General features: G+C 41.2%; 3 protein-coding genes across 6 annotated transcripts; 1 reads left to right on the forward strand and 2 right to left on the reverse strand.

Moving 5' to 3' along the window:
• Positions 1 to 16796: 16796 nt before the first annotated feature.
• Positions 16797 to 19379, reverse strand: snai2 (snail family zinc finger 2). The gene is given in 3 exon segments (NM_001140203.1): positions 16797 to 17748; positions 18307 to 18828; positions 19155 to 19379. Coding segments are annotated over 3 exon segments (783 nt in total). The 5' UTR covers positions 19234 to 19379; the 3' UTR covers positions 16797 to 17566.
• Positions 19380 to 21544: 2165 nt separating this feature from the next.
• Positions 21545 to 93917, forward strand: LOC106599809 (gamma-1-syntrophin). 4 transcript variants are annotated; one of them, XM_014191137.3, is made up of 20 exons: positions 21545 to 22195; positions 22283 to 22345; positions 58342 to 58672; positions 59719 to 59773; positions 67523 to 67657; positions 68155 to 68211; positions 68439 to 68496; positions 68591 to 68634; positions 69035 to 69076; positions 69385 to 69487; positions 69797 to 69879; positions 70233 to 70363; positions 70808 to 70937; positions 77002 to 77040; positions 79214 to 79330; positions 87249 to 87320; positions 89656 to 89808; positions 90476 to 90568; positions 91554 to 91664; positions 92042 to 93917. In XM_014191137.3, the coding sequence occupies exons 4-20, from the start codon at positions 59747 to 59749 to the stop codon at positions 92189 to 92191; spliced, it is 1545 nt and encodes a 514-aa protein (XP_014046612.1). In that variant the 5' UTR covers positions 21545 to 22195; positions 22283 to 22345; positions 58342 to 58672; positions 59719 to 59746; the 3' UTR covers positions 92192 to 93917. The 4 variants fall into 4 exon arrangements, with proteins under 4 accessions (XP_014046612.1, XP_014046616.1, XP_014046614.1 ...); XM_014191141.3 differs by having other exon boundaries at positions 22286 to 22345; XM_014191139.3 differs by having other exon boundaries at positions 21545 to 22345.
• A 1035-nt stretch (positions 93918 to 94952) lies between these two features.
• On the reverse strand, positions 94953 to 118843 carry LOC106599812 (protein-L-isoaspartate O-methyltransferase domain-containing protein 1). Its single transcript, XM_014191146.3, has 7 exons — positions 118689 to 118843; positions 101105 to 101431; positions 100783 to 100949; positions 100360 to 100462; positions 99925 to 100096; positions 98853 to 98976; positions 94953 to 98116 (listed from the first exon to the last, which is right to left on the reverse strand). Exons 2-7 carry the CDS (start codon positions 101242 to 101244, stop codon positions 97719 to 97721), a joined length of 1104 nt encoding a protein of 367 aa, XP_014046621.1. The 5' UTR covers positions 101245 to 101431; positions 118689 to 118843; the 3' UTR covers positions 94953 to 97718.
• Between the last annotated feature and the right edge of the window lie 6339 nt (positions 118844 to 125182).

Here is a 125182-nt window from a genome sequence, read left to right on the forward strand (position 1 = left end):
TCCAAAGTGATGGCTCCGTGCAGAGAGAACATGCTTTCCTTCCGACTGTATGATTTTGCTTGCTCTGGACTCCAGAAAAGTGACATGATATACAGTACATTCGGAACATTTTCAGACCCCTTCATTTTTTCCACATTTTGTTACGTTACAGCCTTATTCTAAAATGGATAAAATTTCTTAGGGCTAGGTGTCCCGCTAGCGGGACAACTTCCAGTGAAACTGGAGGGCACGCAATTCAAATAAATAATCATAATAATTATGGATATTTAACATTTAGGTACATACAAGTGTCTTATATCGGTTGAAAGCTTAAATTCTTGTTAATCAAACTGCACTGTCTGATTTACAGTAGCTATTACAGTGAAAGCATGCCATGCGATTGTTTGAGGACGATGCCCCACAACAAAATATTTTTCCACCGGTACAGGTTTCATAAATTCACAAATAGCGATTAAATATTCACTTACTTTTTGAAAATCTTCCTCTGATTTGTCATCCAAAGGGTCCCAGCTATAACATGTAGTATCGTTTTGTTAGATAAAATCCTTCTTTATATCCCAAAAGGTCAGTTTAGTTGGCACCATCGATTTGAGTAATCCACTCATTCAACATGCAGAGAAAGGAATCCAAAAATCTACCCCTAAACTTTGTTTCAACAAGTCAAAATATGTATCTATTTACTCCTCAGATACCCTAAAATGTAATCAAACTATAATATTTCTTACGGAAAGAAGTATGTTCAATAGGAAACCAATTTTAACAGGTGCGTCTTGTCTTCATGGCGGGCGCAAACACAAATTTCCAAGACTGTGTCCTTGTACTAAAACTGTTATTTCTTATTAGTTTTGTAAGTTACAAGCCTGAAACCTTGAACATAGACTGCTGACACCATGTGGAAGCCATAGGAATTGCATCCTGGGAGCTAGACTTGAGTATGCCCTTATACTTGCCATTGTAAGAGCATGGTCTCTCAAAAAACAAAATTCTGTTGGTTTTTCTTAGGATTTTCTCCTACCGTATCTATTGTGTTGTATTCTCCTACATTATTTTAACATTTCTACAAACATTTCTACAAACTTCAAAGTGTTATGCATATTATATGTTATATGCATATCCTGGCTTCAGGGCCTGAGCAACAGGCAGTTTACTTTGGGCATGTCATTCAGACAGAAATTGAGAAAAAAGGGGCCAAGACCTAAGAAGTTTGTCACAAGCGTCGATGAAAGGTGACCAAAACGCAGCGGATATAGTGCTCATCTTTGTGTATTTATTAAAGAGAGAGTAAACCCTTAAACAAAAATAACAAACGACAATCAACAGTTCTGTAAGGCACACGGCTATACAGAAAACAACCACCCACAAAACACAGGAAAAAACAGGCTGCCTAGGTATGGCTTCCAATCAGAGACAACAAAAAACACCTGCCTCTGATTGGAAACCATACTCGGCCAAACATGGAAAAAGAAACATAGAAATAGAAAACTAGAACCAAAATCCCCTAGAACCAAAAAACCCCAAAACATACAAAACAAACACCCCCTGCCACGCCCTGACCATACTACAATTACAAATGACCCCTTTTACTGGTCAGGACGTGACAAAGTTGTTTAAATCATTTTTTCCACTCATCAATCTACACACAATACCCCATAATGACAAAGAAATGTTTACAAATGTATAAAAAAATAAAGAACTGAAATATGACATTTATATACTGTAAGTATTCAGACCCTTTACTCCGTATTTTGTTGTAGCACCTTTGGCAGCGATTACAGCCTCGAGTCTTCTTGGGTATGACGCTACAAGCTTGGCAGACCTATATTGGGAAGTTTCTCCCATTCTTCTCTGCAGATCCACTCAAGCTCTGTCAGGTTGGATGAGGAGCATCACTGTCCTCGTGCTCCTAGACCTTAGTGCTGCTTTTGACACCATCGATCACCACATTATTTTGGAGAAATTGGAAACCCTAATTGGTCTACATGGAAATGTTCTGGCCTGGTTTAGATCTTATCTGTTGGAAAGATATCAGTTTGTCTCTGTGGATGGTTTGTCTTCTGACAAATCAATTGTAAGTTTTGGTTCCGTTTTAGGACCACTATTGTTTTCACTATATATTTTACCTCTTGGTGATGTCATTGGAAACATAATGTTAACTTTCACTCCTATGCGGACGATACACAGCTGTACATTTCAATGAAACATGGTGAAGCCCTAAAATTGCCCTCCCTGGAAGCCTGTGTTTCAGACATAAGGAAGTGAATGGCAGCAAATGTTTTACTTTTAAACTCGGACAAAACAGAGACGCTTGTTCTAAGTCCCAACAAATAAAGAGATCTTCTGTTGGATCTGACAATTAATCTTGATGGTTTTACAGTCGTCTCAAATAAAATTGTCAAGGACCTCGGCGTTACTCTGGACCATGATCTCTCTTTAGACGAGCATATCAATAATATTTCAAGCACAGCTTTCTTCGCAACATTGCAAAAATCAGAAACTTTTTGACCAAAAATTATGCAAATAAACTAATCCATGCTTTTGTCACTTCTAGATTAGACTACTGCAATGTTCTACTTTCCGCCTACCCGGATAAAGCACTAAATAAACTTCAGTTAGTGCTAAACACGGCTGCTAGAATCTTGACTAGAACCCAAAAATGTGATCCTATTATTCCAGTGCTAGCCTCTCTACACTGGCTTTATGTTAACTTGTTATGGATAGGGGGCAGTATTTTCACGGCCGGATAAAAACCGTACCCGATTTAATTCTGGTTATTACTCCTGCCCAGAAACTAGAATATGCATATAATTATTAGCTTTAGATAGAAAACACTCCAAAGTTTCTAAAACTGTTTGAATGGTGTCTGTGAGTATAACAGAACTCAAATGGCAGGCCAAAACCTGAGAAGATTCTGTACAGGAAGTACCCTGTCTGACCATTTCTTGGCCTTCTTTGCCATCTCTATCCAAAACAATGGATCTCTGCTGTAACGTGACACTTTCTAATGCTCCCATAGGCTCTCAGAAGGCGCCAGAACGTTGAATGATGACTCTGCTGTCTCTGGCTGAAAAACAGTAGCGCATTTGGTGGTCGATCTGAGAACAATGAGACCGGGCGCGCGTGCACGAGATGACTCCATGTTTACATTTTCAGTCTTTGAACGAAAACAACGACTCCCGGTCGGAATATTATCGCTATTTTACGAGAAAAATCGCATAAAGATTTATTTTAAACAGCGTTTGACATGCTTCGAAGTACGGTAATGGAATATTTAGAATTTTTTTGTCACGATACGCGCCGGCTCGTCACCCTTCGTTACCCTTCGGATAGTGTCTTGAACGCACAACAAAACGCCGCTATTTGGATATAACTATGGATTATTTGGAACCAAAACAACATTGGGTGATGAAGTAGAAGTCCTGGGAGTGCATTCTGACGAAGAACAGCAAAGGTAATCCAATTTTCCTTATAGTAAATCTGAGTTTGGTGAGTGCCAAACTTGGTTGGTGTCAAAATAGCTAGCCATGATGGCCGGGCTATCTACTCAGAATATTGCAAAATGTGCTTTCACTGAAAAGCTATTTTAAAATCGGACAACGCGATTGCATAAAGGAGTTCGGTATCTATAATTCTTAAAATAATTGTTATGTTTTTTGTGAACGTTTATCTTGAGTAATTTAGTAAATTCACCGGAAGTGTTCGGTGGGAATGCTAGTTCTGAACGTCACATGCTAATGTAAAAAGCTGGTTTTTGATATAAATATGAACTTGATTGAACAAAACATGCATGTATTGTATAACATAATGTCCTAGGAGTGTCATCTGATGAAGATCATCAAAGGTTAGTGCTGCATTTAGCTGTGGTTTTGTTTTTTGTGACATTATATGCTAGCTTGAAAAATGGGTGTCTGATTATTTCTGGCTGGGTACTCTCCTGACATAATCTAATGTTTTGCTTTCGTTGTAAAGCCTTTTTGAAATCGGACAGTGTGGTTAGATAAAGGAGAGTCTTGTCTTTAAAATGGTGTAAAATAGTCATATGTTTGAAAAATTGAAGTTTTTCGGATTTTCGAGGAGTTTGTATTTCGCGCCACGCCCATCATTGGATATTGGAGCAGGTGTTCCGCTAGCGGAACGTCTAGATGTTAAGGCAAGGGCTGATTTCAAGGTTTAACTGCTAACCTACAAAGCATTAAATGGGTTTGCTCCTTCCTATCTCTCCGATTTGGCATACCTACACGTACGCTACGGTCACAAGATGCAGGCCTCCTTATTGTCCCTAGAATTTCTAAGCAAACAGCTGGAGGCAGGGCTTTCTCCTATAGAGCTCCATTTTTATGGTACGGTCTGACTATCCATGTGACAGACCGAGACACTGTCTCGACCTTTAAGTCTTTATTGAAGACATCTCTTCAGTAGATCCTATGATTGAGTGTAGTCTGGCCCAGGAGTGTGAAGGTGAACGGAAAAGAACTGGAACGACGAACCGCCCTTGCTGTCTTTGCCTTGCCGGTTCCCCTCTCTCCACTGCGATTCTTTGCCTCTGACCCTGTTACGGGGACTGTGTCACTGGCTTACTAGTGCTCTTCCATGCCGTCCTTAGGAGGGGTGCACCCCTTGAGTGGGTTGAATCACTGATGTGATCTTCCTGTCCAGGTTGGCGCCCCCTTGGGTTCGTGCCGTGAGGGAAATCTTTGGGGGCTATACTCAGCCTTGTCTCGGGGTCGTAATTTGGTGGTTTGCGGATATCCCTCTAGTGGTGTGGGGGCTGTGCTTTGGAAAAGTGGGTGGGGTTATATCCTGCCTTGTTGGCCCTTTTCAGGGGTATAGTCGGACGGGGCCACAGTGTCGCCCGACCCCTCCTGTCTCAGCCTCCAGTATCTATGCTGCAATAGTTTATTTGTCGGGGGCTAGGGTCAGGCTGTTATATCTGGTGTAATTCTCCTGTCTTATCCGGTGTCCTGTGTTAATTTAACTATTCTCCCTCTTATTCTCTCTCTCTTCCTCTCCGTCCCCTCCTGGAGGACCTGAGCCCAAGGATCATGCCTCAGGACTGCCTGGCATGATGACTCCTTGCTGTCCCCAGTCCACCTGGTCATGCTGCTGCTCCAGTTTCAACTGCCTGCAGCTATGGGACCCTGACCTGTTCACCAGACGTGCTACCTTGTCCAGGACCTGCTGTTTTTGACTCTCTCTCTACCGCACTTGCTGTCTCGAACTCTGAATGCTCTGCTATGAAAAGCCAACTGACATTTATCCCTGAGGTGCTGACCTGTTGCAACCTCTACAACCACTGTGATTATTATTATTTGACCCTGTTGGTCATCTATGAACGTTTGAACATCTTGGACATGTACAGTGGCTTGCGAAAGTATTTACCCCCTTGGCATTTTTCCTATTTTTTTGCCTTACAACCTGGAATTAAAATAGATTTTGGGGGGGTTTGTATCATTTCATTTACACATGCCTACCACTTTGAAGATGCTAAATCTTTTTTATTGTGAAACAAATGAGACATAAGACAGAAAAACAGAAAACTTGAGCGTGCATAACTAATCACCCCCGCAAAGTCAATACCTTGTAGAGCCATATTTTGCAGCAATTACAGCTCTTGGGGTATGTCTCTATAAGCTTGGCACATCTAGCCACTGGGATTTTTGCCCATTCTTCAAGGCAAAACTGCTCCAGCTCCTTCAAGTTGGATGGGTTCCACTGGTGTACAGCAATCTTTAAGTCATACCACAGACTCCCAATTGGATTGCGGTCTGGGCTTTGAAAAGGCCATTCCAAGACATTTAAATGTTTCCTCTTGAACCACTCGAATGTTGCTTTAGCAGTATGCTTAGGGTCATTGTCCTGCTGGAAGGTGAACTTCCGTCCCAGTCTCAAATCTCTGGAAGACTGAAACAGGTTTCCCTCAAGAATTTCCGTGTATTTAGCACCATCCATCATTCCTTCAATTCTGACCAGTTTCCCAGTCCCTGCTGATGAAAAACATCCCCACAGCATGATTCTGCCACCACCATGCTTCACTGGGGGGATGGTGTTCTCGGGGTTATGAGAGATGTAGGGTTTGCACCAGACATAGCGTTTTCCTTGATGGCCAAAAAGCTCAATTTTAGTCTCATCTGACCAGAGTACCTTCTTCCATATGCTTAGGGAGTCTCCCACATGCCTTTTGGCGAACACCAAACGTGTTTGCTTATTTTTATCTAAGCAATAGCTTTTTTTCTGGCCCCTCTTCCGCAATGCCCAGCTCTGTGGAGTGTACGGCTTAAAGTGGTCCTTTGGACAAATACTCCAATCTCCGCTGTGGAGCTTTGCTGCTCCTTCAGGGTTATCTTTGGTCTCTTTGTTGCCTCTCTGATGAATGCCTTCCTTGCATTAAGTTTTGGTGGGCGACCCTCTCTTGGCAGGTTTGTTGTGGTGCCATATTCTTTCCATTTTTTAATATTGGATTTAATGGTGCTCCGTGGGATGTTCAAAGTTTCTGATATTTTTTTATAACCCAACCCTGATCTGTACTTCTCCACAACTTTGTCCCTGACCTGTTTGGAGAGCTCCTTGGTCTTCATGGTGCCGCTTCCTTGGTGGTGTCCCTTGCTTAGTGGTGTTGCCGACTCTGGGGCCTTTCAGAACATGTGTATATATACTGAGATCATGTGACAGATCATGTGACACTTAGATTGCACACAGGTGGACTTTATTTAACTAATAATGTGACCTCTGAAGGTAATTGGTTGCACCAGATCTTATTTAGGGGCTTCACAGCAAAGAGGGTGAATATACATGCACATTCCACTTTTCCATGTTTTATTTTTTTGCATTTTTTTAAACAAGTTATTTTTTTCATTTCACTTCACCAATATGGACTATTTTGTGTATGTCGATTACATGCAATCCAAATAAAAATCCATTTAAATTACAGGTTGTAATGCAACAATATAGGAAAAACGCCAAGGGGATGAGTCCTTTTGCAAGAAACTGTACTGTTATAATCTTTACCTGGCACAGCCAGAAGAGGACTGGCCACCCCTCTGAGCCTGGTTCCTCTCTAGGTTTCTTCCTAGGTTCCTGCCTTTTTAGGGAGCTTTTCCTAGCTACCATGCTTATACATCTGCATTGCTTGCTGTTTGGGGTTTTTAGGCTGGGTTTCTGTATAGCACTTTGTGACATCGGCTGATTTAAAAAAGGATTTATAAATAAGTTTGATTGATTGATTGAATAGAGACCCATCCATTTAGCTAGATGTGTCTGGGGGGAGGTTTGATTTGATTTGATATATGTTTATCAGAGACATGTGAAGAACTCCATGCAGGCTGTCATGTGCCTTTAACTGAGGAGTGGCACCCGTCTTGCCACTCTACCACAAATGCCTGATTGGTGGTGTGCTGCAGAGATGGTTGTCCTTCTGGAAGGCACTCCCCTCTCCACAGAGGAACTCTGGAGCTCTGTCAGAGTGACCAATGGGTTCTTGGTCACCTCCCTGACCAAGGCCCTTCTGCCCCGATTGCTTAGTTTGGCTGGGCGGCCAGCTCTAGGAAGAACATTTGAGTCATTTAGCAGACAATCTTATCCAGAGCGACTTAATTCAAATAGTGAGTGCATACATTTTCATACTTCCATTTAAGAATGATGGAGGCCACTGTGTTCTTGCGGACCTTCAATGCTGCAGAAATATTTTGGTACCTTCCCCAGATCTGTGCCTCGACACAATTCTGTCTCAGAGCTCAACGGACAATTCCTTCGACCTTATGGCTTGGTATTTGTTCTGACATGCACTGTCAACTGTGGAACATTATATAGACAGGTGTGTCTTTCCAAATCATGTCCAATCAATTGAATTTACCACAGGTGGAATCCAATGAAGTTGTAGAAACATCTCAAGGATGATCAATGGAAACGGGATGCACCTGTGCTCAATTTTGAGTCTCATAGCAAAGGATCTGAATACTTAGGTAAATTTTTTAAACATTTGCAAACATTTCTAAAAACTTGTTTCGCTTCTTCATTATGCGGTATTGTGTGTAGATTGATTTTATCCATTTTAGAATAAGACTGTAACGTTACAAAATGTGGAAAAAGTCAAGGGATCTGAATACTTTCCGAATGCACTGTATCCCTAGTTGATATTGGCTGCTAACATGATTGACTTTGAACTCCAAATGCAGGTGTAGCCTATCTTGCATTTTGAAAATGGGTCACCGTTTGGCTGGTGCAACCTGGTCTCATAACAGTTTGTGTTGTTTTGTACGTAAATCAGATACACCCAGTTTGTATGATATTTTACGTTTTGTATGGTATGTATAATTTGTGGATGCCATCATCCATTCGTTATGATATGTTACAAATTACAATTTGAATGATATGTTATGAATTTTGCTAAAAGTATGTTTACGAATTCTAGCTAAGTGGCTAGGTGGCTAACGTTAGCTAGCTGGCTAATGTTAGCTAGGCTAGGGGTAGTTGTCACGTCCTGACCATAGAAGCTTTTATTTTCTATGGTAGAGTAGGTGAGGGCGTGACAGGGTTTTGTCTAGTTTAAATTTTCGATGATGTTATGTTCTAGTTTCTGTTTTTCTATGTTGTTTTTTTTGGGATGATCTCCAATTAGAGGCAGCTGGTCATTGTTGGCTCTAATTGGGGATCATATTTAAGTAGATGTTTTTCCCACCTGGGTTTGTGGGAGATTATTGTGAGATTATGTTGCACCTCTTCATCACGGTTTGTTGTTTTTGTTTATTAGTTCATTGTATGTCTTGCATAGTTTCACAGTTATATAAAGATGTGGAACGATACACACGCTGCGCCTTGGTCTCCTTCATCATACGACAGCCGTGACAGAATCTCCCACCCCCAAAGGACCAAGCAGCGTGCCCAGGAGGAGCAGGGATCCTGGGCCTGGGAGAGAAGAGAATGGAGAACATCCTGGACATGGGACGAGGTAATGGCAGGGGACAAGACCCTGCCACGGAAGCAGGCGGAGACAGCGAGAGAGGAACGGCGACAATACGAGGAACTAGCACGGCAACAACGGAAGCCCGAGAGGCAGCTCCAAAAAAAAAAATTGTGTGTGGGGGTTTGGGACCTGAGCCAACTCCTCGTGCTTACCGTGGAAAGCCGAGGGGTGAACCAGAGCCAGTCAGGGAGATGAGTGAGGAACTCGACGCAAGATTCAGGAGAGAGGTGTTGGCATTGAGAGCGCTGCAGAGCGGGCGTGCTGAGGAGCGTGACACCAGTCCGGTGTCATATGCACCAGTTTCACGCATCTGGCCTTCAGTGCGCCTCCCCAGTCTGGTACGTCCTGTGTCTCCTCCATGCACTCGCTTTAGGGAGCGCGTGACCAGACAGGCACCGTGTTATGCAGTGATGCGTACCATATCTCCAGTGCGTCTCCACAGCCCAGTGCGTCCTGTGCCAGCGCCCCGCACATGCCGGGCTAAAGTGAGCATTCAGCCAGGACGGGTTGTGCCAGCTCTACGCTCCAGATCTCCAGTGCGCCTCCACAGCCCAGTACGTCCTGTGCCTGCTCCTCGCACTCTCCCTGAAGTGAGTGTCCTCAGTCCAGTGCGTCCTGTGCCTGCTCCTCGCACTCGCTCTGAAGTGCGTGTCACCAGTCTGGTGCTACCTGTCCCGGCTCCACACACTAGGCCTCCAGTGAGTCTCTCCAGTCCGGTGTGTCCTGTTCCTGCTCTCCTCACTCGCCCTGAGGTGCGTGTTACCAGTCTGGCGCCACCTGTGCCAGCCCCACGCATCAGGCCTCCAGTGCGCATTCCCAGTCCAGAGCTTCCGGCGACAGTTCCCAGTCCAGAGCTTCCGGCGACGTCGTACAGTCCGGAACCTCCTGAGACGGCCCACAGTCCGGAACCTCCTGAGACGGCCCATGGTCCGGAACCTCCTGAGATGGCCCACGGTCCGGAGCCTCCAGCGACGCCCCCCGGTCCAGAGCCTCCAGCGACGCCCCCCCGGTCTGGAGTCTCCTGAGACGATCCGCAGTCTGGAGTCTCCAGCTACGGTCCGCGGTCTGGAGGCTCCAGCGACGGACCACGGTCCGCACCTTTGGGGGGCGGGGTACTGTCACGTCCTGACCATAGAAGCTTTTATTTTCTATGGTAGAGTAGGTCAGGGCGTGACGGGGTTTTGTCTAGTTTAAATTTTCGATGTTATGTTGTAGTTTCTGTTTTTCTATGTTGTTTTCTTTTGGGATGATCTCCAATGAGAGGCAGCTGGTCATCATTGTCTCTAATTGGGAATCAAATTTAAGTAGATGTTTTTCCCAACTGGGTTTGTGGGAGATTATTGTGAGTTAGTGTATGTTGCACCTCTTCATCACGGTTTGTTGTTTTTGTTTATTAGTTTATTGTATGTCTTGCATAGTTTCACAGTTAAATAAAGATGTGGAATGATACACACGCTGCGCCTTGGTCTCCTTTATCATACGACAGCCGTGACAGTAGGGTTAGGAGTTAGGGTTAAGGTTAGGGTTAAGTTTAGAAGTTAGGTTGAAGGGTTGGTGTTAGGGGAAGGGTTAGCAAAAAGGGTTAGGATTGGGGGAAGGGTTAGCAAAAAGGGCTAACGTTAAGATTACGGTTAAGGGAAGGGTTAGCTAACATGCTAAGTAGTTGCAAAGTAGCTAAAAAGTAGTAAATTGTTGAAAATTTGCTAATTAGCTAAAATTGTCTGTGATGAGATTCGAACGCGCAACCATTGGGTTGCTAGACATCCGCTGGTCTATGAGACCAGGCTGTTTATGGCTGTAATGGCAGGCTACATTTCCAAAGCGATTGTGCACTTAATTTGAGCCATTTTGCTACAGTAGGAAAATAATCCTGCACCGACAGGAAAAGTGAACTATTATGTGGATTTTAATGAATGGACATTTTTAATAGGAGTTGATACATTTATCGTAAGGGAAAATCAAGACTGAAATTTCTAAGTGGAAATTACAAACTTCAGAAGCCTTTTTAAACCTCAAATGCAGTACAAGCTTGACATTTTCTGCATTGCAGGAAAGTTATCCTGCAACAGGGTGATCAAATTAAGATCCTACATCTGTACAGTATTTCTTGCAATCTTCTATTTTGACTGGAATTACGTTGGTCATTGTTAATAAGTGCAGCATCTAAAATACTTTTGTCATCAGATTGTTTTGCTTTCCCCTCTTCCTGTAATAATTGCTCAAGGAGTGCCCTTTTTTTTGTAAGAGCATAAAGGTCTGTGCACGGCCCTGGGACAGGTGGATGTAGACCATTTGACTGGACATTTACAGTCCATGACCAGACATAATCTCTTCTAGGAAACTCATATGTCCAGCTAACAAAATGGACAGCCAAGATAACTGTATAAATGGTCAATGTGAAACAGCCAATGAGCCCCATGTTAAAAACATCCAGGAACATGCATGATTTTTAAATCTCAAAAATGTGCTATGTAAGAATCACAATCCAAAGTTAATGGCACCTGATACAATTCTGAGGTCCAATGATTTCATGCTGGTCTCCAGGGCTTGTGATTCTCGAGCTCCCGCACTATTCTGTTTCACTATTGACCCATTAAGTCAAGAGAGGTTATGCTGTAACATCTGTGTCTCTGAACAGCTGTTCTTTGATGTTGGTACCTGGGACTTGGCCGGGGAGCCGGGGACTGGGACCTATCCCCAGGGGACCTCCACAGGGTTTTGATCCTGCTATTTCTATAGACTAGCAAGAGTCACCCTGCATTTACATTTCATCCATATCCATATTTCTACTTGAACAATGATAAATTGCCTACCGCCCATATGCTATGTTGTGTTTGGAAAGCTTTAGTAACTGTTTAGCCTACGTCTGATAGGCTATGACATTCATTCACCTTTTTAAAATGAATATCTCTAGGTAACATTAGCTCATTGTGAATCTAAATTTAAACACATTCCCAGCTGCCCAATGTTTTGCTGTAGTGTAGCTGTGTATGCTGTTGCTGTGGAATGGAGTGGAGCACCACTTATCAAGTGGTTAGTGGCCAGGCAGCAAGGCAGTCAGGCATTCAGGCAGTTCTCCCTAGCCCTGATTCATCATAATTAGGTCACTGGCTTGGCCTCCCCTCCCCTCCCTCCCTGGGGAAGCTCTCACATACTCCACAGTGCCCCAGCCCCACCCCTGTGCCCCTGAAAATGTATGGTCAGGTTTGTGTTCAAGCAGTTACCCACATAATCACCGCTTGAAAATAATGATGATGGACCCAGAGATGTGCTCAGAAATCATGTCTATTGCTTCACCGCAGCAGCAGACGGATGTAAACACCTCAAGAATAATTTGTTTCACAAAATGACCTGACATATTTTCCTGGGAAACAGCCGAACTACTCTATAAACAACAGAAGTACTCTGTAAACAACATAGCAGATGTATTGAGAGTAAGACTGTCTATTTCTCACAATTAGTTTTCATTTTACATTTGGAAATGAGCTGATGCAATTATAGTGGTAAAAGTCACAACAGCTGGTGGTGTCGTCCCCTGTGGGTACTGAACTAGCATACATACATACATTTAGCAGGCATACTGTATCACCTACCTGTGGAGAATACATCATTGTGAAGCAACATTTACTCTAGCCTGTCTAATGGCTCTGTTTGTCAGTATTTAAATAGTGTATAGGCATACTGTGGAATGGCCTACCAAAAACATTGATTGGAGTTGGATGAAGTTCACCTTGAAAGATCCCAGAATAAAAATGATTGTGTGGCCTTTGATCTAAAAGTAAACTTTATCAACTAAACACAATGAATAATAATGAACCAGCTGCTCTTGGGTATTTTGTGCAATTCAGGATTTACCATTGAGAGGGGATGGTATATCCTACAGGAGAAGATACTGGGAGAATATCAATTGCATACTCCTCGCATCCTCTCTCCTCGCCTCCTTCTCTGAGAGGAGAGAGGAAACGAGGCGTATGCAATTGAGAGAATCCCCGTGTCATTCTGATGCTATTAATTCTAATTGATTGAGCGGCATGTGATTCAGGTTGTCACATGATCACATGATGATCAGACCAATTTGGCAAGGTTGGGGGGGGGGTTACGGATGTTTGGCAAGTCTGTCTCACTGTAAAATATCAGACTGGGCACAGAAACAGTGCAGTTTACAAGACGGAAGAGATAAGAACTTTTGTCACAACCAAACATTTTAACAGTATTGCTATCATCATCACACTGACCCTTTTACTACCCTTTATACAGCCCAACATTTGCTTATGAATTATTTCTGAATAATCTATACAGGTCTCATAAGGGGTTTATGAAGCCTTAGTAGTTGTAATTTGTCATTCAATCCATTTAACATTTAGAACCTAAAATAGATATGAGAATCCATCGCACAAGATCCTCATCAAAACACCACTACCCATATAATCTATAGCTATAACATTGAAGAACAAGTGTTGGTTAACTTAGGGCATGTTTCAGCTCAGCCAAATACTCCAAGGTCACAAAGGGACATGTTGTTTACTGAAATGTTGTCTTATCTTGCTGTAGTCATGAGATGTTACGACTTGCACATCGAGGAGGAAATACAATCAACTAGCTAAGTATGATCACAAGATCTTTTGACAGCTGACCTCTGTTCGACTAAACTGCAACTCGGAAATACCACAGTAGACAGCTATTGATTTGAACAACACAGCCTTGCTTTTCATCGCTTCCAAGTGTTCCCTTAGCGCTTCTCTAATGACATGTTGACCCAAATTATTCCTTGACCTGGTTGTAAGGTGCATCACTCTCCTTTCACAATCAGGGATGTGCACATGCAGGTCAAATTTGTTTGTTCTTTTGTTTCTTAAGTGTTTATACACCCACAAAATAAATGGCTAATACAGCAAAAATATAGAATATTTCAAAAGTTTTCACCTATTTCACAGCGCTAACTTGATGTGTATGTCCACATTGAATCAAACTCATGAACACCTAGCCTACTACATTTCTGGTGGTTGAACAGTCTGGGGAACCAAGACATGTGGACCACTTTAAGCAGAAAAGAACTCAAATCTAGCACAAAAAGTTATCCATCCAGTCATTTGGAGAAGATAGTGGAATTTGAAATGAAAGAGAGAGAGGGGGGGGGGGGGGGGTAAGAGAATCATCTTTAACAAGATGTGTGAGGTCTATAAACAGGCCAGGGAGGCATCCCTGCAGGCGGTCATAGGGATCAGAGGAAACACAATCAGGCCATTCTCCTGAGCCAGGGTTTGGAGAGGAGCTGGTAGATCACGCTGTGGCTGGCAGGACAATCAGGCCTCAGAGGACACCCTTAACTTTATTTGTTCCACTTGACAGTCATAGAGGAACCATACTCCCCATTCACTGTTCAGTCAGCAGGTTTCAAAGAATGTGCCCCCTCACATCTACATGTGTTTGACTATCCCCAGCAGTCAGTGCTCTACATTATGTGTATGTCCGTGGCAATACTAAAGACAATGAATCCAGTTTCTAGTTCTTGTGTGGTGTCAGATATTTTGTGTTTTTTTTGTGTACAATAAGTGTTATATTTTAAAAAAATGACATTCATTTTTTTATTGTATAACCTACCTACCAGAACAAACAAATAGTACACCGTAGATGGATGTCCAAACTAACAATATTTTTATTACTTGAATGTTAGTTCAGAAGTTATTTAGAAAACACCTAATATCAAATGGATTCAAACGTATCATTCAGAGAGCATGAATAGTCAATTTTTGTCACTATTGTCTGTTAGAAAAGATACTTAAAGCACTCCTGCTGTTTACATCTTCATGTTTGGTAATTATACACAACAGGATAACTATGAACAGTTGCCACCTCACACAAATATTTGATTTCACAAGTTCCCATAATACAGTAGCCATATGAAGCCAAACAAATGAGACACCTCTTCTTCTCCCTCCTTCTCATCCTCTTACTACCCCCATCACTGCTAAATGAAATATTCATGCCAGGATGAAAATCATTGCATGTCCTTTTCAAATCGGATAAATCAGCCAGGCTTTTAATAATCATTGTAATAAAAATAAATGGAAGGCACTATTTCACAAGAGAAGGAGATGGCAAGTTATGGAAATACAACATTGGCATTGCGTTAAGTAGAAAGAAACCTCACGAATCTCTGAAAGAAACGAACAATGTTCTTATCTTATGGGTGCATTTAGAGTATAACCAAAAGCAGCTGATTCATGAAAATTCCTTGGGGACACACCTTCCTCCAAACCTTTCATATACAGTACATTAGTGATATTTTAACATGAAATCATGACTATATGGTTCACATAGCTATAAGAGAGTCATATGTGGTTTATGTATGTGCCTGCACCTGCCTCTCTCATGGTGAGGTCTGACAGAAAAAGCCTGGAGCCACCTGGTCCAATCAGAAGTCCAGGAGAGAGCACCTGGAATAGCTTGACGATGACTCATATGTACGGATCTAGAATCTACCTACAGGGAAGATCAGCTCAGGAGCCCTTCAAAATGAGCCAGGAAGGAACACAAGTGTCTGTTTGTCAAGTCAGATCACTCAGGTCAGCAGCTTTTGGGCATTACGGAACATTCTCTCTAGTCTAGATTGTACCACACTGGCGTCTGTCTGTTTGTTAGAAATAGTTTGCCTTCTACTGTATCCTTTTAGGCATTGCACTTTTTGGAGGGATTTAAAAAACAACATTTAAGCCTATTGTACAACATACTATAAAAGACAACAAGATGTAGCCTGAGGAAGTCAGTTTTAATTCTTGATGGCACACATCCCAGAATCCTTGCAGGTTGTCAAAGCAATGCAAATCCGGGGATTGGGTGGAAACATATTAGAGGGCAGAACTATAACTTATTCCAGTGCCTCTGCAGTGATTGCTGTGAATTAACCATTCAGTATCAGACCTCAACTTATGCATTAGAAGGAAGACAGATATAATCAGTTTACTTCCTGGAAGCATTCACCACACGTACAGAAGCCCTGTTTATACCTGCCATTAACATGCATCCTTCATCCTGATCTTGTCCTGCTCTTGCACTTCTAAGATCTGATCAAAATCAGTTCACAATGCGTATTTTAATCATCTACAACTGTCTAAAAATGTGGGCACAATCAGAATGTGGACAAGATATGGACGAAGGACGCATGTTAGAACCAGGTATAAACAGGGCTAGAGAGACAGACAGACCTCTGAGGGATTGGTCGATTAGGATTACAATAGATAGCCGTCCACAAGAAAGAAGCTCTTCCATTTCAAAAGTAAGATTGGCTGCAGGCAGGCAAATAAAGGGCCGTGCTCCCTCAAAGGGTGTAACAAGTGAGTGCTGATCAATATAGCCAGCATGTGTTAAATTTCAAGTTTGTTTGATGTCTGGACAGGTTCACAAGGAGCAGGTTCAGCCTTGAGTCTGGGTTGAGTCATCCTTCATTCTTTCTACACCTCTACCGTGGAATGAAAGCATGAAAGCGGACTGGAGCAGGAACCTGACTTCTGCTGTGTTGTATGTTTAACTTTGAAGCAGTTTTAAAGTTACTATATAAAGTTGACAGACTACAACTCCACAGACAGGTTGTTATCATAGTAATGTCAGGCAAGTAGTTTCAAGAGAAAGTAGTAAAAACATTGCAGCTGGTATAATGATAAATCTAAAGTCTGCACATGATACATGATGTGATGGAGCTTAGTATATTTATTTGATTACTAATCTCATAAAGTTGAATTAAGATGTTTCATGACACGTTTTCTAGAATACCCAGCAAGCGTACGTCATCATGCCATACCCTGATATTCACAGTCCTTGCACAGAAAAATAAAGTCAAGCATTTTACAAACATTTTATGAATCTTTATTTTAAAAGCATCTCAAAAATATTAAAATCATTTATTCAGTATCACAATTCACACTGTCAAAAATACAATCATCTCAGTCACACTTACATTCAAATATATAAAAATATAAATGAAAACAATTGTTTTAGAAAAATAGTTAATTGCCAAGTCCAAGTGAGGCACTTGGTAAAAGTATTGTTATCTGCTGGCAAAACAGTTACTGTGTGATTGAGTTGTAATACTGTCACCCTAAAAATTGTCTTTCCACTTGTTCCTTAAGTTATGATGGCTTTAAATATTCCATTGACTGTGCACAGTCCGTCTCTATCGTTTGTTACCATACACCATGTGGAATACCTATGTGGTTTCTTAGAAAAAAGAGAAATATTATGACATAACCGGAAATATATCCTCTGAGAGAGATTGGTCAGAACATCAAAATGTTTGAGAAGGCACATTATTTCAAATCTCTCCACTTCCCAAAGGTACATGAAAAGCAATGACTGTAAGGTACATGGTATAACAAACATAAAGTTCAACACAGGTTGCAATGGCAGAAAGATACTGCTTAAAATGAAAAGCACATGACAGACAGAGCATTTGTTTTTACGCTGAAATGAAATGGATTGTTGGTCAGTCAGTAAAAGAGTGTCTTGCATATTTGGTTACAAAGCCTCAGTATGCAATATCCCCTGAACAGTTCTTGAGGACTGGAAAGTACCAGAGGCCTCTGGTGGTGGGCACTGTATCCCAGCCCAGCAGTCTCAATGTACTACACAACAACCAGATTCCTCATGCTTGTGCAGAAGAGACATTCTGGAGAAGGTTTTGGAACAGTTCTTGCATTGGTATTTTTTCACATCCGAATGGGTTTGTAGGTGAGCCCTGAGGTTGGACCTGTCCGCAAAAGCCCTACTGCAATGGGGGCAGGAGAAGGGCTTTTCTCCTGTAAGAGGGGAAAGGGGAAGAAATGTGTCAGTATTCACAGGCGGATAAAAGATACAAACTGACATAGGCCTAATAATGTAGGGCTATTTGCTCCATAATCAACTGTAATAACTTAACTAGCGCATGGACTGATACAGTTACTCTTATGTTGCACTGTAAAGGTTAGGAAACACTAGAGCCAAAATCGTTCTTCCCTGACATTATGTCAAGCATGAGATATGGCTTGACATAAAAATCTTTTACTTTGTGAAAAGTATAAACCAGAACATAAAATATTGTACATCATGGAACTTCATAGTCTGAAAACCACACCTTTAACTTAAGTTACCACACAACATATAACTGTTTTACACAGGCATTGCAATGTACTTTGCAATATGTATATGATACATACATTTAATAAAAACAGTTCAAATCAGTTATCATAAATGATATATTCCATAAACTATTGCACATAGTTATCCTAAAACGAAATAGTCCACTATGCAGCTATCTTCAATATTTCCAAGTAGACTACTGTACAGTAATGGCACTCCAAACCGTTATAGCTACTCACCAGTGTGCGTTCTGATGTGTCCCTGAAGCAACCACGGTCTTGAGAAAGCTTTGCCACATATTTTACAGACACAAGGCAAAGTGTGAGTTCTAATGTGCATTTTTAGGGCTCCAAGACTGATGTACTCCTTTTCGCAATATTTACAACTGAAAGATTTCCTCGTCTGAGCGTCGCAGTGCAGTTGCTTATGCTTTAGCAGTCCAGAATACGTGGAATAGGATTTGTTACACAAACTACATTGGAATTTCTCTGCCTCCACTCCATGAGGATCTGTAAGTTTGGTAAGCATCCGGTCGTCTTCATCGCTCCTGGGGCTCTCGGAGCCGCTGTGGTCTTTGGATGAGGTGTCAGAGAGCGACGAGGGGTATCCAGAGATGGGAGAGAGGTCACTTGGAAGCGGAGATAACGGAAAACTGCTTGTAGTCCATACTGTGATAGGGTTGTATGCGACCGAGCTAAGGATCTCCGGTTGAGGAATGACTGGCAATGGAAGGCCTTTGTAGAGATAGGGTGAAATAAATACTGAAAATAGAAACAAAATCATACATTTAGGTGATTAAAAATAACTTCACTGTACAGTAATAATAGGCCTGTATATGTCCATGTATTATTTATTTTAAAAAGAGCTGAATAACATCCCTCATTGAAAAGCACAGATTAGAAAGTTACAAAGTAGCAATAACTTTGACATGGAGATGCAATGAAACTATGTATCCGGATACATTTCAACTACGTATCCGGAAAATAGTCTGGCCGATGTCAATTTGTAAACTTGTAACAATTTAGTTGCATGTCAGTGTAATCCACGCATCTGTTAGCGATGGATTTAGAAAATGTATTTGCTTTACCTGTAGGGCTTTCCAGCTCGCTATAATTTGGCTTCTTAGAGGAGTTAATATGTTTCTTGACAAGAAACGATCGTGGCATCTTGGAAAAATAAATGTGACTGAAACTTTGGTATAAAACTTTTTGGGTAAATATAACGGTCCCCTCAGGGCGCGACAAATCACTGCAGAGACGGAAATCCTTAGTGCATACGCAAGTGAAGTGTCATTGTAGTGCAGAGAGCGCTGTTGTAACAGTACAGCAGGCAGCAGTAAAGAGCTGTAAATACTCCCTATCAGGTGCATGGGAGGAGTCTCCCAAGACTCATTTACATGTCAGGCGTCTTCAAACCAATTAAAACCACGTACATTTATAATGGGCGGAGTCAAGAGCCACCCTCTTGGTAGACAGGTGTATTTGTGTGTGGAGTGGGGAGATTTGTGGACTAGTGGTGGTGGTGGTGATGGTGTTTGGGTTTGTAGCTGGAGACAGCTGTGATATAGGGATGCATACCAGTGCAATCATCGGAATGTGCAGGTTGTTGGTAATGAGCGTTGTGTGTTGCATAGCTCAGAAGGTATGAACATCGATAGCCTGTTCAATGGCATGGAGAACGAATTTAATGAGGGATAACATTGTAAAAACCCATCTGCATTGTATTAAATGATATTGCTCCCTATGTGCTACACAGCATACACACATGTTTGATTGTTTATTGATGTATACCCTTTCCCCAATCCCATGATGTGTAATGTATGCACAAAAAGGGGATAGCGGAAACCAACTCCATTACTGTTCACATTGTCATTGAATGGGGTTGTCCTCAACGAAGCTTCCTCTGATGTCAGTGTGAATGCAGGTGGTAAATCATACATTTCCTTGTCAATAATCCAATAAAGTATTCTTCCTTCAAATGTCAATCTAACTAGTTGGCTTTCAAGGTCAGTCTGAACAACATAATTACATTTACCTCTGTCTGCTGAGCGGAGCCTGCAAAGGAGAAGGAAATGTATTACTCTACGCCCCCTTGTGTCCAGTTAACTCTTCGCAATGGCATTATTTGGCCAAATGAATGAAACAAAATGAATTTGAATAGTTCCCATAGCAATTAAGATTGGCAAATTCAGCAAATTTTAGAATCTTATTGCGTTGCTAACTTAAAGTTAATTGTGAACTGGTTATCTTATCTTCCAAACCTAATTGGAGACAATAAATCATTTGCTTCTTTCCTGGCTAAATTAGAAGGGTAGGAGGGGCTATCTGTGTATAATTAGTTGGATGGCTCCATTTTTGATGGGTGAGACCTAATGTTCCAGCACATTAGATAAACTGTCTTGACTGACCATGTGTGTATTTGTCTCACAACACACTGTGGAATGGATGTGCAGCTCATACGTCTGTTTATATTAGTATTTTTGCATGTTTGAATGTTAGTGTTGTGTTGTACTTTCTGTTATATTGGTTTTTCGAAATAAACAACAAACAAAAAAAAACACAAAGTAAAAGTGCGTAAGTTTTCCATGGTGAGAAAGCATCAATGTTTCACAAAGATGTGTGCACTAACTGAAATTTTGGATGAGCTATACCGCACTTAAAACACACCTTTATTGTGAAAACACAAATCAACACTGCAGCTTTCCGCATCTACATCAACATGGATACCCAATATATAGGGGTTACTCACAAGGTACAGGGTCTCACAAAACGATTCATCCCCCTTTGGCGTTAATTTCACGTTGTAGGGCAGCAAAATAGGAAAAATGCCAAGGGGGTGAATACTTTCGCAAGCCACTGTAGTACTGTATAGGGATTTGATGCTAAAGCAGATGGGTGTGCATCGTCTTCAATCTAATCAGGTCATGTCCAGTGCAGCAAAGTGTTCATTGATTAAATGTTCTATAAATAAGATCAACAATCAATAGAAAATCACCTGAAACAACAATAAGTCATTTGTGAAAAGAGGATAAAATGCCTCTGAGATGAATTCAGGACTAAGAAGCCTTATGTGGTGCAAGTGATGATAGATAGCATTCAAATTCACATTTTTTTAATTTAATTTTGTTATTTAACCTTTATTTAACTCTTTTATAAGGGCCATTTTATCTCTCAGGTCTATGATGCTCAAATTGGTCCCACTTTAATCAAGTGTGTATAAAATTGGTAGATAAGATGGTCATTCAATGCACTTACAAAGGGGAATGCAATTATTAAAGTCCTATGTAACAACTTAATGTTAATACAATGTCATGACAGAGTTATTACACAGGTATAAGAGCAACTTCATGTAAAGTGTTAGACTTTGGGACAGTGTGTTGTGTAGAAAGAAACAGAGACACTATTGAAATCATATACATATGTAGACCTACTCTCTTTATGGCTATACATAGCTCTGATTGCAATACACCTGCAACTGGAAAACCTGCACAGCTGCTCACCCAATAAGGGCTGCAGGGTAGAGGCTCTTACGGCACTGAACACAGCTGTCTGTTAATGTATTGAGGGGCTGAAATGGAGTTTCCTGATCTGATGTGAGATACACATTGAACTGGCTCCTTTGAATCTGCTTTTGCAGTAATTTTCTTCAGGACGCATTCCCTAACCAAACCATACCGCAGTGCTCGCCGATAATTGCCTTTTTAAAGCGCTCCTTGGACCGGAGACATTTTGCTTGTACTTATCTTAGGCTATGTGAATACTTGATTTTCTTAATCAACGGTGAACGTAAATTCACAGTAATTTCCTCATTGGGAGAAATGTGAGTGGTCCGTGAGTAAAATTAACAATTGAGTCGATTGACGTGAGTTAAAACAAATCGCATGTGATTTTTAGCCAGTCATTTTGGCACAAGCGCGCACGGTAAGGGAAAATGTGAAACTGTATCTATCCCATGCCTTGCTGGCGAAGACTGTCGAAGGAAAGGATGCCCTGTCTCGTTTCTGCTGGAGAAATATGGAGAAAAAAAATACACGTTTTTCGTGTAGCCTAGGCTAAGTGTGGGATGCTTAACGGTTTCTCACACTGCCTCAGTGTGTGGATATCGTGGGCGACGGTGGCACAAGGATAGGTAGGCTATGATTTCACATAGATTTTTTAGATTCACATAGATTTTTTAGAATCTGCAGCCTTGACTGAATAAATAAACACATTTCAGCAGGGATTGATGTAAGGGGCCGACTGCATCCAATATCATCACCACCTGTTACCAGAAAATCAGGTAAGCTATATATAAATATTCCAAGTCAACTTCTCGATTTATATTGTATAATACAATGTCATTTGCATTTAAGATGGTAATTCACTGTAGTTGGATATAGCCTACTAGTATATGAGACTATATAATGTATTAATTGTACCTTTAAAAACGTTCACTTTTATTTATACGCCATTTGTAGACTATCACTTTCATAAAGCCTAATTCAGAAGCCAGTAGGCTATGCTCTTCATGATCTATCTAATAAGTAGCCTAACAATCTATACTCATTGGCTCTCACATACGCGTAATGTAGCCTACGAAAGGGAACAGTTCATTCATATTATGATAGAGAACCCATTAAGTGTAAAACATGATAGGAATTTAGGTTGCAACATGCAGTAGCCTCTTTTGCCGTCTGACGTGTCCAAATGTAAAGGCACACGCAGTTCCTTCAGCTAGTGCCGTGTCAGTCCTCTTTCCATCCACAATGATGTAAAACAAGGTTGAAGTGCAAGGCTATACACTGCCCATATTATCGACATGGTCAGTTTTGTATGATATAGACTTGTAGATGGAATTCTGCTGCCACGGGAAGGCAGTTGCTGGTATTAATCGTATTCCAGTTATTAACATGGTTGTACAGCCTACTAGATTGTTAGTCTTCTGGAGATAATAAAGTGGAATACATGCAATACCAGCCTGGGCTAATATATCACCAGCCCCATGGCAATCAAACTATAGTCTCTATTCTGGTTTTAATACCTTTTAGGAAGGTATATTTGTTAAAGTAAAGACAAATCAACTCAATAACTTGAGGGTTCAGTTGGTGTATATCTTATAATCATTTGGTGGGTGCTTATATTTGTGCTATTTCACACATGTACACGTGCATATGAATACATACAGCATGTGTGAATTAGAATTTTTTTGTTGTTGTTGCATATCCCAATTGTCTTTGAGACACCCTCAGAAAGTGGGGTAACAGCCAGGGATAGCCATTATCAACAGTGATCCTGGAACAATTAGGGTTAAGTGCCTTGCTTATGGGCCCCATCTACAGATTTTTCACCTTGTCAGCTCAGGGATTTGAACTAGTGACCTTTTGGTTACTGGCCCAAAACTCTAACTGCTAGGCTACCCAACGCCCATTGTGCTACCATCCATTGCCTTTAAGATGGAGGTTAAAACCTAGCTAGATTTGATTGACACACTCTTAATTTGTATTCAATGTAAGCTGCTTGCTGAGCTCAATGAAACCATAGGATAGGCTATACCTGTTAGGTCTGTATAATGGCCTTATCATCAATATGCTGTAATTCTTACAAATTCTTCAGAAAGGATTACTGAGCAGTCTAGGTCAATGGTCAAAGGTAGCAATTTGGTTGATGTACAGTATAGTGGCAGATCCTAGTTCCTATGGAATGAAAAGGTGGTGACATGTCATTGACATGTTTATGTTCCGACTATACCCCCTCTCCCCATACAGCTCATACTATAAATCAAAGATCTCTTTGTCAAGAACATCAGGCTTGAGGGAAATTGGCCAATAGGGTACTGTGACCAGGTGTCAACCAGGCATGACTCTCCTATCTACAGTGTCACATTGTAATGCCATTAAGTACACTCATAGAAAAATAGATGCCAAATAGAACCCAATAGGGTTCTTCAGCTTGTCCCCATAGGGGAACCCTTTTTGGTGCTAGGTAGAACCCTCTGTAAGTGGTTCTTCATAGAATCCTCAAAGAAGGGTTCTATACCTAGAACCCTCCATGAATGGTTCTAATGTGCTATAACACTTTTATCTTATGTTGTTATCTTTCAAATTAAACTATTTTTGACAATACATAACGTATATCATGAAGCATTTCTTTGAGAGCCTAGTTATATCCTAACACCGTGGTCTGAAACTACTGGTTTACTGGCCACATCAGGCCTGCAAGTCACATTATGCTTGCTTGCAAAGTGATGTGTAATTCCTATTGGAATCCAGACAAAGTAAGGATATCTAACAATTGTAACTTTTAGTCAACTGCAACCTGCATTCAGAATGAGGGCAGGGAAAATTAATTCATTAATGAGACTATATAAATCATATAAACTGGAACAACCATCTCAGTAACAGGTTCAATAAATCAAACTATTAACTAATGTAAATTATTTATCTTTGTGTAGCATAATCAACCAATCAAAAAGTACCTTCAGAAAGTATTCACACCCGAGGCCTCCCGAGTGGCACAGTGGTCTAAAGCACTGCATCGCAGTGCTTGAGGCATCACAACATACCTGGGTTCAATCGCTGGCTGTGACCGGGACACCCATGAGGCGGTGCACAATGGTTAGGGGAGGGTTTGGCCTGCTGGAATTTCCTTGTCCCATCATGCTCTTCAGCTGGATGGTGTTTCCTCTGACACATTGGTGCGGCTGGCTTCCAGGTTGTGTGGTTTGGCAGGGTCGTGTTTTGGAGAATGCATGGCTCTTGACCTTCGCCTCTCCCAAGTCCGTACGGGAGTTGCAGCGATGGGACAAGACTGTAACTACCAATTGGATATCACAAAAAAAAAAAAATCCACATTTTGTTGCCTGATTTTAATATTGATTAAATGGTATTTGGTCTTGACTCGGTCTCGGAGAGTGAGGACTCATAATTTCTTCCCGAGACCAGCGGAGTACAAATGTCATAATTATCCTTTTCCATTCAGCCAGCCCATAAAACTGCTTCGCAAGGCCAAATATATACACTCCTTTCTTGAAACATGAATATCTTAACAGCCTTTATATCTATTATACACATGTTTGCACAGTGGCGAACCTATAGGCCTTCAGTGTGTGACAGGTTTGTGATTCTGAAAGGACAGCAACTGTAATACCAGTGCACTCATGTAGGAGAGTACACCTTTTGTAAAACACAAAGGGCCAGTTGTGTAGTGTAGGGTATACGCAGGTAAGCCATATACCCCCCCAAAAATTCAGTGGGAATTGCTTATACTCACATCTTAATCCCTACTGATGCATATCAAAGTAGTGTAGTGGAGGTATACGACTTATCAATTAATAGAAAAATCATGCACTAAGTAGCCTACACAATCACAAAGCACGTGAAATATACGCACATGCGCGCCGCACACATATCCTAGTTTCAGCGGGCAGCAAGAGTGTGCAGTTCTCAACTGGTTTTGGCATGGAGTAGCTCACAGAAGAATGACATCGGTAGCCGGTAGGGTAGGAAAGACATTTCAACAGTAAATGCTAACTAAGGCAACAATGAGTATGCAAACCAGGTATTGAAAAAGTTTAGTCTGAAGTGTTGGTTAGTCGGCTATTGTGATGCGCAATTGTCATCATATGCTGTTTGCATCAGGGGCATAGACATGGATGGGCCTGGGTGGACAGAGGCCCACCCACTGGGGAGCCAATCAGATTGATGTGGTTTAAGCATTGTTGTGGACTTAGACCATCACATTGTATTCTATAAAAGAAAGGGTGATTTGAGAGTGAATATGTTCTGGGATTCTTCCGATGGCATTGAGGAGTACACCACATAAGTCATTGGCTTCATCAATAAGTGCATTGATGACGTCGTCTTGACAGTGACCGTACATACATACCCCAACCAGAAGCCATGGATTACAGGCAACATCCGCACTGAGCTAAAGGGTAGAGCTGCCTCTTTCAAGGAGCGGGATTCTAACCCGGACGCTTCTAAGAACTCCCGCTATGCCCTCAGATGAACCAACAAACAGGCAAAGTGTCAATACAGGACTAAGATTGAATCATACTACACTGTTTCCGATGCTCATCGGATGTGGCAGGGCTTGCAAACTATTAGAGACTACAAAGGGAAGCACAGCCGCGAACTGCCCAGTGACACGAGCCTACCAGACGAGCTTAAATACTTCTATGCTCGCTTCGAGGCAAGCAACACTGAAGCATGCATGAGAGCATCAGCTGTTCCGGATGACTGTGTGATCACGCTTACCATAGCCGTTGTGAGTAAGACCTTTAAACAGGTCAATATTCACAAGGCCGCAGGGACAGACGGATTACAAGGACATGTACTCCGAGCATGCACTGACCAACTGGCAAGTGTCTTAACTGACATTTTCAACCTGTTCCTGACTGAGTCTGTAATACCAACATCTTTCAAGCAGACCACCATAGTCCCTGTGCCCAAGAACACTAAGGTGACCTGCCTAAATGACCACCGACCCGTAGCACTCACGTCTGTAGCCATGAAGTGCTTTGAAAGGCAGGTCATAGCTCACATCAAAACCATTATCTTAGAAACCCTAGACCCACTCCAGTTTGCATTCCGCCCCAACAGATCCACAGATGATGCAATCTCTTTTGCACTCTACACTGCCCTTTCCCACCTGGACAAAAGGAACACCTATGTGAGAATGCTATTCGTTGACGACAGCTCAGCGTTCAACACCATAGTGCCCTCAAAGCTCATCACTAAACTAAGGACCCTGGGACTAAACACCTCCCTCTGCAACTGGATCCTAGACTTGCTGACGGACCGCCCCCAGGTTGTAAGGGGAGGTAACAACACATCTGCTTATCCTCAACACAGGGGCCCCTAAGGGGTGCGTGCTCAGTCCCCTCCTGTACTCTCTGTTCACCCATGACTGCATGGCCAGGAACGACTCCAACACCATCATTAAGTTTGCCGACGACACAATAGTAGTAGGCCTGATCACCGACAACGATGAGACAGCCTATAGGGCCGTGTGGTGCCAGGATAACAACCTCTCCCTCAACGTGATCAAGACAAAGGAGATGATTGTGGACTACAGGAATAGGAGGACCGAGCATGCCCCCATTCTCATCGTCAGGGCTGTAGTCGGGCAAGTTAAGAGCTTCAAGTTCCTTGGTGTACACATCACCAACAAACTATCATGGTCCAAACACACCAAGACAGTCGTGAAGAGGGCACGACAAAGCCTATTCCCCCTCAGGAAACTGAAAAGATTTGGCATGGGTCCTCAGATCCTCAAAAAGTTTTACAGCTGCACCATCGAGAGCATCCTGACTGGTTGCATCACTGCCTGGTATGGCAACTGCTCGTCCTCTGACCGCAAGTACATCACTAGGGCCAAACTTCCTGCCATCCAGGACCTCTATACCAGGCGGTGTTAGAGGAAGGCCAAAAAATTGTCAAAACTCCAGCCATCCTAGTCATAGACTGTTCTCTCTGCTACCACACGGCAAGCGGACCCGGAGCGCCAAGTCTAGGTCCAAAAGGCTTCTTATCAGCTTCTACCCCCAAGCCATAAGACTCCTGAACAGCTAATCAAATGGCTACCTGGACTATTTACATTGCCCCCCCCCACCCCCTCTTTTACGCTGCTGTTACTCTCTGTTTGTAATCTATGCATAGTCACTTTACCTCTACCTACCTGTACATATTACCTCAATTACCTCGACCAACCTGTGCCCCCACCCATTGTCTCTGTACCGGTACCCCCTGTATATAGCCTCGCTTCTGTTATTTTAATGCTGTTCTTTAAATATTTGTTGTTTTTCAATTTTTCAATTATTTTAAATTTTTTTACTTATCTTTTTTTTACTCAACACTTAATTTTTCTTAAAACTGCATTGTTGGTTAAGGGCTTGTAAGTAAGCATTTCACTTTAAGGTCTACACTTGTTGTATTCGGTGCATGTGACAAATACAATTTGATTTGATTTGAGATATGAAACAACCAGACAAAAATAATATAATTCAAAAATATCAAATTCACAGTTTATGCTACAAAACCAACTTAATAAGAGGTTTAAAAAATGTGTTATTTTTGACTCAACGTTTCATGATTTATAGTAAGGCATTGTTGGCAGAATAGATGGATGCAGTTCAATGCATGATTATTATAATTCACCAATAAATGTCTTGGTAGTCCAAAAAATATTGCTATCAGGTGGTATTCGGGATGCACTGTTTCCATTTCAATGACTCAATATTCTGGACAAAAACGGACGAATGTAACTAAGGCTGGTAATGGCAATAGAATCAAACTAGCAAGGGCAATGATCACATAACGTGGCTAATAGTGAGGTCAGAGTGAGTTGTTCTCTCATTTGTGTATGGAAGAAGCTAGCTCGCAAGCTAGCCAACTTTAGCCAGTTAGCTTGGGTGCTTGGTTGGGACAAGCATGCATTGGCAGGCAAGCTGCAGAGGGACGAGGAGGCTACAATTCCCCATTATTTATCAGAGCAATTTTGACGACCAACTAGCTGAAAAAATTTGAGAGGGTTTATCTAATGTTCCTTTGTTAGATTTTAGCTAATCTTGCTCTGCCTAGCATTAGTTGTTGATCTTGTTGTTGTTTACGTGCATAACTAAGGGAGAGACAAACTTCCCGTGGTGTTTTTTTCATATTTAAAGAAATCCATTCAGGTGTATAAATACATCCAGTCACTACAAAAATACAGGCGTCCTTCTTAACTCAGTTGCCAGAGAGGAAGGAACCTGCTCAGGGATTGCACCATGAAGCCAATGGTGACTTTAAAATATTTATAGGGTTTAATGGCTGATAGGGGAAAACTGAAGATGGATCAACAACATTGTAGATACTCCACAATACTAACCTAATTAAGTGAAAATAAGGAAGCCTGTAAAGAATAAAAATATTTCAAAACATGCATCCTGTTTGCAACAAGGCACTAAAGTAATACTGCCAAAAAATTGGCAAAGCAATTAACTTTTTGTCCTGTGTTATGTTTTGGGCAAATCCAATATAACACATTACTGAGTTCCACTCTCCATATTTTCAAGCATAGTGGTGACTGCATCATGTTATGGGTATGCTTGTAATCATTAAGTGTCACGACTTCCGCCGAAGTCGGCTCCTCTCCTTGTTCATGCGACGTTCGGCGTTCGACGTCACTGGCCTTCTAGCCATCGCCGCTCCATTTTTCATTGTTCCATTTGTTTTGTCTTGTTCCCTGCACACCTGGTTTACATTCCCTAATTACACTGCTATATATTCCTCTGTTCCCCCTCCATGTCTTTGTGTAGAATTGTTTTGTGTTACGTGTTTTATGTGACGCGCCAGGCTGGTTTTCCATGATCCGTGTTTATTTCACGAAGTATGTTTATTTGGTAAACTATAGCTTTTGTGACTGTTTTGGCGCTTTGCCCTTTTGCCATTTTTGCTGGAGGTTTTGACGCAGTTGCGTCCGTCTGCTGTTTGCTCCTGCCTAAATAAAGTGTGCACCTGTTCACAACTCTCTGCTCTCCTGCACCTGACTTCGCTACCAGTACGCACACCCGTGACAGAATTCCACACCACCCATGGAGTCAGCAGGAGCAGGTACTCCGGTCAGAGGAGTCAAGGAACGTGTCCGAGAACATTTGGCGATACTGCAACATCTCGGTGCCACGATGGATAGCGTTGTCCAGACCATGGACCTGTCTCTCCAGCACCTCGACCAGCGCAACTGGGGTTACCTCGGTTGCGCTGAGAGGGTGTCCGTCTCTCCTGGATCCAGTCCCAGTGGGATGCGTCTCTCTTTTCCCAGGGAGTATGATGGGACAGCAGCACGGTGCCAGGGGTTCCTATTACAGCTAGACCAATACCGGGCCAACGTTCACCCAGCTCCCTTGGGAAGGGAGAGGTTGTCCGACCTCATCTCGTGCCTCTCGGGGAGAGCTCTGGAGTGGGCAAACGCCGTGTGGGGAGAAGGAGACGCGGCGTTGGACCACTTCGAGGAGTTCACCCGTTGCTTCCAGGCTGTCTTCGACCATCCGTCCAAAGGTAGAGTGGTGGGGGAACGGCTCTTCCACTTGAGGCAGGGGACGAGGAGCGCCCAGGAGTTCGCCCTGGAATTTCGGACCTTGGCCGCCGGAGCTGGATGAAACGACAGGGCCCTGATCGACCACTACAGATGCAGCCTGCGCGAGGACGTCCGGCGCAAGTTGGCCTGCAGGGATGCCACCATCACCTTCGACCAACTGGTGGATCTGTCCATTCGGTTGGATAACCTGCTGGTCACCCGCGGACGTCAAGAAAGCTCTGTCAGTTCCATCTTCCAGCACCCCTGCTCCGGTGCCCATGGAGCTGGGAGGGGCTGCACTTAGAGAGGCCTTCACGTGCACCATCTGTGGCCGCAGAGGACACACTTTCGGTCGGTGCCGGGTTGGTGCCTCTGGGAGTCGAGGCAGCAGGCGTCACCCCAGGTGAGTCTGCACCACTCTCAGCCAAGAGTCGTCTGTTGTCCACCTGTTTGTTCATGTTCTTTTCCCTGAGTTTTCCCCACATTCCCAGCATAAGGCGCTTGTTGATTCAGGCGCGGCTGGGAATTTTATCGACCGAGCGTTCGCCCTTAGTTTAGGGATCCCCGTTATTCCTGTGGTTAGACCTTTCCCGGTACACGCTCTGGATAGTCGACCATTAGGGTCCGGGCTAATTAGGGAAGTCACCATGTCTTTGGCCATGGTGACGCAGGGGGATCACGAGGAGAGAATCAGTCTCTTTATCATTGACTCTCCTGCGTTTCCCGTGGTACTAGGCCTTCCCTGGTTGGCTCGTCATGACCCCACCATTTCATGGCAACAGAGGGCTCTCACGGGGTGGTGCGAAAGTGCTCGGGGAGGTGTGTAGGGGTTTCCGTTGGTGCTACTATGGTGGAATGTCCAGACCAGGTCTCCACCATGCGCATTCCCCCAGAATATGCCGATTTGGCTCTCGCCTTCTCCAAAAGGAAGGCGACTCAATTACCACCCCATCGACGGGGGGATTGTGCGATAAATCTCCTGGTAGACGCTGCACTTCCCAGGAGTCACGTGTATCCCCTGTCGCAAGCGGAGACGGAGGCTATGGAGACATATGTCTCTGAATCCCTGCGTCAGGGGTACATTCGGTCCTCCACTTCACCCGCCTCCTTGAGTTTATTTTTTGTGAAGAAGAAGGAGGGAGGTCTGCGCCCGTGCATTGACTATCGAGGTCTCAATCAAATACTGTTACCCGCTACCTCTCATCGCCACGGCGATTGAGTCAATGCATGGGGCGCGCTTCTTCACTAAACTGGATCTCAGGAGTGCGTTCAACCTGGTGCGTATCTGGGAGGGAGACGAGTGGAAGACAGCGTTTAGTACCACCTCAGGGCCTTATGAGTACCTCGTCATGCGGTACGGGTTGATGAATGCTCCATCAGTCTTCCAATCCTTTGTAGACGAGATTTTAAGGGACCTGGTGTATATCGATGATGTTGTGGTGTATATCGATGACATTCTGATACACTCCGCTACACGCGCCGAGCATGTGTCCCTGGTGCGCAGGGTACTTGGATGACTGTTGGAGCATGACCTGTACGTCAAGGCTGAGAAATGCCTGTTCTTTCAGCAGGTCATCTTCTTCCTATGGTATCGCATTTCCACATCAGGGGTGGAGATGGAGAGTGACCACATTTCAGCCGTGCGTAATTGGCCGACTCCCACCACGGTAAAGGAGGTGCAGCGGTTTTTAGGGTTTGCCAATTACTACCGGAGCTTTATCCGGGGGTTTGGCCAGGTGGCTGCTCCCAATACCTCACTGCTGAAGGGGGGACCGGTGAGACTGCAGTGGTCGGCTGAGGTGGACAGGGCTTTTGGTCACCTGAAGGCTCTGTTTACCTCGGCTCCCGTGCTGGCTCATCTGGATCCCTCTTTGGCGTTCATAGTGGAGGTGGATGCATCCAAGGCTGGGATCAGAGCCGTGCTCTCTCAGCGCTCGGGCACGCCACCGAAGCTCCGCCCCTGTTCTTTCTTTTTGAAGAAACTCAGCCCGGCGGAGTGAAACTATGATGTGGGGGACCGGGAGCTGTTGGCTGTTGTCAAGGCTCTGAAGGCGTGGAGACATTGGCTTGACGGGGCTAAAGACCCTTTTCTCATCTGGACTGACCACTCACGTCTTCCGGCACTACGGGGTGCCGGAAGTCTCTGATCAGGGTCCCCAGTTCACGTCTAGAGTATGGAGGGCGTTCATGGAACGTCTGGGGGTCTCGGTCAGCCTCACCTCAGGTTTTCACCCTGAGCATAACGGGCAGGTGGAGAGAGTCAACCAGGATGTGGGTAGGTTTCTGCAGTCATATTGCCAGGACCGGCCGGGGGAGTGGGCGGCGTTCATCCCCTGGGCAGAGATGGCCCAAAACTCACTCCGCCACTCCTCCACTAGCCTCTCCCCTTTCCAGTGCGTACTGGGGTATCAGCCGGTTCTGGCACCTTGGCATCAAGGCCAGATCGAAGCTCCTGTGGTGGACGAATGGTTTAAGCCCTCAGAGGAGACCTGGGACGCAGCTCATGTGCATCTGCAATGGGCCATGAGGCGACAGAAGGCGAGCGCCGACCGCCACCGCAGTGAGGCCCCGGTGTTCGCACCGGGGGACCGGGTCTGGCTCTCAACCCGAAACCTGCCCCTCCGCCTGCCCTGCCGGAACCTGGGTCCATGGTTTGTGGAGCCATTCAAAGTCCTGAGGAGACTGAACGAGGTATTGTACAGGTTACAGCTTCCTCCAGATTACCATATTAATCCCTCGTTCCATGTGTCTGTCCTCAGGCCGGTGGTGGACGGTCCACTCCAGGAGTCTGAGGTGCGGGAGGTTCCTCCACCCCCTCTGGACATCGAGGGGGCCCTGGTGTATGCTGTTCGAGCCATCCTGGACTCGAGGCGTCTGGCAAGGGGCCTTCAGTACCTCGTGGAGTGGGAGGGGTACGGTCCGGAGGAGAGATGCTGGGTGCGTCCTGGAGGACGTCCTGGACCCTTCGTTGCTGTGGGAGTTTCACCGTCTCCACCCGGATCGCCCTGTGCCTCGTCCTCCGGGTTGTCCCCGAGGTCGGTGTCGGCATGCTGCTGGAGCCGCGCGTCAAGGGGGGGTACTGTCACGACTTCCGCCGAAGTCGGTCCCTCTCCTTGTTCGGGCGGTGTTCGGGCGGTCGACGTCACCGGCCTTCTAGTCATCGCCGATCCACTTTTCATTTTCCATTTGTTTTGTCTTTGTTTAACACACCTGGTTTCAATTCCCCAATTACTTGTTCATTATTTAACGCTCTCTTCCCCCATGGTTTTTTGTGAGTGATTGTTTGTATGTATACGGTCCGTTATTGTGGGCTAGTTTACTGTGTTGTATTTATTTGATTCTTTGAGTAAAGTATGTTCCTTACTCATTTCTGCTGTCCTGCACCTGACTCCTCCACACCAGCTACACACAGGCCGATTACATCAATAGAGCATGCTGGGGAATATGACAATGATGGTTGTGGTTTGGAATGTTTTACTCTACACAGAGTAAAAATGACACAATCACACTCAACTCTGGTTATTAACACCAACACTGTTTTTCTTTTACCCCACTGAGTTTTAATTTAACTCATCAATCAACATTATAAATGTTACACTGAGGAATCAACACTAGGTAACACTGGCCGATTTGCTGTGAAAATACTAATTTGAAAGAAAGAAATCATGGCAAAGATATAAATTATGTCAGTACTGTACAGTGCCTTCGGAAAGTATTCAGACCCCTTGACTTTTTCAACAACAAAACAATTACATTACAATTCTAAAATTGGTCCTGAGCGCTCTGGAGCAAGTCTTCATCAAGGATCTCTCTTTACTTTGCTCCGTTCATCTTTGCCTCGATCCTGACTAGTCTACCAGTCCCTGAAGAATATCTCCACAGCATAATGCTGCCACCACCATGCTTCACCGTAGGGATGGTGCCAGGTTTCCTCCAGACATGACGCTTGGCATTCAGGCCAACGAGTTCAATCTTGGCTTCATCAGGCTAGAAAATCTTGTGTCTCATGGTCTGAGAGTCTTTAGGTGCCTTTTGGCAAACTCCAAGCGGGCTGTCATGTGCCTTTTACTGATTTAAGAATGATGGAGGCCACTGTGTTGTTGCGGACCTTCAATGCTGCAGAAATGTTTTGGTACCTTCCCCAGATCTGTGCCTCAACACAATCCTGTCTCAGAGCTCTATGGACAATTCCTTTGACCTCATGGCTTGGTATTTGCTCTGACATGCACTGTCAACTGTGGGACGTTATGTAGACAGGTGTGTGCCTTTCCAAATCATGTCCAATCAATTGAATTTACCACAGGTGGACTCCAATCAAGTTGTAGAAACATCTCAAGGATGATCGATGGAAACAGGATACACCTGAGCTCAATTTCGAGTTTCATAGCAAAAGGTCTGAACACTTAAGTAAATAAGGTATTTCTGTTTTTTTTTTTACTTATAAAAACCTGTTTTCGCTTCATCATTATGGGGTATTGTGTGTAGATTCTTAATTTTGTATTTAAAAAAAAATCTATTTTAGAATGAGGCTGTAACGTAACAAAATAAGGAAAAAGTCAATGGGTCTGAATACTTTCCGAAGGCACTTTATATGTACAATTATAAATGGAATATCAGATACTGTACATGCACAAATAAACACTGAGGTAAACACTAATGCTCAGGCACTATTTAAAATATATATATTTTTATATATAGAAAAGCTTATTCAGATTCATAAGGGTTCTATGTAGAACCTTTCTTGCCTTCCAAAGATTCCTTCTTGCCTCCATAGAATCATCAAAAACCCTTCCAAAAATGGTTCTTAGGATGAAAAATATTTTCCCTCCCTTTTTTCTAAGCGTGTAGGAAGGGATAAGATAAATAAGCACACACGTTCCAATCTTGGTATGGTTCTAATGCTGGACCTAGTGCAAAAATGTTGAGTAAATCATTTGGTGTCAATATCGCTCTACTGGGTAAACGACTCCCCCAGGAGCACACTTCATAGTTTACTCACTCACTCACACACACACACACACACACACACACACACACACACACACACACACACACACACACACACACACACACACACACACACACACACACACACACACACACACACACACACACACACACACACACACACACACACACACACACACGGAGATATAGCTTTTGTTTTAGAGAGTTGTCCACCAGTTTTTCCCACATCTCTTTAACATTAAATTCATACGTTTGTTTTCGATTTCACCTTGGTGTTTTCTTGCAACAATATAACCATTGAAAGTTTGAGAAAAAAAGTCTGTAGAGCTAGATAGCTAATAATTGATGTGGGGAAGAGGATACCTCGTCAGTTGCACAAATGAATGCATTTAACCAAACCCCTCTGACTCAAAGTGGTGCAAGTGGCTGCCTTAATGGATATCATTAAGGCAGCCTTGCTTTAAAATGCATGACTTTGTAGACCAAAATTATTTGATAATGTCAAATCTTTTTTTCATGCTGCTTTGCAAACTACTGATGTTTTCATGTCTGCTAAATTGTGCCAAATTAAAGCCAATTCCACTTTGAAAAGACAAATGAGAAGCACTGATCCTGATGTTGCCCTTTAGCTATGGCTGCTGCGCTGCCTCTGAAGGAAAGATGAAGAGGGTATAGAAAGGCTGGATGTCTTGGTGAGGTTGTGGCCATGGACATCTTCATCCCAATTTACTGTAGTCCCAGAGCTGAGCGGGGGAAAGAGGAAGACTGTATCACACCTCATATTTCTGTACACTCTGGAGAGGGACTGTTTGGTCATCCATCCATCTGTATGAATTGTCCCAGATGTTGACTGGATTTCACTGTGGAGCTGTGCTATAAGGGTTCGTGTGATGAATACACAGTAGCGCAAAGAGATTTTACTGTAGCTGCTTCAGTCAATCATTCAGTCAGTGTACCTCAGAGTGTTATCTCTCTGTTTTCTGCAGAGTCACTGTTGTGCAAAAATAAAATATAGTTGCTGTAGTCCTCTGGCCCAGGCACTGCAGAGCGATGAGTAATCAAGTCAATCCTCACCAACTCTCATAACACAAAACACACAACACTCATTTAATATGCTTAACTGATGTAGTGGTCTCTGACTCTGGAATACTCTGGAATGCTCTGGAAGACATTATACTATTGTTGTATTTATACAACAGTTTACAACAGTATGTAACAATCAGAATGGAGAAAGACGCATTGAATCAGTTAGAATTTATGTGTTGCCACCCCAGGGTCACGCACTAGTTCTAATGGAAATGTAGAATTTGTAATATTCAAAAACATAAAATAACATAAATTACCATACTGTCAAAAAAGTTAAATAAGATATTTTGGCCATATTGCCCTGCCCTAGCGGGTCTGCAATCTCTCTCTTTCTGTTTAACAGTTTGCTTAGCATGTTTAGCATGCAAGTGACAAAAGGTAGTAACAAATGATTGACTTAAAGATTAGCTAGCATATCTCTGCCACTGGATTTCAGTCTGGTGCTGGCAGGTATTTGTTGGATGTTTTACAGTTACTAAGTAGCCAAGTACGCTGGACAATTTTAGGTAATGTCTGATTAATGTAGATAGCCTGCTTAACCAATGGTACCTTGACAGCTAGATGCCTGTTGGTCTCTACTCAACCCGGTAGGCCAATTTGCTTTTCCACTATAAACTGCATGGAAGTCTGGTGCTATGTTTGTTGCGAATGGAGAGGGGACTGTGGATCGGTCTCCGTCTGTCCGTATGTACGTTAGTTTGTACATTAATCACATATGATATTTCAGACAGCAATGGCCCAATTTTTATGAAACTTGGGTGAATGATGTGTCTTGCCATCGACATCCGGCATTTACAAAATGACACTGATTGGCCCAAGGCGGGAGCTATAGTAATGAACTGAAATGTGTTTGTCACACCAGAGAGGAAGAGGTGAAGCGAGAGGGATAACTTTACCTTGTCCAGCAGGTGGTGTTTTTTTTTTTTTTTTGTCACCCAACGAGGAGTTTTTGTATGGAGGTCAATGAGAGATTCTTGAATTTGGTTAACAAGAAATTGAATGGCTTATTTGCTACGTGTGGCTTATTTAATCAAATAGAAGTTCCGTAGTGCTTAGGTTGTTACGCGCGTACTGATATAAGTAGGACAAGTGACATCCAGGCAACTTTGGGAAAAAAACACTTTATATCGGAGTTGTGCCTGTTGTTCCCACACGTATCAACCCTCTCATTGGCTAGAGTGGTCCCACCTGCTCTTGCCTCCTCCTGACTGCTTTCTATTTTCAAGACATTCATTTTAATTGTTAGAGCGGCCACTTGAGTATTTGGTCAGTATAATGGATCATCTGTGGTCACACACGATAACTGAAATGTGTTAGTCACACACAATATCTCAATTGGCCCAAGCGGGGTCGCTGCATCATTCGTGGGAGACAAAATGTTTACTGTTGTCCCTCATGATGAAGTTGGGGAGGGTACTGTGGATCTGTCTCGGTCTGTATGTTTGTTTGTATGTTAGTCACACGCTATATGGGCTCCCGAGTGGCGCAGCGGTCTAAGGCACGCATCTCAGTGCTAAAGGCCTCACTACAGACACCCTGGTTTGAATCCAGGCTGTAAACCAGCCGTGATTAGGAGTCCCATAGGGCGGCGCACAATTGGCCCAGCGTCGTCCGGGTTTGGCCTGTGTAGGCCGTCATTGTTAATAAGAATTTGTTCTTAACTGACTTTCCTAGTTAAATAAAAAATATATATCTTAGAACTGGCCCGATTTTGACGAAACTTGGGTGAATGATGCGTCTTGCCATAGAGTTCCAGAATTTACAAACAAGAGATTGAAAATGAAAACTTTGAAAGGTCATGCCCCTCACCCCGTTTGACCTAAAGTCATGAAATCTGGTACACAGGTCCCTCTCCCCACAAGGAACAAATTTCCCTGAAGGACGCATAAGGTCTGCCATGATTAATTTTCTGTCATTTTGAATTTTGGGAAAAACATTTAAAAGGCTACTCTTCTGGCACCGAATGACCGATCTGCACCAAACTTGATATGTGGCATTTATGGACAAAGGTTTCTCAACACAATATTTTCCAGACTAGCACCTAAAACATGGCTGCTCTGACCAATAAACATTGACCAATAAACATTCAGGTAGGCGTGGTCTGGCACATAAATGAATATAAATCAGTAAAGGATATTCGTATTCTAATACAATTTGGTACACATGTTGCAAACAGTGTCAAGACTCAACATATGCAAGAACATTCATATCAACCACACAGTGGTGCTATAATGGGCGCATGTTTATATCTCTTGATCTGTTTGACTCAGAGTGCTGAAATTTGGCACATATGCTCAGGGATATGAGTCTAACTAACCCACGCGATATCTCAGACACCACTGCCCCGATTTTGACGAAACTTTGGTAAATGATGTGTCTTGCCATAGAGATTCGGCATTTACAAAATTACACTGATTGGCCTAAGGGGGCCACTATAGTAATCAACTGTACGTACGTTAGTCACACGAGATATATCAGACACCACTAGCCTGATTTTGACGGAACTTGGGTGAATGCATTATTGGCATAGAGATCCGTCATTTACAAAATTACACTGATTGGCCCAAGGGGTCGATGCATCATTTGTCAGGGACGACATGTTTACTGTTGTCTTGTTTCTTAATTACTTTTGTTCTGTGTTGCAACTTAAAAATATAAATAGATTTCAGCTGTGTTTTGTCAATGTGGGAATGAGTTAAAATGCACAATGTTTGGTTAGAGCATGTACAGCACATTGACTCAAATTGGTCATTTATTTTAGACAATACAAGTTATAATCCTGTTAGGGACAGGGGGCACTATTTTCACGACCGGGTGAAAATAACGTACCCGATTTAATCTGGTTACTACTCTTGCCCAGAAACTAGAATATGCATATGATTAGTATATTTGGATAGAAAACACTCTAAAGTTTCTAAAACTGTTTGAATGGTGTCTGTGAGTATAACAGAACTCATATGGCAGGCCAAAACCTGAGAAGATTCCATACAGGAAGTGCCCTGTCTGACAATTTCTGGTGCTTCTTTTGCCTCTCTATCGAAAATACAGTATCTCTGCTGTAACGTGACAATTTCTATGGCTTCTATAGGCTCTCTGAAGGTGCCAGAAAGTGGAATGGGATCTCTGCAGTCTCTGGGCAGGGTCCAGCAGCTCTGTTTGTGAGTGGACAGCCTAGTGGCTCAGAGCCAGGAGATGCGCGGCCACGAGAGTACTCCATGTTTTTCTTCACCTGTTTGAATGAATACAATATCGTCCGGTTGGAATATTATCACTATTTTATGAGGAAAATCGCATAAAAATTGATTTTAAACAGCGTTTGACATGCTTCTAAGTACGAAATGCGTCCGCGTGTCACCCTTCAGATAGGGACCTGAACGCACGAACAAAACGGAGCTATTTGAATATAACTATGGATTATTTCGGACCAAAACAACATTTGTTGTTGAAGTAGAAGTCCTGGGAGTGCATTCTGACGAAGAACAGCAAAGGTAATCCAATTTTTCTAATAGTAATTCTGAGTTTAGTGAGCCTCGACTTGGCGAGTGTCTGAATAGCTAGCCGTGATGGCCGAGCTATATACTCAGAATATTGCAAAATGTGCTTTTGCCGAAAAGCTATTTTAAAATTTGACACCGCGATTGCATAAAGGAGTTCTGTATCTATAATTCTTGAAATAATTGTTGTGTATTTTGTAAATGTTTATCAAGAGTAATTTAGTAAATTCACTGGAAGTTTTCGGTGTGTATGCTAGTTCTGAACGTCACATGTGTAATGGCTGTCTTCGGGTAGAGAGGACCAAAACGCAGCAGGAATGTGGATGCTCATCTTGAATAATTATTTTAAATAAAGTGAACACCAGAACACCAAAACAACAAAACGAAGAACGACAGTTTAACAGGCTATACTTACTACAGCAGTGCTAAAGACAACTACCCACAATTAACAAACAAAACACATCCCTATATATAGGACTCTCAATCAAAGGCAACTACAAACACCTGCCTTCAATTGAGAGTCCAACACCCAATTACCTAACATAGAAATGACTAAACTAGAAAGAACATAGAAATACAAAAACATAGAACATAACCCAAAACCCGGAAATAATAAATCAAACACCCTTCTAAACAAACCACCACCCAGAACCACATAAACCAAATACCCTCTGCCACGTCCTGACCAAACTACAATCACAAATAACCCCTATACTGGTCAGGACGTGACAACATGCTAATGTAAAAAGCTGGTTTTTGATATAAATATGAACTTGATTGAACAAAACATGCATGTATTGTATAACATAATGTCCTAAGAGTGTCATCTGATGAAGATCATCAAAGGTTAGTGCTGCATTTAGCTGTGGTTTTGTTTTTTTGTGACATATATGCTAGCTTGAAAAATGGCTGTGTGATTATTCCTGGCTGGGTACTCTCCTAACATAATCTAATGTTTTGCTTTCGCTGTAAAGCCTTTTTGAAATCGGACAATGCGGTTGGATTAATGAGAGTCTTATCTTTCAAATGGTGTAAAATAGTCATATGTTTGAGAAAATTGAATTGTGGTATTTTAGTGGTATTTTAGTTGGTTTTGTATTTCGCGCGGTGCGATGCCATTGGCAGTTGGCTAGGGGTTCCGCAGGCGGAACGGGGTTCCGCTAGCGGAACGTCTGTCCATAAGAGGTTATAATGTTTGCTTATTACAGACAGTAAGTAATGACTTTATCATTTGCCTTTGAAGGGCAATTTTGTCAGTTATATATTAGACGCCTGTCACGTCCTGACCAGTAAAAGGGGTTATTTGTCATTATAGTTGGTCAGGGCGTGGCAGGGGGGTGTTTGTTTTGTGTGTTTGGGTATTGTGGGTTTAGGTTCTAGTTTTCTATGTTTAAATCTAGATTTTCTATTTCTATGTGAGTTTTGTCAATGACCTCCAATTAGAGGCAGCTGGTTGTTGTTGTCTCTAATTGGAGGCCATATTTAGTTGTGTTTGTTTTCACTGGCTTTTGTGGGTGGTTGTTTCTAGTATAGTCTGTGCACCTTACTGGACTGTTTTCGTCGTTTGTTTATTTTGATTAACCTCTTACATCTAGACGTTCCGCTAGCGGAACACCTGCTCCAATATCCAATGATGGGCGTGGCGCGAAATACAAATTCCTCTAAAATCCGAAAACTTCCATTTTTCAAACATATGACTATTTTACAGGATTTTAAAGACAAGACTCTCGTTAATCTAACCACACTGTCCGATTTCAAAAAGGCTTTACAGCGAAAGCAAAACATTAGATTATGTCAGCAGAGTACCCAGCCAGAAATAATCAGACACCCATTTTTCAAGCTAGCATATAATGTCACAAAAACCCAGAAGACAGCTAAATGCAGCACTAACCTTTGATGATCTTCATCAGATGACACACCTAGGACATTATGTTATACAATACATGCATGTTTTGTTCAATCAAGTTCATATTTATATCAAAAAACTGCTTTTTACATTAGCATGTGACGTTCAGAACTAGCATACCCCCCGCAAACTTCCGGGGAATTTACTAACAATTTACTAAATTACTCACGATAAACGTTCACAAAAAGCATAACAATTATTTTAAGAATTATAGATACAGAACTCCTCTATGCACTCGATATGTCCAATTTTAAAATAGCTTTTTGGTGAAAGCACATTTTGCAATATTCTAAGTACATAGCCCAGCCATCACGGGCTAGCTATTTAGACACCCGGCAAGTAAAGCCTTCACCAAAATCAGATTTACTATTACAAAAGTTTGATTACCTTTTGTTGTCTTCGTCAGAATGCACTCCCAGTACTGCTACTTCAATAACAAATGTTGGTTTGGTCCAAAATAATCCATCGTTATATCTGAATAGCGGCGTTTTGTTCGTGCGTTCAAGAAACAACGTGACAAAAAAATTCTAAATATTCCATTACCGTACTTCGAAGCATGTCAACCGCTGTTTAAAATCAATTTTTATGCAATTTATCTCGTAAAAAAGCGATAATATTCCGACCGGGAATCTCCTTTTCGGTAAACAGAGGAAAAAACACAAAGACGGGGGCGACTCGTGCACGCGCCTAAGCCCACTGTCCCTTGATCGGCCACTTGACAAAGGCGATAATGTGTTTCAGCCTGGGGCTGGAATGACGACATTCAGGTTTTTCCCGGGCTCTGAGAGCCTATTGGAGCCGTGGGAAGTGTCACGTTACCGCAGAGATCCTAAGTTTTGGAATGAGATGTCAAAGAAAGACAATAAATGGTCAGACAGGCCACTTCCTGTAAAGGAATCTCTCAGGTTTTGACCTGCCATTTGAGTTCTGTTATACTCACAGACACCATTCAAACAGTTTTAGAAACGTCGGAGTGTTTTCTATCCAAAGCTAATAATTATATGCATATTCTAGTTTCTGGGCAGGAGTAATAATCAGATTAAATCGGGTACGTTTTTTATCCAGCCGTGAAAATACTGTCCCCTATCCATAACAGGTTAAGTGTTTTCTTTAATAAAATAAGAAGATGAGCACTTTACCCGCTGCGTTCGGTCCACTCCATACGACCCTTATGACAACGCCAGGTAAATGCCATACAGGGTATTGAATCATTGTTTCGTGACTGTTAATTGCTGCAGATGTGAAATATGTTTTCCAATTTGTCATGAAATTGCAAAATCTCTAGGAGTAGCCAACTATTTGGGAACAACTCCACATAATTACAACTCCACAATTTTCTCAAACTGAAGTGAGGAGTTTCTTACTTTCTCCTTTGACGTACATGAAATGTAGGCTAAATACTATTATTTATTGTAATATATATATATATATATATTATTTTGGTGCATTATTTCTGGTGCTATTTATCCTTCAGACACTATACCATCAGTCTTCGAATTGCTTTACAGTACAACCATTACCCTTAGCATTTCAAGTCTTTTGATGATTTCACCCCCCCTCCCTCCCCCCCATAGATACAGTCTGTTTTAGAAAATAATAGGCAATGTCCTCTGACAGTGGAAAGCTGTTTCTATCAGGCCGATGCTTACTGCAATACAACTGGGTTATTTATCTTTCATGTCTGTGTATCCTCACAGCATGGTATTATATCCACCCCCCAAAGCTCCCTCATGTAGGACTAGCTTGTTACACTGCTAAATATGGCTCCTACTTGATTTTTATGTTGTACTTCATGTTATTTTTCTCAGAAATTAACAATTCATTGTACGAGGCACTGTAATATACATGGAGTTAAATGAATGCATTAATGTTAATTGAGACAATTAATTGAGACAATCCGATTATCTGCTTCACTTCACTCAAGCCATTAACTTATATATTGGTATATTATCCTCTGTTCTTAATAGAACACAATCAATTCATTTCAATTAAGAAACTCACTGGAGAAAAAATATGAAACTCACCAGGGGGTAAACAGTTGACCACTAAACAATCAGTTACACCTCTTTAAAACCACAATCCAGAGTTAGTGTTTAAGCCCAGCCACTTGGTTTGTTATAAATCTGAGGATTGGGGCCGGGGAAACGTAAGCAGAACTCTCAAATTCATTAACAGAGCCATGGAAGCAAGGACCGACAGTCCATGAGTTTGTCATAAAAACTTTTAAAAACATGTTGAAGCTATAAATTGTATGTTTACACAACTGTATATCCCCACAACTCAATATTTGTTAATAATGAACAATTCCTGGATATTCCGTGCTTCAATGGGGCAGCACCAGTTTGTGAAATGCTCCTGTTGGACTTAAGTTGACACCCATCGGATAGTTCTAGGCTGTGCCAAGCCAAAAACCATTCATCATTTTAGTCATTTTAGCAGATACTCTTATCCAGAGCGACTTACAGTAGTGAGTGCATACATTTCATTTATTTATTTATTTTCCGTACTGGTCCCCCATGGGAATCGAACCCACAACCCTGGCATTGCAAACACCATGCTCTACCAACTGAGCCACACGGGACCGCATCACAATCAAGAAGGTCAGGAAGCGGGTCCATAAATGTCTCCGTCACTAATTTACCTCTGCTCCCTCACTCTTACTGCTGAATGGACCTGGCCTGAATGGACCAGGTATAAACGGTACAGTGAAATGCTTACTTGCAAGCTCTCCTCAACAATGCATTATAAATATCAAAGTCAAATAAAAAATAATACAAGTAATTCAAAAATGGTATACATAGTTGTATACACAATATAGTATACACGTAGTAGTATACACAATAGGATATACAGTATAAAGTATGAAGTACTAAAGTCAATAGTGTCTTGGTTGAGCAGTTAAATAAAAAGTATATAAATAGTACAGCAGCGTTGACAGGTGTGTGTGTGTGTGTGTAATGTAGGGTTGAATGTGTGGAGAGTCAATGCCAATAGTCTCTGAGGTGCAGATGAATTGCAGGTCTGAGCAGTCATTTAAAAACAATTGTTTGTCATTTAGCAGACAATCTAATCCAGAGCGATTTACAGTTAGTGTGATAAGATGGTGTGAGAGAATGTGTTCAACTCACAATCACTCAGCATCAACATGGAAAAAGGGCCAGCACTCACACAGACTGTTGTGGCTCAGGTATTAGCTAACTTCTAATCTCAAGAAGTAATGACAATGTCTTCCTCTTTCCTATCCACTCCTTATAAGATTGACCGAATAAGGAAAGATACCGGGGGTGATGCTGGGAGAGGTTTGACAGTCCCTTTTACAAATGATGCAAAATAGGAGACAAGAACTCAGGACCTAGCAGAATATACAAAACCATCACACACTCACAGCCAAGCATAGACCTACTGTAAGTAGAATTTGAAAAAAGTATATAAATTAGGGTGCTCTTGAATCTGAGAGCTTCTCTGTAAATACTGAGCAAATAATTGGTCGCTTCCCGAGGTTAGCATTTGGAAATCAGTGCGAAGATCAAGCGCTGTTTTTCTTAGAGAAAAAATGTGATTCATTTTTCTTAGAGAACAAATCTGTAGAAATCGAGCCCATACAAGATAAGAACATAACTGTTTATTATAATCAAACTGCATGGCAAGGGCTGTGCAGTGAGATAGACTTCAACTGTTTCCTTTGAGAGATTCAACTCACTGCTGTATCATAAGACTGCTCATGCTTATTTGGTCACCAATTAATTTAGATTGATTTCTCTAAATTAACCAAGTTTGTGCATTTGGTTATTATTCCATTTACCCGATGACTGTGTAGGTTTGGCCATGAGGCTATACAATAGCCATGGTTTAGACTATGAAAATACTGTAGTTACTTTGGTTTGGATATGGCCTCTGGTCGGTTTGGCTCCTGGTCAAAGACTGAGGTAGATAAGAACCCATAGAGATAGATCTGGTAGTTTCATATCATATATCTCAATGGAAGAATCCACGCAAAGAGAGGACGGAATGGAGATGGGCGGTGGTGAAGGTGGGATGCAGAAACCAGCCAGCACACCATTGTGACATTTGTCGCTGTTTATATAACGTGTAGGTGGAAGGCTAGGCAGAGTTGAACATGTATTGTCATGTGATTGAGTGAAGTTTTCTTCCTGAACCTACAGTGACCTCCAAAAGTATTGGGACAGTGATCTTTTTTTTTTTTTTTTTACTTTCTCACTCATCATTATTCACGATTCATTCAGGACTATCCGTGATCATGGTAGCATCCACATTAATGTAGAAGTGTTTGGAAACATATTCTATTCTTATTTACAATAAAAATGACTCCAAAATAACCCAATTCATTATTTACCATTAATTTTTATTGGGCACAAAATAATCTGAAACACAGCCAAAACAAACAGTAAATGCATCCAACAAGGTTGGAGAGTCACAAGCTTGGTGTAGTCATTGCGTGCTAGGAATATGGGACCAAATACTAAACTTTTGACTACTTTAATACACATATAAGTTAATTTGTCCCAGTACATTTGGTCCCCTTAAATGGGGGGGACTATGTTCAAAAAGTGCTGTAATATCTAAACGGTTCACCCGAAATGGATGAAAATACCCTCAAATTAAAAGCTGACAGTCTGCACTTTAACCTCATAGACATTTTATTATTTCCATACAGAGCCAAAACAACCAAAAATGTGTCACTGTCCCAATACTTTTGGAGCCTACTGTATTTGTTCATTTCAACTAATGAGCGAGAATGGGACTCTCACCTGGGACATTAGTGTGTTGTATCCAAAACAGAGCTGTACTTGCTAAAAGCTTTAATCTCACATGTCATATTTGACAGATATGTCTAAATAAACAGTATGTCAGAGTATATGCCATATCCAGAGACATACTTGTCTGCTTCCATCAGACTACTAAAGCTTAAGCTTACAGCTATTATATCCACCTCCCTTAGATTCAGGTCACTTTACCAATGTAGCCAGTAGGCTAAATGGCTGGTCTATTCCTCGAGGGGCGACACCGGCTGTCTTCAGGTCCTAGGCAAGGCGATGCCTCCATCAGCAAACACCTTCCAAGCTAATGAAGCGTTTTAACTCCTCTCTACTCTATGCAAACTTTCCCCTGCTATTGTTTCAAAGCCAAGAGTGCTATTCGAGAGAAACACTGTGCAATAAATTGGTTTCGGGGGAAATATCTGATAGCGTGCCTGTGAGTTGCGCTGACTCAACTTAAATTGTACAAAAGGTTCAGCTCAGTGTATCTTACTCAGATTCACGCAGTGAAGTCAACTGCTTGCCCTTGTCAGTATGTTCTTGAGGGCACCTGCTGGAAGCAGGCCTGCGTTTGTCTTCAATACATACGGTATGTAAAACAATTCCTATTTTAGATGAACATTTTAGGACTTAGAAGGTCAGATGTTGACATTCATTTTTAAAGACGGTCTAAAATGGTGTCAGTAGACATCACTCAAGGAGTTGGCAGGCTCCAGATGGAATGCCACAGTATTGAGAGACATTCCAAAGTCTATGTTTTAAATAAGGTTTTTAAGTTGTTCATTTAGTATAGTCTTGGATGCAGAGGGAAAAGATTTACATAACATGATGAGGTATAGTTTCAAATGTGAATGAAAAGCGAGTGAAAAAGTCTTAAAACAATGATCAGAGGCCACTTGCCACTACAGCTCAGTGATATCGTGTCAAGAAAGGCACGCTAATGAGCAGAATTTCTCCTGAGGTTTCAATTGAAACACAACAGAACACCTCTGCAGAAATGTTTGTGCTTTGCATACAAATGACAAGGACACAGAAGAACATGAATTAATGAATGGGACTTGCAAAGCAAATGTCCCATTCAAAATCGTCGTCATACTTCTTCTACTCCTCCTACACCGTTTAAGCTAGAAATGTAATTCAAACTTTAAAACGTGCAGGTCGGTCTGGAATAGTCCCACTTGTCAAAAACTGGTTTAATCTATGCAGTTTCCACATCAACCTAAAAAATCTATATGATGACGTTGAATCAACGAGGAAAACTGATTGGATTTTCAAAAAGTAATCAACGTATGTGCATTTTGTCGTTCTTTCACCCAACTTTTAACCTAAATCCAATGACATGGTGTCATGTTTTGTTGATTTCACCTTGAATTCACCGTAGTTGACAACTCAACCAAATGTAAATCAAAACTAAACATTGAACTGATGTCTGTGCCCTGTGGGGTGTGCTTGTATACAACGTTTTGATATCTTCTATACTTTTAAAACTATTAAGCCATTATTTTTGTCCTCCATCCAGTTTAATGGGATTTCCTCAGCATTCTAAAGGGCCATTGGGACATCATAACTCCCAAAATTCTATTCTATTAACTGTAAACAATGTAACTTTTGCTCAAATCAGCTACTTTGACCGCTGACAACAATTCAGACAAAACGTTAAAGCATATTAAAAATTCCTCTACTTCTCTGCTATTCAAATCTGAAATCAGAACAAAAACATATTCTATTATACAGCTGTTTTACTAACCGCATCAATGACGTTTCCTCTATAAACAATTGAAATTTTGAACACTTTCCCAAAACGTTCAACAAAAAAGTTAGAGCGTCTGAAATCCTCCTCTACTCTGCTATTGAAATCTGAAATCAGAACAAAATATACCAATCAAATAGTACAGCTATTTTAGTAATCACATAAATTACTTTTCTTCCTAACAACTGCCATTTTGACAGTTCGGACCGCTAAAATGGCTTTGAAAGAAATATTTCAGCTAATAGGGAAAAGTATCTAACAAAATAACTACATTATAGAATTCACTAATCATAAGCTATTTACATATAGACATTCGGGTGCATTTGTGGACACAATTCTTACTTACTCGAGCTTTAAGCTAACTTCCCACTGTCATGTAACTACGTTGGGTGACACTTCCCTGTTTCCCATAGCAAAATTAGCCCTACTAATTTACTAATTCAGTCTGTTTGAAGTGCCACAATTATAGTTTTCTACAGGTACGAAGTCAAAAACATATTGAAACCAGTACACACACCCTCCTTCCATTGTCATAGTTTAAAGCAGTGGTATTCAAAGTCGGGGTCGCGACCCCAGGAACTGCAGTGGGGTCGCCCCCAGAAGAATATTTGACCATAGATTATTGTATGTGACATTATAATAACATTGTTGAGAAAGATCCTTTGAAAAATACAATTTTATTAAGTAAATGTATTTATTGATTTCTTTTCATTTTGATAAGATATGAAAATTCAGATTTTACGGTTGTGTCATTAAATTTGGTGTGTGGTTGGGTTGTGAGAAATTCTGATGATGTAAAAAAACGCATTTTTTGAATACCGCTGGTTTAAAGGCACTGAACCAATCATTGTCTGTGCCGACTTCAATGAGGTACTGCTGTTCAGGTTAGTCTTAGTGTAAAAAAACTAAAAGTCCAAATACGTTGTGAAAACAGAATACATTTTTTACTGTCTACATGCTCATGGTAAAACATTTAAAATAATTGCATTTCAAATAATGAATCTAAGATGTATGTAGGGCTCTATAAAATCTGCATTGCGGAGAACAGGTAGGGAGTCCCGGAATCCAGACTTTTAACCTTTCACATGTGAGTTCCAAATATCTCTAACGGTCGACCCAGCATGAGTTGTTTTATGCATGTGATGTCAGAATGCACTCACTGTTCCAAAATGTGACTATTACACAACAGGACAGTTAACGCGCGCTCAGGAAGGAGACACATTCTGTCTCCTAGAGATGAAAGTACTTTGGTGCGAAAAATGCAAATCAATCCCAGAACAACAGCAAAGGACCTTGTGAAGATGCTGGAGGAAACATGTACAAAAGTATCTATATCCTCAGTAAAACGAGTCCTTTATCGACATAACCTGAAAGGCCACTCAGCAAGGAAGAAGCCACTGCTCCAAAACCGCCATAAAAAAGCCAGACTACGGTTTGCAACTGCACATGGGGACAAAGATCATACTTCTTGGAGAAATGTCCTCTGGTCTGATGAAACAAAAATAGAACTGTTTGGCCATAATGACCATTGTTATGTTTGGAGGAAAAGGGGGAGGCTTGGATGCCGAAGAACACCATCCCAACCATGAAGCACGGGGTTGGCAGCATCATGTTGTGGGGGTGCTTTTCTGCAGGGGGGACTGGTGCACTTCACGAAATAGATGGCATCATGAGAAAGGAAAATTATGTGGATATATTGAAGCAACATCTCAAGACATCAGTCAGGAAGTTAAAGCCTGGTCATAATGGGTCTTCCAAATGGACAATGACCCCAAGCATACTTCCAAAGTTGTGGCAAAATGGCTTAAGGACAACAAAGTCAAGGTATTGGAGTAGCCATCACAAAGCCCTGACCTCAATCCCATAGAAAATTTGTGGGCAGAACTGAAAAGCGTGTGCTAGCAAGGAGGCCTACAAACCTGACTTGGTTACACCAGCTCTGTCAGGAGGAATGGGCCAAAATTCACCCAACTTATTGTGGGAAGCTTGTGGAAGGCTACCCGAAACGTTTGACCCAAGTTAAACAATTTAAAGGCAATGCTACCAAATACTAATTGAGTGTATGTAAACTTCTGACCCACTGGGAATGTGATGAAAGAAATAAAAGCTGAAATAATCATTCTCTCTACTATTATTCTGACATTTCACATTCTTAAAATAAAGTGGTGATCATAACTGACCTAAGACAAGGACTTTTTACTAGGAATAAATGTCAGGAATAGTGAAAAACTGAGTTTAAATCTATTTGGCTAAGGTGTATGTAAACTTCTGACTTCAACTGTATACGTATGCATGCATGTATGGAGCATAATGTATTTACACATTTTTTCACATTACTGGTGACAAACAATGCATTCCGATTATTGCATATATTGTAATGGACACCTATGATGTTTGTAAAATACTTTTTTGAAGGTTGTACTGATTATAATGAGTTAAGCTATTTGCCAGCTATGTGTGGCGCCATGTTTGTTGACTTTATACAATGCATTCTGGGTGTCACGTAATCTGCCAGACCAAAGATGTTATAATGAGGTGAATGAATGGTTCACTCATCTTTCGGGTAAACTTTCGGAAGTGAATGAAGGGAAGTGGATGATCGTAGACGATACACCCCCTTCAACATGCATACTATAAACAGACCAAACTCATCTTGTCTCCTCTTATTATCTTTGGTTGATGCGAAGAAAAAATAACAAGCATGGCGATGCGCACAAACTACCCATCGTTGGATTTCATTTTCGATTTCTAGAAAGTGTTTTACTCAATTATTTCGACCAATGATGAGCTCACCCCCGATGTGATTAATTATAAATAGTTATTGCTATTAGCTAATTAACCTCTATGGGAAAGCGTCCCACCTACTCAACAGCCAGTGTAATCCCGTGGCGCGATATTCAAATACCTTAGAAATGCTATTACTTCAATTTCTCAAACATATGACTATTTTACACCATTTTAAAGACAAGACTCTCGTTAATCTAACCACACTGTCCGATTTCAAAAAGGCTTTACAACGAAAGCAAAACATTAGATTATGTCAGCAGAGTACCCAGCCAGAAATAATCAGACACCCATTTTTCAAGCTAGCATATAATGTCACATAAACCCAAACCACAGCTAAATGCAGCACTAACCTTTGATGATCTTCATCAGATGACAATCCTAGGACATTATGTTATACAATACATGCATGTTTTGTTCAATCAAGTTCATATTTATATCAAAAAACTGCTTTTTACATTAGCATGTGACTAGCATGCGACTAGCATTCCCACCGAACACTTCCGGTGAATTTACTAAATTACTCACGATAAACGTTCACAAAAAACATAACAATTATTTAAAGAATTATAGATACAGAACTCCTTTATGCACTCGCTATGTCCGATTTTAAAATAGCTTTTCGGTGAAAGCACATTTTACAATATTCTGAGTAGATAGCCCGGCCATCACGGGCTAGCTATTTTGACACCCACCAAGTGTGGTACTCACCAAACTCCGATTGACTATTAGAAAAGTTTGATTACCTTTGCTGTTCTTCGTCAGAATGCACTCCCAGGACTTCTACTTCAATAACAAATGTTGGTTTGGTTCCAAATAATCCATAGTTATATCCAAATAGCGGCGTTTTGTTTGTGCGTTCAAGACACTATCCGAAGGGTAAAGAAGGGTGACGCGCCCGACGCGTTTCGTGACAAAAAAATTCAAAATATTCCATTACCGTACTTCGAAGCATGTCAAACGCTGTTTAAAATCAATTTTTATGCTATTTTTCTCATAAAAAAGCGATAATATTCCGACCGGGAGTCGTTGTTTTCGTTCAAAGAGAGAGAAAGTAAACATGGTGTCGGCTCGTGCACGCGCCTCCAGTCTCATTGTCCTCAGATCGACCACTATCCAAATGCGCTAATGTTTTTCAGCCAGGGCCTGCAAAGCCACCATTCATCATTCTGGCGCCTTCTGAGAGCCTATGGGAGCGTTAGAAAATGTCACGTTATGCCAGAGATCCCCTGTTTTGGTTAGAGATGATCAAGAAGGCCAATAAATAGTCAGAGAGAGCGCTTCCTGTTTGGAATCTTCTCAGGTTTTGGCCTGCCAAATGAGTTCTGTTATACTCAGACACCATTCACACCGTTTTAGAAACTTTAGGGCATTTTCTATCCAAATCAAACAATTATATGCATATTCTAGTTACTGGGCAGGAGTAGTAACCAGATTAAATCGGGTACGTTTTTTATCCGGCCGTGCAAATACTGCCCCCTATCCCCAACAGGTTAATATTGCCGTTTCTGTCAGCCGGGAATTATAAAAAAATGACCGCTTGTGTTATGTCGATCTTTCCTCAGTTAGCGCTAGGACAAATGTAGCCTACATTTTTCAGGATTGGATGATTGTGTTATGCTGTAGCTACTTCTGTGAATGTCTGAACATTGTATCCAAAAATAAACTGCGCACATTCTGGACATAACTTTGTAAGGACTGTGTTTGTGTAAAATGTTTCTGAAAAAAAACAGTGTGGCCAGCTCAAGCGCTGATTGTTGCGTCATTCGAAACTGGACGTTCTAAATACGCGTTCTAATCACGCCGGTTTGATCGTACACTACAGGGACCACTGTAGAATGGTCACACCGGTAAGTGGTACGTGTGAAAATGTTAAACCGATTTCAGAAATATTCCAAAAAGGAAAGGAAATCAACTAAATTAGTTTGCCCATGTTAATCGTAAGACAGTTATATGTATTTTCCTTTCACTTTCTTGAAACAGCACAGGAATGCCCCTGTGTGTGTGAGTGTAGTTGGTGCATATGTCTACACTTTGTGTAGCTGTTAGCGGTTTTGCTAATGGTGACCTTCTGGTAGAGATTCAAAGGCTTTCCCCCCAAAAAATGTAAGCTATGCCTACCTGGCAGAATGATATCATGATTATTTGCATCAATCCAGTGGCCATTTGTTTTGCAAACTCTGCAATCACATGAGTGCTACAGAAACATTGCTACCCAAACAATGCTGGTGCACACTTGCTGGTGCACACTTGCATTAAAGGGTAACTACGCCCATAAAGCCACATGTCTTCTATTTTTCACAGACCTCAAGAGTGGTCTCCTGATGTGGTTTAACCATTTACACTTGTAGTGGCCTGCAGGGATGGTAGCAATTGAAAATGAACAGTTTGGAGATGATGGAAAATTGATTAGACCAAAGTGAGGACACAACATTTCACTGTGACACCAGACTGAATCCAAACATTACACTATGGATTTTATGTACATTTAAAAAAAATTGTACTTTTCGCTGCATTTGTTGATAACAAAATCGGAATATACTCTGGATACATTCAGTAACATGATAGGAATACTCCTGGAGAGTGTGTTGTAGTTGCAACATAAGACAAAAAAAAGAGTCAGGGGACTAACTGTTGTCTCCAAAGTGTGCACAGTTCCTAAGTCATTTCAATGCACTTTTATGACTCAAAAAAAGAGTCTTCAACTACAAGGTGCTTTTTTGAGCTCTCCTAGCTGTGCCATTGAGGAACTAGAGCAAGCACACTTGTAGTTGTTTTGTTTGGAACACAACCAACGGCGGCCGCTGATTTGCTGAATACCCGGGGCGCGAGGTGGTTGGAGTTGTCAACAAAGCAGCATGACAGAAATAAGATGGCAATTTTTTGAACTACCTATGGTTTCTTTGAGAAGATATATAAACCGATCTGTGCATTTGAACAACAGCATAAATACACCTCAAATCAAATCAAATTGTAGTGGTCACATACACATGGTTAGCAGATGTTATTACGTGTAGCGAAGTGCTTGTGCTTCTAGTTCCGACAGTGCAGCAATATCTAACATGTAATCTAACAATTCCACAACAACTACCTAATACAAACAAATCTAAATAAATGAATGGAATAAGAATATATACACTACCGTTCAAAAGTTTGGAGTCACTTAGAAATGTCCTTGTTTTTGAAAGAAAAGCACATTTTTTGTTCATTAAAATAACATCAAATTGATCAGAAATACAGTGTAGACATTCTTAATGTTGTAAATGACTTGTAGCTGGAAATGTCTGTTATTTTATTGAATATCTACATAGGCGTACAGAGGCCCATTATCAGGCTCAAAATGGCCAGAAACAAAGAACTTTCTTCTGAAACTCGTCAGTCTATTCTTGTTCTGAGAAATGAAGGCTAATTCCATGCCGAGAAATTTCCAAAAAACTGAAGATCTCGTACAACGCTGTGTACTACTCCCTTCACAGAACAGCGCAAACTGTCTCTAACGGTGCACAAACTGTCTCCCCGGTGCACAACTGAGCAAGAGGACAAGTACATTAGAGTGTTTAGTTTGAGAAACAGATGCCTCACAAGTCCTCAACTGGCAGCTTCATTAAATAGTACCCGCAAAACACCAGTCTCAACATCGACAGTGAAGAGGTGACTCCGGGATGCTGACCTTCTAGGCAGATATGTAGCTATTCCATAAAAAAATCTGCCGTTTCCAGCTACAATAGTCATTTACCACATTAACTATGTTTACACTGAATTTCTGATCAATTTTATGTTATTTTAATGGACAAAAAATGTGCTTTTATTTCAAAAACAAGGACATTTCTAAGTGACCCCAAACCTTTGAACGGTAGTGTACATTGCAAAGTTTCATAAGGACTGGAAGCGAGGCAGCCCTCTCTGTCGGAGCCATCTCATTTGCTTTACTTTACCACCTATTTTACTTTTCATGTCAAAAACCAAATGACCACTGCTGCACATGCTGCCATTGTTTTTGACAGATTAGATTGTACTATTTAGAATGAGCAGCCAGCTCACGAAAGAACTAGTGCATAGCTAGCTAACATAATGTCACAAAGCATGATACGCTAGCCAGTTAACTTTCATTCTGAAATAGCTTCAAATTTCCGAGTTAGTCAGATATTAGTTTAGAAAGACGTTGGCATGGGAGCTAAGTAGCTAGCAAGCTAGCTGCTTATCAAAGGTAGACAGCTAACTTATTAATTTGACCAAAAAAATCTACAACACCACATATGTAGGCTACTGTAGGCTATATCATTAAAAATCAAAAGCTATTTCCATGTGAAAATGTTATGTGATTTGCTCCATTGGTTTTGTTGGTAGGCCATTCTGATAGGCCTACATTATGCTCAAATAGACACAATAGCCTATTGGCTACAGTCTAAAACTGTTAATGTGAGCTGGAAGTTGCAAGAAGTTTCTGCTCACAAAACCTGAAATTTGCTCAGTATCCAAATAAATTCGAGGGAACATTGGTTGAATCCCAGACGAAGCTTTAAATCTCAATCCAGGGAGATTTAAGTGACAATTGGATTTTGCACACCTCAAACACAGGAAATAGATGACTGAAAAACACAGATCCTCAGTTGGGAGGGGCATGCATGTTGCAAGCTCTGTTGCCAACATGACTAGCTAAGTTATAAAAATACAATGCAATTCAGGGAAGCAATTCAGGGAAACAGATCATCATTTTGGTGCGCATAGAAAGAAGTCATGAGTGCATTCAGGTGCATGTACTGCCGTGAATTTTCTTCACAGTTGACAAACACATGCTCATTCTGTTCAGAATAACCCAGGGTATGATGCCAAAGATAGTAATCATAAACACTGACACTGTATATGACGTGAGCTTTATGATATGGAAATGTGAAGTGCACATTTGGACTCACAGGTTTTTGGCTTGCTTCTATGACATCAAAGCTGTATTTACAATAATCTTCAATGTCTCATCTATAAAAATACATAGTCCTTTTCATTTACAGCATTTCCCTCACTTGGTGAACAAAAATGTGCAAAAGTTGCCCAATTAATGGGAGGGATGGGGCCAACTTCTCAAGTTCAGAACGACTGTAAGTTAAAATCCGTATCGTTTAGCGCTGTGAAGCGCAGAGCCCTAGGTCCGAAGTCATATAGCATGTGATTGTACGGCTACTGCTTTACAATTTAGGCTTTTATCAGTGTCTAAATCTGCCATTTTCAACCCATATATGTGTAAATGGTGTAAAGGGTGATTTTGACTGCTAAAACCTGAACAAACAGGGCCAAACTGAAACATGGAAAAACAAAAAGGGGTATTGTGTGTAGATTGATGAGGAAAAAAAACATTTGTTCCATTTTAGAACAAGGCTGTAACGTAACAAAATGTGGAAAAAATCAAGGGGTCTGAATACTTTCTGAATGCACTGTATGCTATGCTCAGTTAACTTGTTTGTCCCTCCTTGGGGCAGAGGTGCTCCGAGGGAAGGAGTTCCTCCTTTTCGGTCAGTGAGTCCCTCTTCCTATGGATCCCCCTCCCCCTCCCCCCCAGAGAGGACTTCATGAACATCCCGCTGTCGTCCAAATACGATGTGAAAAACTATTTCATTTATTTAAAACTTTGACAATGCATATACTGTGGTATTCTAGTAGTGTATAACACTGTAGTAGTCCGAGTGTTGTTATTTCTGATGAAATGTGTGATCTAACTGCCCCACAATCCAAAGTAATAAGGTTGATATAGTAGTATATCAAAGTAATCTGACCAATTATTTAATTACATTTAACTTTGACTATATTTAACTGCTTTAAGTTTTTTTTTAAATGTACTTCTTCAACTACCACAAAAATCATTTTAAACCGGTAAAGCAAGTCCCACAATTTTACTTCATGTAGAATTGCCATCTAGTTGCTGCAAGGTATTTATACTAGACCCACAGGTGCCTACAACCTGCAGCAGTTGAGACTTCTCACCCCTTTGTAGCGAACTGTTTTCTGAAATTAAACCTCTGGGCGTGTCAAACAAATTGTCTCTGTGATTTCTTACCCCTTACCCATAAACTGGTCTGGAATACAAATCATTAGATCACACCGAGAATTTGTCTTCATCAGTATTTTTGCGCTGTAAATTGTTTTTGTGCCATGTTCGGGGGCTCACTAAATATGAAATATTATTTGTATTTATTATGGATCCCCACTACTCTTCCTCTGATCCGGTAGAATTAATCCAGTTATACAATTTTTAAAACATTACAATACATTCATTACAGAATTCACAACACACTGTGTTCCCTCGGGCCCATACTCCACTACCACATACCTACAACGCAAAATCCATGTGTACGTGTGTGTACAGTGTGTATGTTATCATGTGTTTGTATGCCTATGTTTGTGTTACTTCACAATCCCCGCTGTTCCATAAGGTGTATTTTTACCTGCTTTTTAAATCTGATTCTACTGCTTGCATCAGTTACCTGATGTGGAACAAAGTTCCATGTAGTCATGGCTCTATGTAGTACTGTACGCCTCCCATAGTCTGTTTTGGACTTGGCGACTATGAAGAGACCTCTGGTGGCATGTCTTGTGGGGTATGCATGGGTGTCCGTTCAGCTTGTCAACACCTCTTACAAAAACAAGTAATGAGGAAGTCAATCTCTCTTCCACTTTGTGCCATGAGAGATTGACATGTACTGTATGTCATTAATGTTAGCTCTCCATGTACTTTTAAGGGCCAGCCGTGCTGCCCTGTTCTGAGGCAACTGCAATTTTCCCAAGTCCCTCTTTGTGGCACCTGACCACACGACTGAACAGTAGTCTAGGTGCGACAAAACCATGGCCTGTAGTACCTGCCTTGTTGATAGTGTTGTTAAGAAGGTAGAGCAGCACTTTATTATGGACAGACTTCTCCTCATTTTAGCTACTGTTATATTAATATGTTTTGCCCATGATAGTTTACAATCCAGGGTTATTCCAAGTTGTTTAGTCACCTCAACTTGCTCAATTTCCACATTATTCATTACAAGATGTAGTTGAGGTTTAGGGTTTAGTGAATGATTTGTCTCAAGTACAATGCTTTTACTTTGGAAATATTTAGGTCTAACTTATTCCTTGCTACCTATTTCGAAACTAACTGCAACTCTTTGTTAAGTGTTTCAGTCATTTCAGTTGCTGTAGTAGCTGACGTGCATAGTGTTGAGTCATCCGCATACATCGACACACTGGCCTTACTCAAAGCCAGTGGCATGTCGTTAGTAAATATTGAGGCACCTAAACAGATACCCTGGGGAATTCCTGCTTCTACCTGGATTATGTTTGAGAGGCTTCCATTAAAGAACACCCTCTGTGTTGCATCAGGCACAAACCATATGGGTTATTTCTGTGATATACTTTTTGGGGATTAGCCCTTTATAGCCTCATGGTCTAGTTTCCCACTACCTCAAAGACTGACTCAAATGTAATGTATTTTTCTAATCTCAGTTCTTGTGGTCCTTTGAGTCTGGATCTGAGTGGAACTACTCCTGAGTCCGCCATCAGACACCCTCCCTAACCACCATAAGGATTGGGACAGCATCTTGGCCACAACAACCTGGCCATAACAACAGCCCATACACCAGGCCAGCCAGTGCCCAGAGTGGTCCAAAACCAAGCCCACCATAGGCTAGGTTCCACCACCAGCTCCAGGTGAGAGCCTGCGTCCCCCCACGGCCATGCCCAGGGAAGCTCCTCTGCCACAGGTAGAATCAGTGCTCACCTGCCTGATTCATGGCTAGACCTCTACAGACAAAGAGCCGGGGGCCTTTCTACTGAGGTGAGACTTGAATATATACTAAAAGCACAAGCACAATGTTGTTTTAGTATAATTCATTCATTTTCAAGGACAGCAGTTTGTTTACTACAAAGTTGAGGACAAGGGAAGCATATGTTTATATTTATCCTCATCCCAAACCAGAGCCATTTATTTATGGCTCTGTGTCAAACCACCTCTATTACTACTTAAGAACAGAACTGTACTACGCCTTCATCTGTGACTTGTCTTCAACAGCTTCAGCTGTAGCATGTTTTAATACTGCAGTACTACTGGGCTACTCCAGAGACATGTGTTCATCAGCTTTGGTTGTTGCGTGTCTCACTGTTTTAATTATTAGCCCTGCTGTAACACAGTAACAGATATGGTAACACAGTCAGTCAGGAGCAATGGATTCCATATTAAAACATTTATCATGGTACAGATTAAGATCTTAATTTGAGGCAGTTTTCTACAGCAGGAAAATAATCATGCAGCAGCAGGAAATGTGAATTATTATGTGGATTATAATGAATGGACATTTTTTTGGCAGTTGATACATTGTTCCTAAGGGGAAATCAAGTCTGAAATGTCAAATTACAAACTTCAGAAGACTTTTTAAACCTCAAATGCATAACATTTCTTGCAGTGATGGACAGTTCTCCTGCAACAGGGTAATCAAATTAAGATCTTACATCTGTAGATACTTAGGTTCTCACCTTCAGGTTATGAATAATTCATAGACATTTAATGGTCTTTGGTTTCCTCCCTGATTAATCCATGGGGTTCTGCACAGGATTCTGCTAGAAAGAAGTGAAATTGCAATGCAAATCTATTACTCTGGATTCAAATAGTTCATTCCTATAAGGATGACATGACAGTAATGAAAATAGGCAGACCATGCCGGTGGGTTTTGTGTTTATATTAAGTGGAAAGGGATACACCATCACGAAGAGCTTGGTCGATCTGTGTTATTACTACAAATGAGAAGAACCATGTCCCTGACTAACTGCTAGGTATTTTGTTCAGGAAGCAAATTCAATTTCCTTTCCTCTTCTTTCTTTTTCCAGGGCAGATTCCCTCACTGTGCCATAGCACATGGATTTCAAGACTTCAAATGAAGAGGTAGCTACAATTTGAGTTGAATAGCTTTCAATCCCTCAGCATTTTGCAAAGATAATTGGAGCAAATTGGACTGCCATGGTGACTAGTTTTATGTATTTTTACTTGGCAGCGTACTCAACTGCTGACACGTGTTAACCTTTGGAACACAACAAGTGTCATTGAGTTATCATATCACAATGCATCTCTGGCTTAGGTAGATGAAAATGTGACTGTCCTTGTTGCATGTCTGGTGCCTGGTGCCTACCGCCTGCAGTGTAAATTGGGAATGTACACAGACGACAGCATCTGATTGGAGTTGATGATGTAGATAATGATGGACAGGATTAGGATGGGAGGGTAATGATGACACACAAGATGGGATCAGAGATAAGGGTAATTACTGTACATACATGCTGTACAGCAGGTCAAACAATGCTCAGCCGAGCAACGCAGAGAGAGGCTTCTGACCTACCCAGCGATACAGCTGCATCACAGCACTGATTCAGCTAGGCTAATGAGAATGACTCTACCTCCAACATATCTCTCTCTCTCTCTCAATTCAATGGGCTTTATTGGCATGGGTAACATATAACATTGCCAAAACAAGTGAAGTAGATAATATACAAAAGTGAAATAAGAAATAAAAATGAACAGTAAACATTACACTCACTGAAGTTCCAAAAGAATAAAGACATTACAAATGTCATATTATGTATATATACAGTGTTGTAACGATGTGGAAATTGTTAAAGTACAAAAGGGAAAATAAATAAACATAAATATGGGTTGTATTTACGATGGTGTTTGTTCTTCACTGGTTGCCCTTTTCTTGTGGCAACAGGTCACAAATCTTGCTGCTGTGATGGCACACTGTGGTATTTCCCCCAGTAGGTATGGGAGTTTATCAAAATCGTGTTTGTTTTCAACTTCTTTGTGGATCTGTGTAATCTGAGGGAAATATGTGTCTCTAATATGGTTATACATTTGGCAGGAGGTTAGGAAGTGCAGCTCAGTTTCCACCTGTTTTTATGGGCAGTGTGCACATAGCCTGTCTTCTCTTGAGAGCCAGGTCTGCCTACGGCAGCCTTTCTCAATAGCAAAGCAATGCTCACTGAGTCTGTACATAGTCAAAGCTTTCCTTAAGTTTGGGCGCTGATGTTTAGGTCAAAGTATGTATAGTCCAGTGGGTTCTGGTAGTCTTTAATAGTTGATTCTAAGATTTGTATTCGATCATGTATATGTTTTTGCTGTTTGTTCTTTGTTATAGAGCCAAAAATATTAGAGAAGTGGTTTACCCATACATCTCCATTTTGGATAGATAATTCTTCGTGTTGTTGTTTGTTTAGTGTTTTCCATGTTTTTGGTTGGACAGGTTTCTCAATTTCTTTCTTAGGTTTTTGTATTCTTCATCAAACTATTTGTCATTGTTGTTAATTTTCTTCGGTTTTCTGTTTGAAATATTTAGATTTGAAAGGGAAGCTGAGAGGTCAAATATACTGTTAAGATTTTCTACTGCCAAGTTACACCTTCACTATTAACGTTTTGCCCAGGAAATTGTCTAAAAGGGATTGAATTTGTTGCCTAATTGTTTTTTGGTAGGTTTCCACACTACATTCCTTCCATCTATAGCATTTCTTAATATTACTCAGTTCCTTTGGCTTTGATGCCTTGTAATAGAATATTGCTCTGTTCAAGTAGACTGTGATTTTGCTGTGACCTGATAAGGATGTCAGTGGGCTGACTGTGAATGCCCTTGGAGACTCTGGATTGAGGTCAATGATAAAGTAGTCTACAGTACTACTGCCAAGAGATGAGCTATAGGTGTACCTACCATAGGAGTCCCCTCAAAGCCTACCATTAACTATGTACAGTCGTGGCCAAAAGTTTTGAGAATGACACAAATATTAATTTTCACAAAGTCTGCTGCCTCAGTTTGTATGATGGCAATTTGCATATACTCCAGAATGTTATGAAGAGTGATCTGATGAATTGCAATTAATTGCCATGCAAATGAACTGAATCCCCAAAAAACATGTCCACTGCATTTCAGCCTTGCCACAAAAGGACCAGCTGACATCATGTCAGTGATTCTCTTGTTAACACAGGTGTGAGTGTTGATGAGGACAAGGCTGGAGATCACTCTGTCATCATTGCTTTGCACAAAAAGGGCTTCACAGGCAAGGATATTGCTGCCAGTAAGATTGCACCTAAATCAACCATTTATCAGATCATCAAGAACTTCAAGGAGAGTGGTTCAATTGTAAGTCCAGCAAGCGCCAGGACCGTCTCCTAAAGTTGATTCAGCTGATCTGGGCACCACCAGTACAGAGCTTGCTCAGGAATGGCAGCAGGCAGGTGTGAGTGCATCTGCACGCACAGTGAGGTGAAGACTTTTGGAGGATGGCCTGGTGTCAAGAAGGGCAGCAAAGAAGCCACTTCTCTTCAGGAAAAACATCAGGGACAGACTGATATTCTGCAAAAGGTACCGGGATTGGACTGCTGAGGACTGGGGTAAAGTCATTTTCTCTGATGAATCCCCTTTCCAATTGTTTGGGGCATCTGGAAAAAAGCTTGTCCGGAGAAACCAAGGTGAGCGCTACCATCAGTCCTGTGTCATGCCAACAGTAAAGCATCCTGAGACCATTCATGTGTGGGGTTGCTTCTCAGCCAAGGGAGTGGGCTCACTCACAATTTTGCTTAAGAACACAGCCATGAATAAAGAATGAATCCCCTTTCCAATTGTTTGGGGCATCTGGAAACCAACACATCCTCCGAGAGCAACTTCTCCCAACCATCCAGGAACAGTTTGGTGATGAACAATTCCTTTTCCAGCATGATGGAGCACCTTGCCATAAGGCAAAAGTGATAACTAAGTGGCTCGGGGAACAAAACATGGATATTTTGGGTCCATGGCCAGGAAACTCCCCAGACCTTAATCCCATTGAGAACTTGTGGTCAATCCTCAAGAGGCGGGTGGACAAACAAAACCCCACAAATTCTGACAAACTCCAAGCATTGATTATGCAAGAATGGGCTGCCATCAGTCAGGATGTGGCCCAGAAGTTAATTGACATCATGCCAGGGCGGATTGCAGAGGTCTTGAAAAAGAAGGGTCAACACTGCAAATATTGACTCTTTGCATCAACTTCATGTAATTGTCAATAAAAGCCTTTGACACTTATGAAATGCTTGTAATTATACTTCAGTATTCCATAGTAACATCTGACAAAAATATCTAAAGACACTGAAGCAGCAAACTTTGTGGAAATTAATATTAGTGTCATTCTCAAAACTTTTGGCCATGACTGTACATACCCAGCGTGTGACAGAGCTGCAGGAGATGTGACCCGTTTTTGTTGGTTATGTTGTCATTGTTGTGCCTAGGGGGGCATATGAGGGAGGGAATGCTGTCACCTCCAGGCAGGTGTTTGTCCCCCTGTGTGGTGAGGGTGTCAGGTTCTTGTCCGGTTCTGGCATTTAGGTCGACACAGATTAGTACATGTCCCTGGGCCTGGAAAATATTGATTTCCCCCTCCAGGATGGAGAAGCTGTCTTCATTAAAGTATGGTGATTCTAGTGGGGGGATATAGGTAGCACACAGGAGGACATTTTCCTTTGTTAAGATCATTTCCTTTTGAATGTTCCTGTTTTGATTAATTTCATGGGGTGAGTTAGGTCCTCTATACCAAATTAGCATACCCCCTTAGTCCCTTCCCTGTTTCAAACCTGGTAGTTTGGTGGATGGGACTACCAGCTCTCTGTAACCTAGAGGGCAACCAGTGGGTCCATCTCCTCTATACCATGTTTCTTGTAGGATGACAATGTCTGTATTTACAATTTCTTTGATGAAATCCAGGTTCGTGCTCTTTAGGCCAAAGGCAGATGACCTCAGGCCTTGGATATTCCAGGATGAGTGAAGGCTTTGTGTTCCATAAAGTGTTCAATGTTATTGGTCGTGTGGTTTGGCCTCAGGCCAGTAAGTGTGAGCAGAGCCTGCTGAGCATCTTTTATTTTTATTTTTTTAACCAGGTAGGCCAGTTGAGAACAAGTTCTCATTTACAACTGCGACCTGGCCAAGATAAAGCAAAGCAGTGAGACAAAAACAACAACACAGAGTTACACAAAAACAAATGTTCAGTCAATAACACAAAAGAAAATGAAAATAGAAAAATATATGTACAGTGTGTGCAAATGTAGGGAGGTAGGCAATAAATAGGCCCCAGAGGCAAAAATAATTACCATTTAGCATTAATACTGGAGTGATAGATGTGCAGATGATGATGTGCAAGTAGAGATACTGGGGTGCAAAAGAGCAAGAGGGTAAATAATAATATGGGAATGAGGTAGTTGGGTGTGCTATTTACAGATTGGCTGTGTACAGGTACAGTGATCGGTAAGCTTCTCTGACAGCTGATGCTTAAAGTTAGAGAGGAAGATATAAGAATCCAGCTTCAGAGATTTTTGCAATTTGTTCCAGTCATTGGCAGCAGAGAACTGGAAGGAAAAGCTGCCAAAGGAAGTGTTGGCTTTGGGGATGACCAGTGAAATATACCTGCTGGATCGCATGCTACAGGTGGGTGTTGCTATGGTGACCAGTGAGCTGAGATAAGGCGGGGCTTTACCTAGCAAAGACTTATAGATAACCTGGAGCCAGTGGGTTTGGCGACGGATATGTAGTGAGGGCCAGCCAATGAGAGCATACAGGTCGCAGTGGTGGGTAGTATATGGGTCTTTGGTGATAAAACAGATGGCACTGTGATAGACTACATCCAGTTTGCTGAGTAGAGTGTTGGGGGCTATTTTGTAAATGACATTGCCGAAGTCAAGGATCGGTAGGATAGTCAGTTTTATGAGGGTAGGTTTGGCGGCATGAGTGAAGGAGGCTTAATGTCACGACATCCGCCGAAGTCGGCTCCTCTCCTTGTTTGGGCGGCGTTCGGCGATCGACGTCACCGGCTTTCTAGCCATCGCCGCTCCATTTCTCATATGTCCATTTGTTTTGTCTTGTTCCATACACACCTGGTTTTCATTCCATAATCACACTGCATGTATTTAGTCCTCTGTTCCCCTCCATGTCTTTGTGTGTAATTGTTTATTGTTATGTGGATATTGTCAGGCGCCATACTTTTGTTATATTCCGTGGTTTTGGCACATTTATGTTTATGTGCTGTCGTTTGTGGACCGGAATTAAAGTGCGCCTGTTTACTACACTCTGATCTCCTGCACCTGAATTCGCCTCTGTACACACCCCTAACACTTAATGAGGCTTTGTTGCGAAATAGGAAGCCGATTCTAGATTTAATTTCAGATTGGAGATGCTTAATGTGAGTCTGGAAGGAGAGTTTACAGTCTAACCAGACACCTAGGTATTTGTAGTTGTCCACTACAAATATTCTAGGTCAGAACCGTCCAGAGTAGTGATGCTAGTCGGGCGGGAGGGTGTGGGCAGAAATTGGTTGAAGAGCATGCACTTAGTTTTACTAGCATTTGAAATGAGTTGGAGGCTACGGAAGGAGTGTTGTTTGGCGTTGAAGCTCGTTTGGAGATTTGTTAGCACAGTGTCCAAAGAAGGTCCAGATGTATACAGAATGGTGTCGTCTGCGAAAAGGTGGATCAGAGAATCACCAGCAGCAAGAGCAATCATTGATATTTACAGAGAAGAGTCGGCCCGAGAATTGAACCCTGTGGTACCCCCATAGAGACTGCCAGAGGTCTGGACAACACGCCCTCCGATTTGACACACTAAACTCTGTCTGCGAAGAGTCTGCCGATAAGAATACGGTGATTGACAGAGTCGAAAGCCTTGGCCAGGTCGATGAAGACGGCTGCACAGTACTGTCTTTTATCAATGGCGGTTATGATATCGTTTAGTACCTTGAGCGTGGCTGAGGTGCACCCATGACCAGCTCGGAAACCGGATTGCACAGCGGAGAAGGTACGGTGGGATTCGAAATGGTCAGTGATCTGTTTATTAACTTCGCTTTCAAAGACTTTAGCTTGGGCTAGTGTAAGAGTGGGGTTTGGGCCCGTTTGCCTGCTCACAGCCTGGGCGTTTGTGTGACTTCCGTGTTGAGGTCCTCTTTGTGGGGGTGGAGTGCATTGGGTGGGCAGGAGAGGCATAGGTCTGGTCTGAGGGGGCCTAAATGGGTGTGGGCATGGTTGACTTGGGGGGGGGTGTTGATTGGTTGGGGTGGGGGTGTGGATGTGGCTGGTGGTGTTGTGGTCTGGATGTAGGTCCTCTCGGCCTGGGTCCTCTATGTGTAGGTCTGGGGGGGAGGGGGGGTCCTTTAGGGTCCAGGTGAAGGTGGGCAATGCTGTCTTGTATAGGTGGACCTGGTCATAAATGCTGTTCAAGTACATGGTGGAGTGGTGGGCCAGGTAAACATTTGGTTTTGAGGCACAGTCACAGGAAATACTTGCGTTTACCCGCTGTGTGGTAGCAGGGTGGAAGTATTTTCGTGGTAGCAGGGTGGATATAACCACTTGTGCATTGGGGAAAGTAGAAGAAGCTTTTTCAATCTCTCTCTCTCTCTCACTCTCTCTCACACGCACACACAAACGTGTGAGACATACACACCATAAATGCCTCTGTGTATTTTAATTGTCAGTTTGAACTAGTTGTGGATATAGTGTCCAAGGCAACACACTGTAAAAACACATTCCCATTGAAATGCTGCTGTTGATATGAATAATACTCACCCAGGCTGTGCACAGCACAAGTAAATGTAATTCTATGAGTTGCCATACCTGCAGTTGAGCTGCCATGATTTCTTTACACAGAGCTAGATACAGTACATGTAAATATCATTATTTGAGATGCCTTACCTGTAATCGAGCTGCCATTTCTGACTAAAAATACTGGTGACTAATGTGTCCTTCGGTGACAGTACTGCGTGTGTTGTCAAGGATGCTCAGTGACATTGGCCCGCTTGGCTTTACATTAGTAATCATGTCAGGTGATGGTGCTTCTCTTATTTAGACTTAACCATAGTCTCAAGGACAGGACAGGCATTCCAAATAGCTGGTGGGGAATTGGCTCTGCAGAATACAAATGCATGCAGATTATCATGTTTTAAATGGATCACGGGATATGATGATGATTTCTCTCATCCATTTCTTTTGCGCAACACTGAGAAATGCATATCTGGTGCCAGAGCATTATTTTAGAATCTTAGATGGATAGACGAAATGATGCTAAATTATTTCATTGGAGATGTATTAAATTAGACGATTGTAACTAATTGTTTCTTTTGTCTGTTATTAAGAGGCATATCATTGCAGTTATCTGGTTTAATTTTCAGGGCCTAACGACAATATATTTTGCTCAGATTAATGTTATAGCACAGTGCATAAAACATTTATGCAATTCACACTAATTAGTGAAACTGAATACATTGCAACATGTCCAGGCCTAAGATAAAGTTCAACACTAATTTCTCACACTGCCAGTTCAGCACATATTTGACTGAGAACTAACCTTAATCAGTGAGTCTATATTTATCCTGTCTTCTTTTAACGTAATTGCAACATAATATGGAAGATATATGCAAAACATTAGTGAGTAAAAAAAGATTTCCCTGAATTGATCATGAATTATGATAGATCTTTTCCTAGCCCATTCTAAAATGTCCATAGGGCATTCTCCGTGTCACTCTGTCAAAAGTCTCAACAATGTCTTTCCAATTCGATGACATTTTCATTTCATTTCATGGCCAGTTAATTCGGACATAGAAGAATGAGAAATGATTTTTCCACTGATTTACTTTGCAGACGAAGACTGGGGTTTATCTGCTGCAAGATGGTAATGAGGAGCCTTTCAATATTCGACTGCACTTGGCTAAAGACATTCTGACAATTCAAGAGCAAGATGTCATCTGCGTGTCAGGAGAACCATTTTATTCGAGTGTAAGTAACCTGCCGTGCCTGTCACATAAAATAACACGCATGGACATCATGCTGCTCTTTTACAGACACTCCAAAAGGCTCGGGCCGGCATTGACTGCATGTGTGGGTATGGATGTGGACACGCAGACCTGTGAGCCTCTGCAGCCACTCGTGATGAGTTCAGATTTTTTTGTGGCCGCCACACCCATCAAAGTTGCCCATACCTTCTGTAGATGGTGACACACACACACACACTATATCTGGGGTGTACTTACATTAAGTGTGTAATAAGTGTGTAGTGATACGTACTGTATGCACAGAAACAGGAGAGACACCCACGTCTCATATCAAGCACCATTTAAAAAAGGGACCTTTCCTTTATTACTTTCCTTGTATATCAGTCAGCGCTGTTATTCTTTCAATTGCATCTACGGTAAAACTTCAACTCTAAGTAAAGTCAAATTAAACTCTAAGTATCTCCATAATAAACATGGTCTCTTTAATCTGATTCCTTGCAGGAGAGAACTGTAACAATCAGAAGACAGACGATTGGAGGTTTTGGCTTGAGCATCAAGGTAATTTACATTGCCATTGATTAGTTGTTTTCTCCCTATTCTATCTTTTAATTTACTTTCACCTAATGCAATTGATCTTTTAAAACCACAATTGATTCATATCAACAGTAGACTAATGGAGTAGCCTATGCGGGAAGATACAATAGTTTCTCTTTTTTCCTCTGTTTCTTTCTTTTCCGCTATTTGTTTGTGCAACAAACTACATAACTATATAATCACCCCCCTAGGGAGGCGCAGAACACAAAATCCCTGTTGTGATATCAAAAATATCAAAAGAGCAAAAAGGTAAGCTCTTTTTTAGTTCTTTGTATCCATTTCATTATGCCTTACAAATGATTATTTCTTCACCCAAATATAATATATCATATATTGTCTGCAGCTGAACTGTCTGGGTTGCTGTTTATCGGAGATGGAATCCTCCAGGTAAGCGATGATGAGTATTGTGACAGTTTCTTCTGCCTGGTGTCGTTCAGTGTTTGTACTACAGGTCTGGTTGAATTCCAACCCCTTCAAACTCTGCTGATGGATCACTATGCGATATATGAGTGCACTGAGCTATGTGTTGGCATGGCCAGGAAGAACGTAGTGTACAATTGCAATAGAGATCTTTGTTGCAACTGTCACTGTCAGCTTTCATTGTTTTGCAGCAATGCTATTTATGAGCACGGACGACAGATATATAACGCACTTGATTGCTGTTTTATGAATCAAGGACCCCGTTTTCAAACACACTTCAATGATGAAAAATAAAGCATATTATGCATATCATCAGTTTAATGGATCTGTTATTATTGTTACTAACCATAAGACTGTTTGTTTTTAGATAAATGGAATAAATGTTCGAAGCTATCGCCACGAGGAAGTGGTAAGAAGCCGACAACTTAATATCTCATATTTCACTGAAGCTGCAACGCCACCTTATCTTGTTTCACTTTTTCAACCTTATCTGTGGGACCCGTAAGATCTGTTTTACACCTTTTTCCAATTTGTATGTTTCAACCTCCCAAATGCGTGAGGCCGCATAAATCTCCCAGGTTTTCAACCAATATCTAATCTACTTGTTCTAAGAAGGGAATTTGCACTACATCCATCATCCAAGTACGTGGTTGAAATGAGTATAAGACTTAGAAGTCCAATGGCAGTATTGACAATTCTCCTAATTTTCCTTTCCAGGTGCAGGTTTTGCGAAATGCCGGAGAGGATGTCACTCTGACTGTTTCTTTCTTGAAGAAGACACCAGCTTTTCTGAAACTGCCCCTCTGTGAAGACTGCACATGTACGCGTATCTTAGAAACCTCCAAAAGAAATAATCAGAGCTGAAATTGTTTTATTTTCGCCAAGGATATGATGAGAGGAAATAAGAACAAGATTAGAGAAAGAACCTTCTCCATCTACACATGGATTCTATGCTGATTCATGCATTGTCTGACTGTTATTTGTCTCTGGTACTGAAATAAGTTGTTTTGAATATTGTTATTACCTGAAATAGAGCTAGATAGAAAAGTTCCAGTGAATATTGTACCAAGGCTGAAGAAGCGATAATATGACTTTTTTTTATAACTTCTGAATGTCATTCTTCTCCCAGGTGTTCCAAGTGATCAGAGCAGTGGAACGTCCTCCCCTCTATGCGACAGTGGCTTACACTTGAACTACCATCCTAACAACACGGTACAGTTCAACATTATCATTTCTATATATCTTTCAGCCATATCTCTTCTCTCTGCAACTCTTGAAACATGGCCAGTAGGCTGTTGTTATTCCACAGTGGCATTCACAGGCAGATGGTGACAGTCCGGGTGCTCTAACTCTTTCTCACTCTTTCTCTGGGCCAGAGAAAAAAAACCATTATTCAGTAGTTCCCCGAAATGGCGTGTACTTATACAGCCTCTGCTGCATCTCCATCTACCCATATGAATCATGAACAGGCCTGGGCTGTTTACATCTTAGTAAGCCATGGGAGATACTATATGAAGTGCCAAACGATGAGGTGGTCCATTCTCTGTGTGTATAAATTCCTGCAGGACACACTGTCCTGCTCATCTTGGCCCACGTCCCCTGGGCTCCGATGGGAGAAGAGATGGGTGGACCTGCGCCTTATTCCTCTCCTCCACTCTCGTCTGTCACAGCACGTCCCCGGCTCTGACGTCTGCAGGTACAGTAAGCTGAGTGCTATGCTGCAGCAGGGGGACCGGAGACCGCTTGTTGTCAAAATGCAGTCATGGGCCATTTTCTGGCACACTGTCACTGCTACTGAAGGTTCAGTGACCCCGGTGCCTCTGCTATTTGAGAGGGATCCCCTGGTAAGGGACTTTGGTGACTCTGTGTTAAAATGGCTTGTCTCCTGTAAATACCTTGAGATTATTAAAATTAAGAAGTCAGACACTGGCAGTTTTGCTGCAAAGCTTGCTTGACTGTTACTTATTTCTCTTGAATGTAGAGTAATAGAATTGCGAGTTCATGGGTCATCATAATATACGGACAGATAAAAAACGATATTGGGATATACCTCGCTCATATTGATATTGATGCCAATATCACATTGAACTTGTGCCAACCAGTGCTAAATACTATATTTGTCTGATTCTGATTTCTATAGGAAAAATGCATTTCAAGTCATAGCTGTGGATGGGGTTTGCAGTGGGGTTATCACGTGCCCCGCTGCTGAAGACTGCCTAGATTGGCTCCAAGCAATCGCAACTAACATATCAGCTCTCACCAAGCACAATGTGAGTATAATCAAACGGAAGGCAAAAACATGAGTAAGATAGGTCGATTTTCCATAGCCTTCAAGATCCACAGGTTTGGTTTTGAAAAATACAATAGAGCACTGTATTACTACAGTAATATGGATTGCATATGGCTGTTAAAAATGGTCATGTTTCAGAGGATGCATGACTCGACCTTCACTTCTCCCGAGCCTGTTGGGGAGTTGAAGTATTGAGACAAGATTGTAATTGGCGAAAAACAGCTAACTGTATCAATAAATGTGTCAGATGTATCATATAAGTCACAAACTCTATATCTGAATGTCTTTTCATGCTATGGGGCATGAAACATCCACTTATTTTTTAGAGCCGTAGGTCACAATATCAGAGTTGGCTCTTGGAGACAGCTACGGCATACACTTATAACCCCAAGCTAACTAGGCATTTGTATCATCTATAATTCAGAATGATGCATTATGCAATAATAATAATGCCGAGAGGTGGCAAGCAAATTAAAAAGAACTCCGGAGATAGCAACTGTGTCCTATGCTCCATTTCTCTGTTTGAACAGCTTGGAAAAAGCTTTCTCTCGCTGGGTGTGTGGGGAACAAGTTAGTGCTTTGTTTTACTTCCAGATGGATAGTGCTCAACAAACAGGGTCAGGAAAGTTTGTGTACCAGTCAGCTCTGTATCTTACTGGTTGGACCGTCCTCACTTTGTATCCTCCTGACAGAAAGCAAATTAGAGGTTTTGTTTTTTTATTGTTGCTATCTCTGAGCACCAAAGTAGATTTTTCCAAATTAATACCATGTCGTCCATTAGTGTTCAATGAGTAAGTGGACCTGGTAAAGATCAGGCAAGGAAGTACAAAACTACAGAGTTTATTTTCTTTCCATTTGCTCTCGAAGATGCTTCTTTGAAGATAGGCTAGTAGATAGGTAGTAGATAGGTACTAGAATGGCCCCACTTAAATTAGCTTTTGAAGATACTTTACTTGGGACAGCTAATCAGCCGTACCAGTGATTGTCCTGGAGGTGAGTTTATCGTCTCTACCTCGTAATGAGATTCACTGTTCAAACCACTTAAAACGTGCAGCTGCAGTTTGACGCTTTTCTGGTCTAGTATGTCATGTTATACAGTTTGTTCGAAATGGACAGTTCCATCAGGCTGACAGGCTCTCTGAACTCATTCAGGGGCAGGGACTACTTACTCAAAACATCTCAAATCACATCCCTTTCTTAACCTCTTACATCTAGACGTTCCGCTAGCGGAACACCTGCTCCAATATCCAATGATAGGCGTGGCGCGAATTACAAATTCCTCAAAAATACAAAAACTTCAATTTTTCAAACATGACTATTTTACAGCATTTTAAAGACAAGACTCTCCTTTATCTAACCACACTGTCCGATTTCAAAAAGGCTTTACAGCGAAAGCAAAACATTAGATTATGTCAGCAGAGTACCCAGCCAGAAATAATCAGACACCCATTTTTCAAGCTAGCATATAATGTCACAAAAAACAAAACCACAGCTAAATGCAGCACTAACCTTTGATGATCTTCATCAGATGACAACCCTAGGACATTATGTTATACAATACATGCATGTTTTGTTCAATCAAGTTCATATTTATATCAAAAACCAGCTTTTTACATTAGCATGTGACGTTCAGAACTAGCATTCCCACCGAACACTTCCGGTGAATTTACTAAATTACTCACAATAAACGTTCACAAAAAAACATAACAATTATTTTAAGAATTATAGATACAGAACTCCTTTGTGCAATCGAGGTGTCCGATTTTAAAATAGCTTTTCGGTGAAAGCACATTTTGCAATATTCTGAGTAGATAGCCCAGCCATCACGGCTAGCTATTTTGACACCCACCAAGTTTAGCCCTGACCAAACTCCGATTTACTATTAGAAAAGTTTGATTACCTTTGGTGTTCTTCGTCAGAATGCACTCCCAGGACTGCTACTTCAATAACAAATGTTGGTTTGGTTCAAAATAATCCATAGTTATATCCAAATAACGGCGTTTTGTTCGTGCGTTCAAGACACTATCCGAAGTGTAAATAAGGGTCACGCGCACGACGCATTTCGTGACAAAAAAATTCTAAATATTCCATTACCGTACTTCGAAGCATGTCAACCGCTGTTTAAAATCTATTTTTATGCCATTTTTCTCGTAAAAAAGCGATAATATTCCGACCGAGAAAGCGTGTATACGTAAAAGGAGAGAGAAAATAAAAGCATGGGATCCCCTCGTGCACGAGCCTGAGTTTCATAGTACTGTGACTGGTCACTATCCAAATGCGCTACTTTTTTTCAGCCAGGGCCTGCAAAGCCACGATTCAGCTTTTTGCCGCCTTCTGAGAGCCCATGGGAGCCATAGGAAGTGTCATGTAACAGCAGAGATCCCCTGTAATGGATAGAGATAATCAAGAAGGCCAAGAAATGGTCAGACAGGGTACTTCCTGTACAGAATCTTCTCAGGTTTTGGCCTGCCAAATGAGTTCTGTTATACGCACAGACACCATTCAAACAGTTTTAGAAACTTTGGAGTGTTTTCTATCCAAAGCTAATAATTATATGCATATTCTAGTTTCTGGGCAGGAGTAATAATCAGATTAAATCGGGTACGTTTTTTATCCGGCCGTGAAAATACTGCCCCCTAGCCATAACAGGTTAACCTCTTGGGGCTAGGTGGGACGCTAGCGTGCCACCCGTGGTGCACTCCATCAACAGCAGGTGCATTTCAAGAGCGGCAAATTTGAATCCAAATAAATGTCAAAATTCAAATTTTTCAAAAATACAACTATGTTACACCATTTGAAAGATAAACATCTCCTTAATCTAACCACGTTTTACGATTTCAAAAAGGTTTTACGGCGAAAGCATAAATTTAGAGTATGTTAGGACAGTACATTTACAAGAGTTGTGTGTAATGTTTTGTCAAGTCAAAGACAGGGTCACCAAAACCATAAAACCAGCTAAAATGATACACTAACCTTTTACAATCTCCATCAGATGACACTCCTAGGACATTATGTTAGACAATGCATGCATTTTTAGTTCTATCAAGTTCATATTTATATACAAAAACAGCGTTTTACTATGGCATTGATGTTGAGGAAATCGTTTCCCTCCAATAACCGGCAGTCAAGTCAGCGTCACAAATTAAATAATTAAAATTAGAAAACATTGGTAAAATATTATATTGTCATTTAAAGAATTATAGATTTACATCTTTTGAACGCAATCAACTTGCCAGATTTAAAAATAACCTTACTGGGAAATCACACTTTGCAATAATCTGAGCACTGTGCCCAGAAAAATACGCGTTGCGATACAGACTAGACGTCATGTTGGGGAGATCTAAAATCGAAAATACTATGTAAATAATCCATTACCTTTGATTCTCTTCATCAGATGTCACTTCCAGGTATCACAGGTCCATAACGAATGTAGTTTTGTTCAAAAAAGCTCATCATTTATGTCCAAAAATCTCCGTCTCGTTAGCACATGATGTAAGCCAGCCGGACTTCTCGTCATGAACGAGGGGAAAAAATATATTTCCGTTCGTTCAAACATGTCAAACGTTGTATAGCATAAATCATTAGGGCCTTTTTTAACCAGAACATGAATAATATTCAAGGTGGACGAATGCATAGCCTTTTATAACGTATTGGAACGAGGGTACCCAACATGAAGTAGCGCGCCAGGTGTCTAATGGGACATCACCGTTCCATGGCTCTTGTTCGGTCAGATCTCCCTCCAGAAGACTCAAAACACTTTGTAAAGGCTGGTGACATCTAGTGGAAGCAATAGGAAGTGCCAAAATATTCCTAAACCCCTGTGTTTTTCAATGGGATAGGTTTAAAGTCAATACAACACATCAGGTATCCACTTCCTGTCAGAAAATGTCTCAGGGTTTTGCCTGCCAAATGAGTTCTGTTATACTCACAGACACCATTCAAACAGTTTTGGAAACTTTAGAGTGTTTTCTATCCATATATAATAAGTATATGCATATTCTAGTTACTGGGTAGGATTAGTAACCAGATTAAATCGGGTACATTTTTTTTATCCAGACGTGCAAATGCTGCCCCCTAGACCCAACAGGTTAACATTTTTAATGACATCACAAAATAACAAACAAAATGACATTTGTTTTCTATAGATCACCTCTGACCATTCCCCACGTTCTATGTTAGAAATATTGTTTCTGTAGTTGCTTTTGAACGTGTTAGAGTTTCAGCAGGAAAAAGGTCTGTTGAGACAAAGCACATTCTTTTGGTGAATTTGGAGAGGGATACCTGCATCTTCTCCCCTTGATTTACAACAAGGCATGAGTTGTCAATCACCATTAGTTCTTTCCTCGCCCCTCTGCGGGTGAGAGGGGGTCTGAATGAAGTTTTTCATTGCAAACCTGATCTGACCAATTTGGATTCTTGTGGACAGTCATGACACTGGCTAATGCTAACTCCCACTCAGATAAAATCCTCATTCTGGCCTGGGTGGGTGGTTGGAGTACTGCTGAGAGTGTGGTTCGGAATGTAGTAAAGAGCATCTCAACACCTAGCATAGTATTAGCAACCTCTAAGAAATGTAATTATAATGTAGCCTAGGGGCAGTGTTAGGGAGAATAAAGCCTCTAGGGGGCTAATGGGGAATGGGATAATGTGGAGTGGACTAAGTGAGGGGTCACACTGAGCATAATACTGATGAGTCACTGTCACTACTGTACAGTGTGGAACAGAGGGTTTTCTGGCTGCCACCAATTTGCTCCCCACCCACTTCTTACTGTACCAAGATGCATGGAAGAGGTTGTCACCTGGATATGATTATATCAGTCTCTCTAAAAATGGAAGCTTGGTTGGTAAGTGAGAAATGAAGAATTATTTACAGTGGCTGATCTGCTCATTGTGTGCAACACTAACAGAATAGTTAGTAGACATATCTGTGGCAGAATTCCAACGTCTTTCTAAGACACTGGACAGGTCTAGTACTGCATAGGGTTTTCTGTCCCAGAATAAAAGGCAAATCTCTCCATAACATTGAAAAAATAAACATTGGCTCCTCTCCTGGATCACTGTAAAAATGTATCATTTTGGAAATGAGATGTTGTGAAAATGAAAATGTTATAGCTACCCTCCTCCATAGGACGACTTTGTGGGGAGGCCGGCAAGGTATAATTTGGTGCTCTCTGTTCCTGCGAGAGGGTTCTATTGATAGCGTGGTGTGAATTAGGAGATACTTGGGTTCAAATACTATTTGACATCATTGCAAATACTTCTATGCTTGATTGAGCTTGCCTGGTTTAACTTCTTGGGGCTATGTGGGACGCTAGCGTGCCACCCGTGGTGCACCCTATCAACAGCAGGTGCATTTCAAGAGCGGCAAATTTGAAACCAAATAAATGTCAAAATTCAAATTTTTCAAACATACAACTATCTTACACCCTTTGAAAGATAAACATCTCCTTAAAGGATCAATAGAATAGCCCCAAAACGGGCACTCTAGGTAGGCTAGAGAAAACACTGAAAGTATTGGAAAGATTTTAGATAGTATTTGAACCCCAGTCAGAGCTGCTAATAGCTGTTACCTAACAGAATGTTTACATTTATCTCTCTCTATTTCTCTCTCTGTAGCTCCCTAGCTTTTACTTCTCACAGACAGACAGAGACAGACAGAGACAGACAGAATCTTTTGGAACAGCTGCAGGTCCTTGTTGAATACATTAAGTAGTTTCACTTCAACAGTGTTCTTTTATGTCTGTGGGGATAACACAAGAATTTTGTAAATAGAGAGTTAGCCGTTGGTTTTGGTGGGCCCATGCTAGACTGAGTGTGTGTGCTTCTCAAAGAGGAGCATATTATACTGGTATGATGATACTTACTGAAATGTTATACAGCCAACAAATGGTGTTTCAGTGAAACAAACCAGTGAGTAATAGGTTATTATTTCCATAGTAATAAATACGCAACATAAATAATAGTCTCTGGACTATAAAATCAAGTGCTACCAAATGTAATCTTTGTGTATTATGTTGCAATGAGTTTAATGTTTGATTTTACAGGTGAAGAAGATAAACAGAAACTTCCCAGTTAATCAACAGGTAAGCTACTACTACTACTACTACTACTACTACTACTACTAGTAGTAGTAAGGCAGTACATCGTCCCAGTAAAATAAATAGTGGGGGTACACCTTACCAGTAAAACATGAGCCTATCACAATTAATACAACATGCCTAAAAAACTATAGGTTATTACCCTATTAGTTAACATTACTGCGTATCAGACACACTAACAATTTGTGAATTGAAACCGGGTGGTATACACTCCAAATTGCGTTGTGGTTTAAGGAGAACACTTACATCTTGAGTGGCTGAGACGCTTGCAACAAGGCGGAGATAAGTGGCCGAGACCGAGGCGCACGTGGACAACAGTGGATGATGCATCAATTTAGGCTAAGTGTAGGCCTAATGACAATCGCAGAATTTCATTACACTACACGTAGGTGTTTTGTAACAGATGTCTCTTTCCATTCATCAAATTGCAAGTGCAAAGTGCACTGTTGGGTTTTGGATGCTGTAATTATTTTGTGAGTGAACGAATGTGCACAGATAGCCTACATGAGTGCTTTTGTTAAGTGACTGGCTATGCTTAAGCCACGTTAAAAAGGCATACAGCAGGCGTTGTGTCCATAAGGCAAGGGGAAGCTAAGCTTTAAATTAAATTGCCCAAATTGTATAGCCTAATTAGTTTACTCCTTTCTATACAGAAATTAATATCACATTATTCAAAATGGGCAACTATACCAGAAAGCATGATTTTGCCACAAAGAATCATTTGCTTAAAAAAAGAAAGAGCTGTTGATTGTTTTAAATCGCATAGCCTACAGTTGGAAGGGCCCACAATTTGGCCAGTGTGCGCTGCGACTGTCAGTGAAGAGCAGAGACCCAGCCAGGAACATTGCAATATTTTAAAATACAATTGCGGAACAACTGTTTGGAAAGCAAATGGCTGTAAAGAGATCCAATCTGTCTTTTAGATATCAAAATTAACTTAATTGAGCAAACAGTAGCCTATCTTACTGGCACCAGAGGAGAACATCACCCATATCCTCAGTGTATGCATATTCAATGTCTTTATCATTGGGTCAGAGCCACTTTTGTTTTTTTGGGACAATAATTTCCTCCTCTAGGTTAGATGGGAATCATATTGTATTTATGTCTCCCCTTTTCGTAGGCCGATTATATGGATCAGACAACATCATTTTTATTGATCAGTGTCAGCAGAGTAGGCTACCCTGTAATTTTTGTGGTACACTTGGGTGTTCCGTACCGGTAAGAAATTAAATGTACTTTCACCCCTGCTTCTAATACTACTATTTATACCTTACAAAATAATCCTCACCATTGATATGAAGTTTTCATGACATGGTCTTTTATTCAATGCATTCTTTTAAAGCACAGTTTCAAGGTTTAAAAAATGACAGACTATGCCCAAAAGTTGCTTCATCCAATTCGTCTCCACTCTACATGGTTTACTGTACTAGAACGCTCTCTGAATGTCAATCCAACCTGAATGCACAGAACACTGGAAGAATTATCACTGTGAAAGAAATGTTTGTCAATTAATCCCGTAAGGTATCGGTTGCCAACTGGCGATTTGACGTGAAAATAAAATGTCATTAATTCATTCATTCCAACCAGGTTTAATAGTCCACAGAAAGGCCATGGTTGACTGGCAGTGCCAGTGGCAACTATTGCAGATGGAGGGAGAATGTTTGCATCATAAAGTCAAAGCAAATAGAAATCATCAGGAAGAGAGGACAACACAAGTTCCTTGGTCCTCACTTCAGCAACAATCCCTCCATCAGCCTAGACATGGATAGTGAATTAACTGTTTTTATAATTAATCCATCTCCAGCCTCCAAATGACAAAAGCATGGAATCATTTGACATCCCGTATCGTCATGGCAATTAAGTACATTAGAAGAGACCGACTGCTCATGCTGGTCCTGAATCTTTCACTCAGTGTTTTCATCCATCAAGATGTCCATAGAGAGAGAGAGAAATGCAAGCAAACATTTCCACTGTGGCTCGCTGCAATCCTCCTGACTGAGATAAGTGCAGAAAGACTTGATGCCTCCTGCCTTCCCTTTTCTCTAAAGTGTTTTTCTCCCTCTCCCTCTCCATTTCCATTTCTTCCACTCCTCTCTCTTTGCTTCTCTCCCTCTTCCTTTCTCTCTCCCTCCATATCCCCCCCCTCTCTCTCTGATAGATTATCTACATGGGCTGGGTAGATGAGAAGGAGCAGGACTCCGTTCAGGACCGAATGTATTCATCACAGTTCCTTGCCTTGAGGGGTTCCTCACTCTTCAAGTTCTCAGCACCTCCTGTACGTTTTATATCCTATATTCCCTTTAGTAGCAATGGTAACACTTTATTTTACAGTCTGTTTTAAGCTGGTACTTACCAGTGGCGTAAAGTACTAAAGTAACGCTTTATTTTACAGTCTGTTTTAAGCTGGTACTTACCAGTGGCGTAAAGTACTTAAGTTAAAATACTTTAAAGTACTACTTAAGTAAAAAAAAAATTGGTATCTGTACTTTACTATTGATATTTTTGGCAACTTCACCTCATTCCAAAATAAAATAATGTACTTGTTACTTCATACATTTTCCATGATACCCAAAAGTACCAAAAGTTATATTTTGAATGCCTAGCTGGACAAGAAAATAGTCCCATTCAGGCACTTATCAAGAGAACATCCCTGTTCATCCCTACGTCCTCTGATTTGGCGAACTCACTAAACACAATTGCTTTCTTTGTAAATGATGTCTGAGTGTTAGAGTGTGATCCTGGCGATCCATAAGTTTAAAAAACAAGAACATCTTGCCATCTGGTTTGCTTAATATAAGAAATTTGAAATTATTTATACTTTTACATTTAACCTTTATTTAACTAGGCAAGTCAGTTAAGAACAAATACTTATTCATAATGATGGCCTAGGAACAGTGGGTTAACGGCCTTGTTCGGGGGCAGAACGACTGATTTTTACCTTGACAGCTCGGGGATTCGATCTAGCAACTTTTCGGTTATTGGCCCAACTCTCTAACCACTAGACTACCTGCCGCACTTTTGATACTTAAGTATATTTAAAACGAAATACTTTTAGACTTTTACTCAAGTGGTCTTTTATTCAGTGACTTTCTCTTTTACTTGAGTCTTTTTTTATTAAGGTATCTTTACTTTTACTCAAGTAGGACAATTGGGTATTTTTAGTGAGTTTAGGTTTTTCCCTAATTTTGTTTTGTTCCATATTCTGTTTGTGCTCCCTATAATAAGTTGCTGTGGGTTTTTCTTTTAGTTTGTCTTTTGGGGGCAAACCTAGTGGGCAATGTTCCTTCTCATTTTCTTGGGCACTGAGGGAATTTCAGGTCGGCTGAGTGCAAACTTGAAAGTTGTGAAAATTCTGTGCAACCTGCTTCAAGTTACAGTTTTGACAGTGGATAGTGTGGCAATTTGATCATAATGTACTGTGCATTCGGAAAGTATTCAGACCCCTTGACGTTTTCCACAATTTGTTACATTACAGCTTTATTCTAAAATGGATGAAATCGGTTTTTTCCCTCATCAATCTACACACAATACCCCATAATGACAAAGCAAAAAACTGAAATATCACATTTACATAAGTATTCAGACACTTTACTCTGTACTTTGTTGAAGCACCTTTGGCAGTGATTACAGCCTTGAGTCTTCTTGGGTATGACGGTACAAGCTTAGCAAACCTGTATTTGGGGAGTTTCTCCCATTCTTCTCTGCAGATCCTCTCAAGCTCTGTCAGGTTGGATGAGGAGCGTCGCTGCACAGCAATTTTCAGGTCTCTCCAGAGATGTTCAATCGGGTTCAAGTCCAGGCACTTGCTGGACCACTCAAGGAGATTCAGAGACTTGTCCTGAAGCCACTACTATGTTGTCTTGGCTGTGTGCTTAGGGTCATTGTCCTGTTGGAAGGTGAACCTTCACCCCAGTCTGAGGTCCTGAGCACTCAGGTTTTCATCAAGGATCTATCTGTACTTGCGCCGTTCATCTTTCCGTCGATCCTGACTATTCTCCCAGTCCCTGTCGCTGAAAAACAACCCCACAGCATGATGCTGCCACAGCCATGCTTCACCGTAGGGATGGTGCCAGTTTAGCTCCAGATATGATGCTTGGAATTCAGGCCAAAGAGTTCAATATTGGTTTCATCAGACCAGAGAATCTTGTTTCTCATGGTCTGAGTCCTTTAGGTGCCTTTTGGCAAACTCCAAGCGAGCTGTAATGTGCCTTTTACTGAGGAGTGGCTTCCGTCTGGCTACTCTACCATAAAGGCCTGACTGGTGGAGTGCTGCAGAGATGGTTGTCCTTCTGGAAGGTTCTCCCATCTCCACAGAGGATCTCTGGAGCTCTGTCAGAGTGAACATCGGGTTATTGGTCCCCTCCCTGACCAAGGCCCTTCTCCCCCGATTGCTCAGTTTGACCGGGCGGACAGGGGGTCAATATAAATTGTCTGGTGGCAATTTTTATGAATTGTTCAGCAGACTAATGGCTTAGGGGTAGAAGCTGTTGAGGAGCCTTTTGGTCCTAGACTTGGCGCTCTGGTATGGCTTGCCGTGCGGTAGCAGAGAAAACAGTCTATAACTTGGGTGACTGGAGTCTGACAATTTTATGGGCTTTCCTCTGACACCGCCTATTATATAGGTCCTGGATAGCAGGAAGCTTGGCCCCAGTGATGTACTGGGCTGTTCGCACTACTCTCTGTAGCGCCTTACGGTCAGATGCCAACCAGTTGACATATCAGACGGTGATGCAACTGGTCAGGATGCTCTCGATGGTGCAGCTGTAGAACCTTTTGAGGATCTGGGGGCCCATGCCAAATATTTTCAGTTTCTTGACGGGACTGAAAAGTAACACAATAAGAATAACTGGAATAATTGGAGTCGTGTTTGGCCACGCAGTCGTGGGTGAACAGGGAATACAAGAGGGGACTAAGTACACACCCCTGAGGGGCACCAGTGTTAAGGATCAGCATGGCAGACGTGTTGTTGTCTACTCTTACCACCTGGGGGCGGCCCGTCAGCAGGTCCAGGATCCAATTGCAGAGGGAAGTGTTTAGTCCCAGAGTCCTTAGCTTAGTGATGAGCTTTGTGGGCACTATGGTGTTGAACGCTGAGCTGTAGCTGATGAACAGCATTCTCACATAGGTGTTCCAATTGTCCAGGTGAGAAAGGGCGGTGTGGAGTGCGATTGAGATTGCATCATCTGTGGATCTGTTGGGGCGGAATGCGAATTGGAGTGGGTCTAGGGTGTCCAGAAGGATGCTGTTGATGTGAGCCATGACCAGCCTTTCAAAGCACTTCATGGCGACCGACGTGAGTGCCACGAGGCAGTAATCATTTAAGCAGGTTACCTTCGCTTCCTTGGGCACAGGGACTATGGTGGTCTGCTTGAAACATGTAGGTATTACAGACTCGGTCAGGGAGAGGTGAAAATGTCAGTGAAGACACTTGACAGTTGGTCCACGCGTGCTTTGAGTACATGTCCTTATAATCCGTCTGGCCCAGCGGCTTTGTGAATGTTGACCTGTTTAAAGGAGCGTTATCACACAGTCGTCCAGAACAGCTGGTGCTCTCATGTATGCTTCAGTGTTGCTTGCCTCGAAGTGAACATAAAAGGCATTTAGCTCGTCTGGTAGGCTCGCGTCACTGGACAGCTCCCGTCTGGGTTTCCCTTTGTAGTCCGTCATAGTTTTCAAGCCCTGCCACATCCGACGAGCGTCCGAGCCGGTGAATCTTAATTCTGTATTAACGCTTTGCTTGTTTGATGGTTCGTCTGAGGGAATTGTGGGATTTCTTATAAGTGTCAGGATTCGTCTCCCGCTCCTTGAAAGCGGCAGCTCTAGCTTTTAGCTCGATGCGGATGTTACCTGTAATCCATGGCTTCTGGTTGGGATATGTACTTGTTATCACCGCATATTTCTGCCAATGCATTGTTGTTCGGCCATTTTTTTAAATTATATTTCAACATTTGAGGTAAACAATATGATCACACTGGTAATAGATCCATTGTTGTATTACTTGTGAGGCACAGCTGAGTGAGCGTTTAAATATTTTTATTTTAATTACATTTTACAGGGCTGATGGTGCCTTCATCTGATGGTCAGTTTCAGTGGAGGGAGAGAGCAGCAGACTGAGGGAGCACCTCTCAACATTCCTCCACTCTCTCTTTCCTCCACTGACACTGACCAAAAAGGGACATCGTCTTTCAGCTAATGGTGAAACTCCAGGCGCACCCCATTATTTCTGCCTCATGCACAAATTCATGTTGTTACTCCTATGAACAGAGAAAGAGAAATATTCCTCGATATTAAAAAAGCGCAATCCTATAGATACACTTTCCTACTCATTCATTACCGCTGCAGTGCTTGTTGTAGCGCTGAGTGGAAATAGGAAGAACGCTCAGATTTGTGGTTTATAAAAGTGTTGAATCGAGAGTATTGACGGTGCTGAGTGAGAACTTAAGCATGAACTCACTCATAAAAACAACAGCCCTTTGCTGTATTCGTTGACAGTCTCTCTCTAGTCGTAGTTTTAAAACTCAGTGTGAACTTTGCTGTAGCTTTCTTTAATGCCTGCTACGTTACTGCAGACACGGTAATCTGAGACATCCGATTGTCCAGCAGTAAGCCTATAGTGCACTTAATTTGCTCTCCGGGCACACCGGGAAGGCAGAGTTTGTACCTTCAGACACATGAAATTGTTAAAAATGGCAAAAGCTGCCTACCTGGTGCGCAGGGCAGCTGAATCGGGCGCACCTACCGCCAACAACCCAATAGAATATAACTTTTGTTGTAGACTTTCTGTCACTGACAACCAACATAGGTGTTTTAAGATTGGTGAAATCGGTGTGAAAGTTGCATAAACACACATGAAAAAAGGAAAACCAGTGACTTTTTGATTTGGAAGCATTGTGAAGACCCAACTTGGGAATTACAATATAACTGTACAAAGCCGAATCTGATCATCATTGCAAAGCATTATGACATCAGTGTGTTCTGTCCATCCAAAAGTAGTGGTCGAAAATGTACTCAATGCTGCTTTGGTGCTGAAGGAAATACTCTCAGAGAGAGGCTGATGAAAAGGGTGATACGGGTGGTAGAATAAACCCTGAAGACGTGCAACTGTGGGAGTTAGAACTAAAGGCAAAATTAGAGCAACAGAAATTTAAGTTTGAGTTACAAGAAAAAGGAACTTGAGTTAGAATACAGAAAAGAACAAGATGAGCGTGCAGCCAGACTTTTTTATCAGTTGTGTATGAACCTTTTGTTTCTGATGGGTTTGTGTCTTTTCAGAGTGGTGATGATGTTAAGCAGCCGGTTAAAATACTGCGAGACACTGTGGCAGCCCAATCCTTCAGTTTGGAGGGTGTTCTGCCTTTATCTGATACGTCAGCAACTCGTGACAGTGTGTTAGTTCAAGGCGTGGAGCTGGGCTGCATCAAAGTTTCTTTCTTTATTGTGGAACTCAAGTCTGACCTTGTTTCTAATCCTGTGGTCATTGGAGTGAGGCCTAACCTACCTGTGAAAGGGGTCTCATTCATTTTGGGCAGCAATCTGACTTGAGGGAAGGTTGTGCCAAATCCTGTTTTTTTGTGGGCAGAGTAGAGGAACGTGATGGGTTTATCAGACAAATACCCTAGATTGTTCCCAGTTTTTGCTGTTACACGTGCTATGTTTAAGACTGATTGCATAGAGCAAGTCTAGTGAGGAGAATGTCAGCGATCCCACCATGTTTAATCTGTCTGAGACCTTTGTGTGTTCCTGATTTCAGGAAACCTGAGTTGACCTCTCCTTTGAAAACCCCAAAGGTGAGCGAGTTGGTAGGACCGCTGAAAGAAGAGGTTCCCTACAGTTGAATTAGGAAGCAGCTAATTGCTGAACAGAGAAAATATGCTTCCCTCTCCCCTCTTTTTGTTGAGATGCGTCCAGAGGAGGAGTTTGATGAAGTTCTCATGGGTCACTTTGACAGAGATGGTGTTGTGATGAGGAAATGGCTTTCTCAAGCCACTTCTGGTCCAAACGATAGGCCCAGTGTATCTCAAATTGGCATTCCAGTTACACTCTGACAAGAGATACAGAGGTTGGCTCACGATGGAAGTATGGTAGACCATCTTGGGGTGAACACGATGTGTGATTGTATCCTGCGTAACTTCTTCTGGCCTGGTCTGAAACATGAGGTTGTGGTTTACTGTAAATCCTGTCGCATTTGCCAGCTGACTGGTAAACCGAACAAAACTGTGCCGGTGGCACCTTTGTAGCCTATACCTGCTTTTGACAAACCTTTTAGCAGGGTTCTGGTGGACTGTGTTGGTCCTTTGCCCAAAGCAAAGAGTAGTAACCATTTTCTCTTAACCATCATGTGTGCTGCCCCTCGTTTCCCCAAGGCCATTCCACTGAGAAACACCATGGCTCCCAGTATTGTTAAGGCCCTTGTGAAATCCTTTTCAACGTTTATATCCACAGATAGTGTAGTCTGACTAAGGTTAAAATGAAATGTCAAAGATCTTCCAGCAAGTGCTACAGAAGTTGGGTGTTACCCATTGCCCCTCTAGTGCATATCACCCAGAGTCACAAGGCGCTGTTGAGAGATTTCATCAGACTTTGCAGTCTATGTTGAGAGCTTACTACTTTGAGTTCGAGAAAGACTGGGATGAAGGGATGCCTCTAGTGCTATTTGTAGCACAGGAGGTTGTTCAGGAGTCTCTCGGTTTTAGTCCGAACAAGCTAGTGTTTGGACATTATGTGAGAGGCAGTGAGGCTCCTCAGAGTGGGAAGGGTAGGACCATCCTCCTCACTAAATTTCATAAAAATGCAAACATTTAAAAAGTTATCTTTTTAGATAAAACTATACTTAATATAAATAAAATAATTGATGAAAACACAGTATTTTGCAATGGTCTACAGTAGCCTCAACAGTACTTTGTAGGTAGTACCATGGTGTAGCCGGAGGACAGCTAGCTTCCTTCCTCCTCCGTGTACATCGACTTCAATACAAAACTTAGGATGCTCATGCTTCTCACCCCCTTCCATAGACTTACACAGTAATTATGACAACTTCCGGAGGACGTCCTCCAACCTATCAGAGCTGTTTCAGCATGAACTGGCATGTTGTCCACCCAATCAAAGGATCAGATAATGAATCTAGGACTGAAAGCATAAGCTACAGCTAGTTAGCACTGCGGTGCATAAAATATAGTGAGTAGTTGAGATTTTGTTGTTGTTTTATTAAAGGTTATTTCCTGCAATTCTATGCATTCTTCTCATGTGTGTTTATATGATTCCAGGGGTTGAAGCCCGAACTAGTCTGCGGTCCACCAGATGAGTATGGGGGGCTAGGTTGTAGCAACCACATGATGGGTATAGGGAAAATTTGAGTATCATTTAGTAGCCTTAACCTATCGCTGTTACATTTAACTGGGTGAATGGAATATGAATGACAGTGATCCAATATGTTGTAGTAGAAATAAGGCCAAGCTCATGAAAAAATAAATAATAATCGTTCTCCCTCATCTTAAACGGCACTGACCGCCACTGGTCCATTGACCTTGCTGAGAGAGAGGTTGTTGGAGGACAACACCTCAAACATGAAAACAAATCTGTTGGGGCACGTAAGCGCTTTTCAATACAGATTGCAGCTACACTGCACCTGTGAGTTTGCCAGTGAGAATATGGAGAATATGGGTCACTGTTGCAAGCTCACTTTTCAGGCCCTTACACCATGGAGAAAAACATTTGTAAAATGGATGACCTCATCACCACACCGGAGCACAGATAGAAAAACCCACACCAACTTAGGATAGGGAGTAAAGAAAATATAGAGCAAAACAAACAAGGGAAACATCAAAACTCAGGTTAACTAAAGTGGTTGAGCTGGAAATCTTACCTCAGCTGCCGTGAGGTTTAGCTCTCCCAACATCTCCTTTCCCCCGACGCACTGGGCCAGCAGCTCTTAAAAACCAGCTGGTCCAGCACAGGTGGCTAACGAGGTGACTCCTATCAGTGCGCACCTCAGCTATAGCGCTAACATGCTAACCAACATCGAAGTGGAGAGAAAAAGTAACCCGTAACGAGTGTGAACACAGTGTGTGCAAGTAGGATATAAAAGATTAAAGTGAAGGAAACTGAAACAGACCAATGTAATTACACTTCAAAAAGATTTCAAAGGGATCCATCTGAATAGAAGACTAAAGGGTATTTAATGTGTAATGTTGCAGGTGACTACATGGGACTGGACGAGGGCAGAGAAAAGCTACACTGTGTACGAGATCATGTGTAAAGTTTTAAAGGTATGTCAACAACTTTTACACCTGAGGTAGTGTATTTAGAAAGTGCTGAGTAGCAAATCTCAGGGTCTGTGTTTGAAAGATGACATGAAAAAGAGAAGAGATCTGTGCTATGTGTCCTTTGTCATTTTAATGGGAAGAGTTGTGACATAGAATGTGTGGATATTGCACAATTTCTACACACATTGCGTCTTTGCAAGGCTAGAGTTTAGCAATTTCTTGACCACTGGTTTCGCTTTCATATGACAGTGCAAAACAGTAAAACTCAAAATGCTGCTATTGGAAGCAGTTATACTTTCTGAAACTCTGGCTGGTATTATTGAATTTTTCTGCAATGCTCTTTCACGAGTGCATTTGGTATGCACAGCAGCATGTCTCTGCTGGGACGAGGGAGATGACACTTGATTTTGAAATCCTCACAGCAGCAACAGCAGCTCCGCTTATTTATTTCTCATTCAGCCAGGTTCGTTGTCACATACTGAGTGAGCTGGTCATTCGCGCCGTGCACATAACTGGTTATTTCTATATGTATTGTCAACTATGTCCCTCCACCCATAACACATTGAATTACACATGTGAAACAACATTTCTCAACATGTGAAACAGATTTTATGAAATACTAAAATGCATGTTGATTGAATTCCAGCCATTGTGTCACATCCCCTTAGTGTATCACTGAATTTCTTATCTGCATACGGTACAGTATACAGTGCCTTTCAAAAGTATTCATCCCCCTTGGCGTTTTTCCTATTTTGTTGCAAATGTATTTTTTATTTGGATTGCATGTAATGGACATACACAAAATAGTCCAAATTGGTGAAGTGAAATTAAAAAAATAACTTGTTTAAAATATTATAAAAAATTACAAATGGAAAAGTGGTGCGTATGTATTCACCCCCTTTGCTATGAAGCCCCTAAATAAGATCTGGTGCAACCAATTACCTTCAGAAGTCACATAATTAGTTAAATAAAATCCACCTGTGTGCAATCTAAGTGTCACATGATCTGTCACATGATCTCAGTATATATACACCTGTTCTGAAAGGCCCCAGGGTCTGCAACACCACTAAGCAAGGGAGAAAGTTGTGGAGAAGTACAGATCATGGTTGGTTTATAAAAAAATATCAAACTTTGAACATCCCACCGAGCACCATTAAATCCATTATTAAAAAATGGAAAGAATATGGCACCACAACAAACCCGCCAAGAGAGGGCCGCCCACCAAAACTCACAGACCAGGCAAGGAGGGCATTAATCAGAGAGGCAACAAAGAGACCAAAGATAACTCTGAAGGAGCTGCAAAGCTCCACAGCAGAGATTGGAGTATCTGTCCATAGGACCCCTTTAAGCCGTACACTCCACAGAGCTGGGTTTTACGGAAGAGTGGCCAGAAAGAAGCCATTGCTTAAAGAAATAAATAAGCAAACACATTTGGTGTTCGCCAAAGGGCATGTGGGAGACTCCCCAAACATATGGAAAAAGGTACTCTGGTCAGATGAGCTTTTTGGCCATCAAGGAAAATGTCTTGCGCAAACTCTACACCTCTCATCACCCCGAGAACATCATCCCCCCCAGTGAAGCATTGTGGTGGCAGCATCATGCTGTGGGGATGTTTTACATCGGCAGGGACTGGGAAACTGGTCAGAATTGAAGGAATGATGGATGGTGCTAAATACACGGAAATTCTTGAGGGAAACCTGTTTCAGTCTTCCAGAGATTTGAGACTGGGACGGAAGTTCACCTTCCTACAGGACAATGACCCTAAGCATACTGCTAAAGCAACACTTGAGTGGTTTAAGGAGAAACATTGAAATGTCTTGGAATGGCCTAGTCAAAGCCCAGACCTCAATCCAATTGAGAATCTGTGGTATCACTTAAAGATTGGTTATGCACGCTCAAGTTTTCTTTCAAAAATAATTATTTTGGATCTTCAAAGTGGTAGGCATGTTGTGTAAATCAAATGATACAACCCCCCCCCCCCACACACAAAAAAATATATTTTAATTCCAGGTTGTAAGGCAACAAAATAGGAAAAATGCCAAGGGGGGTGAATACTTTCGCAAGCCACTGTATGAGTCACTCACTGTCCCTTGTGCACATTATCAGCATGATAGCAAGACATGGGTTCAAATAATATTTGAAACATTTAAAATACTGTACTTGATTATGATTGAGCTTGTCAGGGGCAATGGAACCAATAGAATTGTCCCAAATGTACAAACCCCGCCCATCTGGCATTCCAGGCAGGCTCAATGAAACCACTCAAAGCATTTAAAAGAAAACAAATACCAATTGAACCCAGGTGTGATGGCAGGCATGACTAACGTGGTTCTCTCAGGACAGTGACCTCTTGGACAAGCGGAAGCACTGCTTCAGTGTCCAAACGGAGTGTGGGGAGGACATGTTCTACAGCGTAGAGCTGGAGTGTGAGCTGCTCATCTGGGAGAAGGCCTTTCAGATGGCTACCTTCCTGGAGGTGGAGAGAATACAGGTACACAATAGATGAGAGGCAGAACTTTTTCATAAATCAATTTCCAGGCAGGTTACAACGCCCCCCAAAGCAACATCCAAGCTCTCTGTCATCAAAATTGTCACTTGAAACCAATCAAAACCAAACTCTTTTAGGTAGGGGTGGGGAGTGAGGCAGAGCTATGTGGGAGGGCTCATCCTGCTTAAACAATGGTAGGAGATAAACTTATAAGTGATAAAGAGAAGCAGTGGCATACTCTACTATACAGGCCAAGCTTGCTCATCCTCTCACAACAACTGATTTATGTGCGTTTAGCTGTGGAAGATTATGCTGTCTATTATATTGTCACGTCCTGACCATAGAAAGCTTTTATTTTCTATGGTAGAGTAGGTCAGGGCGTGACTGGGGGGTTAGTCTAGTTTATTATTTCTATGTGGGGTTCCAGGTTTGTTTTTCTATGTTGGTGATTGTGTATGATTCCCAATTAGAGGCAGCTGGTAATTGTTGTCTCTAATTGGGGATCATACTTAAGTAGCATTTTTTCCACCTGTGGGTTATGGGATATTGTTTATGTGTAGTTGCATTGTCGTCACGGTTCGTTTATTCTTTATTGTTTTGTATATATATATATATATATATATATATATACCTCTAGTGACTAGCGTCATGCACTGTTTCCCCTCCACAGTGTAAAACATACGCTTGCATCATGGAGAGCCACCTGATGGGACTGACCGTAGACTTCAGTATGGGCTTTGTTTGTTTCGATGCTGCTTCAAAGGTAAGTTACATTACTGGTACATCAACTTTGGACATTTACCAAGTCTGAGAGCCACCAGAACTACTCCGCTAGAATACATAATGTGGACAAACAGGACACATCGACAGCTATATTGTTCTCTGTGTTTCTTGGCCTAATTCCTACACAGCGAGGCATATTATTTTTCTCTCCCCAGAGAGTCTTGCAGTAGCCAAGCCTACTGCTGATAGGCAGGGTATTGTTTATCAAAACAAGCATGAAATTACAATTCATATTTAAACGGCAATTGTAAAACTATACACATGGTGGGGAATGTTTAAGAATTTAATCAGATAGGAGACCGGCCTTGTGCTGCACTCACAGGATTCAGATCTGTGTGGAGCCCCTAGGGGGAAAAGTGTTGTTTCCTATTGTGTTTTGTACATGTATATCTTGTTTTGTATGGAATGTGAATAAATTAATTAGCATATTCTACTTGGGAAAATAAATGTACATTCTATTCAAAAGACAGACAGTGATACAGAGGGAGCGCTCAATCTCTATTGACACAAATTAAAACCGACCTACCCAATGTTGAAAACTCAGGCTACTGGTTTAGAACAAGGTGACGTGGATGCTTTCACATTCTCTAGACAGGCCAAACAAAATGATTGACTATTAGGAGGAAGTTTATCATCACTCTGTAGTAGATTCCAATCGTCATTCACAACAGGATGTCATCTTCCAGGTGACTCTACAGTCCACACTGGATTTCCTGCTGAGGTTATGACTTATTATAAGTGCACTGTCTGGTACATATTCAAATATTAGGTGGAAAAACAGGATGGGAATCATTTAGCTCTGCAATTCAGTTATATGGGAATTATAGGTATATAATTTAAGAGGAATAATCAGGATCAAATAGATAGATAACAGCTAGTTTACCGTAACACTTGACTCCATCTTAGAGAAGATAAGCTTCTTTATAAACCATCTCCAACCACATTTACTTCCTTCCCCTATATAGGCAGTGCTATGGAGATACAAGTTTTCCCAACTGAAAGGATCCTCTGATGATGGGAAGAGCAAGATCAAATTTCTGTTCCAAAACCAGGACAATAAAGCTATTGAAGCCAAGGTAACAAACCTCTCTGACTCAAGTGAAATCAGCCAATACAGATACCATATTTGTATCATGTTTTCTTAGCCACTATCATCTGATACCAATGTGAACAACGATATACTGTATTGTGCATTCATACATTTATTATTATACCAAAACATTGACATTTTTACATTTTAGTAATTTAGCAGACACTCTTATCCAGAGCGACTTACAGTAGTGAATACAGTTCATACATTTCATTTCATGCATTTTTTTTTTTTTTTTTTGTACTGGCCCCCCGTGGGAATCGAACCCACAACCCTGGCGTTGCACACACCATGCTGGCGTTGCAAACACCATGCTCTACCAACAAAACATGAAATACTTACTGTCTATCTTTTGTTTCCCAGGAGCTGGAATTTTCAAACCTCTTTGCCGTGCTTCACTGTATCCATGCGTTCTTCGCTGCCAAAGTTGCTTGTCTGGATCCAGTGTTTCTGGAGAGCCAAGGTGCTGCGACTACCACGGGGGGCTCCCACTCGCACCAGTGTCTCCTGTAATACACAGACATCCAAAATCAAATACTCTACCTGACAGAGCCTGTTCACCCCCTCTCCTTCCCCTGAGTACTCCCTCTCGACACTGCACTTTCACTACATCATGGACCAGAGAGAAGGAGACAAAACAAATGAGTATGACATGTGAATCCAACATGTAACTGGTACTATTATTGACACCTCTTTTTTTTTTTCTTCCAGAAAGACACATTTTTATATTTTATCAGAGAAAGGGATGATAACTGAGTGAACTTTTGGACCTGTACGTTGCACTGTACTTCAAACAACTTTCTAATATGGAGGAGTGAATGCAGAACCAATGAATGGATGACAAAACAATTCTGAATTGTTTTTTTTTTCTTTGGGTAGGTCCTCAGACATAATTCACAATGATTCACGTGTTGTTCACACTGCTGATAAACATAACACAATCGTATATCCATGGTTAAAATTGAGACAAACTGTTTTCTACAATATAATTTTCTTGAAGGTTCAAGTGGAACAGGTACATACACTGAGGACTATGAACAAATTGCTATCTTCTTCCTGACAAAAGATTTCAAGACAATTTGAATTCTGATGATTATAGCAATTTTAAGGATGGTCACTAAGTTAATATTGCCAACATTTATCACTGGAAGTGTTAATTAGCCATACAGAAATGTTAGTCATTTTTTTCATCAAATAAACTGATTGATTTCCTAATAATCATGAATAATTATTAGATTCATGAATATTGAATAGATGGGAATGTGAACTGCAGTGTTACATAGCTTAGTATTTTTTTTCTTGTGCAGTCGTATAATGAAGTTGAAAGCACTTAGTTTTCTCCAATCTATATTATTTGATTTATCTGAAAACATCCTTTAATTCAACAAATAAACGGTGAAATGTGTGTGCATTATGGAGTATACACTAATCAACCCTATGGCACCTTTTAATTCTGTGTTCTTGTCATATAGATTATTTTTGTTGCCCCTGAGGTAGTTCCGATATGGTATAAATATAAATCACATCATGTCAAATTATATACAATTTCCTTTCAACAGAACAAATGAATGGATAGTTGCAGAGAAGAAATGGCTCAGGTTTTGGATGTAAGCACAGCTTTTTTTATTGATGTGGAGGAGAGGACAGGGATGAGTGCTGGTATGATGAATCTGTCAGGAAGAGGGGCAGTCGAGAGGTGTTTTTTTAATCAAGACATTCAGCGAAGGGTAATCTCTCACACACCCAACCTGGTCAGGACTCGTTTTAAGGGCGGATTCACAATCATTAAGTCAATTGAATCATTGAGAAGGATTCAGACTAAGTGCTAGCTACAGCCAACCCAGTCAGCCAGATTCAGAACATGTGGTTGTGTGAAAATGTCTTTACCTCTACTCACTGGAAGATATCGCTCTAAATACAACCTGCAAAAACTGAATAAACCCTTTCTGTAATGTTAATTTTCTTTATCTTTAAGATGTAAATAAAGGTTGACATCCAAATGAATAAAAGGAAAATAAGGAATATGTATAATATTACTTGAGGATTACTTGAAAGGATTAAGACATTTATTAATTTGATGTCTTCAACAGAGACTAAATAGTTGATACCCTTATGTTCTCTTTACCAAGTTCAATGATGACCCATGGTGAATTTTGAATATATATTTTCTATAATATACTGAACATGTTGTGTTGGTAACATGTTTCATGAGCTAAAATAAAAGATCCCAGACATGTTCCATATGCGCAAAAAGCGTATTTCTTTCAATTTTTTTGCACACATTTGTTTACATCCCTGTTAGTGAATATTTCTCCTTTGACAAGATAATCCATCCACCTGACAGGTGTGGCATATCAAGAAGCTTATTAAACAGCATGATCATTACACACTTTCACCTTGTGCTGGGGACAATAAAAGGCCACTCTAAAATGTGCTGTTTTGTCACACAACACAATGCCACAGATGTCTCAAGTTTTGAGGGAGCATGCAATTGGCATGCTGACTGCAGGAATGTCCACCAGAGCTGTTGCAAGAAAATCTAATGTTAATTTCTCTACCATAAGCTGCCTCCAATGTTGTTTTAGAGAATTTGGCAGTACTTCCAACCGCAGACCACATTTAACCACGGCAGCCCAGGACCTCCACATCCGGCTTCTTCACCTGCGGGATCGTCTGAGACCAGCCACCCGGACAGCTGATGAAACTGTGGGTTTGCAAAACCAAAGTATTTCTGCACAAATTGTCACAAACCGTCTCAGGGAAGCTCATCTGCGTGCTCGTCGTGTTCACCAGGGTCTTGACCTGACTGCAGTTCGGCGTCGTAACTTATCTCTTTCACATACCCTTTGGCTTGGAACACTTCAAATCAAGAGATTGAAGGGGTGGCTATTTATTTTTTATTAATAAAACATTTTATAACATGTGGTCGACTTGTGAATAACATTTTGATCCTAACTTGAGCTAATAGACACATTGTTTGACAGTAAAGCCAAAGATGAAAAGCCACATACTTGTGAATAATGTATTTTATGACCACAATTTACTATTTTTGGGGTTACAGTCAGTGCTGGGCTGGTGCTGGGTTAAGGCTGTTGCTATGCTACTTCTGCAGACAGAAATTAGACAAAGATTAAACCACGACTCACTGAGTCCTTGGCAAAGAGGAAGAATTGAAACTGAAATACTTGGGTGAGAAAAGCATGGCGCTACAGTAACTAGCTGTGGGACTCTATGACAGTGAGAAGGCATTAATGATTTAAACAGAGGCAAAATATGAAGTCTGTGACCTTTATTTTGTGTATGCCGAAACATGTACAGAGGGAACAACTGACACCATTTCAACAATGAACTGCCATCACACTTTGAAATATCAACAAGAGCCTGATAAGAAGAAAAACAGAACAATAGTTCTGCCTTTCTACAAATTAATTGAAGGCAAGACCATAACATACGCTTGGAATTGGGTCTTTACTGTGGGGACCATTTGGGGAACCAAACAATCCTATTAAGTATTACTGTACATATGATAATGCATCACCTCTGGTACATGGGGTAATATGACTCCTGAATTATGTCCACCATAACTTTGCCATTTCACCAATTGTAAATAATGATTTCAACAGTTTCATGTGTACATAATTTAGCATCTCTGCATTTTTCAGAGATTTGACTATTCAAAATGATGACTATAAAAATGTGTTGTTTTTGCCAATCAGAGCAATACAGTTCTGCTGCTTCTTTTTTGTAGCTAAAGTCATTTATGTATTATTGCTTACAATTCAAATGTTTTCCTGGCAATATGAAGACTGCTCAGGTCATGATGGAAAAAGGTATACAGGATCTTCACAAAATACAATAACCAATATATAGAAATCAACTAACCCCATGTTAAACCCAAATAGTACACACTACACCAGAACAAGATGGAAGGCTTTGTGCACATGCCTGTTTAGCCATAGAACTAACACAAGCGGAGTTTGGATCTACATACAAGAAGACTTCGCAGTGCCTTGTGACAGCAAGAGAGCGCTACAACAACAAACAAATCCAACCTAATCCAAATGATTTTAGAACCAAACGTATCATAACCAGCTACTGCACTGTTGTCATGTTCATACAAAATTTAACCTCAATAACATATCAACAACTATCATTTCAGCTATTGAAATATAAAAATGCTTTCAAAGCAAGACCAATCAGGCATTTCCAAGTATGTGACGCAACTGTCAAATATGAATACAAACGTGACATCTACCAATGGGTATTGAGCATGCTATTCTTTCTCAAGCATTTCTGGAATGTACTGTAGAAGCACCCCATCCTTCTTAGACGTCACTGTGGTCAGAATGTCCCCTTTTACTTTGCCATAAAACAAGAATCACTTGACAAGGAGTGGATGTGATGGGGTGTAATGGCATTTTAAAAGCCATCTCTTAAACTGGGAGTCTCACAATAAAATTATAATTGATACACGTAGAGCTACCGGACTCAAATACCATGTGTCTTGTCATTTGCTCCAGTCCACAGTAAAAACATACATCAACCCAAGGATAACAAGTCTCTTTTCATGATTTAGGACAACAGAATAAGGTGCTTGTTATGTTGAATACACCAACAGTACAGAGAAAGGATTCCAAAAATCTCCCATCATTGTAATTTTGCGCTGCTGCAAATAGAAAACACAGTACAATACAACGTATTGTGAGTTTTTGTGCCATGACCCGCCTCGGGTCATTCCTTGTGGTTTAAAAACACACCACCTCTTTTCATATAGAAAGAACTAGTATATTTATGATCATGTAGGACATCACCTCCAAATGATCATGAGTGGATGTCTTGTAGACCAAAGATGACAAACATGACCTTCAAGAGAATCCATACCACTTATCACTAAACTATACTATTATTATTATTATATGACTCATAGGGGTATGAGTCATATAATAATAATACTATAGTTTAGTGATAAGTTCATAGCGGGTTTTCTTGTTTGTTCTGAGGTACTGTACGTGTTAAGTCCTCATGATAAAGAACTAGCGATGCTGTGCCGGGGGAAAAATAGATTCTCAGATCAAGACATTTATGAGAAGGCCATTTTCATTCACCATTAGAAATATGTTCATTAATTAGAGTCCCCAGTAACCTAACCGCTGGCATGACGATTATAAACCCTTCTGCAAGTCAGCAAAAAAGATGGGAAAAGAAGTCTGCCGGACAAATCACTCAAGGCCATAAAAATGTATCACCAAATTAAAATGCCTATTCATATAAAAGCCTAATGTATGTTACTTAAGAGCAAAGTGAGATAAAATATGAGGATATAATCATTCTAAAAGTAACACTTCTGATAGATTTACGAATGCCCTCTAGGTGAAATTACAAAGCAATCTAGTCCGAGTCCCACTGATCTCTCATCGTCACGCAGCATTAAAAATCACTCTACTCAAACATAACAGTGTGAGGAAAGAACAATGAAAGAATTGCCCCTTCGAAGATTCATGAGGAAAATGTTTCATAAAATGTTCCATAATAGTCTTTGATTCAAATAATATGAGGTGCACATGCATGTCTCTGGTTCTTCCATTCAGCAATTGTACATCTTTATTCCGTAATAAGTTCTTTAAAGCTTCTAGAAAAAGTTGCAGTAAAATTATGGATCTTTACATTATCATATTCTTAACAAATATAGTTAGCATTTTTTATTTTATACAATTTCATTTAGTGACAATTTGCTGGAATATTAACATGTGATAAAATCTACATCCTCAAAATATAATCTTTGAAATGATTTTCCATTCAGTAGGCTTTTAAATAAAGCTTTGATATACAAATCCAAAACAATAGACAACATAAAAAAACAGATCATAGTATCCAAGACAACCAGGAAGTCTCTCAGTCTCCATTTCAGGTTCACCTTTAAGAGAAATTCAAAATAATGCTACATCTTTCTGCACTGAAAAAAGAAGACAGGAAAGTGAGGAAAAGCATCTGAGCAGGCATTGCATCCATTAGAACAGATGCCAGTAGGTTGAGCCATCAGTTATTTTTCTCGATAGTGTAACAGATAGGCCTTCAGCGATTCAGGCAGAGGTAAAGTCATGATTTTATCTCGCAGTACATTTACTGCCTTCAGTATCTCAATGCTGCCAATGTCTCTCTCCTCCTCCTTCGCCTCCTTCTCCTGCGCCTCCTTCTCCTCCTTGTGCTGCTCCTCCTCGATCCGTTCGTCCTCCTCGCTCTCCACGGCTTGGGGGATCAGCTGGTTGCCCACAAAGACGTAAGTGTTAATACGTCGCCGCCGGCAACGCCTGCGCTTGCGTTTCTGGGGCGCCCTCTGCACCAGGCTGTTGTCAGGGCTCTCCTTGTTGGTCAGATCTCGGAGGGTGCGGCGGATGTAAATGCGAGACAGGTCCTGAAGGCTCCTGACTGTCACCGGGGCTGAGCGGGAGAGGGACAAAGATGGCAGGTCAAATCACATTAGCCAAATAAAATTCTCTATTAAGATTCAACACACAACAGCTCCATATATTGTCAGGTCATTTGGGGACAATACTTATTTAAACTTTATTTCGACAGGGAATCATGGTGAGACCAAAGTCTCGTTCTCAAAAGAGCCTTGCATTCACAACAATAAATACAAAAAAACTAATATCAACATCAATAATACACATCAATATACAAACTTCATCTTCATTTATAGAATAATAAGTAATGGAAAAATCCATTAGTGTTTGAAATATTTAGTATTATGTATCCACCCTGGAGGGCAGCAAGGCCTCTAGAGTCAAAGCAAAGGTATTATTATTTATTTATTTATTTATATATTTTTTGAAACGTCCATCTTTTAACTTTAAATAAATCCTTTGACTTAAAAAGTGTGGCTTACTTTACACTTCAAAAGATAGATAGAAAAACTAAACAAAAGGGGGAATTGTTCTAATGTGGCTTTTTACAGAGAACAGAAAAGAAAATAACAGGTTCATATTCACTAATGCACACCGTAGACAAATGTGGCAAAGGGAAAGTGAAAACAAGTATTTTTGGGGGGGACGAATTCAGGTACTCTGTCCCTGTTTCAGTTCTCTTCCTTTTGGTGCCTAGTGAATAAGACCCAGGGGTTAGAGTAGAGAAAGGGGGATAGAGTAGAGAACGGGGGATAGAGTAGAGGACTCACGCAGTTCTACTGCATCAGGCTTGCTTCCCTCAGCTCTGTTCTGCTGGACCAGAGGAGCGAACGACACAGCCAGGATATTCTTACTCTCCCAGGAACACTGGCCAGTCCTGGTGATCTGGGTCAGCTGCAACAAGAGACAAAAGAGTGCCAGTTACTGTATAGCGACCACGATAACAACAGCATCAGTCCATTGAGACAACGGAGAACATTCACCAACCATGTTAACACCACCAAATCCACTAGACACATACCAACCACAACAACACCACCATTCCACTAGCTAATGGAGAACTTATACCAGCCATGATAACAACACAGTCAATAACCATGACAACAGAGGGACAACATCACATGTATTATATGCATTTTTTGTTCCACACCAGAAAGGGACATTGGTGCTTTCAAATCAAATATCTACTTGACAAAAAGCTGGTTTTGGCCGTGATGTAGAGGCGTTGATCCAGAGGAACTGTGGTAGACCTAAGCTTCTTTAAGCTGCCACAGCCCTTTGGCCTCAATTTCTCCTCATCAAAAGCTTGTATCTCCTTATTGCGCCACCAAACCAACCTGGCAACGTAGGAGTTTCAACCGTTTTCGGAAAAACAACATAAGCAGCTAGACTTTCCATTTCACAGGATGAAGGACTGTGTGGGCTTCTGCAAGGCCTTAAAAACATGTTTTGGGTTCCCTTCCCTGTTTGAGTGCCACACAATGTCATTCTTTTTCAAGTGGTGTTGCTATTTACCAATTTCTTGGAGGACAATATAGAGAAGACTTATGGTGGAAGTCCCCGTTCAGGGGCTTTTGATGCACAATAACGATGGTTGGGAATCATAACATCATTGGTCATTGCAGGACACGGCTATTTCACTTTATCTGTGTCCGAAATGGCACTCTAGTCCCAAATAGTGCACTTCTTTTGAACAGGGCTCTGGTCAAAAATAGTACACTATAGTGAATAAGTTGCCATTTCAGACGCAGCCTCTGTGATTCCCGACGGGGACGGCATCATCGTGAATAATGATGATGTTTACGTTTTCTGCAATATTCAGAGGCGTTCTCTACCGCTTACCTGATCTTCTATAGGCATCACTAGAATACCCCCCACTTTGAGCAGGATTTTCATGTAATTTTCATGATCCTTCTGCACCCCCGCACCACAGTAGATACGGTCGTATTGGTGACTGTCTGACGAGATCTCCAGACAGTTGCCCACCATGAAGACTGGTTCACAGAACTCAAACCTGACAAAAACGAAATAAAAAGTAATACAAGTAAGCCAATTCGTTATCCTATCAGTCTGAGAAGAAATGTAAAAATAAACAAACAGATTTGAACACATTCAAATGTATTCCATTTGCAAGACACAATCTTAAGGCGGCAATTTCCACATCTGGGAATTGGCAGGCACATAAATACTGAACTGCAGCTAGTTATTTAACTAGTTTCACTGCACCATTACACCCTACATAACATTTGTAACACTTTGATTAAGCATCCAACTCACTTATCAAAGCTGTCACTATTCTTGATGAAGTCATCCAGTTTCTCCTTGGCGTAATCCACCACATCCCTGTGGAGCTCAACTCCATGGTTCACTCCAAATGGACCTGCAAAAAAAATAATAATAATAATAATAATTAAATAAATAAATAAATAAATAAATAAATAAATAAATATATATATATATATATATATATATATATATATATATATATATTAAAAAGTTCATTATCAGTGATTACACATCATTTATGAAAGAAGATGCGAGTGTGTTTGACTTCATATGCTGTTCATGTGTGTTATTTAAGCATTGGTTAACTCATTAGGGCTAGAGCATCAATGTATATCATCACTATATAATTATCAAAATCAAGATTTCCCTGAAAGCATAGGTTCAATTGAAAAAAAAAACCAACAGCATCATTACCTATGATGAGTCCCACCATGGTGCTGAGGTACCCAGTCCCGCTGCCCAGGTTGAGGAAGGACAGTCCCTGCTGCAGCTTCAGCGCCTCCATCACCTCAGAGTAGATACAGGGGGCAGACAGATGAATGTTGCCATGCTTCCAAGCCAGGTCCTTGTAGGCATTGTCCCTGCAGTATTGATAAAGTGTTAGCTTCAGGAACATCTTTACTAAGGGGCAAATCGTAACTTCCACCTAGTCTTCAATGTACATCAATGCAAGTTAGGATTCTCCCCCAAGACAAAACTGAATATGCTGTGCAGAGCATTATGGGTACTGTAGTACCTGTAGCCAACCAGGTAGTAGTCCCCGCGGTCGATGGCCCTGAAGGCCTGCTCCACGTGGTCCGTACGGATGTACTGCGCCTCCTTCAGGTTGTCAATCAGATCATCGTTGTCCTCCCCGGCGCTCACCGCACCCCCCATGGCGAGAAAGAAACAGTAGAACAAAAAGCGGGAGCAAAACTCTTCTTTCCACAAGTGGAGCCCTGTGTTGTTGTCTTAATGTGGCATGGAAAGATGAAGAGGACACCTGAGGGATTGAGTGGTTGTGTTCTTCTTCTCCTTCCCTTAGGGCCACTTCACACCATTGTCGTATCAAGACAGGCTAACTCTAGGGAATTGAGAGAGAGGGAGACAATGTTGAGAGATGTAAGATTAGAAGTATAGCAGGGGATGTCAGTCTGTGGATAGACCCAGAAGGAATGATCCATGTAGTTACAGATGGAGACTACGGAGAGAAATGCATATGCATCCTATTCAACTGGTCAATACCCAGAAGAAACAATCCGCACACTTACTTCCTTTTTAAATGCACTTTTGGGACAGAACCATATGTACATAGAGATGTATCCAAGCAATATCAAAGCTCTTTTGCTAAATGTTGATGTGGTGGTCCCTTTCGCTATTGAGACTGGTCGATACACAAACATTCCTGTAGATAAATGTGTCTGAACTTTTTGTGACAATGCATTCATTTTAACTTTAGAAGTGGAGAGAGAGAGAGAGAGAGAGAGAGAGAGAGAGAGAGAGAGAGAGAGAGAGAGAGAGAGAGAGAAACACACAGCTGCATGTGAGCGCTCATTTTTCAACATGTTTTTTTACAAAAAGATAGATTTGGAGTTAGATAAACTTGTATTTTTCGGCAGGGACATATACAAGATGCTACCCTCCACCGCATAACCTTCACTCCAGGTCAAAACTCCAAACCTACAACCTAATTTTGGACAAAATTACCTGGAAGGATTAATACACCATCCAACCTAGAACTGAGATAGACCAGACAGACCAAATACAACTTTAATTGTCGAAGCCTTTGAGCCCAACAAACGGCAGGCTACCCCACCCAAATCCAGAGGCCTTGAAGCCCCCTCCTGCTGTTCAGAGATCATCTACTGAAATAAAAGCTTCACCCAAGTGGGTGTGACACCTACTCCCGTTGCCTGCTGCACTGCTGCTTGGATTCCACCTGGCGATCTGTTCACCGTCTGCCCTGGTTGTCTCCCCCTGTCTGGTACAGGTACCCCACCACACTCCCCCCTCTCTGTTCACCGTCTGCCCTGGTTGTCTCCCCCTGTCTGGTACAGGTACCCCCACCACACTCCCCCCTCTCTGTTCACCGTCTGCCCTGGTTGTCTCCCCCTGTCTGGTACAGGTACCCCCACCACACTCCCCCCTCTCTGTTCACCGTCTGCCCTGGTTGTCTCCCCCTGTCTGGTACAGGTACCCCCACCACACTCCCCCCTCTCTGTTCACCGTCTGCCCTGGTTGTCTCCCCCTGTCTGGTACAGGTACCCCCACCACACTCCCCCCTCTCTCACCATCTGCCCTGGTTGTCTCCCCCTGTCTGGTACAGGTACACCCACCACACTCCCCCCTCTCTGTTCACCATCTGCCCTGGTTGTCTCCCCCTGTCTGGTACAGGTACCCCCACCACACTCCCCCCTCTCGCCCAAGCTTTCGCTCTCCTCCAGCACACAGGCACTGTTGGGGCGAGTGACTCTGAACTTACAATGGCTAACCCCAAGTCGTTATAATTTTTTTCTTGTGCATTTTGCCTCATGACTCCTGCATGCTATGAACGTTCTTGTTTACCCAACCGTGGGACAGACTGTTTGTTCCCACATTCGGGATTCTGACTCTCGATTGGTTACACAGACTCTTGGCCTCCCATCCTATTCTAACCACCTCTCACCGGCTTTGTATTCATGGTACGGGATGAAATTGCTGTATAATAATATGATCTTGTTGCCATCTAATGCACATTCAAATGTCATAAATCAACACAGCAGAGTTCTCCCTATCCTCTGCCGTGCCTCGATTGTATTACTGTTGATATCTGGAAATGTGTATGTACACCCTGGCCCATCTACTGCTGCTAGCCCCAATTCTGACTTGTGCTCCGATATCGGTTTCACTGATTTCTGCTCTCGTAAAAGCCTGGGTTTTCTGCACGTTAACACGAGAAGCTTATTATCTAAAATGGATCAATTGAAAGTGTGGGTTCATAGCTCCAATCCAGATTAGTTGGTCATTACTGAGACGTGGTTAAGAAAGAGTGTTTTGAATACTGATGTTAACCTTTTTGGTTATAACCTTTTTCGGCAAGACAGATCTTCCAAAGGTGGTGGAGTGGCAATCTTTACCAAGGATCACCTTCAGTGCTCGATTGTCTCCACCAAGTCTGTCCAAGTCTGTCCCCCAAAAATTTGATTTGCTGGTTTTAAGCATTAATCTTTCAAATAGCTCTTCGTTGACTGTTTCTGGGTGTTATTGTCCTCCATCAGCACCAGCCTCTCTCCTGGCCCCTTACACTTAGTCTGAATTTATCCTGCTAGGTGACCTAAACTGGGACATGCTTAAACCACCTGACCAAGTCCTAAAGCAATGGGACTCTCTAAATCTTTCTCAGATTATTACCAATCCCACAATGTATGACTCCAAACACCCAGAAAAGGCTACTCTCCTCGATGTTATCCTCACAAATAATCGTGGTAGGTATCAGTCTGGTGTTTTCTGTAATGATCTTAGTGATCACTGTTTTACAGCCTATGTTCATAATGGCTGCTCAGTGAAACAACCTGTCCTGATTTGTCATAGACGCTTGCTAAAAAACTTTAATGAGCAAGCCTTCCTTCATGACCTGGCCTCTGAATTGGTATAGAATCAGCTTGATCCCCTCTGTCGAAGACGCTTGGAACCTTTTTGATATTTTCAGTGATATTGTTAACAAACACGCCCCCATAAAGAAAATGAGAATTAAAAAAAACAGGTTAAGTGCCTGGTTCGACTGTGATATTGCAGAGTTACTCCACCTCAAGAACTGCATTTGGCGAAAGGCTCGGCATAAGCATACTCAGGCTGACTAGCTCTCGTTCAGGCAAATGAGAAATAAGTGCACTCAGGCTATCCAGAAGGCCAAAGTTAGTTACTTTAAGGAGCAGTTCTCTCTCTGTGGGTCTAACCCCAAGAAGTTCTGGAAAATGGTTAAAGACCTGGAGAATAAACCCTCACAGCTGCCCATGTCCCTTAAAGTTGATGTGGTTGTTACTGACAAGAAGCACATGGCTGAGATTTTTAATCACCACCTCATTAAGTCAGGATTCCTATTTGACTCAGCCATGCCCACTTGCCCGTCCAACATTTCCTCATCTCCCACCGCTTCTAATGTGACTAGCCCTGATGCTCCTCCCTCTTTTTCCACTGCCCCGCTACAAAGTTTCTCCCTGCAGGCGGACACTGAGTCCGAGGTGCTAAAGGAGCTCCTTAAACTTGATTTTAAAAAAATCCATCTAGGTCAGATGGTTTAGAGTCTGTCTTCTTTAAGGCTGTTGCCCCTATAAATCGCCAAGCCTGTCTCTCCTCTCTGGGGAGGTTCCCATTGCTTGGAAGGCAGCCACGGTTTGTCCTTTATTTAAAAAGGGGGAGATCAAGCTGATCCTTACTGTTAAAGGCCTATTTCTATTTTGCCCTTTTTATCAAAAGTGTTGGAAAAACGTGTCAATAATAAACTGACTGGCTTTCTCTCTGGTATGCAATCTGGTCTCCACTCAGGTTATGAATGTGTCACTGCAACCTTAACTTGTTATGGATAGGGGGCAGTATTTTCACGGCCGGATAAAAAAACGTACCCGATTTAATCTGATTATTACTCCTGCCCAGAAACTAGAATATGCATATAATTATTAGCTTTGGATAGAAAACACTCCAAAGTTTCTAAAACTGTTTGAATGGTGTCTGTGAGTATAACAGAACTCATTTGGCAGGCAAAACCCTGAGACATTTTCTGACAGGAAGTGGATACCTGATGTGTTGTATTGACTTTAAACCTATCCCATTGAAAAACACAGGGGCTTAGGAATATTTTGGCACTTCCTATTGCTTCCACTAGATGTCACCAGCCTTTACAAAGTGTTTTGAGCCTTCTGGAGGGTGATCTGACCGAACAAGAGCCATGGAACGATGATGTCCCATTAGACACCTGGCGCGCGAGTTCATGTTGGGTACCCTCGTTCCAATACGTTATAAAAGAGTATGCATTCGTCCACCTTGAATATTATTCATGTTCTGGTTAAAAAAGGCCCTAATGATTTATGCTATACAACGTTTGACATGTTTGAACGAACGGAAATATATTTTTTCCCCTCGTTCATGACGAGAAGTCCGGCTGGCTTACATCATGTGCTAACGAGACGGAGATTTTTGGACATAAATGATGAGCTTTTTTGAACAAAACTACATTCGTTATGGACCTGTGATACCTGGAAGTGACATCTGATGAAGAGAATCAAAGGTAATGGATTATTTACATAGTATTTTCGATTTTAGATCTCCCCAACATGACGTCTAGTCTGTATCGCAACGCGTATTTTTCTGGGCGCAGTGCTCAGATTATTGCAAAGTGTGATTTCCCAGTAAGGTTATTTTTAAATCTGGCAAGTTGATTGCGTTCAAGAGATGTAAATCTATAATTCTTTAAATGACAATATAATATTTTACCAATGTTTTCTAATTTTAATTATTTAATTTGTGACGCTGACTTGACTGCCGGTTATTGGAGGGAAACGATTTCCTCAACATCAATGCCATAGTAAAACGCTGTTTTTGGATATAAATATGAACTTGATAGAACTAAAAATGCATGCATTGTCTAACATAATGTCCTAGGAGTGTCATCTGATGGAGATTGTAAAAGGTTAGTGCATCATTTTAGCTGGTTTTATGGTTTTGGTGACCCGGTCTTTGACTTGACAAAACATTACACACAACTCTTGTAAATGTACTGTCCTAACATACTCTAAATTTATGCTTTCGCCGTAAAACCTTTTTGAAATCGTAAAACGTGGTTAGATTAAGGAGATGTTTATCTTTCAAATGGTGTAAAATAGTTGTATTTTTGAAAAATTTGAATTTTGACATTTATTTGGATTCAAATTTGCCGCTCTTGAAATGCACCTGCTGTTGATGGAGTGCACCACGGGTGGCACGCTAGCGTCCCACCTAGCCCCAAGAGGTTAAACAGCGTTTGACATGCTTCGAAGTACGGTAATGGAATATTGACATTTTTTGTCACGAAACGTGCCGGGCGCGTCACCCTTCGTTACCCTTCGGATAGTGTCTTGAACGCACAACAAAACGCCGCTATTTGGATATAACTATGGATTATTTGGAACCAAACCAACATTTGTTATTGAAGTAGAAGTCCTGGGAGTGCATTCTGACGAAGAACAGCAAAGGTAATCCAATTTTTCTTATAGTAAATCTGAGTTTGGTGAGTACCAATCTTGGTGGGTGTCAAAATAGCTAGCCATGATGGCCGGGCTATCTACTCAGAATATTGCAAAATGTGCTTTCACCGAAAAGCCATTTTAAAATCGGACACCGCGATTGCATAAAGGAGTTCTGTATCTATAATTCTTAAAATAATTACGTTTATTGTGAGTAATTTAGTAAATTCACCGGAAGTGTTCGGTGGGAATGCTAGTTCTGAACATCACATGCTAATGTAAAAAGCTGTTTTTTGATATAAATATGAACTTGATTGAACAAAACATGCATGTATTGTATAACATAATGTCCTAGGAGTGTCATCTGATGAAGATCATCAAAGGTTAGTGCTGCATTTAGCTCTGGTTTTGTTTTTTGTGACATTATATGCTAGCTTGAAAAATGGGTGTCTGATTATTTCTGGCTGGGTACTCTGCTGACATAATCTAATGTTTTGCTTTCGCTGTAAAGCCTTTTTGAAATCGGACAGTGTGGTTAGATAAAGGAGAGTCTTGTCTTTAACTTCTCTAGGGCCAGTGGGACGATTTTGTCCCACCTACTTAACAGCCAGTGGAATCCCGTGGCGCGTTATTCAAATACCTTAGAAATGCTATTACTTCAATTTCTCAAACATATGACTATTTTACAACATTTTAAAGACAAGACTCTCGTTAATCTAACCACACTGTCCGATTTCAAAAAGGCTTTACAACGAAAGCAAAACATTAGATTATGTCAGCAGAGTACCCAGCCAGAATTAATCAGACACCCATTTTTCAAGCTAGCATATAATGTCACATAAACCCAAATCACAGCTAAATGCAGCACTAACCTTTGATGATCTTCATCAGATGACAATCTTAGGACATTATGTTATACAATACATGCATGTTTTGTTCAATCAAGTTCATATTTATATCAAAAACCAGCTTTTTACATTAGCATGTGACGTTCAGAACTAGCATACCCCCCGCAAACTTCCGGTGAATTTACTAAATGACTCACGATAAACGTTCACAAAAAACATAACAATTATTTTAAGAATTATAGATACAGAACTCCTCTATGCACTTGCTATGTCCGATTTTAAAATAGCTTTTCGGTGAAAGCACATTTTGCAATATTCTAAGTAGATAGCCCGGCATCACAAGGCTAGCTATTTAGACACCCAACAAGTTTAGCCCTCACCAAAGTCAGGTTTACTATAAGAAAAATGTTATTACCTTTGTTGTTCTTCGTCAGAATGCACTCCCAGGACTTCTACTTCAATAACAAATGTTGGTTTGGTTCAAAATAATCCATAGTTATATCCAAACAGCGGCGTTTTGTTCGTGCGTTCAAGACACTATCTGAAAGGGTAAAGAAGGGTGACGCGCCCGACGCGTTTCGTGACAAAAACATTCTAAATATTCCATTACCGTACTTCGAAGCATGTCAACCGCTGTTTAAAATACATTTTTATGCCATTTTTCTCGTAAAAAAGTGATAATATTCCGACCGGGAAATCGTGTTTTAGTACAAAGAGAGAGAAAATAAAAACATGGTGTCGCCCCGTGCACGCGCCTCAGTCTGATGGTCCTCTGATAGAGCACTTACCAAAGGCGCTAATGTTTTTCAGCCAGGGGCTGGAATTACATCATTCAGCTTTTTCCCGGGTTCTGAGAGCCTATGGGAGCCGTAGGAAGTGTCACGTTACAGCAAAGATCCTAAGTTTTCAATAAACAGAGCCAAGAAGCCCAAGGAATGGTCAGAGAGGGTACTTCCTGTACAGAATCTTCAGGTTTTTGCCTGCCATAGGAGTTCTGTTATACTCACAGACACCATTCAAACAGTTTTAGAAACTTTAGGGTGTTTTCTATCCAAAGCCAATACTTATATGCATATTCTAGTTTCTGGGCAGTAGTAATAACCAGATTAAATCGGGTACGTTTTTTATCCGGCCGTGTAAATACTGCCCCCTAGCCCTAACAGGTTAAAATGGTGTAAAATAGTCATATGTTTGAAAAATGGACGTTTTCGGATTTTCGAGGACTTTGTATTTCGCGCCACGCCCATCATTGGATATTGGAGCAGGTGTTCCGCTAGCGGAACGTCTAGATGTAAGAGGTTAAAGGTCCTCAACGATGTCACCATTTCCTTTGATTCTAAGCAATGTTGTGCTGCTATTTTTATTGACTTGGCCAAAGCTTTTGATACGGTAGACCATTCCATTCTTGTGGGCCGGCTAAGGAGTATTGGTGTCTGAGGGGTCTTTGGCCTGGTTTGCTAACTACCTCTCTCAAAGAGTAGTGTATAAAGTCAGAACATCTGCTGTCTCAGCCACTGCCTGTCAACAAGGGTGTACCCCAAGGCTCGATCCTACGCCCCACGCTCTTCTCAATTTACATCAACAACATAGCACAGGCAGTAGGAAGCTCTCTCATCCATTTATATGCAGATTATACAGTCTTATATGCAGATTATACAGCTGGCCCTCCCCGGATTTTGTGTTAAACGCTCTACAATAAAGATTTCTTAGGGTGTCCAACAAGCTCTCTCTACCCTTAACCTTGTTCTGAACACCTCCATAACAAAGGTCATGTGGTTTGGTAAGAAGAATGCCCCTCTCCCCACAGTTGTCGTTACTACCTCTGAGGGTTTAGAGCTTGAGGTCACCTCATACAAGTACTTTGGAGTATGGCTAGATGGTACACTGTCCTTCTCTCAGCACATATGAAAGCCGCAGGCTAAAGTTAAATCTAGTCTTGTTTTTTTCTAATCGGAAATCGCTCCTCTTTCACCCTAGCTGCCAAACTAACCCTTATTCAGATGACCATCCAACCCATGCCAGAGTTCTGAGACGTAATTTATAGATCGGCAGGTAAGGTGCTCTCGAGCGGCTAGATGTTCTTTACCATTCGGCCATCAGATTTTCCACCAATGCTCCTTTTACGACACATCACTGCACTCTATCCTCCTCTGTAAACTGGTCATCTCTGTATTCCCGTCGCAAGACGCACTGGTTGATGCTTATTTATAAAACCCTCTTAGGCCTCACTCCCCCCTATCTGAGATATCTACTGCAGCCCTCATCCTCCACATACAACACCCATTCTGCCAGTCACATTATGTTAAAGGTCCCCAAAGCACACACATCCCTGGGTCGCTTGTCTTTTCAGTTCGCTGCTGCTAGCGACTGGAACGAGCTGCAACAAAACACTCAAACTGGACAGTTTAATCTCAATCTCATCATTCAAAGACTCAATCATGGAACACTCTTACTGACAGTTGTGGCTGCTTTGCGTGATGTATTGTTGTCTCTACCTTCTTGTGCGGTGGTCTGTGCCCAATAATGTTTGTACTGTTTTGTGTTGCTACCATGTTGTGCTGCTGCCATGTGTTGTCGTCTTAGGTCTCTCTTTATGTAGTGTTGTCGTGATGTGTTTTGTCGTATATTTTTATTAAAATGTATTTTTAATCTGAACCCCCGTCCCCACAGGAGGCCTTTCGCCTTTTGGTAGGCCGTCATTGTAAATAAGAATTTGTTCTTAACTGACTTGCCTAGTTAAATAAAATGAATTAGAAGCCCATGCCTTACTTTACTGTGGGTTATACAATGACATTAGGGAATATATTTTTCATCAGCTGTCCAGCCAAAACAATAATTTTAACAGTCTAGATTAAAATAAAGTGTGGCATTTCATCAGGTAACAATACCCTTTATTTTTAAAGTGCCTAAATATATTTTCATCTACTGTACTTCGTTTATACATACTGTACTTTGTTTATGCATACATGTGCATAGATGTGTGTATTATAGATGATGCCAAAGGAAATACTGCACCATGTTTGACAGATTTTTGTGTGTGTTTCAAAACTCTATTTAAGTGGTCCACAATGTGTGTGTTAACTGTATTTTGTATTGTCAATTATTGTGGAGTGACACTTAAATACATTTTCCGAACTCTACTACAATTCAGATATCGTCAATTACGCCCCTTTGGTGCTCAGTCCTTGATATCTAGTGAACTACCTCGTAAGCACATTAATCTAAACGGTAGGGGAAAAATGTATCCAACATCCTCATGAGTTCATGCATGTTAACAACAATGAGATATGTTTTACGTTATTATGAATGAATAAGTATAGTATTTTATGATGAAGCATGAAAATCACTGCAGGACAGGTAGCAACTAATAACTGAAGTTATAATGCCCATTTAGGAGAGATGCAGCAGAGGAAGAAGACGTCTTGAATTCTATCTGCTTTCTCAGCATCTCCACCTGACATATCCCGAGTCAGCCAATAAAGATTACATTCAGAGGTGACATTGTAGAAGTAGCAGCTAGCAGGCTAGGCCTTGTGGAGAGGTAATTTTCCATTGGCTGTTCGTTCACACACTGGCAAAATAAATAATTGCTTAATTCTCACCAACGTGTGATAGTACCGTACGGTATTACAGAAGCAGCTTTTTGTCCTTGCTCTTTAAACCCTCCCTGAAATGCATAGCCATCAAAGAGTAAGAGTGGTGCTGCGCCACCTTGTGGACTGGCTGCGGCACTACGTAAAAATTCAGCAAGGCACAAAGTTGTGGACTGTAACAGGTAGAATAAGTTAATAGTCAGCTCTATTGAAATACATTTCTATAGGCAAAACTCTAACATTTGCCTACATAACGTGACCCAGATTTAATGACAAATCATGATAATTTGACATGGTTAACTTCTTTGGGCTCAACTCCCGTTAACGGGATCGATTTGACAACATCCGGTGAAATGGCAGAGCGCCAAATTCCCAAAAAATTATTACAAATATTTAACTTTCATACATTCACAAGTGCAACACACCAAACTAAAGCTTAACTTCTCGTTAATCTAGCCACCGTGTCAGATTTCAAAAAGGCTTTACGGCGAAAGCAAACCATGCGATTATTTTAGGAAAGCGCTCAGCATACCAACACATGAAAATCAGATTTCAACCCGCCAGGCGCAACACAAAAGTCAGAAATAACGATTTAATTCATGCCTTACCTTTGAAGAACTTCTTCTGTTGGCACTCCAATATGTCCCATAAACATCACAAATGGTCCTTTTGTTTGATTAATTCTGTCGTTATATCTCCATAATGTCCATTTATTTGGCGCGTTTGATTTAGAAAAACACCGGCTCCAACTCGCCCAGCATGACTACAAAATATCTAATAAGTTACCTGTAAATGCTGTCCAAACATTTGAAACAACTTTCCTAATACAACTTTAGGTATTTTTAACGTAAATAATCGATCAAATTTATGACGGGATAAACGGTGTTCAATACTGGATAAAAACAACGTGAAGCGCGTGACCTGGAGTGTGCATGAAAACATTAAGAGTGCACTAGGCTGGACCCTCGTTCTGAACTGCCGTACTTCTTCATTTCTCTAAAGAAAAACATCAACCAATTTCTAAAGGCTGTTGACATCCAGTGGAAGCGATAGGAACACTGTTACCTCAACAACAACAATAATTCCTGGATGGTTTGTGCTCGGGGTTTCGCCTGCCAAATAAGTTCTGTTATATCATTTTAACAGTTTTAGAAACTTTAGAGTGTTTTCTATCCAAATCTACCAATTATATGCATATCCTAGCATCTGGGCCTGAGTAGCAGGCAGTTTACTTTGGGCACGTTATTCATCCGGAAGTCAAAAATACTGCCCCCTGGCCCAAAGAAGTTAAACAGAATTTGTGCCCGAGTTGATCTACTGGGCTTATAGTGAAGTCAAGAGAGCCAGTGGCGTCATTAGGCCGGGGCTTCAGCCCCAGATGTTTTTTGATTCAGCCTTGAACCTTTACATATATAGATATATGTAGATATAAACATTGGGTTGTTATTTCACCTGAAATGCACAAGGTCCTCTACTCCGACAATTAATCCACAGATAGAAGGGTAAACGTTTGTTTTCTAGTAATCTCACCTCCTTCAGGGTTATTCTTCTTCTTTGGACTTTATATGGCGGTTGGCAACAACTTTAAAAAGTACATTACCACAACCGACTGGAGTGTGGACCTCAGTTCATCTTTCAATCACCCACGTGGGTATATGCTCCTAAAAAAACCAATGAGGAGAAGGTAGAAGCGGGCCTTGCAGAACCAAGATCTATTTTAGCGCCTGGCTACTCAGGCGTTTATTGACACGTGCGAGCAGTGTGGGTGCAATGATTGAATAACATGTATGTGTAAATTGTTTTTGCAACACACGCGGTGTGGTCAGCATGTAAGATCACCATGTGCAATACCAAGCGTCAGCTAGAGAGGTGTAAAGCCATTGTACCATTGTACTCTGGAGCAGTGGAAACACGTTCTCTGGAGTGATGAATCACGCTTCACCTGCTGGTAGTCCGACAGACGAATCTGGGTTTGGCAGATGCCAGGAGAACGCTACCTGCCCCATTGCATAGTGCCAACTGTAAAGTTTGGTGGAGAAGGAATAATGGTCTGGGGCTGTTTTTAATGGTTCGGGCTAGGCCCCTTAGTTCCAGTGAAGGAAAATCTTAACGCTACAGCATACAATTACATTCTAGACGATTTTCTGCTTCCAACTTTGTGACAATAGCTTGGATAAGGCCCTTTCCTGTTTCAGCATGACAATGCCCATGAGAGCAAAGCAAGGTCCATACAGAAATGGTTTGGTGAGATCGGTGTGGAAGAACTTGACTAGCCTGCACAGAGCCCTGACCTCAACCCCATCGAATACCTTTGGGATGAAATGGAACGCCAAACGGCTAGCCAGACCTAATCACCCAACATCAGTGCCCGACCTCACTAATGCTCTTGTGGCTGAATGGAAGCAAGTCCCCCAAGCAACATGCCAACATCTAGTGGAAAGCCTTCCCAGAAGAGTAGAGGCTGTTATAGCAGCAAAGGGGGACCAACTCCATATTAATGCCCATGATTTTGGAATGAGATGTTTTATGAGCAGGTGTCCACATGCACTACATGACCAGAAGTATCTTCCGACAGTGCCACTGTGCCCCCCTGTGGAGTGAATCTGAACTTTCCACCCCACCCACACCACACACCACACACACACAATTTAACCCAGTTTAAAATTAGCTATGTTGAGGTGGTAGAACTGACTAAATTAAATTAATCATAACTTATTCCTCGGCAGCGGCTCAGCGTTTTTTTATATAGGCTATGTGACTACTTGAGCGTTTATTTGTATTACTCTTTATTCACTTAGCTACTTACATGTTCTATTGTTTTTGCATTGTCGAGAGGTTAACCTGCAAGTGAGCATTTCACTGCACTATATACTCCATGTATATATGACAAATAAACTTTGAAGGGAAGGGGGAGGGCAGCCAGAAAGAGGGGGAAAGATGGCCAACTTTGTGGTTAGATTGTAGGTGAACAAAACATTGAAAAAGCATCGTCCCTTAGAGGGGCAATCAGCAGTTGCTACGTCCATTTTTGAACTTATAAATTAATGATATGTACCCATTGATTCTTGAAGAATAGACCCCCTCATGAGCTTAGTTCAACTGTTGCACCCCATCAGAACCTAAAATATGAGCTTGTTTTACCACAGTGTTTGTAAACAAAGTAAATGTAAACAAACACTATATAGAATTTTAAAACATGCTTAAAACTATCATTTTTATATTATGGTTGGTCAGTCCTTGCATCCATAGCGGTCTATAATTTGAAAGAGGTAACATTTCTCCAGCCCATCCCTCAGCTTTTACCAAAACAGGGTCAGGGAGTACGCTTTGTTATCGTTTCAACTGCTGATTGCCACTGTGTCCTCAAAATGTTACTGAATCTAAAAATCTCACATTAATTTAGTCAGTTTTACCAGCTAATCATAGTGGTCTTATAACTTATTTCATTCTACAGGGAAAAAATGTGCTCATGTCTCTTTATTTTCATATAGCCTAGGGCAGGGGTATTCAACTTCAACCCTACGAGGTCCAGAGTCTGCTGGTTTTCTGTTCTACCTGGTCATTAATTAAACACACCTGGTGTCTCAGCTCTAAATCAGTCACTGATTAGAGGAGAACAATGAAAATATGCAGCGGAACTAGATTGGGGCCCAGAGTTGAGTTTGAGAGGCCTAGGGGCTATGTAGCTTCTTGTCGGTCATGTTTGGAGTTGTGTTGCGCTGTCATGCGGACACTTGCCTTTTTACAGTTTGAGCACACAGTAGGGCTGGGCGATATATGAACAAAATATCATATCACGATATTTGATGTTTTATTTTGTGTTTTGGGATAATAAAAGTTCTAAATATGCTTTATGAGTAGTTCATGACCCTAGGGTAGCAACACAAAGTATATGCGATTTCAATTAGGCTTTCTCCACTTATACTGTTAAATCTAACCAGATCTTACCAGAGGCTGCTGTTCTATCCTGCCGATAGAGTGTATAACCTGCCAGCTGTATGTTCTTAATGTTGTCATTCAGCCACGACTCGGTTAAACATAAGACATTACAGTTTTTAATGTCCCGTTGGTAGGTTATAAGTGCTTTCAGTTCATCCCATTTATCTTCCAGCGATTGAACGTTAGCTAGCAGGACGGAAGGCAAAATAACCACTCGTCGCCTGATCCTCTCAAGGCACCCTGATCTTTTTCCTCAAAACCTCAGTTTCCTTCTCCAGCGAGGATCTGGCCCCAGTCGGGTGTCTGTAGTATATCCCTCTCGTCCGACTCATTGAAGAAAAACTCTGTCTAACCTGGGATGAGTAATCGCAGTTCTGATGTCCAGAAGCTATTTTCGGTCATAAGAGACGGTGGCAGAAACATTATGTACAAAACACATTAGGAACAACGCGAAAAAACAAACAAAATAGCATGGTTGCTAAGAAAATAAACTAGCAGATAGTTTGCAGACTGTAAGATACACACACTAATAGTGTATAGAATGCTTGTGAAAAGATGCAGGTCACCAAAGTTGTTGCATCCATCTGACCATGCAGGGTTAAATGCAAGAAAGTACTCAATACTCCATGGTTGAGCAACTGCTCTCTCCTTGAGTGACAGGGGGCCGGGCATGGTGTGGTTAGCTGCATGCAGCAGCAGGAGGGAGAGAGATGACTCAAGTAGAAAACAGCGTGAACTATAACAACAGACATTATAAGAGACAGCAACAGAGGAGGGCAGACAAGAGACAGCAACAGACACAGAGAATGCGATGGAGAAAAGCAGAGGAGGGTGTATCACCTAAAGCTGCTCCATGGATTCTAATTACTGCACAGAGACTCATTGGAGACTCATTGGACAGGTCAGAGTCTGTTTGAAGTTGAAGGGTTTGGGCAATACACTGTAGATGTACAGCGCATTCGGAAAGTATTCAGATCCCTTGAATTTTTCCACATTTTGTTACGTTAATGCCTTATTGTAAAATGTATTAAATAGTTTTTTCCCCTCATCAATCTATACACAATACCCCATAATGACTTGAACCCGATTAGAAATGTTAGCAAATTTATAGTACCTTTGGCAGCGATTACAGCCTCAAGTCTTCTTGGGTATGACGCTACAAGCTTGGCACACCTGTATTTGGGGAGTTTCTACCATTCTTCTCTGCAGATCCTCTCAAGCTCTGTCAGGTTGGATGGGGAGCGTCGCTGCACAGCTATTTTCAGGTCTCTCCAGAGATGTTCGATCGGGTTCATGTCCGGGCTATGGCTGGGCCACTCAAGGACATTCAGTGACTTAGACGAAGCCACTCCTGCGTTGTCTTGGCTGTGTGCTTAGGGTCGTTGTCCTGTTGGAAGGTCATCCTTCGCCCCAGGCTTAGGTCCTGAGCGCTCTGGAGTCGGTTTTCATCAAGGATCTCTCTGCACTTTGCTCTGTTAATCTTTCCCTTGATCCTGAGTAGTCTCCCAGTCCTTTACGTGCCTTTTGGCAAACTTCAAGCGGGCTGTCATGTGCCTTTTACTGAGGAGTGGCTTCCGCCTGGCCACGCTACCACAAAGGCCAGATTGGTGGAGTGCTGCAGAGATGGTTGTCCTTCTGGAAGGTTTTCCCATCTCCACAGAGGAACTTTGGAGCTCTGTTATCGGGTTCTTGGTCACCTCCCTGATCAAGGCCGTTCTACCCCAATTGTTCTACCCCAACAGTTTGGTCAGCTCTAGGAAGAGTCTTGGTGGTTCCAAACTTCTTCCATTTAAGAATGATGGAGGCCACTGTGTTCTTGGTTGACATTCAATGCTGCAGAATTTTTTTGCTACCCTTCCCCAGATCTGTGCCTCAACGCAATCCTGTCTCGGAGCTCTATGGACAATCCTTCGACATCATGGCTTGGTTTTTGCTCGGACATGCACTGTTCTAAATACCTATTTTTGCTTTGTCATTATGGGGTATTGTGTATAGATTAATGAGAGATACAATTTTTTTAAATCAATTTTGGAATAAGGCTGTAACGTAAGAAAATGTGTAAAAAGTCAAGGGGTCTGAATACTTTCCAAATGCACTGTATGTGTTCCAGAGAAGAGAGTGTTCCAGAGTCTCACTGTAATTAAGTACTGGCAGTGTCTGCTTTGGGAGGAGGGAAGATCTAATCTCTCAATGTTAATCTCCAAGTGCCCTAAATTCATGCATTTAGCTGTTGAAATTCATTTTTAACTGTTGAAATTCATTTTTTTTGCTGGGGGAGAATGCCCCCAGACCCCCCTACTGGCTTTGGGCTAAGCCCCAAATGTCTTCAAATCCTAGAACCACCCCTGGAGAGAGCATGCAGTGACATGTCATGCGCCTTCCTAAGAACGAGACAGGGACAACAGGCTGGGCAGGGTGATGAAACATGTAACCGATCCTGGGACAACCCAATAACATGCTCAGTGAAAGTATCTATACACAGTGCCATGCTCTATCGGGATGGGGCCAAGATATAGGCTAGGCCACTAGGTTGTACAGTGTTACTGAAAGTGCGGATGGGGGTAAATAGTAAATACATTATGATTCACAGTTAATTCTGGGGTCATTCAGGGACAGTAGAAATTTAAATCTACTTTTATTTCCCCTGGTACTACAGAGTGATTTGTTAATGAAAACTTGACAGTAGGCTGTCCACTAGCCTAATGTTTAGTTTGTTCACTTAGCTCTCCAAACTAGCTATGGATTTTGCTAAAACGAATATGCCTAGCTACATCTAGAGGGGGAAAAAAACTGGGGGAGTTGTTAGATACATTACAATTTAGCCTCTGTAGGTAGCTACTGTAGTCCGATGATACAATGTATTCATTGGCTAGTTCTCCTCCACGACTGACATAACCATTTGGAACCAATCAGCCGCTTTCTAGTACAGACACATGGTGGACGTTTTCTAGCCAATCATCTTACGAGTGTACCATGTTAGCTGTATCTGCACTGTGTGTGATGGGAGAAAAAACAATAACAGGAAATGGGCAGGATATCATTTTTTTTTAATGGTTAATAACTATCAAATTGATAACATTGAATTTAGTTTCATAATGTAGCCCACAGACTAAGTTGCATCTGCTAACGACGCGTTACCCAACGATCGGTTAAACCTACTGTACGTGTTGTTGTGATGCGTTATTTTAATCATGCATGAAAGACAGACAACCCATTTTAGTTACCCTAACTAACATTTCAGGTTAGTACTACTAGCTAGTGTTATTATGTATGCAAAGTGTGACAAAACACATTTCACACATCGTTAGGGCCATAGCTACAAGCATCTACAAGCATTGCAGGTTAACGTTAGATAATGTGGACCAAATAGCATGTCACATCTTGAACGTTACCAACTGTAGCTAGCTAGCTCGATGGCTGCTTTTCAGTCGAATGATGGCCATGATCAAATAACTTAGTTAACTAAAATAGCTAGCTATGTATTGACGAAATAATAGGCAAAAAATACATTGCGATTCATGGTGAACGGGTTGGTTAAGTCGAGTTGACAGCTAGGCATTGTTGTAAAAAGATGTCAACAGTCTCTTGAAATTAGATTTAGCACATTGCTAATTATGCGGGCCCAAACAAAGTCTGTGCGTCACCAACTCAGACAAAGCAATGGTAGCTAACGAGCTATAGTTGGTCAGCTACCATTAGCGAGTAGTCACTTTCTAACAACATACAAAATGTCGACATTGCACTTTAGATTGGAAAATACTCACAGCGCCGAGTCAAATGAATCAACTCAGTCCCAGGGGTGGATGCACTTCAAAGGAAAACACCAAGGTCAGTTAGTTTAACGAGCTGTAGTTTGTGAAGTGGTGACTTGCCTACCAGTCGGTTCTTCACTCCGAAAGAACACAGCTGAGAGGATGTAAACACATGTCACGTGCTGTAGGCAGACAGACGTGTGTTTTGCGCTGCAACAGAAACAGCCTAATGATTACCTCAAGGGAAAACTGAACCAGGGTAAAAAATCTAAGACATATCCCCCTGAGACCCAGCAATACATTGTTGTCCTCTCTAGTGTACATTAGTTATTGGTCTTTATCTCGGAGGACATACAAGCCGCTGTATGAAGTCCTGTTCTCCCTTTGAGAGGACATTCCGGGCTTTTCAATTATACTGAACAAAAATATAAACGCAACATGTAGTTGGTTTCATGAGCTGAAATTAAATATCCCAGAAAGCTTATTTCTCTCAAATTTTGTACACACATTTTTTACATCCCTGTTAGTGAACATTTCTTGTTTGCCAAGATAATCCATCCACCTGACAGGTGTGGCATATTAAGAAGGTGATTAAACAGCATGAAACTTACACAGGTCCACCTTGTGCTGGGGATAATATAAAGCCACTCTAAAATGGGATTTTTTTAAACACAACATAATGCCACAGATGTCTCCAGTTTTGAGGGAGCGCACAATTGGCATGCTGACTGCAAGAATTTTCACCAAAGCTGTTTCCAGAAAATGTAATGTTAATTTCTCTACTATAAGCCGCCAACTATTAGAGAATTTGACAGTATGTCCAACCGGCCTCAAAACCGCAGACCACGTGTAACCACGCCAGCCCTGGACCTGGCTTCTTCACCTGTGGGATGTTCTGAGACAAGCCACCCGGACAACTGATTAAACTGCGGGTTTGCACAATCTCTTTCTTTCTCTCTCTCCCCCTCTCTCTCTCTCTCTCTCTCTCTCTCTCCCCCCCTCTCTCTCTCTCTCTCTCACAGGCCTTTACTGTTTGTATGCTTCTCTTTCTCTCTCTCTCTCTCAAAGCATGTGTGTCCATGTATACTGATGATTCAACCTTTATTATTTTCCCTTAACCCTAACACCCCTCCACCTTTCTATTCTCATAGTTTCAACCGATTGTAAATAGAAAAAATACATTTTTGCTAAGAGTATTATTAGATTATTGATCGATTGACTATGACTTTTCCAATTACCCAGCCATGCTATTTGCAGAGTTAGCTCCAACTAAATGTTGGAATTTGCCAAAAACAAGCTATATATGGGCAATACCAAAACAAGTGATCTAATGATTCTGTCTCTTCGCAGCAAAATCTGCAGAGCTGGGATGGTGGTATCCCCCATATATATATATATATATATATTTGGCTAAGGTGTATGTAAACTTCTGACTTCAACTGTATATATATATATATATATATATATATATATGCCAATATATATATATATATATATATTTGGCTAAGGTGTATGTAAACTTCTGACTTCAACTGTATATATATATATATATACAGTTGAAGTCAGAAGTTTACATACACCTTAGCCAAATATATTTAAACTCAGTTTTTCACAATTCCTGACATTTAATCCTAGTAACAATTCCCTGTCTTAGGTCAGTTAGGATTACCACTTTATTTTAAGAATGTGAAATGTCAGAATAATAGCAGAGAGAATGATTTATTTCAGTTTTTATTTATTTCATCACATTCCCAGTGGGTCAGAAGTTTACATACACTCAATTAGTATTTGGTAGCATTGCCTTGGGTCAAACGTTTCGGGTAGCCTTCCACAAGCTTCCCACAATAAGTTGGGTGAATTTTGGCCCATTCCTCCTGACAGAGCTAGTGTAACTGAGTCAGGTTTGGTCGCATTGCCTTTAAATTGTTTAACTTGGGTCGCACAAGCTTTTTCAGTTCTGCCCACAAATTTTCTATTGGATTGAGGTCAGGGCTTTGTGATGGCCACTCCAATACCTTGACTTTGTTGTCCTTAAGCCATTTTGCCACAACTTTGGAAGTATGCTTGGGGTCATTGTCCATTTGGAAGACCATTTGCGACCAAGCTTTAACTTCCTGACTGATGTCTTGAGATGTTGCTTTAATATATGTTTAACGGCACAGTCAACTTACTGTACGTAAACTTCTGACCCACTGGAATTGTGATACAGTGAATTATAAGTGAAATAATCTGTCTGTAAACAATTGTTGGAAAAAGTACTTGCCAAAGCTATAGTTTGTTCACAAGAAATTTGTGGAGTGGTTGAAAAACGAGTTTTAATGACTGAAACCTAAGTGTATGTAAACCTCCGACTTCAACTGTATATATATAACATCCTATTGTTTGCAAGAATTGTATAATCATTTAAATTGAAACGTTTTTGAATCTGGGTGTCATTTTGTGTATCAGTTCATAAACCATGTGCCATGGAATCAGTATATCGAAAATCTCCTCCCAACTATTTTGCAACAAGAATGGTGGCGTTGTCCTCTATTTTTGCGGTAATGCTGCAGTTTGTTGTAATTTTGGATAGAGCACACATTTCCATATATTTTGTGTGACATAACTCCACCAGTCCAATTTATGATATAATTTTCAACGGTTATACAATGTTTTTAATATTTTTTCCAAAAATAATGATTTAAAAAAAAATCAATTACTATATTTGAGTTTAACCATAGTATTTGTTGTTATATTTCTTCTGGCTTTTCTGATGGATTAATGTGAAATTGCAACCAGTTGTCTATGGCTTGTTTTAAAAAGCAATATTTTGGAGATTATTTCATTTTCAAATAACCGAAAGTGAGAGGTTGTAATCTGAATGAAGGGAAAAAGCCCATTCTTGAACACGGAGTGAGACATCCTTCCTAATGTGCTAGAGAACCAGTTTGGATTTAAGTATAGTTTTTGTATGATTGAAGCCTTAAGTGAGAGGTCCAATGCTTTCATATTTAATAATTTCTGCCCTTCAAATTCATATTTATTATATAAATAGGTGTGTTTAGTTTAATTTTGTCTAGCTTGCTGTTCCAAATGAAGTGGAATATTTGTTGCTCATATAATTTAAAAAACAACTTGTTAAGTGTAGCAAGGGCCATAAGTAAATAGGTAAACTGGGATATGACTAAATACTGAATCACAGGGATTATTCCACAAATAGACAGGTGTTGTCCTTTCCATGGAAGCAAGATCTTATCTAATTTGGCTGACTTTCTATTAAAATGTATTGTAGTGAGAGTATGCACAGAGTACAGAGTATGTCCACTTCACAGTCAGACCATTTTATTGGTAAATTACACGGTAATGTAAAAGTTGAATTTATCCAATACATAGCTATCCAATACGTAATATACTGCACTTATCATAATTCGGTTGTAATCCAGAGAGGTTAGATACATTATCTAGATAATCTATGAGGCTGTGCAGGGATCCACATTGCAGATTTAAAAGAAAACATTAATCGTCAGCGTACAATGACACCTTTGTCCTGGATTTCTAGCCTCTTGATATTATTGTTGGATCTAATTTTAATAGCTAACATTTCAATGGTCATAATAAATAGATATGCCGATAGGGGACAACCTTGTTTTACTCCTCTTGACAATTTAATACTTTCTGAGAAGTAGCCATTATTTACTATTTTACACCTGGGGTCACTGTACATAACTTTAACCCATTCTCCTAGATTAAAATAGTCCACGCATTTATGTATAAATTCCAGTTGTACTTTATCAAAGGCCTTTTCAAAGTCAACCATGAATACCAGGCCTGGTTTCCCAGATTTTTAATAGTGTTCTATTGCTTCCAGTACATGTCTTATATTATCTCCAATGTAAAAAAAACCTGTCTGATTAGGATGAAAAATATCCGACAATACCTTTTTTAAATTCTATACGCTATGTATTTTGCTAGAATAATGGCTCACAACACTGAAGTGTAAGGGGTATCCAGTTTTTCAGGTGGACTGGAACTTTATATTTACCACCTGGGTCCTGTTTCAGTAATAGTGAAATCCGATATTCTTGCTTGAGTATCTGATAGTCTACCATATTTATAGGAGTGGTTAAAATATGTTAATAACGGACCTTTGAGTACATCGAAAATATTTGATGTACCTCAACTGGTATGCCATACAGCCCTGGAGTTTTCCTGGACTTGAAGGCCTTAATTGCATCTAGAAGTTCCTCCTCTGTAATTAGGCCTTCCCATTAGTATTTATGTACAGCTGTTAATTTTACACCGTTAACAGAAAAATCCTTACAATAAACGTGTTAGTGTGGATGGATGAGACTGAAATAAAAAAAATGTGCTTAAAGTATTGTTTCCTCTTTCAAAATATTGTTTTGGATGACTCTGTTATTTGTAACAAGTTTCTGTAAAAAATAAATGGTAGCATTTCTATGTTGAAGATTAAAAAATAATTTTGTGCATTTTGCCCCATACTCCTTCCAGTTCGCTTTATTTTTATAATTTATTACACTTTTATAATAAATTCCTCTTCTTTTTGTTTTTCCTCTAACTTATTCTGTGCCTCTATGTTACCTTTTTTATTGATATCTACCTGTACTGTTAGTTCCTCTATTTCCTTTGTTAAAATGACCTCTATTGACCTAAATTGTTTTTGTTTTAAAGATGAGTATTGAATTGCATGGCCTCTAAAGGCGCATTTAAAAGTGTCCCATACAAATAGAGGATCTGCTGTACCTATGTTATGTTGGAAAAGATCAGTTACAAATTCTTGGTTAAAAACAAGTTGTCATCCAGTATGCTTTGATTAAATTTCCAATATCCTCGCCCTAACTGAAATTCTGTAAGAGTAATGTGTATACCAATTATTTGATGGTTCGACCACATCCTGTCCCCTATCAACACTCCTCTAACTTTTGGTGCCAACAAAAATGACATAAGAAAGTAGTCTCGCCGTCTAGCTTGATTGAGCCTTGATTGAGCCTCCGCCATGAATACTTATGTAAATGTAATATTTCTGGTGTTTTTTGTTGTTGTTATAAATTAGCAGACATTTCTAAAAACCTGTTGTTGATTTGTCATTAGGGGGTATTGTGTGTAGAAAATGTGGAAAAAGTCAAGGTGTCTGAATAATTTCAGAATGCACTGTACATTAGGATCAAATAGCCACAGTAACCTACTTGGCTACTCGTAAAACTATAACTTAAAGCGGGTACAGCCTCAGTGCTCACAGTAGACAAGCGCTGGAAGTTGCACAGAATTTTCACAATGTGCCAAAAGAAATTAGAGGGAACATTGCCCACTAGGTTTTCCTCCAAAAAGACAAACTAAAAGAAAAACCCACACCAATTTATTATAGAGAGCGCAAAAAGAATATGGAGCAAAACAAAACTGGGGAAACACCAAAACTCAGGCTTCTTTCATACTAAGGTGGTTGAGCTGGAAATCGCACGTCAGCTGAAATGAGGTGTAGCTGGGGGCTCGTCCGGGATAAACCTACATCTATCTCAACATCAAAAGGATATGTGTAAAGCCAGTGATAAGTGTAAAGAAAATATTCAGTGCGATGTCTAAAACATAAAATTATGATGTTAGCCACAGACACAGTTGAGGCAGTTTGAACTAGAACTAGAACTCTATATTTTAGTTTAATAGCAGCAAAACAATTGTCATAATAACTAATATTCTGAGTTGTGGATACAAACACAAGTACTGATATGGTTGACATAACATAATAATACTGATGTGATAATCTCAAGGATGATCAATGGAAACAGGATGCACCTGAGCTCAATTTCGAGTCTCAAAGCAAAAGGTCTGAATACTTATGTAAATAAGGTATTTCTGTTTTTAATTTTTAATACATTTGCAAACATTTCTAAAAACCTGTTTTCGCTTTGTCATTATGGGGTATTGTGTGTAGATTGATGAGGAGTTTTTTTCTCATTTAATACATTTTAGAATAAGGCTCTAAAGTAACAAACATTTTTAAAAAGTTAAGGGGTCTGAATACTTTCCGAAGGCACTGTAAAGTGCTTTCATTTCCAAATGGTAAAACAGATATGTTTGAAAATACCCTGAAATAAAAGCTGACATTGTGTACTGTTGCCTAATATGAAAAATGTTATCTCAAATCATTCAAAATTCTGGAGTATAGAGACAAATATTTTTTTAGGTTTTACTGTCCGAATACGTATGGAGGGGAGTGTAGCTGGCCTATACTTAGTTTTGATGAGGTGTGCTGAGATGAAAACTGCTAATCTGCTAACTGTATCTGGATGTCATGTAGTTTTAGCTAGTAAGCAACCTCATCATGAGGTGACAAGTTCAAATGGGTTGATTTGTAGTGCTTTCTGCTCTTGTACTCTCTCTTTGAAATCTATCACTGTTGTAGTCCCCCAGCTGCTTGGCAAGGCCTGCTCACTCACTCTGTTTAGTCTCTGGCTTCATTGTGAATGAACATACTGATACACTTGTACAATTCTATGAGGATTGTCAAT

The sequence above is a fragment of the Salmo salar genome, chromosome 03 (assembly GCF_965601325.2).
Source record: "Salmo salar chromosome 03, fSalSal1, whole genome shotgun sequence".
NCBI classification, from domain to species: Eukaryota; Metazoa; Chordata; class Actinopteri; order Salmoniformes; family Salmonidae; genus Salmo; species Salmo salar.

Bases quoted from the DNA above. Each gene is read 5' to 3' on its own strand.
- LOC106599809 (XM_014191139.3), top strand. From the start codon at position 59,747: ATGGATTTCAAGACTTCAAATGAAGAG. The intron at 70,364-70,807 runs GTACAGTAAGCT...TGATTTCTATAG, and splicing joins CCCGGCTCTGACGTCTGCAG to GAAAAATGCATTTCAAGTCA. The intron at 70,938-77,001 runs GTGAGTATAATC...TTGATTTTACAG, and splicing joins CAGCTCTCACCAAGCACAAT to GTGAAGAAGATAAACAGAAA.
- LOC106599812 (XM_014191146.3), bottom strand. From the start codon at position 101,244: ATGGGGGGTGCGGTGAGCGCCGGGGAGGACAACGATGATCTGATTGAC. The intron at 100,463-100,782 runs GTAATGATGCTG...TTTTTTTTGCAG, and splicing joins CATGGTGGGACTCATCATAG to GTCCATTTGGAGTGAACCAT. The intron at 98,117-98,852 runs GTGAGTCCTCTA...TCTCCCGCTCAG, and splicing joins GCCTGATGCAGTAGAACTGC to CCCCGGTGACAGTCAGGAGC.